Here is a 104,327-nt window from a genome sequence, read left to right on the forward strand (position 1 = left end):
AGGACAGGGATGTTAGAGAGAACCAAATTATATTAACCCTGAAACTATTGTTCTTATGGACACGCCACCACTGAAAATAAAATGTGTGGGCATACTACTACCCATGGTAACTTTAATGGACTTAGACTAGGAAGACCTAAGGAGGCTTATGGAAATATGTAGTTTAGACAATGAGGATAAATGCAGCCAGAACCACTGGTGAATATGTGGTAGAGATTTATTTATCTCCATATTGGTGTTTGAGCTGGCTAGTTTAAAACTGGTTTGGGTGGCTTTGGATGAGTGCATAAACCTTTGATAAGGTTAAGATGTTAAAACAACACACAGTCTAGAGATGCATTTGGTTCAGCCAATATAATTTATTTTAACATAGTTAGCACTTTTTAAAAATAAGTATCTTACAAAGAATATGATACAAGTTTTGCAGTTTCACTTGAACGTGAATATTTCTGTAGGTTTTTTTCAAGTCTTCTTCCAGTTTTTCATAAAACCATAAATGTAATTCCCCAGGAAACTCTCCCCTCCCCACTGTGAATCTGCCTTTACACAACAAAAACTTTATTTTACCTGTGAGGAGGCCCAGCCCCCCACCCAACATTTCAATTATAGAAAAGAATATATTTTAGCTGTAGTAAAATTTTGAAATTATTACGAATTAGCTCATGAAATTCTACCTGTGGGAAAGTATTTGCTGACAGAAAAAAAACCCAGCTGCTGTACACACACAATGGAAAATCTTAACTTGCCTTTCAAAATGGTTGGTAAAATGGGAGACCTTTACATCAAAAGAGAGCATTAAACCCACTGCACACTGGTACCCAACTAGTGCACATTGTTCATTAAAATGGTGAATTAGCATCTTCACATAGATTTTCCGCCAAGACTTGAAGCATTTCATTTGCATATATACATAAAATGTATATAAAGCATAAGTTATACAGTGTATTTAGTACTGTTAGTATATACAGTGTATTTATGTACTACTAGTACACAGTGTATATGCATAATACAAAACATACATTCACAAGCATTTCAGCCTGTACCTGAAATCAATGTCATTGGATGGCTGCAAAATACCCAGTCCTGCACGGGATTGATCTAGAGAGGGACACTTCACATTACTGTCCACAAGCTCTATCTCAAAATATGAAAAAATCAGAGCCAAAAATTGTTTGATCTCATGGACAGCAAACAACCTGCCCGGGCACTTGGCAATGCCTGTCCCAAAAGGCATGTAGTAATGCTTCAGCTTCCGACCGTTCCGGTAGAAGTCGGTCTTCTCCTCTCCCTTTTCGTTCAGGAAGCGATCGTATTTGAATGTCTGCAATTAAACACACAAAAGAGTTCCTTGGTGTCTGGATACCTCCAAAAGCCAGATAAAGCTGCTAAGACACAAAAATGCAGGCTGGGAAAGGGATGTCTCCAGCAATAAGCATCATAGAGTACCACCAGCCCCCATGGTGCTGTTTTAGAAAGAGTAGCCTCTGACAAGTTCTGTTATGTGGGACAGGATCCCAGGTTCTTTGCTGATAACACCCCTTTTCCTTCCTGACCTCTAAAAATAAGGTTTGTAACCTGTGTTCTTGTTCATGCAGCAGAAGGAGAACTGGAAGAATTCTAATTCTCTGCCTTTGGGAAACTATTATCCTTATCCTTCTTCAAAGACCCTCATCACGGTGATCTTCCCTCACTGAGGAAGGCAGTAAGTAGAGGGCTGTCTGGGGCTGGTAGCACATCTTTTGGTTACACTAGAACATGTTTTTCAGGTAGTGCTTTCACTGCCTTTATTTTTTTTTTGTTTCCTGTTATCACATCTTCAGGTGTAAGAATGGGTTTTCTGGGGTACAACAGATAACCAGCCATAGGGCACCTCAGTAAATGCTTTATCCAAAGGCCTGTTTACTCCTGCCAGAGCACCAAGTTTAATGCAATTTGGAAAAAATGCTTACCAAGGGATCAGCATAGATTTCTGGATCGAAATGCAGCAGCTGAGGATAAAGAGCTACAATGTCATCTTTGCGAATATTGTAAAAGTCGTTCTCCAGGTGCAAAGTGAAATCCTCCTTGGCCACTCGGAAAGTCATGGATGCACTGGAGAGCCTCATCGCCTCCTTGATGATGCTGTCTGTTGGGTGAGGACAAGGAATGATTGCCATGGAAACAGTGTATTCACATACTGGGGGCAGGTCATGGATATTGAACTCTTTCAGAGCCATTATCAAACCCTGAATTTATTAGAAGAAATATTTTAATATTAACTTCCTAAATGCCTAAGAAAGTATTTCTCATTTCTTTTTAGCATGTCTATCCCTTCTGCAGATACCACTGAGAGCCTAATCTGCTTTCCCCACAAAAAATGCTTATAGTGGATGAAACAGAATGTTCCAAAGTGAGACATATTTTCACTCTGAGATAAAGACCAAACCAGTGAAAACTGAAAACATAACAAGAAAAAGAAACAGTGCAGTGAGCAGAATTTTCTGAAACTTTAGGAGGTCCTGTACAGAAACCCATACTCAGAAGAAAAGTAATATGGGAATTTTTTCAATATTAGATGATTTTTTTAAAGTAACAGTAGTTAAAGAGCAGCATGATCAAAACTCTCTGTACCTTCTGAAAAATGTGCTTATAATTTGAAAAATATTGAGAGAAAATAGAAGTAATGGTATTATAAAACATTGCTTCACATGATAAGAATAGGGATTTAAGTTTTGGCAACACCTTTTTATTTGATTTAAAGACATAATCAAACAAAATATTGTTCAGAATTATCCATGGGTCTATGTTATGTAGCGGTGTAGGATTATTGAGACATGCATTACCCATTAAAAAGTGCTCTTCATGTGAATTTTGATACTCCCAGTACCACCTGGGACATTGGGAAGCCTGATTGTGTTGGCTATTGCTGAGGAAGATATAGTTTCCTGTTCTACTGTTTCTTTGCTAATTCCAGAGGAATTCTATAGCAAGCATTTATATGGTAATAAAAAGAAGACCATGGAAATTGTATTGTGATTTCTGCATAAAATAATCCTGCATAAAATAGTCATACCTAGTATTGGCATATTATCCAGCTGTTTTCGGTTCAAGGAAATATTTTTGCCATCTAAGCTGATACTCTCTTCAGCACTTTCCAAAACACTTTGCACTTCTTTGGTAGCAGCTCTCATTGCTTCTGGACTCCTAAGATCAAAAGACCAAAGTTATAACATAAATTTAAAAATTCTTTAAGAAGTGGTTTTGCTATTAACTTTCTTCCTGACCAAAATTTATTTTGTTGACCAACAACTACAACCTTCTAAAATAAAACTGTTGCGGCAAAATGCTGCAGTTCCATTTTTTCATGTCTTGGCAAAGGTATGATAACTTCAAAGGATAAAAAAAAAAGGAAAAGAAAGGAATCCCAAGCATTTGATTTTGTCTGCAATGACAAGTGGGACAGAACTGATGTGTGTAATTCAGGTAATAAACAGTACTGGCACTAAAAAGCAATGCCAAAAATAAGAGAAAAACCAGCCAGTTGTAGATTAGGAAATAACCTCACTGCAGGTAGAAAGTTTAGGAACAGGATTATAGATCAGTTTTATAACATCATTTATTCTGGCTGATGTGACAATATTGTGTCTAGCTGAAAAGAATCTTCCTAATACTAAGAGCCCACGTAGTACCCTTCAGCGTCTACCCTTTCTTTCAGACATGGACTATATGAGCTTTGGTGAAAGATATAGACACAATAAAAGAGGGAGCAATTGTGTCTTGACAAAGGCACAATCAGGGTGTAACAAGACTCCAAGTCCAGGAAATCTAAAGCAAATGCATTCTTGGAGCAAAAAATACTAAATAACCTCAAAAATTTGCATTGGCAAGTAGATATGAAGGGTTAAAGCATTAGGAATTTACACACATACTTCAGAGTTAGTTATGCTGAAGCAGATAATCCAGAAAGGCCCACTCTAAAATGGACATTTATTAGTATTATCTGAGCTGTGCACTTGTCTCACAAGTAGCAAGCTCAGGAGGGGCAATCTACAGTAGAGCTTTAGTGGGATCTATCAACATATAAATTATTTTCTATTAAGTATCTGTGAAAACAATAATAAAGGAAAACCTCATTTGGCCTGCTCTAGTGAGATGGTCTAAAAATGTCTAGTTATATTTGTAGCCTTTAATACAATTAATGTTTTGACTGCAACTAGCACTTTTAATGTCATATCATACAGATTTACTCCAAAGCTTTCTTGACAAAGTGTAGCATTGCCCTGGAGTGATGTTTCTTAAAAAAAAAAAAAGCTTCTAAAGAATTGTTCTGTGCTACCACCACTTGTTCTCAGATGGGTGAAGGGCTTTTCTGTGGAAGTCCTGAACAACACAGCACTTCTGTTGCAAACAGAAGTTTTTTATCACTGATGAGGTATCAAGGAGTGGAACTGGCCTGTACTAATGAATTAGTTTCTGAAAGATAAAAATATTTTTCTTGTTTGGGAAATATTGTTTGGGAGCAACAAGTACTGGGACTTACTTAAGAAGATAGAACAAGGTCCAAAAGGTGGCTGGAATGGTGTTTGCTTGAGAGGCCCAGAGCACTGCCACGTGGGTCTTGGCTTTCTCCATGTCATCGAAGGTTGACAGGGTGTCGTTCAGGAACATGCGGAGGGTGACAAGCTCAGAGAGGTTGTCCCTTTTCAGGAGGTTCTTGTGCAGGAGTGCCTCTCCCAGCCTCTCACGTGCGCTGTGGGCACTCTTGAAGAGGTGGATGGGCAGCCCTGCCACGAGGGCTGGGAAAATCTTATCAAATTCCTTGAAGTTTTCAAGGGCATTTAGGATATGAGCTCTCTCAGTTTCCTGCTTTGATGATAAGTTTTTATCATTATTTGAATTAAATTCTTTACCAAAAAGTGTTAAAAAGCCAGACTCAAACATCACTTGGCAACAGAAGGTATAAAGTCCTTCTGTCACCCAGGTATTAGACTGAAGCTTAGGTGCTCTTGACTGCAGCATGACATACTGTAGGTTTTCCATCATTGCTTCAATGAGGGCATCTAGGGCATTGCCTTGAAGGGTTCTAATGAAAGTCTGATGAAAATTTTCAGTGGTGTTTCCCTCCTCTGGGTCAATGCTACCATGCCCAAAAGCCTGTCACAAAATAAATTGTATGCATGATAAGTAAGGCCTGTCATTACATGGATGATAAAATCTAACAGAAACAAAAGCCAAAGTATAACTTCATAGCTTTCTAGAGGAAAGGATAATAATGTAATAAAAGAATGTACTGTACATTCTTCATTGTTCTAAGAATAATGTATAGTCTTAGAACAATCCAAATCACTGCAAATTTCTTTTCCATTTAGGTAGAGGAAGAAAAAAGACCTCAATATTTTAAACCAGTAAAAGTGCAGAAATGTGAAACCAATCCATAACTATCCAAAGACATAGTTATGTTTACAGGAATTAACTGTCAGCAGATACTTTGCATGTTAGATATTAAAACCAGGAATACCTTGGCAGAAGTAGCAAAGTGGAACTTTTTCCAGTCCAAGTGTTTTCCCTGGCGCATCAATGCATGGTATGAAAAAGGATCAGTGAGGAAATGAATGTATTTCCCTGCTACATGGCAAGTGAAGATGTGGCCATGCTTCTTCTGCTTTTCTTTGAGGAATTCAAGGGGGTTGGCACCAAACTTCAAGGCACAGCCCAGGTATGGAAGGAACCCGTTTTCAAGAGGTGGCTCACCTTGCCGCCTACAAAACACAAAACAAAAGCCCAGTTTAAAATCATATATAAAGATCTCTTCTCCAGGACTATCAGGTATGTAAAATACTGATGTTAGGCTTTCTGAAATGTGAAAAAATATTAAGAAAAAAAATCCCAAACAAGTAGTTTATTTACAAATATTTTTCTCCCTTTTAAGAGCTAAGCTATGTAAGAAAGAACAATTTTAACTATTAATAGACATAATAAAACATATAATAAAACAGTTTGATTATGTCATATGTATTTCCCCCAGATCAGACGTATATTTTTCACCTGTTCAAATGCAAAATTATTGCCATTAGGTAACACACAGCTATGAAATTGTCACATTAATAAATATATTAGATAACATATTTATCTTAGATATTATCTAAGACAATTTTTGGGCAATTTTATCCACAATTTCATTTGAATACCAAGGAAAGAATTTTTAGCATAGAAAAGTTGTTATTATTGGCACATCCCATTAATAGACCAGATCTTTCTAAAAATATGGGAATTTTGCTATGATCCTCAGTAAGCATAAGATCTAGTGTTTCAGATGTGTCATCAAGCACATGCTGATTAATTAAGCAGATACTTAAAGCAAAGCATACGTTTAAATTATTTTCTTTTTTGAGTAGGAAGAGCTTTCCTGTATAAGGACATTATGAGTGCTGAAATAACTTTCATATAATACTTCAACTTTTGCAGTAAATGAAGTTAATTATTTTCACTTTTTTTAAAATGAAACTTTTTAAAATAAAACTAGAAAATGACTGTGGAAATTAAAAAATAAGAAGAGTTAAGCAAATTACTCGCTCCTTATATAAATGTGTCAGCAGGATAAATGCTTTTAAGGAATATACCTCATACATAAATATTACCTGTATTAAATTGTGTTACTAGATATAATAGAAAAACATTTATAAATAGGTATTGAACAATAATTGCATATGAGTAGGTATTCGCTGTGATTACAATACAGGTGAAATTACAGCCCCAAACTCTAGGAAATCAGGACATACATATTCATATTTTAATTAACTCAGTGATGCATAGATTTGTATCTACAGCTACCTCTAGGCATCAATACACTATTATTGCAGACTTCATACAGAAAAATTGTATTGGAACATAAATCTCTCAAAAGACCAAACTACATCATTGTCTATGCTGTCCTGCATATGTCTGACCACAGTTCTCTTAGTGATGTACACAGGATATTTGACAAAAATAAAGGCCAGGCACACTGAGATGCTTTTACAGAAAGAGTCCTTACCTTCTCCTCCTCCCTAGAAGAAACCAAGACACACAACAAAGTATTACTGCCACTCCCAAGATCCAGGATGCTAGGAACATTTCTGGTAATGCCCGAAAGCTTCCAAGTGGAAAATGGGTAACTACCAGGATGGCAGGAGAGGTGACTGAGAATGAAACAGAAGACAGGTCACAATTTATATACAGTGGGTACACTACTGTATCTAACGGCACTGAGTCAACCTAGCAAGCTATTGATTAACCATTTCTGGAGAGAGCTTGTTCCCTCTCTGCTCTGTCACCTTTCTGCAGAGAGCTTCGCCGGATTGATGCAGAGAGTTGCAGATCTGGCCTTGAGTTAATGTCACGTAGCAGTAGCAGTTCCAAAGTAACCAAACAGCTGTAATAGTTGATAATTTGAAGGTTAGCCAGGTGTATTTTGATGAATCCTGCAGATTTACCAATTGCAGTTTATAGTTCAAGTTTAGCAATAAATGAAATGGTTACTGACCGGTGTCCAGGAGATTCAGGCTGTGCTAACTGGTGGCTGCAGCCCGAGCTGCCCTTCAGCTGCCAGCCTGCTCCCCCTCCCTTCTCCTTGTGGGCTGCCCTGGCTCTGGTGTGCCACTGCAAGAGGGAACGGCGGGGTTCAGCAGCTGGGCAAAGGCATGGCTGCGGAGGTGGACTTACTTCCTCTAACAACATTTGTCTGGAAGAAAGGGTAAAAGTGGTCTTCCACAGAACCATAGAGTGAATTATAGAAGAAAATTAAAGTAGATCTAGACAACCACACTGGTCTGGGGTTTTTCATTTTCCTTGGACCACCTTTTATTTTCCTACTAAACATTTTCTGCTTTCTATTGTTGACTTAGGAGAATTCAAAGTTTGGCTTGCTCCTAGACCTGGCATCAAGCCATCAAGGAGGCAGCTCAGGTATAGTGATGTTTCATTCGTCATCAAGGCCTAATATATTTTTAAGAGAGAAATGGAAGGGTTTTTCAGACTCACTTTTGTACCAGTTTTTGTTGGTGTCCCTACAGCTGTGTGATAAAACAATAAAGATTTGGACAACTTGCTGTTGCTATTGAGCAACTACACTGAAGGCATTGACACTCAAATCTGGCAGGTGGAAATATTGCCCTGGCTTCAAACCAGGGCAGACAGTGAGACATGGGATAGCTGTGCACATGTCATTACATTTGAGTCAATTTTTAAATACTATACCAAAGAAATAAACCTTATTAACAGCATCAAGGTTTGCCCCCACTTCATCTAAAAATCACTCCTTTGGCATGTCAGTCCCAGACCTCTATCCCATTTTCATTTAAGCACAGGTGTTTCATATATTTTCCTGTAAAAAGTTCTTTTCCATCAGCTGAATTTATCTTGCTATTATATAATTGCTTTATAAAAACCTTGCTTTCCCATTTCCTGCCCATTTGCATTATTGAAAAATTCAGTTCTAGGTGTCATCTTTGATTTCATCCTTTGACTTCTTCATCCTAAACAAGAATAATAATTTTATTCCTATTCTTCTTATTTTATTATATTGGTGTTAATTCTTTTTGCATGTGCAGTTGAAACAACACTGAAAAAGAAAGAAGTTACTGTCAGTTTTGTGTCCAACACCCAGGAATAACATTTAACCAGCAATAGTTGCCTGTGTCCCCTCAACATATCTTGTGCTGCATGACGTAGAGCTGCCATCACAGTTGCCTCCTCCCTCTGTGCTTTGGGTTGTTGTACTGCAAAGTGATGATAACATCATTTATAAATGGCATCCTGCTGCCAGCAAAGAGCAACAGTAACTTCTCTAAAGCTGCCCACCTTCTTTCACTTTCTGCTTTGTACATACATAATATTTCTAAAAGTACAACCAGATGTAGGCAGAGCACAGGAGCTGCCTGGCAACTTACCTGAAATAATTGCTTTTTGTCTCAGGAAAGTCTTAAATAAGCCAATTTACAGTCCCAAATGCACCCTCTATTACAACAGGCTGCAGGCTGTGACTTATGTCCTTGTGATAAAGGCAAGCAGGAGTCTTGTCTGCCACAGATACTCCACCAGATTTAGCAGACAATAAGGGTGGATCTCCTTCCATTTATATCAGTGGGCATTAGGCTTTCCTGATTTTTCAGCCGTACCAGTGGAGTGCCCTGAAGTTCTGGGTGTGGTATTTTGGTGTTCTTCAGAGAAATACACTATTTCCCACAGACAAAGCTCAGGCAGCTGCCAGAAGTATGTACAGCAGGGATTAAAGGCAACATGTTCTACAGATTGACAGGTAGTACATTTTCTGCAGCCCTTTGTGTGTTGTGTATGAGCTTGACTGTCTTGCCACAGCCCAAGGGGATGATCCACAGGAGTTATGGGTACAGTCAGAAAAAACACACTGACCTGGCTCCGTGAAGAAAACTCCTTGTGTAAATGGTAAGAATATTAATGTGAAAAACTGACACAACTTGGGCTCAAGACTCAACTCAGGCCAGTGATAGCATCAGGAATAAAGCACTGCATATGTTTGAAGCCTTTGTTGTTGCAGGTTTGAGCATGGGTGCTCATCAAGAGCATCATTGCTGAGTAGCAACGGATCAAATATTAGTTAGAAAATGCAAAACCTTTTAAAAACTGTGATAGGACCTTTTGGTCAAGCCCTAATGAACAGCAGTTTAGAAAGAGCAGCTCAAGAGCACGTGGATGCAGGCAAAAGAGCATGCTGACATTTCACCCAGTGGAGCGCATTTAGCAGCCGCTTCCACCCAGCCTGGCTGCCCACACAGGCTCCGAGGGCATCCGTGTCTGCACAAGGTCTGCTCGTGTCTTCAGGGCCAGGAACTGTGGTGGGACTGATGCATGGTTAGATTGCACCACTTTCCCACAAAGGGCACCAAAACACTTTTCACCCAGATACACCCACTGGCTGTGGGCAGAGGCTGCCAGGAGCACTCTTATCTATCACCGCTGCTCCAGCCACTGAAGTTGAGCAGTGCCCTCCATGGAGCCAATACCCTTCCCATAAAACAGCTCACTTCTGTGGTGATTCCTGAAACCTAAGAGAAGCCTTTGGGTTCTGCTGCTCCAAAACTGCTCACTATCTACACCTGAACTTCATCTCATATGCTGTAGCTACATGGCTTTCATTAGTCACAATCCACACATGGTATTTAAATTAATAGAAAATAATAAATGGACCAAGCTGAGGGGAATAATATTTTTCCAGGGTTGCTGACAGCTTCATAACCTGGGAGCACTGATGCACACAAGGGTGTGCTGGACTTAGGAGAGGCTGCTGATTACATTTGGCAGTAAATAGCATATTTCCACAAAGCCAACTCTATAACTTATTTATTCATGGGAAGTAAATAAGAGGTACACACTACAAAGAAAGGATTGGCTTTTTTTCTCATGCACGTGTTGTGAGAACTGGTTTGTTTTCTTTCATCAACAGATGAAAAACCCTGAAACCACACAAACCAAACATTTTGCTCAGCAGTGGGAAGGCAGCCCTGCAGTTCATAGAACAGGAGCAGGCTAACATGCTACAACCAGAAGATGCAACTGCAGCTATGAAACACTTCTGCAGCTGTGAAACTTATAAAAGGAATTTCAGAAAGATGGAGAAATATGAAAGGAAAGCTTAAACAAGAAGTTGCTCAGGGAAGCTGCTTGTAGCTCAGAACCTTTGCAGCCAGCAAAAGCTAATAAATAATTATGTGTCACCACCTACTGGTAAACCTCTTTGTGTGACACTTGTTTTTAACAGCAGCTACTGAATTTTGCAAGCCAATATTTGTTTCTTGTTTCTATACACCAAAAATGGTATTTCTTCCATGTGCCTTTGTATTTTTCTTTGCCTTTACATCAAATATCTCTTTAATGAAGATATGGAGATATGCTATGGTAAGATCACTGAGGTTTCTGAGGGCCAAGCTTTTTTGGGATCACATGAAAACATTAAACAGAACAAGAAATAAGGCTTTGCTCCTCACCAGCACAATAAAAATCCATTTTTAGAGAGGAATGATGGCTGTCAGAACACAGGATCCTGTATTGTGGGGACAGTCCAGAAATTGAAGGTCCTTGTGCAGCATCAGTGTTGACTTGGCACAACCATCATATGTCTGCAAATTGAAAGGCATCAGCAACGCTCTGGGCACAGGGAGGAGAACACTGGCTGCCGTGTCCCCTCACAACAACAGACCTGACACACCATGGCACACCATGGCACAACATTGCCCAGCCTGCCCTCATGAACCAGCTGTTGTTACCAAGAGATCATGCCAGAAATGTAGTATCTTCCCCAGAGAGACTGTAATTCCAGATATAATTCTAACAGATCCCTAGCTGGATTCACCTTTTCCCTAGTTTTACTGGGTCAGTGGAATAGGTGGAATTCTTGTATACCTAAATTATAATAGACTATCTAAAAGAATATGAGAGAAATTATATTAAAGGCACCGTAAAGAATAATGCCATAGTTTAATTATTTTATGATCTACACAACCTGAAATAAATTCATGATACTACAGTATCACTCCACAACTCTATTTTAGCAACTGTCATGGTTGTTAAGAGGGCAGACTTTGCCTACATTATACTCTGCCTTCTGCAAAATTTGTGAATCATCTGACTCCAGCAAAATAGCATGATCCTGTTTCCTTAAAAAAAAATTAAAAATAATTTTTTTTTTTAAATCATTACCATCATCTTTTTTTTTTAATATAGATTGTATGTAGATTAAGAGGTACAACTCTTTTGTAATCTGATACGACTGTGATATATTTGACCCTGTTATTTTTTTCATGATGAAGCACTCTGCACCGACAATGCATTGTATTTACATTAGGATAACCAGCATTGATGGGCTATAAAATTAGACAGGCTTGGGAACTGGGTTTATTCGCATCCTGTTTCAGGACAATTGCCCTGAGCATTTAATAGTAAGGACAGATATTTCTTCTAATGACAGAGTTAATATTTCCATATTTATCTCAGAGTATCCTCTGAATGTGCTTATATATCAGATAATGAACTTGATTTACTTGCACCATAGCAGTTCATTTTCTCTCTGGGATTTTCTTTGTTTTTTAGGAATGTCAGTTGAAAGTTCGTTAACCTTCCTATCAGACCTGGGATTTACAATCTTCCCTTTAATATCAAGCATTAGAAACTAAATCTCAATCAGAAACACCATCCTTTACTTGAATTTTAATAGAAAAAAAAGGAAAGGGAGCTATTAAAAACATGATTAAAGTAACAATTGAGAATATTAATATTTATGAAAGTTACCTTTTTCTAAGTATTGCTGAGGAGAAGCTGTAAAGAGAGCAATTATGAAAGTGGAGACAAAAGAGAACTCATACGGGAACCCAAGCAGGAAAAGGAAATGGCTGTAAAATAAACCATGAGGAGTTATTACCACTCAAACAGTGCAGCAAACTGCATTTTCTTAAAGCAATTTTTTCTTTTTTTAAACTCTGCAGTTGAGTTGTATTGTATCATTTTATAACAAAACAGAAGCTTCTTCATTATCCTGTTACATCTAAATGTGCAATTGCAGGTGCTCAAAACACTTAACAGTGAGAAATCAAATCTCAGATGTGATTACAAAAACGATGCAGCTCACTGCAACCAAATAATTATTTGAAGAAAGGTAACAAGCCAGGAGAAGATTGCAGCAATCCAATTGTCTGGGTGAACACTACAAGCTGTTCTGGGCTGCTCCAGCAGATGGAGCAGGGAATGCAATGGCACCTTCTGCCTCACTTTGCTTCTCTTTGCTTTTCTTCTGCTGATGCTCTTTTCCTTCCTTCCTCTCTTTCTCCCTCCCCCCCTTTTAAAGAGGTGCAGTGCCCTGTAGCTTCCTAGTTGCTCTTTAACTATCAGCCCTCCAGTATGTAAAGGGGGCTTACAAAATTATGGAAAGGGACTTTTTGCACAAACATGTAGTGATCAGACAAGTGGTACAGGTTTTAAAACAAAAGAAGGTAGATTTAGATCATATATGAGGAAGAAAATCTTTACTGTGAGGATGGTGAGGCACTGGAACAAGTTGCCACGTTGCCCAGAGATGCTGTGGACTTTTCATCCCTGAAAGTGTTCAAGACCAGGGTGGATGAGACTCTGAGCAATCCAGTGGAAGGTGTTCCTGCCCATGGCAGCGGGGCTGGAACTAGATGTTCTTTAAGGTTCACTTCCAATCCAAACCGTTCTATGATTATATGATTCACTGCCTGAGTTTGGCATCCATTAAGTGTAGCACTTATTTCATGTCCCCTCCTTCGTCACACTCACAATTCACTCTACATCAGCATTTAGAAGCCATGGAGATTCAGTGACACCTGCACCTGTTCTGTAAGAAGGGCATCTTAAGAACCTCTCAACAACCTCTGGATGTTGTTTCCATCTTCTCTATGCAAGAGCTTGCATTGCTCTGGTCCTGCAGTGTGGATTTTGGTCACTTTTGCAAACCTCACATCAGGTTGCTGTGGGGTTGGCTTCGTGCTCCTTTTCTTCCTGAAGTGACCACATGTGCAAGGACAACATCCATTGCTCCAGTGTGAAAGGAAATCAGAGGGCCCCCAGAAGACTACCTTACTGGCAAGATGGTATTCTGGCTGGGAGCCAGCTTGGCACCTGTAGTCACAGTGGGGACTTTTTATTTCAGCTATGGCCACTACAGGTCTAAGGGGAGGCAGAGGCTGATATCTGTTGGAAACCACCAGCAACTTCCCCTTGATGGTGATTTCAGGAGCAATTAGGCCACTTTGGGATTGTAGAAGTCTCCAGAAGTTTGGGGAAAATGGAGAAGCTGGATTAACAGTGCAGCTGGAAAGGGTCCACAGCCTGAAAATGGTGGGGGTCATCAGCACAGCTTTCCTTGAACAGTTTTTCTTTGGTTTCAGAATATTTTTACTTTTCTTTTTCGTCTACACATGAACACAGGAATCATCCTCTGAGAGCATCCCTGGTGGATTTATGAAAGCCTGTTGCCTAGGCATAGAAAATTTTGCCAAGAATGGTTGGATATAAATATGGTTTTTAATGAAGATCTGAGCTTCACTGGACTGTGCAAAGAAGTAGAAGTGTGGGGCACACAGTGATGCAACTGGGCCACATTTTACTCTTCCAATGGAAAATACACATTCTTCTACTACTAGATTTACTTAAAGATTTCTTTTTCCTATAGCTATATTCTCCTTTATATAATAAAATATTTATTGGAAGATACGAGCCAAGATTGAAGAGTGAGCACCTTTCTATATTACAGAAGAAATCTACCATTCATCACTTCAATTCTTTTCTGTGATACATTCCTCTTCATGATCATACTTCTATGAGCCAAAGCTTTCTTCATTTTCTTCAGTTTTCTTTTTTTTTTTTTTTTGAGAAAGCAAACTGTGACAGTGAACAATGTCTTCATTGTGCAAAAGAAAGGAAAAATAAGGCATGGTGGTGTCACAGACATAATATGAAACCAACTTCAGAGTGTAAGGCTGTTCAACTCTCCAGATTAGAATAAAAAGATATGAATATGGGACTAAATAAACTGTCCAAGCACAGCCCACTGGTTTTACATGTGAATCAGCCTTCCGGCCTAGGAAAATTGAATTGCAACTGAATACAGATTACTAATTTGGAAAAGTTATATTAATTTTCACTACCAGAGTTGCTGTGATATTGTATTTTACCTACTTATTTCTACATGTTTCTGTATTATTTTTGACTTAAATAGGCAAAGATCAGAGATCTACCTCTTACAGCTTTGCTTTGCAGTTGAAAAGACAAACTACAGGTAGAAAGACAAAAATTAAAACAGAAAACCACAAAAAGAACAGGGTAACATGAAGAAAGAAGCTGATGGAAGAGGGGTGACAGGTAGATGTTGCAGAGAACAGGAAAATAAAGACAAAACACAAGGTAAAAGATAGAGGCATTTAAACAGCTGGTTAGTTTACAAATGGGGACAATTATAGCTTTTTTAACAAATAGACAAACATTGGTGCTCCAGTAGTTATATAGCTCAAGACTGGTCTCATAAGTTAAACAAGTTTGTTGTGGTCAGAAATGCAGTGGCAGACTGCCAAAAACCACTCCTGAGCTAAGGGAAGCATTTGACTTGCTGAGTCAGCATGGAGACAGCTCCCCAGAAAAGTATGGGCACTGTGCCAATACCAACACATGCCTTTGGATGAGCCACCTCCTGATTGCTCACAGCAATTCAAGTTCCCATGACAGTTTCCCCCAAAATTTTTGGCTCAGTCCAAAGACTTCCAGTGGTGACAGACATAAAAGTGAAATTCTAATTATAACTGCTCAGCAGTGGTAATTTGTGACTGAGGAATGATCTGGCATGGAGGGGAAGGAGGGGTTAAACTGGCTGGAAGCAGGAATGCCAGAGCCAGAACAGACTCCTTCCAAGGGAGTGAAGTTTCCCTCAGTGATGGGATAAGAAACAGTCTCAGCTTTGTCTTGTAGCCATCCTGGAATGAGAGTGCTCAGGGAGCCAAGCTCAGGGGCAAATTCTGAGCAGCAGAGCTGGGTGAAGGGTGGATCCACAGGCTGAGGTGCCCTATGCAAATAATCTTGGATTTGGTGTTGTGTACATAAGGCATCTGTTTGTGATGCATCTTTGCAGATTCCAGTAGAAGCGCATATTGTGACGGGACCCCACCCAATGCATTGTTCATTAACTTCTTTTATAATTAAGCATAAGGGTGTGTTTAATTCACCTCGAAGGAACCATAAAAATTCTCCAACAGGTGCCACTAGTGAGCCTTGCTGGAGCAGCGGCTCTTGGCCTCCACTCTCCTTTGCCTCTTCTTCCAGAGGTTGCAGCCCCAAAGGCCAGAGCAGAGCAAAAGAACTGTCCACCTCTGTCCCACCACCCCAGAGGCAGAGGTCTGCTCAAATTTATCCTTGGTGGCATTTTAAGACAAAGAGCCAGGCTCTCACTGAGGCATCAGACCTTATGATTCCTCATGCTGTACTTGCCACAAGCACTTGTGCCCAGGATAGGCTGGATGTTTGGACCAGAAACCTAGTCTAGTGGAAGGTATTCCTCCATGCAGGAGTTCAGAATTGTATGATCTTTAAGGTCTCTTCCTACCCAAACTCTTCTGTGATTCTATGAGGGCAGAGTGATCTGTCCTTTTGTCTTGCTTCATGCTTCATCTAGACTATGGAACACCACCTATATTAGACCACAGCCTTGACCTGAAATAGACTGTATCTAACATGAATGTATAAAATGTTAATTCAGAGATCCCAGGAGAAAGGAATATACATTGAATCCCTGGAAAAACAGTTAAACACAAAATATTATAGCTACTGTGAAATACACACCTTATTTCTGCTATGTCTACCTAGTCTTTACAATGTGAAAACAAAGAATATAGATTTTAAAACCCTGAATACTGTATGTTAGAGGTAAGGAAGAACTGTTCAGATTATTTAAGTCCTTTCCCACTTGTGGATTAGGCACAGGAAGAGCACAGTCACTCCTCCGGCTTGCCTGCATAGAGTTCAAATCCACCCCTTCCTTGGCTCTTTTTCCTGTCTCCTAGGACTGGCTCAGGATCATGCATGAAGGAGCTTGTTGTCTGCAGGACCTCTTCTTCATCTGTTGCAAAGGCTACAAGGTGTCTAATGAATGAGGAGGACAGAGGAACATCTTATTGCTCACACCCTAGACTGTCTGGCTGTGGAGTTGGATGCTGCTGTCCTGCAGTGACAAACAACTCCTCTCTCCAGACTCTCCACAAAGCAGTTCCTGTGTTTTGCTCATTTTCTATCTGCCCCACAGAGACTCTAGGTCTAATCTGCAAAAGTGTTGGGCACACGCAATCGTGAGTGAAGTCAGGTAGGTGGGGATATAACAAAATATCTTCTGTATTACCACAAACATGAGACATGAGTAGAACTGAGAGCTCAGGATAATGCATTATGAGCATATTCAACTTGAGTGCCTGAATTCCTTGTCTGTACCCCAGGAATTATGATGGAAAATAAATGAGCAACTGTTTGCACAGCACTTAGAGCATTAGTCAGTAAGGATAGGGACAACATTAGTATTTCCATCTTTAGAGTGGAATTTGAATAGTAGACAGGAAATCAGGCATGAAACTGCCAACTGAACAGTGGAAAATAACTCACTGAGTACCATTCCACCCCATGGATGTTATGCCCTTAAAAGTAATATGCAATAATATGAAAGTAGTATGTTATAATGCCCTTAAAAGGCAAGATCAAAAAAAATATGAATAGGGAATGAGCAAAAAAGCGACCTAGCAGTATCTAATGCTAAGTACATTACTGGGGCAAAGCTCCTGTAATGTAATTTCTTCTGCATAACAGGGTTTTATGCTGAAAAATCTTGTTTCCACATGGAAAATACAAAAATTCTGGGGCATGAAGTCTAGAGGTACAGCTCAGTGCAATGCAGCCGCACAGTTAGTTAAGCTGCTTTGCAGTAATTTTGTTCTAGAAATACAAACAAACATGTTTGGACACTCCTTTCACCTGGCTTAGAGCAGGACCCATTAACTCCCTCATAAGAACCCAAGGTATGGAACGACCTTAATACAATCACTCTGTTTCCAGTGCTGACAGAGCGCTATCTATCTTGCACAATTGGTACATGTTTTGAGCAACCACTAATTGTGGAGTGGGTGGAGAGCTTCCTTACAAACAAAAGCACAACCTGTTTTCAGCTTCAAAGGAGAAATGTGAATTTTTCAGTAATAATTATGTATTATTTTGTTAAGATTTTTTTCAACAGCTGAGACTGATACCGATCAGTGGGTGGTTTCTATTATTCTTTGAAAGTTGGCACTAGACCAGCAAAAAACCCACAAAGAGTACACTGATGATGGAAAATTATCACACTTGCCCATGGATACTCTAACTTAAACAAGAAAAGTCTAATAGCTTAGCTATTTGTTCCACTTCTTTCCAACAACAGATGCACATACCTTAGGAACTAATCTAGAGCCATTTATCTGGGCAATTCACCTCTGGCTCCTTAGAGCTCCCCAGCTTCAGTGGAGTTCTTAGAAAGATATGGCCTGGCCCTCCTTCTGCCTCCCTCCAAACTCCAGGTCACCGAAGTATCTCCCTTTTCCCAGGTGCTCAGCTCATGTCACAGAATGACTAAGACACATGCCACCCCCTTCCAAAATTTGGTTTCTTTGGGAAAGAAACGAGACTAGACAAGTAGCTGGAATTGTCTTTGGTCTGTGTGTTTAAAGGATGAGGACCCTGAGACATGCCAAACTGCACTGGTTGCACAGATTAGACACACCCATTTTTCAGCAATTATCTTTCTGGTTTATTTTGTTTTGTTCCTATATTTAAAGGAACAATTTTGAGAAAGCTTTTCAGTATAGAAGTGTACTCTTTCTCTCTCCAACAGCTGTTCTCAAGCAAGAAGAAACAGCCTTAGCAGATTTTCAAGATCTTTATTGAAATAATTTTTCACAATATACTGGGAGATGAGGATGATAAGATTTACTTTTGATACCAAGGTGGATGTTCTGCAGGTGGACGTGGTGCCAGAGCTACTGCCCATAACCTGGACTTTGCTTGCTCTTAGATTACGTATCTGCAATAGTGCACACATGGCATGCTCAATGAAAAATAAACCACATAACCATACGGAACCAAGTTTTTGGGCTAGGACATCATCATAAAGAAAATTAACATCCATCACAGTCTTGTGGGTAAAATCAGGGAGGGTGCATTGACAGTGCAAGTCAGACATGCAAGTCGGATGGAGAAGGCTGTTCCCTGGATAACAGCAGGCTGTCTTGAAAGACCACAAAGAGATGGAGTAATGCAGAAAACAGCAAATAACAACCCAGCTTTCTGGAGAGAAGAAAAGTCTTTGCAATGAGAGGAGCATTCAGTATCAAACCAAAAGAAAACACCATCCTTCAGCTGTCAGGACTGGCACCCAGCAGAATTGCATTGGAAAACTGTCAATCACACACCTGCAATTTCCATGCTCCATGAACACTACAGTGCTCTTCATTCTACAGGGTGGGTCCAGGGCTTTACTACACTGAGCTCATTTCAGAATGAAGAGTGGCACACTTTGTCTGAGCACAGTTTTAAAACTTTCACTGCACTTATGTTAAAATCTCCTTTGGCTACATAGAAAATTTAGCACTTCTAAAGCAGTAATCATCAGTCATTATTAAACTAGAGCTAGATTCCCTCCCTTCCTCCTGGCCCAGAAGACACGTAATACAGGATTTTTGTGAAGCCTCTGATACCCTAAGCCCAAGATTTCACTTCATATATATTTAATGACCCGTAGTTGAATGACTCAGCAGACAGTGGTTCAGGTAGCGGCATGCAGGAAGGTTCCAGGTCTGGCTGGTTATTGGATATAGAAAGAGGAGCCTCCTGAGCAGCCAGAAAGTTGCTGTTCCTTCTGCATTCAGCACTGCTGAGGCTGCTACCCCAGTCCCTGTGGTGCTCACCAAAGGTGCTGGCAACTGGAGAGAATCAAGAACTGGAAAATACACTGCAACAAGAACAGAAAAATATATATTGCAAGAAAATTTCTGTTTAGCTTAACTAAGGTTATGGTTGTGCAGACAGCTCAAATGATGAAACAGCCTGTTAGTGTCAGAGTGAAGTGAAACAACCTTCCCTCTTACTCCCATTTCTCCTGCTTCCTCCTTTCTCCTATTTCCAGCCACACATTCCCTTGCTTTGGCTTATGCTTGTGCTTGAGAGAGCCTTTTATTGCTAGTATGGCTCACTAAGCAGCAGAAAAGCATCCATGCTTTTTGGTGAATTTAATTTCTCCTGGGGCAATGAGTTTGAGAGAAAGCAATTAAGCTTTCTCTCAGGAGAGCTCGGCAACTGCTGGGGTTGGCTGAGGGCAGGAGAAAGAGATTGTACGTGGGAGCAGACCTCCTTCCTGGGTTCTGGAAAGACAGCTCAACTCCTCAACGCTCAACCTCCTACTGAATGCTCTTCTTAGGTAAAGAGAAGCTCTAGGGCACTTGGCACATTTAATTATCTGTATGATGAACAATATTTGACAAAGAATTGTAATGAAGAAGGGAAGACCAAAAATTGATGCCAAAGAAGTCCAATAAATAAGGCAAAGACAGGTAATTATGGTAATTGTGACAGTCTCTTTACAAGCTTGTTCTGGGGTTTCTCTGTCGCTGGTACACTTTACATCATGGTTTCTTCAGCGGAGCCTCTCCAGGGTAAAAGCTCTGCTTCTGACGCCTGCCCGTGGGAGACGGCTCAGGCGGGTTTTGGACCATGGCACAGGTGACGTGGTCACTCCGGCTCTGATGTGTCACAGCTTGCCCATCCATGGCAAACATGCAAAAGAAGGCACACAAGAGGCCGTTAGTGGAGTGTGCTTTATTACAGCAGAAAAAAAAAAAAAAAGTAGGAAAATGAGCAGAAAATTGTACTTTTTCTCCATGAAGACGGCAGCTATCAATTAATAAAGGCACACAAATGAGTCTAGCCTTAGTCTCTACAGTTCCCTGGCTGGAGGTTACGCTGAGATGAGGGCCGGTCTCTTCTGCCGTGCCTGCCGTGACGGAAGCAGAGCAATTGGCCTTAAACTGAAACAGGGAAGACTCAGATCAGATATTATAAAATTTTTTCACTGTAAGAGTGGTCATGCACTGGAATACGTTGTCCAGGGAGGTGGTGGAGTCACCACCCTGGAGGTGTTAGAGGCGTCTGGATCTGGCACTGGGGGATGTGCTTCAGTGGTTATAGAGGTAGTGCCAGGTAGACGGATGGACTGGATGATGTTGAAGATCTCTTCCAACCTTGATGATTCCAAGAGTTTACGTGAAACAAGCGGCCAGAACGGACCGAGGCCGCCGGCACCCCGGTCGCCCCCCACTCCCCCACAGCCGCCAGCAGCCAAAACCAGCCGCGGCCCCGGCCCCTTCCCCTTGCCCGCCGCCGCCGGAGCATGCGCGGGGCCGGGCCAGTTCCGCCACCGCCCCCGCTCCCTTCCTAGCGGCACTGCCGGGATCCAGGGGAGCCGCTCCCGCCGCCCCTCTCCGTACTACGGGCCCCGACGGACGGCAGCCAACAAGCCCCTGGGCCGGAGGTAAGCGAGGGGTCGGCGGGCGGAGCCCCCTCCCCGCGGCCCTTTGTGCGCTCCTCGGGGTGGGGGGCTGCGGGCCGGGCATGGCGGAGCGGGGAAGGGGCGGCGGGCGCGGAGGCGGCCCCGGTGTGCTGCTTGCGAGGGCGGTGTGGGTGCCCGCTCCAGCCGCGGAGCCGTGTCGTGCTCCTGCGGGGCCGCCGCTCCCCGCAGCCGGCCGGGGGGAGGCTTCAGCCGGGCTCGGGGCGCTGCCGGCCCGGGGCGGGGGAGGGGGGGCTCCGCCCGCGGGCAGGGAAAGCAGCGCCTGGATAAGGCTCTGTGTGACTGTCTGTGTCCGGCCCTCGGGTTTGGGAGCGCCTTCTGGCCCCTCCTTGGGGCTCCGCAGCCGCTGCACGGGCGAGGCTCGGGCATTTGTATGAAGTTCTCTTGTGACGGGCTGAAAGGTGCTGCAGCAGTGGAGTGATAGGACGGGCCTTTTCAGGCAGGCGAGCCCTGCTTCAGGTCTGAAATGGAGGCAGCAGGTTTCGGAGCTGAGCGCATAATGAGGGCAATTGCTCCCAGGCTAATTAGATATGTATCAGACGGGAAATACTGAGTTATTAGTGGGGAACGCGTCTTACGAAACCGTTCCTCGGTTCGTGATGTCTCAGCCTGACCTTCGGGAAGTGTTGTCCTCGATCTGCTTTAAAGATGAATTTCGGGGCTCACAAGCTTCTACTTTCTGGAAGTGGGAGCCAGTGTTCCAGTATAGGTGCCATTACTTTGGCCTGCTGTACTTTTTCCACGGGCTACAGGAGGAAGACATGGAGGGGGCGTTTTTTGTTTTGGTCCCCCCCACCCCCCCAGTTTTGGCTGCTGGTGCTTTCAAAGACTGCAGTCACTACAGGCTGGCCGGACTGGGGTTTAGCAGGACCATCCTGCTGTGTTTTGTTCATGCTTTCCGACCTGAAGTATGCGTCGAGAAGCCCGTCTCCTCCCAGCTACGCCACCGAAAGCAGTTCGGGATCACTCCCACCTTCGAGACTTCCTGCTGGCAGGCTCAGGGTGTCACGAGTGACGCCTTTCATACCTCTCCGATCGGTGGCCCGGTACTTCCCTTTGGCAAACAGGATCTCCTTGGTGGGACGTGCTGGCAGGGGCAGTCAGACTTTCCAGCCAAGTGTACTGTAGAGGGGGCGAGGTCTTTACTGCAGGGTTTCGCCAGATGAGTTACAGCTCCTGCCCCGTGCCTTTTCTTTTGTTTTCATTTCTACGTCCCTAAACAGTTGGTCTCCTCAAAGTATGGAAATTATTGGGGAAAGTGATTCTGATGTTGGTGAAATTTTTGAGAAGAGGAGGTTGTAGTGACTCACGTTTTGTGGTATCCACTCCCTAGTGCCTAAAGCCGTTACAGCACCAGCTGAAATTCATGTTTATACTGTGAATAACATTGTACAGAAGTCGTGGACAAGTTCTTTATGCAATTACCTGTACACCCTGATGGTATCAATTGTTACTTAACAATCCTTTTTTAAACTAAATGCAATATTCTTGTGGCTCTTACATTATCTAACGTGGGGTATTTTGTTACCATATGCAAAGTTATGAGCTCTGTGAATGCAGTTACAGTGGTGACTGTTCACTGTTCCTCTGGCTATTTAGTTGGAAAACCAAAACGAGGAACTGGTGAGTTTATTGCGAGGGAGCCAGCCTAGCCAGCCAGCCTTTGTGACAAACACTTGGGTTTGTTAACCCTTGGCTGGGAAGGGGAGGCTGAGGGGGTTGTCAAGGGGCAGGATAAACTTCTGGAGTGTTGTCTTACACAATCTGAACACAAGTATTTGTTTAGCTTTGCTAATGCTTTTCTACAGAAAGCACTGTGCTCCTCTTTATAAACTAGCGGAAGATGGAGGTTGCCAGGTAACCAAGTGACTGTGCAGAGACTGGTCTGTGGAGGAGAAATAAATCTGGCCAGGGTGTTCTGTGGAAGTTGGTCACTGGGGCAGGGGACCTGGCACTCTCTGTGCTGTGCTCTGCAGCTCTGTGGATGCCAAGATCATCACCTGCAAAGTGCTGCTGTTGCGCCTCTCCTCACCCTGCCGTGGGGTGACTCCTTTGGGAACACACTGTCCTTGGCCTGCCCTCTCTTGTTGCCTGCTGCCAGGGGTGTGCTGACTCTGAACATGTGACGGTGCTAGGACCAGCACCTGAATCTACCCGGGCTGCTGTAGGACAGAAGGAGATGCCGAGTCCGATGCTGTGTGTGCCTTGACTGGTGTGAGCAGCAGAATGGAGCATCCAGGAACCACTTACCTGACAAGGGCTTTGGCTTATGTTTGCTATTACCCATTTTGGATGAGCAAAAGCATTTCATTTTCAGGTTGATACTGGATTAAAACAGAACTTCAAACTGACCTTAAATGCATGTGTTATAGTTTCCAGGCTTTAACTATGTTTGGTGGAGTTGCAACAATTAATCCAAAAAGTCAGTGGCAATTAATTATTGTAATATAACAGACCACGTGTTTACAGTTTAGATCTCTGTCACATTTAGAGCATGTTTTTTTTAAGTTTTAATTGCAGTTTGACATGATACTGGAGCTGTTGGGCACTGCTGAACAAACATAAAAGCTGTTGATGAATTTAGTGTAATATGAAGAGATGTCTATTGTGTTACTGCATTATCACATTAGGCATCCATGTGTGTGGTGTTCATTTAGAAATGGACTTTGTATCTGTGCTTAAAGAAGCAATAGCTCAAGGATTTATGCAATGGTCACTTTTAGTCTGAAATTTTTGCTAAATTGCTTCTTTAAAAAGAACCTCTTTTCTTTGAATGAGAAAATGAATCCCCAAACCCAAAACCTTTAACAAAACTTCTGTGTTAACTATGTTTTCAGTACCTTCTGTGACTTGCAAAACTGGATCCCATTTTGTTGTATTCTGGTTATGTCCCTCTCCATCCCTCTCACTGAAATACTCCCATATACTGATGTGGAATATTTTATTGTGGGTTTCAGAAGTTCAGCTGATCTCAGTGAGAGTGTGAGTTAAGGAGCTCTGGAAAAATGGGATTTCCTGAAGCCTCAGGTGACTGGTTCTAGGAGAGCTGGATGTCAGCATGGTGCCTTAGAATATCATGTGAAGTGGTTTTTTTTTGTTTGTTTGTTTGTTTGGTTTTTTTTTGGTTTTTTTTTTTTTTTTTTTTTTTTGCTTAGGGTTTGGGGTTTTTTCCCTTTTTTTTTTTTTTTTTTTTTTTTTTTTTTTTTTTTTTTTTTTTTTTTTTTTTAACTTCCTGATAAGTTGTCACAGGGGCTCTCTGAACATCACATGACAGCCAGCCTGGAATTTCTGTGTTTTGAAACTCACCACTGACTGAATCTTCCTAGTTTTTACAGGTCTCTTGCTGCAATTAATGTGTTGCAAATGGAGATGTGAAGCCAAGGTCTGTCTAGTGGCCTCTTGCTGGGTTTCATGATTTAGTTCCAGCCTAAAACTGAGGGCCACAAAATTGCTTGCTGATTCCCCCTGCCCCAGCAGGATGGAGGGAAAGAATCAGAAGAGTAAAGTGAGAAGTCATGGGTTGATGTAATTGGATAGTTTAATGTTAGAGAAAAGGAAGGGAAAAAAAAAAGTAGTTGGAATATATAAAATGAGTGGTACACATTGCCACTGCTCACCACTTGCTGACCAATGCCCGTGCCTTTGGCCAGGTTTTCCCCCAGTTTATATACTGAGCATGATGCTACATGAGCATACAGAGCATGGTATCCCTTTGGCTAGTTTAGGTCAGCTGTCCTGGCTTGTCCCCTCCCACTCTTTGTGCCTCTCCAGCCTTCTCACTGGCAGGGCATGAGAAACTGAAAAGCCCTTGACTTAGTATAAACACTTTTTAGCAACAACTAAAACAACTAGTGTGTTATTCTCATCCTAAATCCAAAACACAGCACTAGGAAGAACATTAGCTGTATCCCAGCCAAAAGCAGGTCAGTAGCATATTAGAAGTGTTGAAAGTTTTTAAATGTTATAGACAACAGAATGGAAGCTTTCACAGTTGAATGTAAAATACTGTTCCTGTTGGGACAAGAGTGGTTAGGTTTTCCCTCCCAGCCCTCATCGTAATTGTATCTTGGCCTCCTAAAGTCTTTCTTTGCTTCCTGTGAAATGTTTTGCTCTGTGTAGGTTTTCTCTTCATTGAGACCTAAACTTTGACAGTGCTAAGTATATTAAATAAAGCCTATTAGCCAAAGGCTGCTACTGATAACAGATTAAATGGGTAGTCTTAATGGAATTCATCTGTAGTGCCAGATATCTTTACTGCTGACTGGCAGGTCACAGAACACTTGATTAGTACTTAGTCTGGTTAATTTGTTTAAAAGGAAAAAAAAAAAAGGAGTTAAACTCAGTAAATATCTGAAAGCTAATCCTGTTGTTTGTTCTCCCATTTGATTTTTTTTTTCTAGTGTGCCCTTTGCCCTGTAGGACTTCATCAAAATGTCTCTCTATCCTTCCCTAGAAGATCTGAAGGTGGACAAAGTTATTCAGGTATGGTGGACTTTAAAAACTATGAGTTTTGATGACACCTTAACTGATATTTAATCCAGGAAAGGGGAGACTTATTGTAGTTGAGAACTTGTTTTACTGTCTCACTCTGAAAGGGAAAAGACAACCTGTTTACTTTGTAGCTTGATCTAATATGATTAATGCTTATTTACCACCTGAATATATTTATTTTGCTTTATCTATTCATTTGTGTTCATTTGTCCTTAATATGTTTGGGTTTTTTGAAGTATAGATACACGGTCTTAAGTAGACAAATATAGTTAATCTCTTCATGTACTTCAGCTCTGACTTGATGACTAAACGAATAAATCTGTTGCATCTCATTCCCAGTGTCCAACTCAGTGGCAGAAAGTTTTTGTGGTCATTTGAGCAGAAAAAAAAAAAAAGCACTGGCCGTCTTAATGTCATCTGGAATCAGACTTGTCCTCTGGCTATTTTATGGTACTGATCAGTTCTCACAGTACATCCAAGATTATCACCTTTGTGCAAAACCCTTTATGTGTAAGAATATTGGTAGTTTTATTATTAGACATGATGAGGATGAAAAAAAATATCTGTGAAACAAAATAATGAAAAACACTTGAATGGATTAAAAAGTCTATGAGAAGTTTGATGTGGATGTATTTCACAAGGAGTTTTCTTACTTTCTTCTACATTTTACCTTTTCCTGAACTTAACCTGCATTCCTTCCTGGTTTAAACAACAGCAAGAAGTTAAAGTGTGTTTTAAGGTGGCTGGTGCTTGTGTCATGCTGTTTTCATTGGGAAGCCATCAAGCAAACTACAGGAACAGCTTCTTAACTCTCCTGTGCTATCCCAAAATGCAGTGCCCTGTCTCATCTGTGTTTGTATGTGTGGGATGAGGCTTTTGAAGTTGTGGGTGCTGTGTTGGGATTGCTCCTGATTGTGTCCTCCCACTCCATTCTTCTTATGTAACCACAGTCTTTTATCTGCAGTCTGGCAATGCTGAACAAAAAATTGAGTAGCCTGGAGCCAAGAACGTGCTCCTCTGGCCTTTTATTGACCAACTGCTAGAGTTTATATATTACAGTTGAAAATTGTCATAAATGTAATCAGTAAGCCATTCCATTTTCACTGATAGTTTTCACAGGATCACTGAATAGTTTGGATAAAAGTCCTCTGCAACAAGCAGGGACATATTCAATTCCATCATTTTGCTCAGAGCCTTTAATGTCCCAACCTGACCTTAAATGTCTTCAAGGATGGGGCATCTGGCACCTCTCTGGACAATCTATTCCAGTGCTTCACCACCCTCATTTTGAAAAACTTGTTTCTCATATCTGGTCTAAATCTAACCCTCTGTTAGTTTAAAACCTGTATCCCTTGTCCTATTGCAACAAGCCCTGCTAAAAAGGTCTGTCACCATCTTCCATATAAGCCCCATTTAGTATTGGAAGGCTGTTGTAGGCTTCTCTTCTCCAGGCCCAACAGCCCCAGCTCTGGCAGCCTTTTCTCGTAGGAGAGGTGTTCCATCTTCTGATTGCTTCTGTGATCATTTCTTTGGGGCCTGCTCCAAAAGGTTCATGTCTTTCCCGTGCTGGGGATCCCAGAGCTGGACACAGCACTCCAGGTGGGATCTCACAAGGGCTGAGTAGAGGCAGAATCACCTCCCTTGACCTGCTGGTATAAAAGGCTAAATTACTTCCTTCTCCCAAAGAATGCATTGTAAAAATGCTGTCTCTTTAAATAAGTCTGAGAGCATTCTTAGGAGAAGAGGGGGCAGAGTGCTGAAAGACGACTGTATCTGCAATGAGTGACTAAGATTCAAATGACTGCTGGCTAAAACAAACAGACTTGTTACATTAAATATTATTCTAACCTGCTCTTTTTGTCCATCATTTGAGTTGGAGCCTGCGCTTCTAAATACACGTGATATTGCTAAATAATGACTCATTCTTGCTGTGAAACCTTTTTTTAAAGACAACTTCCTGGAGTGTAAAGGACTGAGAAGTTTTCTATTTTTAAGCATTTCCTTAACATCATGAAGTAATTTGACTGTCATGTTGTGTTAGAAAATTTGTGTCCTGTTCAGGATAACGTTTCACTGTGCATTGAGTACTTCCTCCCCCTGCCCCCCTTCCCTCCTTTGACATTCAACCTCAAGAAAGTTACTGGAATAGCTATTTCCATCATGCTTAGGAGGCCTCTCTAAGGCTGTATTTTTCACTGGTCGTGAACACACATGGCCAAAAAATAGAGTTGAGGTATTGAGAAGGAAGGAAACTGACTCACAAATATAAGAGAACTTAATGAAGTAAGCCAGTCAGCAATACAGAAATAAAGTTTAATGTGTTCACTGTAGTGGCTGTAGAAAAATCATCTTGGAAGGTCTGTTTCTTTCAGAAGATATACTAGTAGCACTGGATTGCGTGGAACTTGACACCTGAAAAGAGCTGTGGATCTCACTAACAGTGTCTGTAAATGGTGTGAAGAAGTAAAACTGCTGCTATCTAGCTGAAAAAAAGTAATTATGAAACACTTTGCTAAAGGTCACACCTTAAAACTTTTTTGTAAGCTTTTTTGGACAAAGGTAATGTTTCCTTTAGGGCTTTTTAACTTGCTTGATGATGTAAATAGAACAGCTTGACAGGAAAGCCTTTCTGCATTATCACTGTTGCTTTGTCTCTGAGGAAGATATGATCTGCCAAAGTAGTTCTGATACTATTACAGCATGTTGTATTGAAGCTATTTCTTTCACATAAAAAGTTTGACTTCATTACTTCAAGATGAGTAGTAATTAGCATGTACAAGAAAAAAGAAAATACTGAGTCTCCTGCCTGCATACTTCAGATTTATTTTTCTTATACAGGATAACATATGTGAGTTTCTTTGCTTTTAGGCTCAGACTGCCTTTTCTTCAAATCCAGCTAATCCAGCAATCTTGTCTGAAGCTTCTGCTCCAGTTCCTTGTGATGGAGGTAAGCTCATGTACTGCATAGTATCCTGTGGATAATGTTGTGGAAAGCAGTTACGAAATCCTAAAGTTTTTTAATAATAGTACAGTCAAAAATAGCTATAAATATGTTACCCTATTTACAAAGGGAAATAAATGTTATCCTGTTTACATTTCCATTTTGTAAATGCTAACACCCACCTTGGTAAGGTGCTCTAGGAGTCAAAAACCAGTGTTTGCTTATAAAAGGAAGTTGTGGCAAGCAGTCGCCCTTCTCTTTTTGCAACCTTTTCCAAGTGAGCCTACCATAACAAGATTTGATGTTGGTGCCTTTGGGCTCTGTTAGCTCTTACCTCAGACACTTGGTGGTCCTTATTTATCACATATGTATTTGTAAGCTTTAGAGGACAGCGTGAGTCAGAGTTTTTCCTCTACACTGAGTTTGCTTTGAGACAAATATCTGTCAACAAGTGCCCAGGAAGCTGGCATTTAATCTTGTTGTGCAACCAACATGAAGCTTGCAGCAGATTTTGTATTCAGATGTGTGGTGGGAAATCCATCAGATTTAAAGCTGAATGATCTGTACTTGTACTTTCTCCTTCTTTTCTCCCATGCATGTGTACATCCACAAAGGTGCACAGGTATGTTTGGGGTTAGAGCCCTGCTTTAGTAAATTATTCCTGGTCTAAAAGGCCTAAAGCCTTGTAACCAGCAAGACCAGCAGCAGTGCTGGAATGGTGGTCAGGAATGCTGCTCGATCAGATATTAAAGTTTGGTGGATGAAACTTTGTCTCCAGTTCTCCTCTGGGTGCTTCTGTGTCTAAGATGACTTTAAGGCAGATGTTTGATAGCTCACCAGAGTTGTCTCTGGTAGATCCTATCTGGATTAGGTACTTACCTGGCCTAACCTCACCAGACCAGATTTGAGTTTGCTTCAGCAGTCTTGGTAACATTTTTTCTGCTGTCCATAGTTTGAATTCTCCTGCATGTATTTGGAAAGCAGGAACCAAAACATAATTTTGACATCAGTTTGTGTGTGAATTGCTCTGGAATTCTGTGACTGAAGAATGATTAATCATTCAATATATCCCTATCACCTATAGGATGTGCCAGACCCACTGTAAATGCTCCTTTTCTGACAGAAACAGAGACTACCCAACATCAAGAGTTTTGTGTTCTGCTACGTGTTTCATTATTTTGAGCACTCTCTGTTTTAAATGAGAATTTAATTCAGCCAGTAAAGATGGATCTGGTGTAGTAAAGAGCAAAACAGAAGAATTGTGTAGCTGCAGAAATCTTGTGCTGTGTTGTGTATAATCCTAGGGGCTTGCTTGAAAAAGCAAGCAAAAATAGAAAATTTATTCATCAAAAGCTTTTTTTTTATTAAATCAATATTGATTTAATAAAAGAAAAGCTTTTGATGAATAAAATTTTTTTAAAATCAGTATTGATGAAGCTATAAGCTTCTGGATTAGTCCAGAAATATGATCAGACTGCTCTCATGCAAAGCAGCATATTAAACAGCAAAAAAATCTCTTGTTTATACTGGCATTCACCTTGCATTGACCTTTGCTCCTTCCCAGAAAAGTTACTTTCTGTTGCTGGTCAGACATGGACTCTTAAAATAGCTGGGTTTATACTTTCATACCCATAAATGAGCGCTAGAAACCTAAGACTTGTGTACTGGGGAGTCTGGTTGCTTCTGAAGCCCTTCTTTCCACTGCCTCTCTCTCCAAGCAGCTTTTTCTGTCCCCACTCGTTTAGAGAGAATGTCGGTGGGACTCTTAAGAGTTCTCATAACTGGCCCTTGTTAGATGGCACCAGTTAATGATCTGTGGAATGTCAAGAGCAATATCAAGTTTATTTCCAGAGTTGTTCAGCTTCAAGGTCTGACAAGTCTGTCAGTTCAGCTTTTTTTCCTCCCACTCCTTGTACCTTCCTATGCTTGGGTATAGAGGGATTTTCTAAAGAGTGTCTGTTTTTTGTCTTGTTGAGAGGCATGTATAAAGCCCCTTCAGTTTGAAGCTGTGACAAAATGACAGCTGCTTTCTCATGAAGACTCGAAGCAGACTGTAATGTGGACCTTAGAACCAGGAGGCTTCTGCAGAAACTTTCCCATGCCTCAGATCTGGAATATCCTTGGCATGAATGCCTCTTGCTATTTTGAACTTGGTAGAAGGTCTCTGTGTGTGTTCTTCAGCGCACCTGGTTTGGGGGTGAAGAGAGCAGTTCTCCTTCCCCTGGTTTGGGGAAGAGAGCAGTTCTCCACTAGTTGCCCCGGAGTTCTAGAGTTTAAGGGCGTGTCCTTGTACAATGCAGCACAATGTTGGTTTTGGAACATGTCACCATGTGTCTATTGTTGTTTGTGTTGTAAAGGGTGAATACAGTAATTGAAACTGAAAGTTCTCCTGTTAAGTTCTTTATCTCAGAAGTGCTGCTTGTCTGGATACTCTTCTGAACCTGGCCAGAATAACAATTCTGATTCAAATTGTCTTAATTTTCCAATTAATAATTACAAAAGCACAAGATTTGTTGAAGTAATTGTGCATGTGCAAGCAGTTAACTGCTCCTTCTTTTAAACCAACTGTTGTATTGATTTTTGTTTTGTTTTTCTCCTGTAGGCTTGTACCCCAGGTTGTATCCAGAACTTTCTCAGTATATGGGCCTGAGCCTCAATGAGGAAGAGGTGCAGAGAAACTTGGCAGTGACGGGAGCTGCTCAGCCACAGGGTGTAGGTACCAGTCAAGCATATTTGAGAAAACAAAAGTGTAAAGACTAAATGTGTATCTAGCATTCTAGAGAGCAGATTATTATTTGCCTTAAGTCACCTCTCAGTCAAGTACAGTACTTATTTAAGTTGCAGTGCCTATTTTAGTCTGTTCTGAAACTGAGCGGTCCATTTCCAATGTTGGGAGGGGGTGGGGGAGACTTGGTGTTGTGGCTAATTTTGTGTAATGTTTTTTTAAAATATCAAACTGACATAAAGCTATTCCTAAAAGTTGAAACTAAATTTTCTGGCTGTTTTTTTTTAATCAGCAACTGGTAACACGACCTTCTACTAATTACATGGTAGCTCCAGTAACTGGAAACGATATTGGAATTCGCAGAGCGGAAATTAAGCAAGGCATCCGTGAAGCAATTCTGTGTAAAGATCAAGATGGCAGAATTGGACTTCGCCTTAAGGCTGTTGATAATGTAAGTGTAGAAGTTGCTTTTGCCTCTAGAGGTTTTACTGCTGGACTATATTAGTAGTGAAGTTAGGATGTGGTCACAAAATAGTCTTCTGTATAACGGTTTCTTAACTATTACCAGAATTTTAAAGTCCTTCATTAGACTTGTAATTAGATTTCCAGCTCTCTGGACTTGAAGCTGAATTTACAGCTGCAGTTTAATGCCTTGTGTTTTATAAGATCTGAAAAATATATAGAATATTTTTTGTTTCACTTTAGAGTGTGAACTTGTCCTTGCATAGTTGTTGTGATACTTTTTATCAGTTCAGGACTGCTTGTCTCTACCTTTGTGGAAATACTGGGCAGTACTTGATGTTCAGCAGTATGTAATAACTGCCCACAGTATAGAAGTATCTCCTTTTTTGTAAAAAGTGCTTAAACTATTTAAGCCATTTAATCTAAATGTTTTACAAAATTTGTACTGCAAGTAGCATGTAGGGTTAAAATACTTTTCTGTAGTTCTTCTAATGCAGAAAATGGGGTTTTCTTAGAGTAGCATGAGGTGGTGGGTTTTTTTTAACAACCCTCTCTCCCAAGGTATTATTTATAATTTGCTTTGATATTCTTTACCTTGTTTTCAGGAGTAGTTTCACTAGAAATAGTTTTGTAACACCTGTTAAAACAGACAAGTATTTACCCCTTTGTTTAAGACATAACCGTTATGCTCATATTTTTTTAAAATTTTTAATATTTAGAGATCTAGATAGATTTGCTTGGCTTTGAACTTTGTTCTTGCATTAAGTATCTGTGAGACTTTTAAATACATCTAGAAACAGACTGAGATGTCAAAAGTGCCCCTTAAGAAGAGATAATTAGCAGATCCTTCTGTCTTGTCTGTTTGGCTGATATTGTGTAGAATGGAAAATTTTAGAGACTGTGTGTTCTGTGACTGGTCTTCATCTTTAAGCAAGAACTTCCTCTTCTCCTCCCCTCCCTTTTTTCCCCCCTCTTTTTTAGGGTATATTTGTCCAGTTAGTTCAGGCAAACTCTCCAGCATCCCTTGCTGGTCTGCGGTTTGGGGACCAAGTTCTGCAGATCAATGGTGAAAACTGTGCAGGATGGAGTTCTGATAAAGCACATAAAGTTCTGAAACAGGCTTCTCCAGAAAGGATTTCAATGATCATTCGGGACAGGTAAAGCCAGCTGCAGATATGGATTTGCCATAATCCATCACTGAGTAATTTTGAGGGGTTTGGGTCTCTCCTTGCTTGAGGAGGTTTAACAAAATCTGCTTGTCCACGTGCTTCAGTAATAAAGATCAGAAATGTTCCCTTTGGTGGGGAGCAATCAAAATGGTTCCTAACTTGTAAACTTCCTGGGCATGATGAGGTGTAACATTTTTCCAAGATAAACTAGTGAGTGAGAGATGGTACAAGTTAAATTTAAACTCTGAAGAGTTCTATGCTTTTTTTCAGATGCAATTTTTTTCATTTAGTATAAGTGAAAGTCAACAATAAAAGTTACAAAATGTTTGCTGCATTATTAATACAATTGCATTTTATGTAGCATGATAGCTTTTCTTGTGAACTCTGTTGCTTACATAGGAATTAATGCCAGTTTTATTAAAAGAATGCTTGATGACCCAATATGTTTTTTAAATAATGATCTTGTAGCTCACTGTATGTAGTAACAACAGGTCAGATTGAACATAAGGCTTGTAGGCTGCAAGAAGACAGATGATGCTTCATGTGACTAAGTTTATAACTCAAAGCTTTTTCCATCTTCTTTCCTGCTTAAGAACCAAGCCTGACTCAGTGGAGGGCAGCTGCTTTGATTGGGGCAGTTAGTTCAAGCACTGGATTGAAACACTGTGGCAGTAGATTCCATGCTCTGTCTACCACTTCTGTGCCCAACATGGCACCCTCTTCCTATACCTAATGCCTTTTTAAGACACAATTTAAAGGTTTATTGTCCCCAAAGCAGTTGGGGACAGCAGAAATGTTGTTGAGGAAGCCTTGTGCTCTCAGAATCCTGTAGTCTACCTGCAGTTGTTAAAACTGCCTGCACTGTTTTATTGACCTTGTAATGTTTGTAGAGAACTTTATTTTTAGTGGATATTTGTTTGATTGAGGTGGTGGGTGGGTGGATGTTGTGTGGGATTTTTGTATTGATATTGATCCAGATGGTGAAATATCTGTAGAACAGGGAAAACCTGTAAGGTTTATAAACAATTATATATATGAGTCCCTTAGAGTACAATTACTTTTTAAAAGCTAAAGATACTAAAATAGAAAGTGGTTTTTTTTTCCTGTGGTTTAGTAGACTGAAGATTTTTTATTTTAAATATTTTAGACCATTTGAACGAATCATTACCATGCATAAGGACAGCACAGGACATGTTGGTTTCATATTCAAGAATGGAAAAATAACCTCAATAGTGAAAGACAGTTCTGCTGCAAGAAATGGACTTCTGACAGAGCACAACATCTGTGAAATTAATGGCCAGAATGTAATTGGGTTGAAGGTAAAATAAATACTATGTGTGGGGTGTGGACAGCTGTGAACTTTTTATGTTTGTGTAGTGTGTTTGGAGAGCGAGAAAAGGTTGTAATATATTGTTAGTGTTCATAGAATAAAAACTTCAGTCATGATTTAACTTGACATAGATGTTTTAGGCCTCTATGCAGTTTTGTGTTGGTTGTTATGGCAGCTCATTCTCATTCTCTCTGCCTCTACCTGGCAAGGCTGCCCTCTGTTTTTATCTAGTCCAGCCTTGCAGGCAAAACGAAGGGAAGCTTCCTCCTTCCAGCCTCCATCAAAGTTTAGCAGGAAATGCGTATGACATCTGTGTCCCTTCTCTAGTCAGTTCATGCAAGATACTCAGAACCAAGCATCTGTGAAGTGGCATTGCAGTTTCAGTGATTTGTCCTGAAGGTTGAGTGCTCCAAACAAGGAGTTGGGGGGGGGGGTCTCAAAGCCACGTGAAATGGGTCTAGAAAAAGCTCTTGAACCATTGCTTTCTTAGTCAGCTTGGGTTGTGTTGCTCATATGACTTCTTGTTTACTGACAGGACTCGCAGGTTGCAGACATCTTGGCAACAGCTGGAAACGTAGTGACCATCACTGTCATGCCTTCCAGTATTTATGACTATATAATAAAGAGGTAGGTAATACAAAGCAGCCATAGTGTTATTTATAATCCAGTGGACAGTGACTAGAAAGTGTACTCATGATTAAGACCTAATTACAAACTTTACTTGAAGACTGGAAGAAGGGTGGGGATGCCTGAAAATTTGTTTATTCTGATGTTTTTGTCAAATTGGTTTGTGTTGGTACTGTTTTTTAACCTATTCTATGTTTGTGATGATCCTTTGCCTTTTCCTTTCTGGAAAAAACCTTTTCTAAACTTCTTTTGACTAAGCCTGGATTTCTAAGAACTGAATACTAGAAGTATTTGTTACCTTTTAACTAAATGTTGTTTGTACTGCAAGTAATTCCTGTGGCATAAAAGTGATTCTGAGCAGGATAGTTTTGTGTTTCTTCCTAATCCTTTGGAAACAATTGCTTTCTACGACTAAATCTGTCCTGCAAAAATACTTTAGAAGTTGCTAGGCATTAATAATGCTTCAGGTGTAATTGACTCTTTTTCGGGTAAAGGAAAAGGATATACCCTTGGCTTGGTATCCTCTTTCTAGAAAGCAGTTTTCAGTCTATTAGCCACCTTTCCCTCTGCTCTCCTTCCCTTGTGCTTGTACTCTGCTTGCACACATGTCCATACCCTGAAAGATACCAACAACACAGCTCAGATGCTAATAGAAATGCTGAGTATTGTGGGCTTCTCTTTAATCTCAGGGTGCAGTTTCATGCAGCTTTCTGTAGCAACTTGTCCAAAATAGTGGAATGAAAAGTCCAGCTTCTGTTTTGTATTGAAGGACTGGCCGTGACAAAGCTACTGTGAGCAGAAGCTTGAGTGGTCTTCTGTAGTTGTCTTACAAACCTGAATGCCTTTTCCTTTTCTTTAGGATGGCAACTAGCATCATGAAGAGCCTGATGGATCACTCTGTTCCTGAAGTCTAAACTTGCACCATGGATATGTGTGTGTACATATACATAATGATGATTCCACTAAACTTGGGCTATTATACTCAGTGATCTCTTTCTTCTGCACATGAGCCTTTCTGGAGGCTGAGAGAAGATATGCTGCATCAAGCATTTGCATCTATAATGGCTGGGAATGTCACCGTTCAACATATCTTGTGTATTCACACACTGTAAAACTTGCAGCCTTACATGCTTGACAATGTGAAATTCCAATTGTGTTATGACTTCTTTTTGTAGGTCTTTTATTTAGCTTACTACTACTATAAGCCATTGCAACTAAAGGAACCAGGTATCACTTGCAAAGCTACATGTTGTTACCCAGGACAATGCTGTGCTTTGTATGTCTAAGACAAATGAGTATTTTTACTGCTATTTGTTTGCAAGAGTAGATTTGAAATAGCATATTAGTAGTAAGGCTAGTACTAGTTAATTTTTTGTTCTAGTAAATACTGTTTACACAAAAATGCCACCTAGCTGAATACAGCTCAAGGCATCAGTCAGTAAGTAAGCATTAATTAAAGTAGTGTACAGATATTCAAATCTTTTTATTACTTGTTATATGAATTGTAACTAATATGCTTCTCTCTCGCCTTAACCATGTTCTTTTAAGGATTTAGACATAACCAAATAAATGACCAAAACTTTACATCCTGTGTGTGTACCTACTTAAGATGAGGTAAAACAGGTTTGTTTTATCAAGGTCAGTTTCAGCCAACATCTAAGATAGGAAATGCAGTGTAAAATACTTTAAAAAGCTTACTCTTTATAACTTTGAAATACTTTAGAAGGGGTAGCTCTGGGCTGCTTTAAGATCTGTTGAATGGAAAAAATTCTTCACTGTGAGGGTGGTGAGGCAGTGGAACAGGTTGCCCAAAGAAGCTGTGGATGTCCCATCCTTTAAAGTGTTTAATGCCAGGCTGGATGGGACCCCCAGCAACTGGCTCAAGTGGAAGGTGTCCCTGCCCATGCCTGGGAGCTGGGAACTAGGTGATCTTTAAATGCCTTCCAACCCAGGCCCTCTTATGATTCTAAATCTCTTTCTACCTTAAGCATAATATTATGGAATAGCAGCCAGCTGTTCTACAAGATGTACTAATTGTAGAGTTGCAGTTTGACTGTGAAATGGCCTACAGTTTTCTGGGTGTGGTGTGCTGGGTCTGGCTGGGTTAATGAAGGTAATGAAGCAGGAGTTGAATTCAATTTTCTTGTAGGAGCAGGTATGGGGCTGTGTTAGAGGCCTGTGACCAAAGCAGGGCTGATAACACAGCAAGGTGTTTGCTGAGTTGTATGTGCACAGTGTCAAGGCTTCTTCTGCTCCTCACTCTGTCCCCGGTCCCCAGAGAGCAGGAGGCTGAGCTGGGGCCACTGATCCAAACTGGCCAAAGAAAAATTCAACACCATTTGCAATAACTAGGGGGGAATCTTTCCAAGGCAGTTGTTGGTCTGGGCATCAGTCTGCTGTGGGAATAGGGGTATGATTACCTTTGCCTCACTTCTTTTTTCTTCCCTGCTTTCTATTTTCCCTTTGCTTCGTTCTCCCATCCACTGAAATCCATAAATTCTTGTAGCTTTTGCACTTTTTGAGTCTCTTGCCCCTCCTGCTGTGGCACAGGGTGAGTGAGAAGCTGATCATTGGGATCAGCCCACCACAACAGGTCAGGGGCATGTTCAACTGAGACTTGAAGTTTAGTGATTGCCTTTTTACTGTTTTTTCCCCTCTGCTCTGTTTCAGGTTTCAGCTATGAAATCTAGGATTAATGAACTTCAGTTTTCCTCATAGTTGGCAGCAGCATGAGGTCAAAGCAAAGAACTTGAGTTCAGTAGAGGTATTGTTTTGTAAAGATATATTTGGGGAATCAGTTTAGCTATTCCTTCAGAACTTACTTGGATCAAGAATTAGTCTTGGGGTGGTGGCAGCATCTTTATGCATTTTTTTGCTTGTCCATTTAAGGGACATATGCAAATGATTCTAAGAGATCACACCAAAAAGAAAAGCAAACACTTCAGAGCTTGGCAGTCTGCAATAAACAAAGTCGTCCTCATTAGCATGTGTTGCTAATTGTAGCTTTTCCTGGGTTGGGTGACCTGCTCTTCCAGGAAGGACTGAAGTGCAGCAGTGAAGAAGCGTCTTGGTATGTAGCTTGCTGTTTCTCAAATGAATTTCTCCGTTATGGTAACCCAGAGAGAACCCATTACAGCACTTCAGGCTGGAGAAGTGATCAAATTCATCCTGCAAGCCAATTTAATGGCACTGTTTGGTTACTAAATGATGTCTGTGGAACCACTGTGGTAACCCTACACTGGCAGTAATTGGTGGTTTCATGTAGCATTGGTATAATTTAGCCTCATGGGCCTAGCTCTGTGCCTGCAGTTATCTCTGAGGGCTTTGCCAAGCTCCTTTGCTTAGCAGTGAAATCCCTGGAGCCCAGACACCGATCACTGCTTCTAAACAGTTTGTACTTAAGAGCAGATGAGTCAGCAAGGGCTGATTATAGATGTAATTGGGCTCTAAAACTCTGTTTACAGCTTAACAAGTGGCATTTGGTTACTTACTTAAATCTTGTGACTCCCTAATAAACAAATCATGCTAAAACTAAAACCTAAAAAAGAGTAAAGCAAGACAACAATATGTTGGGGGAATGTAAGATGACCATACTTTTTTTTTTTTGTTATCAGACAGATTTGCTAGAACTACTGGGGCAATCCATTGGAAAAAACAGTGGTAGAATGTCAATACAAGAACTTCCAGCTAGAGCAGATAGCAACCAGAAGTAAAAGAATAATCAAAAAGCTCCTGTTTTAAGGCAGAAATTAGCTGGCTCTGAAGCGTAACTAATGATTAAATGCACATACATAAATTCACAGAAACTGGAAGGAAGTATCCAGTTTAACTTGATTTTTCCCCTTTAAAAAGCTATGGTTGCTTTAGGCAATGGAGCAGGGTGAGGGCTCTGTTTTGTGAGCATGCTTTACAGCACAAGGTAACCTCAGCTGCAGTCAAGAGCTGTGCATACCATGCCTCCATATTTAACCAAAAGGGTATATTTTCTCAGGGAGCTTGACCGTGAAGTTCTGCTTCCTCAGTTCTGAGTTATTTTCATCTGGTTTAGTGCAGCAGGAGGCCCCCTAGTGAGAAAGGACAATCCAGAATTCACCCAAGCCATTTCCAAGTAAGTGTACAAAAATCACATTCTACCATGTTTGCATACACACAGATATGTTTGGGAAATAAATAAATTTAAAGGTGAAAAATAGGGCAGACAGCAAACATTCTTCTGCAGGACTAAGACTGGCACAGCAGGCGTGCATGGTATGGCTTAGTCTTTCGCCATGTGTGGCTTCACCACACACACTCTTTGATTACATAAAAATCTAGTTATCTGCTAAGCCAAGAGAGTAACGCAGCTGAAATAAATGCCACTTTGGTTTAATAGCCTTACCTTACTGAAAAATAAGCTCACACTCCAGCATAATAGAATAGAAGACTGGGGGAATGAAAGAACAGCACCTAACCATGAGCTGATTGTTGTACAATACCAAGAAACAGCTGTGTCTTGGAATAGGCATGGGCTGTCAAACCTAAGGCAGTATGTCTAACTGAACACAGTTCAGTAGAACACTCGCCCTGGACACAGTGCCAGGGCTCCTCAACACCAGCAGTAGGGAAGACCAGCAAAGAAATAAATAGATCTTCAGTCATCCTCAGGCAGCACTACAAATGCAAATGCTTATTGCTATAAATAAACCATTAAAAACTTCATTTAAACAATTTAAATATTTCAAGTCTTTCACTTCAGAACAGCTCCTCCCAGGAAAAGATACCCTGAAGTCCTACAGAGAAAGTAATCCTTGTGCAACACTGCTTTGTTCCTGGGTTAAGACAGCTGAGGGATTGGATAAACCCAGGAACTGTAGCTCTGTTTAAATGCCATACTGAAATTTCATCCCAAAGTGATTTGAGTTAAGGTTGGGAACACTAAACAAAACATGAAAATGCTGAAGATTACTAAGAGAAAAGGATAGTAATAAAAATGAGGAAAAGGAGTGATAGTCTGTTATGCTCCAACTTCAGGCACAGGATTAGGGGAATATTTATCCCAACACATGTATGTGTATCTGGTCTGTTAGGAGATCAATTTTATGCTTGTTTTCTTTTCAGACCAATACATTAGTGCTGGTTTTGAGTAAGAAAAAGCAAGAGAGAATTTGGTCTTATTGTGCTGTATGCCTTTGCAAATAGCCACAGCTAAGGACGGTCCAGGAGCCCAACTGGGGCCTGCTCAGAACAGCAGGTGCTGCAGTGTTCAAAGCAGTATTTACAATCACAGGCATCTCCACGAAGAAGAAATGTTGACTGCACATGACAGACAGCATTAAGCTCCACACACCCTAAAAGGCTTAAAGTAAGAATGCAAATGCTTCTTCTTTCAAAGCAGTTCAAACAACAAGCTATGATACATTCCATGTAAATCAAAGAATGATGGCAAGTTACGAGCTCTTTAATTACAGAAAAATAAGTCTTTAATTTCATATCAGATATCATTTTACACAAGCAATTTCAGTATGATAGTCCATGAAAAACAAATGCATACTCTATGGAAGTAAAGAGCTCTCAGTGAAGTCAACATAACATAGAAAGTTGTGGTTGAACAAAGCTTCCTATCTGGTTGAACTTCAGCAGCCATCATTGCACAGAGTTAAGTTCCTTTAAAAGGTTTGGTTTAAAATTAGAGTTCATTTAAATGACTGGAGGGAAAGGCACTTAGTATTGCAGTTTCCAGAACATGATTTGTTTGTCTTCCCCTCCTGTGATAACACTGTTGCACTGTTCATTCATCCATATGGACATTACAGCACCTGGGAAACAAAAATCACAAACAAGTAAATCCAAATGCAAGTAAGTGTGGGACCTGAGATGAGAGAACAGATCTTTCTTTGAGGGAGTTTAGCATAGTCTGAGCATTGGATTACACTGACACCATATATGCTTCGAGGAATTTTAGTAGGGTCCCAGGTAGCTGCTCTTATTCACAGTAAGGCTCTCATGCTCCATTGCCTCAGCTGACTTTTGGTACAAGAGAGACAACATCATTGCTATGTAGAATGCAGATGGCAACTACGGAAAGCTTTCATGGAGAATGAGCTTTTTCACTGCCATTTGGAATTTTCATGTTAAAGGTGTGTTCACATCTTGTAGTATATGCCTCAGAAGCCTACTTCTGCAAAGTCCCCAACTACAGAATGATCTCTCCACAGGTAAAACTTACAGCAGGGAAGTTAGATACATTTAATCTGCCTATAAATCCCCATCCAAAACAAGTTTACTAGAGAACTTTACTTAACGTTGTTAGACTCAGTCTGGACTTTGGCAAAGGATACAGTACAATCTATACTATATTTTAGGGCCAAGAGGTAGAAAAATGTTGACTTTTGCACTGTTGTGTGAATTAGAAAAATTGAAAGTAATTTCCCTTTGGCCAGTCTTCTACAAAGCAATATTCTTCCATTCTTACTTGATTTCCTAGGAGGCTCACATGGACCTACTTTTAATTCTGGTGTTTCACGTAAAGCTGACATCAGGAACAGCCAGCTGGCTGAGCAGATGACTCTCAAACTTTTCAGTACTACAAAAGCTGGAAAATAGGAATCTCACATTCAGTTTGAGAATGGAAATAGTTTAGGCATACCTGTATGCCCTTTGATTCTTTCAGTAACTTTTCCTCCTAGAAGGTCCCAAATCAGTAATTCACCAGATTGAGATCCTGATAAGATGGTATTTCCATCCCATTTGAAGCACCTGCAAGTAAATTAGTTCATGTCAGGCTTTTGCATGACGACAGCCAAATATTTCCAAAAGGAAAAAAAAGAACTGGAAATAGACATATGAAAACAAAGGAAACTACCTTTCAATAGTCTTTCTGTGATTATTCCCAAATTATTTTAAAGACTGATGACCCAAACTTGGTTCTGTGACTGCCCTAGACCCAGCCAGGCCTTCCCCTGGCAGAGTATGAAACATAATCCCATAACAGAAGAGGGCCCAGTCAGCTATGGATGTGTGTGATATCCCAGTGCTCCCGTGAGCCACCACTTTCACTTCTGCCACTTCATATTCCTGAAACCATCACTTAAAAAGCAAAGATGACTTTCAGGTAAATAATGAGTGAAAATATATATGTGAACATGCATATGTAATTATGTATACCCACAAAAAAATGAAGTGTATTCCATGTATAGCTGCTATATTTTTACTCCAGTAAGAGTAAGCATTCCATCTGTTTATCTGATAAACCACAAATAACTGTATACTTTTTTCAGGTGCTGGAAAAAAGTGATTGGTCTTTGATTTTAAAAGCCAGTATTTTTTTAAGACTAACAAAATAAAAACAAAACATTAAAACAAAACCTCCACAACAAACCCCAAAATAAGAAAACTCGTTAGACATTTCAGTAGCTCAGCTGCTGGAAGAGCTGGTTAGCGACAGCTGTCATCATCTCTAAGTGACGTGGATGTTGTTGAAAAGTTGTTTACTTAGAGAGCTGTTTGATTTTGCCCCAGTTTGGAAAGCTTGATCATAATGCACACAACGTGCTAGAATGTCAGTCTTTTCACTCTAAAAAGTGATTCAATAAAACAAAGTTCCCAGTATTATGGCCCTTCCCACTCTGCTGTCACCAACCATCTCCACCCAGCTCCAAAACCTGCATGTTCTCAGCATTACCTCTGTGGCTCTTCAGTGGTCACAGAAGACACGAGCATTCCAGTTTGTACATCTATTACTTTAAAACAACAGTCCTCCCCTGTGCTCAGAAGATGTCTGCTGTCTGTACAAAAGAAGGAAGCAAACAAAAGGAACAACAAGAAGAAAAAGCATGTTCAGACATTCAGTTCTAGTTGTCAAAGCACTCTGTGATCAGTGTGTTGGATGAGACATTACCCAACCTACTTATCTATAAATAATTTACTGGAAATTAAGTCTCTAAGCAAGCAAAGATAAACAAGATTTTTTTAGAGTCTAGAACACTGGTCTGCAGCCTAGCATGGCCTTGTCTACAATTAAATTCTTTACAGAGGAAATGTGTGACAATCCAAAACATCTCACCATCCTCCCCTTAAAGCAGTAATTCCAGTAAGATATATTACATGGTATTAAGAATAAGATTCCCTTTGAAACTTCCAACAGTGCATATTAAAAACTGAAATCCAACATACCAGGACTAAAAGCAGCATGAAATACAGTCCCAGAATGATGTGGCAGCTGGTGCAACACTGTTGCTGTAGTAACATCCCAAACACTAATGGTACCCTCTTTGGTTCCAGATGCCAGGATGGTATTTGTAGCATTAAGGTCCATTGTATTTACCTAGGAAGTTAAACATCCCATGAGTTCTCCTCTTCTTTCATGTGAACCATCTTGAAACAGGTTTTAAACATACACAAAACAAGCCCATTATCCCTAAGGGGATATTTATGAAAAGCTTTGAATTTAATTCTCAACATCCTTAATTAGGTATAAGTGTGAAACATTCAAACTATAAGAAGAAAAAACAGGTCACTTTGAAGACCTTTTAAAAAGCTTTTGCTTTGCAGAATCAGAAATGCTAAGTGACATTTCAGATTGCTTTTAGTACCAATACTCTCCATCTAACTAGACTCTACCCTAAAGGGTAAAATTTTTAACTTCTAAAAAACTTCCTACCCATCAGCTGTTTCCAGTTCTCTTGGGTACTTAAATGTTATCAGAATCGTTTCAGCATTTGCCAACGTTGTGACCTATTAAAAAACTAACTCTTAGGAAGGTTTAGAACACAGTCATTCTAAATATCTTCACAGACTGATGTTAGAGGCCATAAACAAAAGTAACCAGTTACACATTTATGATGCATTGCACACAATGTGTTTGTATATTTACAGTGAAATTCACTAAGATATTTACCATAATAGCATGGTAAACATTTCAGGATGTCTTTTTCATTTGCTTGCCTTACATTAAGAGGAAGCTGTAACGATCAAAACACTTGAAAAAAGATCATTCTGTTTTCAAAACCAAAGAAGCAAACAAAACCACCCAGTTCTTCCTGCCCCCCATAGGAATTCTGTACATACAAGCTGAGCAAGACAAATTAAGAAACCTCTGTTTACATTGCTGTTTCAGTCCCAAGAAATGGACCTTTTAACCCAGAACACTGGTGCAGAACCATCAGACAGTGAAAACCCCCAACAAAACAAAAAGCCCCTACACATATTTCCCAAAATACACCCCTCAGCCCCTAACCCAATCTTTGTGCTTTACCACTAGGTCATGATTTAAATAATCAATGAATTTTCCTGTTCTCAGATACTGCATCAACATACTTACACTAACATCATGTTCTAAATGTGCAAGCAGTTCAAAGTGGTGTTTTTTATTGCTCAAGGTCTCTCCAGGAACACAGTGCCACACCTACAACACAGATAGTTATGTTTGTTCAAGGAAGCAGTAATATAACCCCAGATGAGTTCCTTCAGTGCTGAACTCACATTACAAGGGGGGGCTGCTTGTGTTCACTGTGGGCCTTGCCTATGTGGCAGAGTACAGCAATGGCACCTGAATTCCTTTACCCTAAGCAGAACCACATGGTGAACACAACTCTGCTGACTCCAGATACCCTACAGAGCCTACCTAAGAATGGGTATATCACTGCACTAATGTGTACTTACCAAAAAAATCATACACAGCAGGCTTTGGGAAAGTTTGTCCTGTCTCTAGCTTCTAAATTATCTTTCCACCTATCTGTAGGCATGCTCTTTAGATTAGCAAGTTTCTGCTCCTCTTAGCTGAAGAATGTAAATTACAAAATTATTAAACATTTTAGAAATCTATTCCACCCAAGAAACGTAATAGCCAAAGCTGCAAAACATTCCAGTTTCTCCAAAAAATACAGTTTGTCTTCAGAATCCTCATTTTTTACAGTAAGTAATAATGAATGAAATTTCCTGAAAAAAACACTTTAGCTTTGAAACAGCTGAGCTAAATCTAAATGAAGAATAAACTCTGGAAATAAACTTACTGTGATACTAGCTAGGTTATTACTCTAGTACGACAGGTACATCCACCCAAAGCATTTGGCTGGTGGAATATTACAAAGTGCTGGCTATAAATAGTCATGCAACTGTAACAGTCCCATCTACAAACCTTCACAGTGGAATCCCAAGATGCAGAAAATAAGCGCCCATCACGCCAACAGATCTTGCTGACTGCATCATCATGGCCCAATAGGACATCCTGCTGTCTTCCAAATGCAATTGAATAAAAATATCTAACAGAGAAAGGTTATAAAAGCATTACATTTTGTAAAACTTAAGGGTTTTTCTTTTAAATAAAGTAACGTTTCTGTAGTTTTTAACAGAAATCTAGTGGGAAAAACTAGAAATACAGACACTGTGTTTTAAAAATGTGATTATTTTCTGTTACATTAACTAAAACCATAATCATAGCAACCAAGGCACTCCATGAAATTCAATAAAGTCAACAGGAAGTAAATACACACATATGATTGTCCCATGAAGAAGTTATGACAGTGGTATCTCCTGGTAAGATTAGACAAGATGACAAAGCCTGCAAGAAAGAAAAAAAAAATACTCAATTTCCTACCCCAAATCCAATTCAAGTACATTAACATGCTTTTGGACAACAAGAAACATTTTAATCTTCTATTAAAAAAAACCAAAACATGCAGATGTTATATGAACACTGATCAAGAAAAACCTTAGAGGCTGGACACTGAATATCAAGAATACTTAATCTCTATTAAATAAAAGTAGCAGAAATGTTCAGAAATACATGCAGAACTGATAAATCTTTCCAAAGAAACTGGTATTTCAAGCACATGGTATGTAATTCCTCACTCAGAAGTAAGTGGGTCAGCCCTTCATCTTGTAAGCTGCTCTAAATTCTAGACACAAGTAGCTAACAGAAACTAAAATTGCAGATTCTTTTGATATTTGTTCTCCATCACAGGTACTTATTAGCTCAGGTCTTTCAAAGAAGAAATACAACTGTCTAATTCCTGCTACTTTTAACAAGAAACATTATTTACAGATACCTGCTTAGTTACATAACCATCACTAGAAACGGCAAGGAAAAAACGAACAATCAGCCCCGTGCTTTTACCTGCTATCATTACTGGTCATGTTTTAGGTCTGTTTGAAAATAGTAAGCTGCTGGACTGTAAACTACTCCTTTTAGCATTGCTTGAAGTGTTTAGACCAGCATGAAAACTACAGGGGAGAAGAATAAGAGTATACAAAGCCTCCTCATGAAAAACAGACTTTTGGCTTAGGAGTCAAAGAGCTCCCTTTTCACAGTGGCAAGAAACAATGTTCCCAAGTTCCTCTTGGCTGAAGATTAGGAATTGATGTATCTAGAATCACCTGCTAATGTGTCCCATGGCAGACCATAGGGTCTTGATCCTGCAACTTACTTGGGGACCAGTCAGAGCATGCTATGGCTTCTGTCTGGTCAACACATTTGCCATTCTTGCTCCCCCTAGAGATGGTGGTAGAGAGAAAACTGATGTATCTTGGTGTCTTGCATCAATAAAAGACTGAATATGGCAACTGGGAGTGTATCTTTATAACCCAGGTCTGGCCACATTGCTCAAGCACAGAAAATGAAATTCGGAAACCCTTTTCTAGCTCGTTTAGGAGCAGGGGGAAAGTGTTCACAAGTTGCTGAGATCATTGCTCACGGAAGAAGGATAGCTCATTTTCACCCAGCAAAGATTCCACTCCCTGTGCTTGGCTTTCCTCTGCTGACTGACTCACAGGCTTCAAACACTTGGGTGCAGTAAGGCAATGCTGGATGTGAGCATGTGGTGGAATTTAAGCTTTAAAATTCTGGTCCCAATGGCAGTTCAAGGTTGCTCAGGAAGACTGAGCATGCTCATGCCAGACTGTCTACCACAAGCTCTTCCCTGGGTAGCAGGGCAACAGAACAGAGCCAGTGTAACCATTTAATTCTTCTTCCCCATATTTGCAGAATGTGCTCTGTCTCTCTGCTAGCCAGAGAGAGTCTCAATTCACTCTGCTAAATTATTCACACACAATACAACTGAGTAGGCAGGGGAAAGAAAAGAGGCATTGATGGATGCTAAGAGCTATCTCACTGAGCTTTCAGAAGACTCCCAATCATCTCATTCTTATTTTGACAGCAGCCTACCATGTTTGAAAAGGACACACTCCTCTGGATGGTTTTCAAGTCTTTGGAAAACATCTTCAAAGTTGAATCTGGGAATAAGGGAAAAAATAGAAAATAAAATTATTATTTTATATTCTAGAAGCTAATAATTTTGCTCCTGCTTGAATATCTTAGTATGAAAAGCAGACAAAGGTTTCTCATAGTCTCTGAGAAACTCTTTATAAGACTTGTTACTTTGGCCTGGAACTACCCTGTTTTGTAGGAGGTGCAGATGGACCACCCCATGCTCATCAAACTCTAAGAGAACTCTGGTATCTAAATGGACAAACTTCCAGTATTATCCATTATTATCACTGAGATTATCTTCCAAGCCTAGATAATATTGAAATGCTTGAGTCAAAATCATCTCAAACTGAGCAAATTCATATAGTTAAGCTATTTAATTACATCAGATATATATTTCAGTTTCATGCCCTTTTGTTAAAAAAACAATAACCTGCATTTACACTGCAGATTGTAGTAAATACCTGTGTAATACTTACCCTGGGATGTAGTGAAAACAGAAGATCCATTGCAAGTGACTGCTATTCCAGTTATTGCCCTGTTTAATACAAGTAAGCTTGTGGGTGACTTCATAGATTTTGAAACTGAACCACCATACTGTAAATAGACTACAGCTGAAATCTGTTATTTGAGCTCTGTAATTCCAGGAGATTAAAAACACTACAGTGGTGTGTTATCTGCCTGAAGACAAAAATATACCTTGACATAATATGTGAAACACCAGGACAGGATCCCTGTAGTGTTCTGTAAGAACTCCATCTTCATCAGAATGGACTTGCCCGTGTGAGAAGATAAATGGATAAATGGTTTCACATTTTGTTTTTCCAATTCTGGATTAGCTACAAATAATCAGGAAGCTGCCTACAAGCAGATACTGAAAACCTCAAGTGTCAGGAATTGGAACTTGCACATTTTATCTCTTTTAATTTGACACTGGCAAAGTCACTATAGGAAGAAATTTAGACAAAGCTTATGTCAGGGAATTAGGAAGCACAGAGCATCCTGCACAGCCAAAGTTCTGTTACACAGCTCTGTGTCTCATTATTTCTCAGCAGTCTTCAGGAAAAAAAAGTAATAAAAATAATCAGAAGCTGATATTTGAGTCTCTTCTCAGGATCAGGATTTCTTTAATGCTAACAATCTGGTAGCAGATTTCTCACTAAAAATATGACCTTGTTTTAGGGACATGATAATGTTTTCCTAGATTTGATTACAGTCACCAAGAAAGTAGCTGGACTCAAGGTAGCAAGAAATCCTCCTAACCAGCCCAGTCACTAAGACAAGAGATGGGGGCAAAAGAAAACCTGTTCTTTAAAATATAGCTGATGTTGTTCATTATTAGGTATTTTCAAAGTTCACCTGAAAAGTGCCCCTAATGACTCTTAAATCCCTAGGAATCCACCAGAACAGTAGTTTGGTACCCAGATTAACTAAAAACCTATAGCTGGAGACTTGGCAAACTGCTCATGCAGCAGCAGCTTGAAGTGTACAGTGGAACAACTTAAATGTTTAACCTTTCAAATCTGATGGGATAAAGTTGTGTCCCCTCCTGACGTTATAAAAAAAAAAAAAAAAAAAAAGGAAGTTTTTATCTGGCTGTTGTTATCAGTTTTAGAGAAGAGCAATCAATATCTGCCTCAGGTAAAATGATAGTGAACTTATACAGATCTAGAGCTAAGGAAAAACAATAGCAAAAATAAAACTGACAAATACCTTCTCTGGATTCATGACCCATCATATACTCAAGTTCAACTTGCATAATCAAATCACTAAGTCATCTCCCAAAGAAAAATATTTACCTTAAACCCTAAACCATCATTCAGATTGACACACAGATCCCCCCCCACCCCCCCAATTCAGTGGGAGAATTTTGACTGGAAAGAATAGTACCTACTCTTTGTGAATTTTACATTGTGTATCTAATTTTAGTTTGGCAATATTGTTCCAGGCAAGTGTTATACTTTCTTCTGTCAAATCTTCAAATGATTCTTCATTTGGAGAAACTGCAATAAAATGCCACAATAAACTTCCATCACAAATAGAAAAGAAAAAGACATATTTCAAATACCTAGCTGACATAAATATGAAATTACAGAAATCATGCAGAGCTTCAGAAATAAGATCCTTAGACTATGGCAAAGAGTGACAAGATCCCTAACTTTTATTCCCAAATCTCTTGCTGAATTTGCATAGGCTTCCACAGTAAAAACCAGGATTTTTCTCAACAAATTAGTGCTTTTAAGCAGCAGACTTTACGGAATGTAATTCCAAAATGGAAAACAAAAAAAAACCAAAACAAAAAAACAAACAAAAAAAAAAAAACCAAAAAAATAAATCTAAAAACATCTTCATTTCACTGTTACAAAAGTTAAGGGACTAAAAACGCAACAAAATTGAGATAATTAGACATTGATTATAAAAAGGTCAAACCCTAGAGAAACTGTTGATAAGTGAATTAATGACTTAGGCAGAAAATATATTTAATATACAACCATCACTATCACCACATACAACTCTCAAAGCCCCACTTGCCCCATTGGATGCTATAGGTTGCTATGCTAAGTAGCACTCCTCTGCTTCAAAGTGAAGGCCATCAAATGGTAAGTGAACTGAAGAAATCAAATGAGAAAAATCTTTCCAAGTGAAAGAAAGTGAATCTTCAGGCCAATTTATAGTTAAATCACTATATACATTATGAAGACAGTAGCATCTTCATTTTGGAGAAGTGGTTCAAGTTCTGCCCTGAACAGAAGCCTGAGAGGGCATTAAAATCCTCTTCTAGAAGAAAATTATTCAATCAAATCTGTCTCTACAGTATGTAGGGGTATAGGGGGAAAAAAATTTCATTTCAGATTTTCATTCAAGTTATGGAAAAGTAGAAAAAATTCAGATGCTTAATTTAAGTTCTTAAGGTTTACTTTGATCAAGCTAATTAATTAATTACCCCCCCCCCCAAGACATTCCTGTTAAAAAACCAAACAAATCTTTGCATCATTTAGAATGCCTGCAGATATGGTCATTGAAACTGCCGTCACATCAGCTTGAATTTAAAGTGTCAGGAAAGGCCAGGGATGAACGCCCTCCCACAGCTTCAGAAGCTGAGGTTGAATAATCCCAGAGGAGACCACTGGAACATAAAACAAAACACAGGGCAACACCTGTATACTGAAATTTGAAACTGGTCTGGTTTTGTTTTTCTGTAAGATTTAGTTCATGGATTTATCTTGAGTTGGCTTACAGGGAAAGTAGCCAGGAGAGTTGTATAATGAGATCCTGTGGGAGTAAGAAACTACTCAAAATTACAAATCCTTCACATTGGTAATCTATTAAACATTTACCTGGAGACTCAGCTATGGAAGTGCTGTGACTAGATGTTCGAGACAAGCTTTTCAATTTCTGAATTTTCCTTTGAGGATGAGGGGTTGTAAACAACTGTTTTGGCGTCTGTCCAAACTCCAGGATTTGTGTCAGCAGAGCTACTTTTTCATTGGGGTCCATAATACTTCACAAAGCAAGATATATAATTAAGCCATGGAGGCAAGTACTTTTTTCCCTCCCCTTCCCCAAAAGCATGGAACTGTGTGTGCAGTTACTACAGCGTTACAGGCCATCACATATTCTTATAGAATTGATTTACAGAAGATTTACAATCATATAACAGCTTCATAACTTTGTTTATGTATAATAACAATATTCTCAATGACTGAAAAAATGAAGCACTTCCAGAAAAGCCAGACTGAAGAAATGCTTAAGAAACAGTCTTTTAATGCAAGCTAAAACTGAGAATATGATGCTGGTTCTCTGCATATTTGGGAGTATAAAATGGAAGAGCAATACCATTCATGTACAGAGCCCTTTTACAGCTGGCAGAGAACCTGGAGAGATACTGAGAAACTTAGCTAACTGCTTTAACAAAAACATTCAGATTCTTGTTAATTACCTGTTTAAATCCACTCCTCCTTCATAAGTTAATGGGTGAAACACTGGAAAAAAAAGTTTATTTGTACAATGTAGATATACAAGGCTCATTTTTTTGTCTTCCTATAAACAGAGCTGCATTTTTGCTCACAAATAAGCTATTTCAGCAGGCATTAGAGTTTGAGGTCTTACATTTTAATCCTGTTTTTTTACCTGAAAAAACTTAGGACTTCCAAGAAATTTTCAGAAGTTTCAGAAGGAATCAGTACTTTCATAGAGGAAGGATCGCTTACTTAAGCTTCATTACATACCTACCCCCAGTAAATAAATATATAAACAGATAAAAAAGAAAGTAAGCACCGTTGCCTAACTGGATCTTTGGCTAATTTTCAGACAGGGAACAGAAAGTAATAAAGAATGATCAGAAAGATCTGTGTATTCACCTTTCCAGGTGAATTGCCATGACGCAAATGACTTTGAGGCCTCTGCTTAAGAATATTTGCTTTGACCAAAGTTCATTCACACACAGATCCCTTCTGACTCTCTTATCTACTTAAATATCTGCAATCCATTATGCTAATAAAAAATTCATACTTCATCAGAAGCAGCACATTATGCATAAAAAGTGCTCTCATTAGTGGTCTCTTTTGAGAGGTAAAAATATAGATGCCATAATTTATGTGCTGATTTACTGTATTTAAAGTCTGTGGTACCTTGTAATTGACACTTATCCTCACAGTATGACTGGATGCCAAACCCTACAGTTCTAAAATATAGCCAATCATATGTTAAGGACACATAGAGAAAGTACACTGGAAAGAAATGAACTGCAGGAAAACAGCCCAACCCACCCCCAACCAAACTGTAAAAAAACCCCAACACCAAACAAACCCCAGCAAAACAATCCTTTTCAACTATCCTTCAATCCTATCTCAACTATCTTTCCCTGGAATTAGAAAGTGCTGAGTACCAAAATGTTGCTTATCCCTACCCCCACCACTGTTGTAGTAGAAAGTTTTTCTTCCTAAACTTATTACATCTTTAAGTGCAAACTATCTCAACATTTTCTGTTTCTAGAAGTCCTTCAAAAGGATCAGGGTTTTTGGAATAAACACCCTAAAAATCTAATCTGCTACTCTTTTTTTTAAAGAGGTCACTTCCTTATTGGGTAGTAACATACACAGCTAAAATATCAGACTGATGAATAAGTTAATCATTGGCAATACTATTAGGTGTAAAACACATCTACACAGCCGTAACATAACATCCCCCTTTGTAAGGGCCCATAGTGGCTAGATACATGTTTAGAGTAAGGTTGCAAACAGTGAAATGTCTCACATGCAGTTATGTGTATGTATACAAGGACGAATCAACACACACTTTTTCATTCATTCTTCCTCCAAAGACCTGGAGCCCATTAGCCCATTCTTTTCCTTGCCAATTCTCTCAGGAGGAGGGGGAAATTGTATTAAAATTCTCTCACTGAAATTGCAGTGGAGGAAGGCTAAATACCTGTTTATCTGGAGATCCTGCAGGCTTCCATTTTTAATTAGGAAACACTAACTCCATACTTTATTGCCCCACCATGATGTGCAAGCAATTCCCAGCAATGCTACAGAATCATACTGTCCACCCTCTGAAACACATCTTCAAAGATGCAAATCACCATGAAGGCAATCCTGCCAGATAAGTCACTATTTCCAATAAGGATCAAGCATTCAAAGCACAGTTATGAACACTCAAAACAAAATAAGCATTACAGATATGTTGTGATTGCCTAATTGAGGTATCCCCTATTTTTGCTAGTTCTATAAATGTGTATTTACCATTGTGAGCTGCAACTGCTTCACTTCCTTTCTGCTTGTAGCCAAATATGATGTCAATCCATTCATGAAGATGTTCTGATACATATGGACTTTCTAAAGCCTCTTGGCACTTCTGAAGAAAGTCATCAGGACCTGACAAGATAAAGGTTAATTAAAGGAGAAAATAACCCTTTCAATATTGGTATGCATCTCTCTTCCTCCTCATTCTTAAAAAGCCAACAAAACACCCCACACTTAATGTCAATTTTCTTATAAAAATTAAAAGCACCTATTAATTATGTTAGAGCTTTAAAGAAAGAGTTCATTTAGAAGAAACCAAAATGGACATTTTTGAGGAATTTTGATTCCAGCAATCTTAAATTAAATAATAATACAAGAAGTTTGACTATTATTACCTGATGCCCAAGGTGGAAGCTCTACATCTTCAACCATCTTTCCACCTTGCCTTTTTCCCAAGTCCAACTTCAAACTATTTACTAGAAAACTAGAATCATTTTCATAAAATTCTGGAATCAACTGGAATTTTAAAAAACAAACAAACGAAAAAAAACAACCAAGTTTTGATATTAGTTTATCTTTCATCACTTAAACATCTCATTCAGTGGAAAGAAAGTTATTAAAGTTCATATGTCAAGCCCTAAAGTTGGGCAGGCTTTCCAGGTTTTCCCCACAAGACAGTTCTCTGAGCTAAACTGCTAAATTCAGAGTGGCACATGTTTTAACAAGTAATGTGTGACACATGAATCCATAACATCTACGAGTATCTTCAGAACTCTCATTGCATCGCTACATTCTCATTTTTAAGACATCAAGGAAGAGTCAAGACTAAAATCTAGAATAAAACTAAAATTATGACAAATTTCAGAGGTTAAATCAATTATTTAAATATCACCATATCTAACCATTAACTCTAGACTATTTTTTTAAAAAGCATCACTGTATTTAATAATGTTTCTTTGATAAAGGAGTTTAACAGTACTTACTATGTGACAATTAATTCTTCTCAACACATTCTACAAGTTAGTGTTTCTCAGGGCTCAAAAACCCAATATACTACTTCTACAGTTTAACTCTCTGGATGAAGCATTGCAATAAAGCCAATCCTTACAAGATTCCAGCAGACAATATATAAAATTGTCTTTTCAGCCTTATTCCACACTCTGGTAATTCCCATGTATTTCTATTAACATTTACAATGATACCTCTGTTAAACTAAAAGCCAGAAAGCAGGCACAGATGAGCAAACATGGAGTTGATATGGGACTAATATCTAAAGGATTCATAAAATGCAGTCACCAGCCTTTAGAAAAAAACCCAAAAAAACCCAAAAACCTAACCCACACAACTGAAAAGCAGAAACAACAACAAAAACCAACCTAACACACTCCAACCAAACACTCTCAAATCAACAGTAGATGAGAAAGCTAAGCACAGATGAGAAGATTTGAATAATATTCCAGCCATTTATTTACCTCTTTGAAATCTGTTGCACCATCCAAACAGTTTTTCCAGGTTTCTGCAATGCTAGATAAGACAGATCAATCACACATTTGTTAAAAAAACCAAAAAACTTAAGGCTTTGCACTCCCCATTGAGGCATACTTGAAAACAAAACCAGCCTAGTTATAGACAAAATGTAAACAAACCTGTTGAACATTCTGTCAGCGTGATCAAATTTTCCATTCTGCAGACAGAGCATGTATTCTGGAGCTAAGGAGAGGAAAAACAGCATCAGCTTGCTCCAAACCTTTTCTGCTTTGGAGGTAAGTGTCTGCTCAGAGAGCTTATAAAAGGTGTCTTACCAACTCTAACGAGATAAAACAAAACATAACCCGGAGAAGAATAATGGCTTCCATACATGAACTTGGGCTCTGGCATTTCCTGGTAACGTGTCTGCAGCATAGGAAGAAGAAAGAAACGTCTGTTTCAAATCAGCACTGCTGCTTTGCCTCAATACTGAACACAAACACACTGCTTCTTTTTAAAGACACAGATTAGGAGCACCCCCCCCTCAATTTTTCTTCTAATGATAAAATAAACTCTTAAGTTCTCATATCCATGCAGCTTTAATCAGAGAAGTAAATCAATATGGCAAAATGGCTGTCATAACTGATCATCCAGAACTATCAGGTTTTCAGTGTTTTTTTCCTCTCTCACTTTAGCACATAACTGCAGTGACTCAAATTCAAAGAAGTTCGAACAAATGCTTCCTTTTTGTCTTCCACATGAAGATTCATAAGAGTATGGAAGAACATAGTGACTTCCATCAACCTGGGACATTCCTTCCTGTCTGAAGCTCCTATGTGTTATTCTAAAATGTACCATAATACAAACAGAATGACTTTTACTACAGTAGGCATGAAGCCAGTAACAGTTTGAGGAAAGTCAGATCTTAGAAGCAAGACTTTATTTACTGTTACTGTAAACATAATATTGTTCATATTCTCTTGCCTTCCACAATCTTAGGAAGCTATATGATTTTGAAATATTTCAATCTTTTTTATTAATATAATGGAGTTATTCTGGCAGTATTTTTTCTAATATTCTGTATATTATTTTGAAATAATTAACTTTCCATAGAAGAGAATTTTAAGACATAATTAAAAGCCAAGTAACTGAGGACCTTCTAATTCTCTAAGTATGTGTTTGACAGCTTATGAAGGGAAAGCCAGCCTACCATGAGAAATAGAAAAAATTGGTGCATTATTATAAGTATATAGAATTTTCGAGTTAGTGCTCTGACCTCCATGGATCCAAATTTCCTCTCTTTTAAAGTACTCTCCCTCAAATTCAGTATTTTTCTTAAATGGAAATACTTAAGATTTCTACTAATTTTTCTTATTTCTTTCAAACATGTGTTTTACATTACACACTTAAATCCATGGGTTTTGAAGTTTCATAAACTCATGTACGTTAACAGCATCTCAATGCCACCATATATACATTAACTGGTTTTGGGATATTATTTTAAAAGTAAGGCAAAGCTTTCAAATGTATATACGTATAAAAAGGTAGTAAGAGACAGGAAATGGATTAAAATAATTTTAAATTAGTACTGACAAAACCAGTTCTGATGAAACTAAGCTGGAAAAATAAATGTAGCATGGTTATAGGTATGTTTGCTTCTGATAAAGTCTATAGTTGACTTTTGATAGAATAATTCCTAAGACATAATTCCCAAAGCTTGCTGGACAAAACTCTTTGTATTGCCAGTAAGTACAAGGCACAAAATGTTCAGCATATAAATACAAAGATATACATACCACAAGTCTATCCAGCCTTTCCTTATTCAGGGCACCAACTGGTTTACTAAGGTCACGAAATGTTTCAGGCTTTGTCAGATCTTAAAAAAAAAACAAACCAAATGCCTGGTTATAGACTCCAAGGATTCTACTAGACTTTAATGTAGTCTAATCAATATTTTAAAACCAAACTCAAAAGAACCCCTACCTATCCAAGCAGCAACAAAGCAAACAAAGCCAACACAGAACCCCTCCAGTAATTTTCTCCCTCCCTACTAGCTGCAATCCCATAGTTTTACTGTAAATAGCTACTCATTTTCCTTCCAAGTATGTATAATCTCATATCTTTTTCTTAAGAACTAATAGTTAATCTATAGGGCAGTTACTACAAGTAGTATTATCTAATCAAGGTATTGCTACCAAAGGCACAAAAGCAGCTGGTATCATCTTCTTCCTACTCATTAACCATTCTGTCAGGCTACAGTTAAGTTCCACTATACAATCAGATTGAAGTGTTTGAGCAGGTGCTGATGAATACCACAAGATTCCCCTACTCTGCTTCTTGCAGAGGGACACAATCCTCAAAAGGACAAAATCCCAACACAAACTGCACTAAGACCCTTAATCAAGGAGCCTATTCAGGCACAAGCCTTGTCAGCCTCTTGCATTCAATCTGCAATGCTAAGAATCATAAAAGAACACCTGGATTCTACACATTTCAGTGCATCTAACTTGTTAAAAAAAAAAAAAAAGTAATTTTACTGCTTCTTTTCCATTTATAAGAATCACAACGTTTTTGAATGCTCAGTACTGCTGATCTGCAAAGTAACCAAGCAGATGTTTGGTACATACTGTATCTGAGGAGTGCAATACTTAACAGAAAAAGGTATTTTGTCCCCTAAGTTAAAGGGGAGGGGTAAGGCCACAAGAAAACACCCAAGACCACTAATACCAGGTTAATTTTGATATAACATGAAGTTTATGCAGTGTAAAAGCCTCTCCACACATTTCAGGTTGGTAATGATGTACTAACATGCTTTTTCATATACACATACCTAACACTGAACTAGAGTAGTCTGCTATGATCCAAGGAAATACAGGATATTGGGAGAGGTCATTGCAGCTTCTATCAGCCAGATTGTTGAGATGAAGAAGATACTGGTAATTTGATATATGTCCTCGCTGCCACTGCAACACGTAACTTTCAGCTGTGTGCTCTGCAATGTGATTTTCTGAAATAAAATAAAACATTAAGAGTTGGGAGGTTTGGAGTTTGACCCCCAAATTATACTGTGATTAACATTATGCAAGATACTGTAAAATAATTAAAGGCACAGTTTCTTAATAGAACAAGTCAGAATTAACTGGCAACTTCGTGTTGCCATAGCTACCATACTTCACACATTTTTTAATATCTTTGCACATGGGTCTCAATTGCATTTGGCCAAAAAAGAAAAATCATAAAGAAGGAGTGTTCAAACCAAACACAGTAAGAATGGATGAATATTTACATAGAAATGGAAGAATATTTGCAGACCATGAACATCTCTCAGCAATCTGGTAACCTTTAGGATTTCAAATTTCTAGAAGCAGTTTTGCTTGAGTCAAGAAAAAAATCAGATCTATTTTCCTACTGTAACCAAGGACACCCACTATCAGTAACTTGTGGAAAGAAGTCATGTATGTACATGAACAGGATTTAATTTCACATCCACTGAAACAGAATAGAGGAAAAGAAAATTGGCCCACACTCAAAAAATAGGAATTATGCACCTTCTGCCTATACTTCTCTTTGAAGTATAGGCAGAAGCTCAGTACATTCAAACTGCACTACTCTGCTTATTAGCTGTAATGTCAAGGTATGCTGCTGGAAAACTGGGTTATTTATTTATTTTTAAACTTTCTTCCATTGATTCTGTATACAGCACCTGGGCAAGTGCCTGAAATAGTAGAATTGAAGGACTGCACCTATGGCATGATGGAAAGAAAGAAACTTGGATTAGATTATGGCAAGCCTCTACTTTAGCCTCTATTTCAGCATAGGATGGAAAGACATTTTCCCATCTTTCCTTCACTGCAAAGACATAGTCCAATCTTTCCTTCCCTTTAGGACTTTAAATTCTACAAGAAAAAAGCATTAGCATGTTCAAAGAGAAGCTCTTCTGCTACCAGAGAGATACCGAGGTGCTAAAAACACTTTCAGGGTAAGGGTTCACCATTTTTTATTTCTAAGCTCCAACATCATCAGCATTTTCATCTACACCTTGAAATTTCACCTTAGAAAATTATCCAGAAAAAGTCTGAAGCAGGGTAACAGCACGCAGGTATTTTAACAACAGAGAAAATGATGTAGAATCTATTTCCTTTCCAAAGAAAAATATAAAATACTAAAACAGTTCTAAAAGAAAGTTATCATTCCTTTGTGGCCCTTCCTTTTTTCTCTGTGAAGAAGAAGGGAAATGTCAATGATATTTAGGTGAATTCATTGAAACAGAACCAGAGTCCTAGCACAATAATAAAACAGCACAAAATTTACATAAGCATTTTCAATATTGGCAGTAAATATAAATTGCAATTTTCAAATTACAGTTTGAAATTATTTGTTAAAATTTCAGAAAAACTCAGCCTTTTCCCTCCCCTTTTTTTTTCCCGGACCCACACGTTTTAGGAAGTTTCTGTTTACAATCTTCAAAAAGATAACCATCACTTTCCAGGAATTAATGCATTAGAGATTTAATAGAAATGAGAAATCAACTGCTTCAGAATGGCAATTTTCATCAACCGCTCCTAAGACTGAGGAAAGTTCAGGTACTTATGTGTGCACTGGAAATCCACCTACTACAGGAAGTTTTTCAATAGGGTCTTAACTGAGGACTTGGGGGATCCACACACAAGCTAGTCTATGTTTTTTCAGCAAAACACAATTTAGCTGAGTGGATCTTATTTATCCCTTACTTAGAAGATAGTGTTCTGTGGCTTTGTTTGCTTCATTTGTTTGATTTTTGGGGTTTTTGTTTTGTTTTTTTTTTTTTTTTTTTTTTTTTTTAGGGGGGGGAAGGGGGGCTGTTAAATCACAGTAAGTATCAAGCTACAAATTAAAAAAATTAGTTTTGCCTTAACAATGCCTCTTCAGCTTTCACACTCAGCTCTCCAAACACAACCAAACTGATGCCATTTCACAACATTCATTCTGATCTTTGCTCATTTCTATTAAAAATTATTATAGCCTATATATCTGTTTATTTTTCTCATTCTTCCCACACATCAACAGAGCAAAATCCAGGCAAATTTCCCTTCCCAAGGTAGTACACACTACATTAATAAATAAATACTCCAAACCTATATATTTTGCAATAAGGCGATAGACCTCGTCTCGATCCTGACAGTTGTAGAATTTCAAGTAGATGTCAGAACATAGATCATTTTCTGTGCAAAATACTTCAAGTCCCTGAAATGTTAATGGGGGGGGGGAAACAAATGAGAGCAATTATTAACAAGCTGTAGTACTTGTGGTTTTTAACAGAATGTTCCAGTTACTAATAAGTCTTATGACTCAAAACTGCGTAGAACCTTTGCCCACAAAATCTAACATACTGAATTTTCTACTTCCAGTCACAAGAGCATTCAGTTTAGAGTGAGACAATAGGCTGTCTCTGTCTGGATTGATTAAGCCTAGGTAACAGACATTTAATTCTTTGCATTACTCCATTCACTTAGGCAAAAAAAAAAAAAAAGTATATTTGGTTTAAATGTGTTTTGAGACAAAAAAATTCTACAAGATTGAAATTGTAGCACTAACACTGAAAGCACACAACTGAAGTTTCACTGCAGAGCTCTTGACATTCCTCAGTCATGTACAGCAGGAATCATCACTCCACATTAGTCTCAATATGAAGCAGTGACAAAACTTCATCCATTAATCAATCCAGAGAAAATACACCAAGAGAGAGAAATTCATTCTCTCCCGTGATAGGTGCTTGAGATATATGGAATTAATTGCTCCCTAATGGTACTCCCTTCTCCTATGCTGACTGCTTATGAAAGAAGTTTTTCATCCTTGTCAGAATTCACTCTGTTTTCATCTTTTTGACAGCACAGGAAAAGGAAACACTTAAAAAACCGGAAAGGATCATTGAGTACTGTTCACTATTTAAAACAGAGTTTAAGAACACATGGTTTTTACCTAATGATGCAGACTGTTTCAGATGGTCTCTTTAAGAAACCATATATACAGCAAGACAATAAAATAAAATAAATACTTGAGCTTACCAGTGGCATCAGCCCATGTCTTCTTTTATAGATGCGACGCACATTTTGCAGTGTTATTTGTACTACTGGTTTCTGTGGGGGATGAGGGAGGGGGAAGAAAAGATGGAGACATTCTAGTAAGTTTATGTTCTTCTACCTTACCCTCAGAAAATCTGAAGTTTTTCTTGACTACAGATATTAGCAATATGAAAATAATATCCATCCATGTTATTTTAGCAGTGGAATAGTGATGCTAAGCAGTTATGTTAGAAAGAAGAAGCTTGTCTTTGCTGTTGGTTTTTGCCTGAGCAGCAGAGCAGTTTAGGAGTAAGTAAGCAGCAGTGCATTATCACCGGGTCTGTCACCAGTAGCAGTGCTCATGCACCAGAGAAGCAGAACAGGACCAACTCTATCAAACGGAAGCCATTGGGCTGCTGGGTAAACCGTGCCAAGGGTGCCACCTGGCGGGTGGAAGCAGAATGGCACCGTCATCACCCTGAAACTCCATTTCCTTGCTTGGACTTACTTCCAGCACGTCCAAATCATAGAGAAATTCAGGTAGGAAGGGACCTTTAAAGGCTATCTAGACCAACCCCACTGCAGTGAGCAGGGACATCTTTAACTAGACCAGGTTACTACGAGTGTGGTCCCACCTAACCCTGCATATTTCCAGGGATGGGGCATCCACCACCTCCTCTGGACAACCTGTGTCAGTGATTTACCACCCCCATTGTAAAAACCTTTTTTTCCCCTCTATCTAGTTTGAATCCAGCTTCTGCTAGTTTAAAACTATCACCCTTGCCCTGTAGCAAAAAGCCTTGCTATAAAGTCTGTCCCCCAAATTCCTTCTCCTTTGTCAAACATGCTTCCTCCAATCCCCTTTTCCATTCTCTGTACTGGTTCCAAACATTCCTCCCTCTTGTCACAGACATGATCTCTCTAATTCAATGTTCCTTTCAGAGCAGGCAGAGCTTTCCCTTTATTTTCCCTGTGTCTGAGTCCCCAGACCCCACTGAATCTTCTGCTGGTCTTTTCCTTGTCCTTAGGGCACTTAAATCAAGCAGATTCCTTTCTTGCCTCACAGGGTATCAGCAGGTGAGAGCACTAGAGGAATGCTCCAGTCCTCAGCCCTGGGGAGGGAACTGGCAGTTCAGCATTGGGATTAGAGGATGGGTCTAGCTTGGTACTTCATCCCTGGCCAGACTGTGCTCCACTAGCCTGCAGGACTAGTCATACCCAGCTGGAGCAGCACCGGGGCTGCTGATGTAATCTCACATGCTGACAAGCAAATTGGAAAAAAAAATTAATCTGAGAATTAAAATTTTCTAGTGATTGTGCTACTGCCATGTCCATATAAAGGTATTTCACAGAATCATTGCTAAGTCAGTGGCCTGCTGAGACGATCACTACTGTTTCTACGACAAAGTTCCAAAGCAATAATCCATCTGCAACACGCACTCAGTTTTCCTCCAGAGAAAGAAATGGTCAGTTTAACAGAAAACATAGCTAAGAGCTCCCAAAGTAAACTACATGTACATAAAGCTCTCACTAAGTTGTAACAGTATGAGACTAAGATTGAGAAATTTATCTTAAATGAAATGTAACAAATAGTGATCTTCAAATATTAATAGAGAATGAGCAAAGGACATTTTGTGCTTTGTCAGTAGGAGGTAAACTTTAAGCAAGTTAGCACAGGATGAAGCCTCACAGAGAGAGACGCACTGAATGCAGCAGAGATCAAAGGAAAACTAATGATCTTCTAAATATAACTGAAAATAGTCGCTTTGGAGATGTGCTCTATGTGCATTTCAGAGAAAAAGTACAGAGAATTAAAACTGTCCACTAGCAGGGCAGCGTGCTCACATTGTAAGCAAGACCATCTATGAGGCACTTACAGGATATCCATTAAGAGGCTGGAAGTACAAGTTAGCATCACTAACGCACACATGCCCTGGATTAGTCACCAGTGGCGTCACCATTTCTGCTTTACATTCCATATGCAGCGTTTCAGAAATGCTTTGAAATCTACAAGTGAAGAAAAGGAGTAAGTTTACCTCCAGTTCTTACTTTGGTAGAGGTACCCTTAAATTACTTAGAAAGGTTTTAGTTAGCTTATAGCCTTGGGACATGAAAATGGGGACTTCACTAAGCCTATTTTACACAGGAATAAATTTTTTGGGACCACCACTTTAACAGGCATTCCAGAAAGAAACACTGCTAAATTCTGCTCCAGTCTCAGGGCAGTAAGTCAGCTGACTTCCCTAGAACTATAGTTTTATTCGGCATATACTGATGCGGAATTGCAACAAATTCACAGAGAAATGAAACATTTTGGAGACAAAGTAACACATTCATTTTCTCAACACAGAATTGCCCACTCTACATTCCAGATGCTTCAGAATACTAAGAAGCTAACTCTCTGAATTCGAGAACTTACACTAACTCAAACAGCCATCTAACTATCAGTGCAGTAGACTAACCAACCAACAAGACAAGAATGATTTCCCAGTAGAAAGTGATTAGGAAAGTACCTGTATTTATCAAATGAAGTTCGAGCCAAGCGTGATTGTAATATAGCAGTTATCTAATGTGGAAGGAAAGAAAAATTAATATGGTATCTGATTCAAATGCAATGATAACTTAATTATTAAACAGTGATATCACAATTTCATTATTAAGCAGGGATATTAGAAATAATCAGATACTCACCATGGCAGCTTGATCTCCCATCTTATCTAGACAAGAAGCCCTGTAAAGCTAAACAATGAGCTTTAAGTGAAATAGCACAGAGATGTCCCACACAGCTCAGAAGTCAACAGATACAGGAGGGGCTTTAGCATACCTGGTGATGGCATACTAAAAGAACTATTACAATTTCTTTTTAAAACAGGAAGTATTTATTGACTTCTACTGTCATGTTACTACTTTGCTTAGTAGTAACTGTATACCGAAAGCTGATATGGGTCACTCACAACAGCTGTCGGAACTAGATGCTGTGTTCAAGTCCACAATTTAAAAATAGATACTCCAAGGTTTTCACCTTGAGTACAAATAAAGTTCTATACTAAAAATCAAAAGATGCTGTGATGAACTATGCAGGGATATCAAACAGCTACATACCTGATGTAGAGTTTGCACAACATCTCCTACTTTCCAAGCAACATCCAGTTGGAATAAGTGTTCTGTTCTACCCTAAAATTACAAATACATTTACTACGAATTAATTTCAAATAGAACTCAGTGGAAAAAAATAAAATTAAAGTAAACAAAACTAAAGACCCATAAATAATAAAGCTCTAAAACCCAGTAAAACTATGCTATTAAAGATTGTGTTATATGTCAAAGATTGCAAAAGCAGATGTTGATCTTTTTTTCTTTACAAATATATCTTCCCTGGAGAAAGCTCTCTGCAGTGTTGTTTAATACAATACAGCACAATGCTCTGAAGTGAATAAGTTAATGTAGTGCAAACATCAATAAATGAAAAGTAGTACCTGTTCTGCCTATTTTAATATCTATTTTAAACGCATGCAAATACAGAACTAGCAAATGACATGTTACATGTTAAACAGCTACTGTATTTCTTATAGATGAAAGACACCAGCCCATCAAATCTTTAAAGACTAGGCTAAAAAAGTTAGTCACTCTCATCTACATAAGTAGTTTTGAGCTGAAAAGATCTCAAATCCAATCACAGTCTATTTTGACTAGTCATTCACAAAAGCCTCAATAAGGCTTTAACACATCAGCCAGCTTATGTGGCATACTCATTTTTTCTCCTACGAAGTTTTCCCAGCTTTCTTAAGCATCATTTTATAGTAGACATTTTTGCTTTTACTTAACTATATTAAAAGTATGTGTATGGATCAACTGGCAATAGCTTTACTCACAACTCATATTTAGCAAAGGTTGTTGGATACTTTCACGACCCCTGAATGTAGTATAAAACTATATCAACATGTTTCTGTAGCATTTTGTGATTTCTCAGGCTAGACTTCAAAAAAAAGGCAACAAAGTGATCAGTAAGACTAAAGCAAGACATCGGTCAGTAGATACATTATCTTAAACTGAAGGAAGGAAGACATGAAAATCTAGATGATATTCAGTGTAATGTATGTGATCTGAGCTGAACTGACAGCAATGCAAGAGGAAAGCATGCTTCAAAAAGCAAATGGAACTGGATTATAGGGAGACATTAAATTCAGTAGCAATTTAGATAAAAGCCTTGCAACATTTCACCCAGAGCATCGTTTTCCTTCAACAGGAAAAAACCACAGCTCTCAGAAATCCTAGTGAATGGTCTACAAGTATTGCTTACAGCCAACAACGTGACAGTTTTTGTTAGCAGTTGTCTCTGTAGCTCTCCAGCCATATTCAAAGACAAGAGCTCAGTATTTTGCAATTGATCTGAAACAATCAAAGAAAGACATGGAAGATAGAAAGTATTACCCAATTCCAGCACTCAGTGACATCTGGAACTGGCAACAGTTCAAGTAGAAGATATTTAGCAGCAACAGAAAAAAAAAATCAGAAAAGATTGAAGGTGAACTAGATTTCTTGTTTTAAAATGCAGAGAAAAAGCTGCACTTCAGCTAAGTAAATTGTGATGGGTAACTGTCAGAAATGTTTTAGCTGTGGATGAATCATAACTTAGAAGAAAATGAAGAGCTTTCCAAACAACCCTTCTGATTCTTTCCTTTTCCACTGTGTTGACAATGAGATAAGGTATTTGTCTGATACTTAATAAATCTTGCACATCTGCAAAACAGATCATAGAAGGACTACAGGAAAAAATAGGTTCAACACATGAAAAATTATCAGAATAAATAAAAAAAAACAAAGAAAAAAACCTTTTAAGTCCTAGTTCAGAGGCAGATCTAATCACAAAACTAACCTAAAGCACTTGTTGAGAGAACAGAGATCCTCTCTTGTCTCTTTGCTGTTCACTACAGTAATACAGATTTATAAACTCCATCATTCTTGAAGTTTCCTACTTAAACAAAAACATTGGGAAATATAATTCCATCTTTTTCAACTCTTAGTCAAAAAGTGAATTAACTCTGAAAAATAAAAGTTTTTCGTTTGTGTCTTAACTAATCTCACAATTTAAGCAAGAACCCTTACTTGTATGCCTTGAAGCCTCCAGGCTCAGAATCGGAGCAGACCGACCCCATCAGCAGAAAGTAGCCAGGAGCAAACTCCAATTTCTGCTGTGAGCAGTCTTATCCACCATTTCTTTCAACTGAGAAACACTCAGCTGGGAAATATCAATTAGCAATCTCTCATCTGAGCAGAATCTCAGCAATCTCAGTCTGAGCAGAACTGAGGAGAAGCCACTTAGTCAGGATGCAGTGCGCACTGTACATGAGCAGTCAGCTGATAGCTCTGACTGTTGAGCCCATGGAGCTGCATGTCAAGATAAATAGCAAGTGTCAAGTCTGCAGCATGTCCTCCAAGAAGTATCAGAAAGCCATCACAGAAGAATTCAGACATGCTTTTTCAATATTTTTTTTAAAAATACTTTTTTTAAAAGCTTCACTGTCTTATTTCTCAAATGATAATTATCTTACTCTTTCAGAAATGAGAACATAAATCATTACAAAATTCCAGTTTGCCAAGAGCAGTGAAAAAATATATACTTACTCTTACTGTTTTATAGGGTGCAATAACATTTCTTTCTTTAATGAGAAAAACCTGAAAGAAAATAGACATTACAGATTCACAGCTTAAAAAATAATATAATTAATCAGAACTACTGGTAAATACAAAGCTAAGAACACTGTTTACGCAAGCAAAACACTGAGTTGTAATATCTTGCTTTAACTACCCCAGATAAACTGCAAAAAACCAATGAGCTTTTACACCAACTAACTGCAAGGAGGGCAAGAGTCCAATTTTGTTCAGAGGCTTACTTATTCAGTTGATTAGTGGGCTTTTATCCTAATCATATGATCTTCAAGGAGCTACATTTAGAGGGGCAAATCCTTCCCCTCTTTTAGTGGCTCAAGATTCTGCCCAAACAGGAATCACTCCAGACTGGCAACACGCAACACACACTGTGCAAACTTTCTCAAATGAATGCCTTTCTTCTGCTGCTAAACATTTCGCTTCCAGCTCCAACCACAACGAACACCAGATTTCCTCCCTCATCCAATACCATGATTTCCAACAGTTTTATTTCTCTGGTGCTAGCCTCATCTCTGAGAACGTCTTTCTTGTCCAAAACCCACATAAAACTACTCTCCTTCTCCAGAACATTCTCACAACTCCTATAAAAAGACCTGACTGGTAGCAAATGATTTGTACGCTGTGCCTTACTATCCACCATCTAAAAGGCAATAAGCCAGAAATAAGTTATGGTTTTGCTGTCTGTAGAGAAGGCTCAAATTTGCTAAATCTCAGGCCTAAGCTCAGGGCTGGTTCTGAACTGAACAAAATACACTGGGCTTCTGTCCTGGGGTGACAACTGCATAACCTACTGTGTTCTACTCCTGGCCCAAGAAACTTGGATGATCACAGATCCTTTCCCAGTGCCTCAGTTTCCTTCACCAGGAAAGGATAAACAAAAAGTAGCACACCTGCAGTTCTACACTCCCAGATTAATTCAGAATCCTTCTGGATGTTACATACAGCCTTCCCCATTCCCACCAGCTGACAACAGAACCAACCTTCAGCCCATGACTGCTCCAAGAAACATCCAGCTAGGAAAAAGGATGTGGCAGGCTTGGAAGCCCATAAGCTCAGCATGCCTCTCTAAGTGCTACTTTAAAAAACAATGGTAATTAGTGCATTTCATGGCGACATCATCATGTACAGACCTGAATCAGGCCATGGGAGAATCAGAATGAGAAATCTGCTTCACATTCATTGCTCTTCTGCAGGATAACTATACTGAGTACTCTACATTACATAAGAAGTAGACATAATGATTTAGTTTTCTTTACTTGTAAACTGAGCAAAAACCTAAGCATACTGTATTAATTTCTTATCTTTGGAGGATTTCCCCCTTGAGATTTCCTATCTCAAGAAAAAATACTGAAATAATATCAAATTATTATTCCCATTTACTTAATTTTAAAGCCATAACTTCTAAGTTGTCTTTTACATAAGGAAAAGCTGCTTATCCAGCTATGCACTAACAACTTTTTCTGATTCTAAAAGGCAAAGATGTTTAAGATGTTCCAAGTATTCCCTATGTGTGGTTTCCTACAAGGCCAAAATTCTACTTAAAAAACACATATTTTAAATAACATCATCATCCGTCATAATTACAACTAGTGACTGCTTGACATTTGGAAGTCCATATGTCTTTAATACAAAATACCAGCATTTATGATGCCATCCATGTATTTCAGAACGTTTCTTCAGAGATAGGAAGATGACTGGCAAATTACAAATGGAGGAGTGGGGGGTGCTAACCACACTTGCCATCTTAAAACTTAATTCCTCTTTCCTACAAGATGTTTCTTATAATCCCTTGTTCTTCAGAACATAGAGTAATGATGTACAGTGGAAGCATTGCCTGGAGGAGTTAGAAATATGTTTTTGAAAATCACTCAGTAGAAAACCTGCAGACTCAAAAAATAGATTACAGAGTATTTTTCACAGAAGCAGTTTCAAAATGAAATTAAATATACTTGTAACTACAACACAAACCACAGACTTCTCTGGCATAGACAGTATTAAATGCTTGAGTTTGTTTTTGACTGCAACAGCACATAACTTAGCAAGGCTATCAACTTTGGGCATTGGTAAAGAGAGATTTCAGAAATAAACAAGAATACTTAAAATTGTATTTCCAGCCTCAACTCTTTTCTATCCTAAAAGGAACAAATGAACTTTTTTTTTTTTTTTTTAAACTTTAACAGCTTTGGAACACCTATCAACTGCAACTTACCAAAATTTAAAGTGCATCCCCTTGGTTAACTCTAAGAATGAATACATCCACAACCACAAGTCTTGACTGAAGCTTTAACACAATATTTCAGGACACCTTCTGAAAACTACTTGGTGGACACACAGCACAGTCCAGAGTTTTTACAAAGCTGAACCAGAGGGACTGAGATGTCTTTGCCATTACCCCAACATGCTGCAGAAAGTAGATGAAACCAGTGCAACAAAAGCAAACTAAAGATGATCGATAACAAGTTTTATTACAGTCTATTTTCCTTTTTCCTTCAATTCCAAGGTTTCCCTAAGCTCCATTATAAAATGCACAGGGCAAAAACGTTCAGTTTATTGAATTAATGACTTAATGAAGTCATTAACAGTTTGCAATTTCCAGCATCAACAGTTTCACATTAATGCAAAGTTTTTGACACTAATTAGTTTTGTTTTCAGTTAACTTCCCACTCCTGGATGACAGCTTTGAAGAAAAATACCATTAAGGAACATAAGCTTGCTCATTTATGTAACCTCACCCATTTATATATCAAGAATCTATTATATGCATGTCTTACCTGGCTACATACAACAGAAATCCCTCCAGATGTATTCCTAAAATGTAAATAAGATATTTGAAATTATGGGACTTTGGGCTTTAAAGGCAGTTAAATACATACAGTATCCTAGATTTACCTACCTTGTGAAAGGGTTATTTGCTTCATTATCTTCTGGGGCTTTTATACTACTGCAATCCCGCAATGGTATCTGCAGGAAGTTATAAAAATACATGGTTTTTCTTCAAAGCTTTTTAAAGACAATCTTTAGTCACCAAGAAATTTAGGTCTGCACTGCTTACCTTGATAATAGGCTGGATATTGTCATCTGGTTCAAAAATAATTGACTTAGAACAGATTTTTAGGGAGCCTCTGAATTTTCTAAAAGGAACAACAACAACCAAAAAAAATAGTTGTGCAAGCGTTTAAGATACATGAACCTAGAATTACTCCAGTAAATGAAGGTATGTAAGAGTTTTGTACCTTTCATCTTTGCAATCTTTATTTATAATATGATTAGCTGTGTGCTGTTCAAAGTAATATTCTTCCAGGTTCAGAAGAAGCAGTGAAAACCTACAAATTAAAAATAAAAATCTTTTATTCTAAGAGAAAATATCATAACAGTTAGTACTCTTGATAAAACATTTCAAGAAAGTTTTCACTGATCTTTTGCTGCACCCCACACCCCAATAATGAATTAATTTAACTTCTTAAAATAACAAGCTATATCGAAAATTTGTATACATGTGAAGAAGATCAACTGATGCTCTTCCAACACATATAGGGTTAGATATTTAATTCTGATATTTAAGATGGAAACCATTCTAATATAATCAGGCTTTCTGCTTTAGCCCTGATCAATGTATGCCCAGGAAAATATGCAATGACATAAAATGGAAGGGCAGGAACTAATCACTTAGAATGGATGGAATTAGATTGCTTTGAAGCGCAGCCAAATTAAACTGGTCTAAAATGTTAAGTGAAAACACTGGCACAGATTTTACAACATGAGTGAGTCAGTCAATGGATGCCCTCTGAGGAAGCATTACCTTCCTCACTAACCACATTTTGTACTTCCTCCACACCTCTGTTTTGCCCCCAGGAAGCCTGTTGATGGACTAATGTGATTAACAACAAACTTCAACAACAACAAAACAAAAATAGGAAACCAAAGTCTTCGAAAGTATTTAATTGCAGGATCATAGTAATGCCAGTGCTGGTACCAAGTAAATGCAAATAGGCCAGATTAGGGGAAACATGAAAATGCTTTCCCTACCAACTTAAGTAAAACTGCTACAAATGATCAAAACTCATCAACTTTCTAACAGGGTGAACACTCAAGTCACCAAGTGCTTCAGCTGTAGAGAATGCAGAGAGTGGACACTGGCAGAGCAGGAGAAGCAAAAACAGCTTCAGTTGGAAGTACAACTTGTTTGTGTGCAGTGCTGATCTGATCTGCACAAGTACTTAGTATTTATTTACACCCACATTTTGAGCTTTTTGTACTTCGCTTATGATGTGCTTCACTAGAAATGCCAGTGAAAACACCAATAAACACCAAGTGTCCCCAGAGCAGTATTCAAACAGCAGTAAATATGTCAGGAGTTCACAAAATGAACTGAGTGATTCAAACAGCCTGTTCATAAAAAAATCATATTTCACAATGGAAAAAATAACATTATTGAAAATATATCTTGTGCACTTAAAGATTGTGTCATGGTTATCTTAAACAGAACATAACAATACAGGTTCTACTGCAACTACAAGTAACAGTGGCTCTGTATACTCAAAACTGTTTGTGTTTCCAAGATACCTTGTCTTACTGCTCTGCTGCTTTTTTAAAATGGCCTTATCTTTACTTTCATCTCTGGAAAACAGTTTTTTTATGATCCCATTGTGCTGGTTTTGGCTTGGTTTTTTCTTTGCAGTATGTACTATGGGGCTTTGTTTCGGATTTGTGCTGAAAACTGTTGATAATTTAAAGATTTAAGCAACGAGTGTGCTTAAACAGAGTCAAGGCCTTTTCTGCTTCACCTCACCCCACCAGTGAGAAGGCTGGAGGTGCACAAGGAGTTGGGAGGGGACACAGCCAGGACAGCTGACCCTAAGGGACTAAGGGTTATTCTGTGCCATATGGAATTATACTCAGTAACTGTGGGGAAGCTACTATGTTTCATATACTATTATATTCCATTTTTCAACATATCATCCAGTTGAAATCATCCAGGATGAACTTAGAATTTCTGATTTTACAAACTCAGAACTCAAAACTTGCAAGTTCTATCACATTTTTAAAACTTTTAATAAAGCTATGTTAGGATGCATAAAGAGCAATTCACCAGTAAAATGCTCTTCCTTCTAGTATGTATAAGCGTACTATGTATACTACACATATAATTATTATTATTATTCAAGTAATAAAAATATAAAAGTCAAGAACAAAGGTAGCATACAGGTTTTTTTTTTTAAAAATCTATTCTCTTTCATCAGGAAACAACCACTATTGACATAGAGAACATGAGCTTCAGAGAAATGGCCTTTATGGTTCCACAATTTTTTTTAAACAAGAAAACTATAATGCCTGTTCAATAAAATTAATTTCTAAAATTCTTCACACTTGGGCTCTTTCCTTTGTCTCTACCTATTCTTTTAACAAACTCCTCACATTTTTATATCCTTTCCAAATTCACCTGTTGACAGCACTGGTATTTACTAGATTTTTAAGTTTTTGGTAAATGCAGGCATCCCTCATGTATTCAAGACAAGCCATGCTTTTATATCAAAACAATGGCTGTTATTCACAGTAACTATAACATGCTCAACATTGGCCAAAATACATAAATCAAGAGAATTTTTTTTTCATTATTCGTACCTCTATGAAACTATTGTATCTTTGTACACTTTTCACTTTATAAATCAAATCACCTTCCCAAAACCAGAAGCTGCAGGCAAGAATTTAAGGCATTCTTTCTCCAGCATAACTCTTACTGCTGCTGAACCAGATGGTGTCATGAAGGGGGGGGGGGGGGAGGAAAAAAAAAAAGTAAAGATATGCACAAAAACTCTAGATAAACTCTTTATATAGGCTAAATAGGTACTGTGGGGAAACTGTAGGTTTACTCCTTTTTAAATACCATGTTTGCTAGTAGCATCCAGTTTATCCTTCTGCTATTCTCTCTGTGTTTCTTCCACATGAGTACTCATTCTTCAGGCTTACAGAGACAGCACCGCTGTAGAACTTGCTGGAGACCAGCAACCTCCTGTGCAATGATCTCCTGTTCACTGACCTAAGCTTTGCTGTCTGGAAAATGGATTGTAAGGCTGTGCTGGAAGCTGTTAAAGCATTTTTCCTCACACACTGTCCATCATTTAGGCTAAGTGTATTTTGCATATTTATTTTCCCCTCCCACTCTCTGCAGAGCCTTCCGTGTAGTTCTGAAGTCTCTTCCTAGCATCTCTATGCTTGCTGCTACTCTACTTGCAAGTCCACTTACTCTGACTGCATATTACTGTATTTTCAGGCTGCAACATGTCACTTCTGCAGGCAGACAGAGCCCAGATATCAAAACTCCACAAATGTTACAAAAACTGCCCCTCTTAAAATTAATATGATTCCATAAGTAAAAGCAAAATTTTCAGACTTGCATCTCACTACTGGCTCACAAATCTAGACCAGTTCAAGTAACTGCTAATAATGAAGTGAAGATTATGATGCATTATCTCTGGAATAACCTTCTGGAATTTCTCAACTCATCTTAGTCTTTACTGCTCAAGTACTTAAATTTAATTTGCATGTGTTAATGATCCATAGAGCTGTCAAAGAAAAGTCAAGTTTCACCACATGTTACTAGGGTACGGTCAGAGATTTTTATCTTCACAGAAGTAGTATTTTTCACACAAATAAACAGAGCCACTGATAGTTACTGTATCAACAGGGTCCTTCTTGAGAACCATCATTGCACATAATGATACTTCAGGCTTGCCAGGAGGTTTAACAAGTATCTACAGATAGCGAGGTTCAGATCAGTCTCTGGCATGTTGCATAAGTAGGAAACAGTGTTGTGAAGGCCTGAAAAAAATAGGACATCAATCATAATAGCTATAAAAATTACAGCAATGGGGATCTTCAACACGCAACTAAGCAGCTGGGTTTTGGGCTGACTGCCTTCCAAAGAGCTAGAGGAAGTATTCCAAAGACACTTGTTATATTAAGATGACTGGCACACCAAATTTATATACTAAAAATTGCTATGTGGTCCTACAACAAGAACTTGTATGTGTACAATTAAAATCTAGAATACATTTAAAATTGTAATTTAATTCTGCACATGACAGAAGAAAAAAAAATCAACAAGTAACAGTACACAGAGAATGCTTGAGGTACTCTGTATAAGAAAGTGGTTAAACCTGTAAGAGTTGAAAACTATATTTTAGTTTTCAGCCACTGAGCAGCTGTACTGTTCCCAGTGCTGTGTAATTAACAGCACACACTGTAAGCCTATGACTTTATCACACTGACCTGGAATAGCGACCTGGATCAAAAAAATCAATGCCAACACAAGTAACAATAAGTAACTCTGTCCCCAGTCTACCCTTTCTTGCCTTCAAGTCTGATTCAAAGACCTAAAAACCCCTCAATCTAAGCAGTTAGTCAGGCAAATCAAAAGTTTTAACTGGCTAAAAATGCTTTGGTATGTAAAATGAAAAAGAATTTTGATTTTTTTTAATCTGTTATCTGCAAGAACCAGCATCTAAAAAAACCCAACCAAATAAACCAATAAACAAACAAAGCCCAGCTTTATTTCTTACATATCTGTAGGAGATCCCTTCAGTTTCTATTAAACATCTTTGCCTGGTGCTCTAACACTTTGTATTCCTGTAATACAGTAATAAACAAATATGACAAACAGGAAAGAATCAAGTTTGAGACATTTTTCTTATTACCAGCAAGTAGTAATTTTGATCCATTTTCAAAATTAATAGCCCAATTGTTAATCAAAACTTTCCAAGAATAAATCATTAATGAGTTTTTATTAAAAATCTTAGAGAAAGGTAATGCTATAGCTTGGAAAGCAACTCAAATATCTGTTGACAAAATTCTTTGAAATCCAGCAATAAAACTCACACCTTAAAGCTTATTACAGGATGCTGTTATGCTTACGCCCTAATAAAGACAGGTTTATGCCCACAAATATTTGGTCACTATGCTATTCAATGGTTTGCAACACACTGATTAAGTTAGTAAGCCACAGGCATGTCTTCAGGGATCACTGACCATTTTTTTTCTTCTACAATGAACTCAACATACTAGGCTATCCAAAAAATCAAAAAATCAACTCAACATATTGTTCTGAAAATGACACAGAGACAAATTAGACAAGATTTTCAAAAAAGTTCAAACCATATGGAAGTAGCTGTAAGGGTTGAGAGTCTGCAAGATGTTCAATGCCTTATACTATAGCCTCTTAACAGTCCAGCCTTTATCCTCAATGTCTCACCAACAGCAAAAAAACCTTCAGAGAACTTCCAAGGTGACTGTATTTTCTTACTATGTGTAATATTTGAAGAATGGAAATTGAAGGAAAAAAAAAAAGCAGCAGCTTCAATAACTTTGCTGGTTCCACACACTTGTAATGCTTTAAAAACTACTTCCAGTTGTGGAAACCAGCCAATTTTGACTTAAAAAGTTATCACATTAGCAGACAGGCCATAGTGCAAGCTTCTATTCAGAGCTGTGGAGTTTTCCCAAGATAGTTTTATACATGGAAGGGTACATGGAATACCAGAAACAGTACCATGAGAATGGGTCAGGCACAAGAACAAGGTGGTCAGGAAGAAGACTACCCTTTGGAATGCAGCAAACCCACACAGATGCTCTGCTATCAAGAGATGCCAGGAAAAAGGCAGTTTCACTTTCCAGGGTAAAAGAAATCTGTAGCCACCACTGCCACTATGGCAAAGCCTTGAGCTTTAGAGTGGGTAGAAAGGCACTTGCATTAAACCTGAGGTGCAACAGTGTAAGTTCTGTATCCAAAAATCAACAGCAGCAGCATCAAAGAGGGAAGAACGAAGAACATTCTAGATTAGGGAATATCCTTTTATTATAACAACTCACACAGCAGGAAAAACCAACACCACCAACTTGAATAACAAAAGGAATCTCCCAGATCCAAAATGGAAACAGATTTTCAGCCATAGTTGTGCCTGTCTGTCAGAGGGTATATATAGGGGTGGTGGGAGCTACAGCAAGGGATGATCAGTACAGTGTAGACACTGTAAAATTAAACCTCCTCCTAACAAGAACAAATTATCTGTCTCTACATCCCCCCAGATAAATTTAATGGAGGCTTTAAGCGCTTTTTGCTGGAACACCTTCAATCCCAACACAGTGTTAAAAGTATACAAAATCTGGTGAAGAGTTAATCTTTTAACAGTCTATAAGGAGCTGTTTGAGCTTAAAAGGTAATGACCTACACTTAAGGAGAGAGGTAAATTAAAGCATGACAACATAATTTAGCTTGAAGACCTATTTCAAATTCCTGTCTTTGTATAGTCCCAGAAAGATTAAATTAAGAATAACTGAAAAATTCATATGCCAGTCAGTTGGAAGGTATTTTCGTGTGAAGGGAATCAGTATTCCTTTGAGAAGCAGCTCCAGGTAGAAAAAAGAACAAGGTAACCATCTTGACAAGAAAAACAGAACTCACTTCCTTTTTCAAAGAGCTGCCATATAATTGCCACTCAGAAAAGGTCTGAGGAATATGAGTCAAGAACACACCCAAAATGCATAAGAAAACTTGGCACTGAGTAGCAAGAAAACACTTACAAAACTTCAGCTTGTATGATGTCATTCCCAATATACAAGGTTTGGGAACCCAAAGCTACCCAAACATTCCTAGCATTGTTCTGAGTATGCAGCCAAGAAGCCAATCATTCTTTACAAACTACAACCTGGGGTTTGTAACTCCTGCCAAGATGCTACAAAATATCGTCCAATCCAAAGTGTGCTGCATTAGGCTTAGTCTACTTGAGAATTTTACTGTTCCTCTGCTTGATGTGCATATCCCTCTATATTTCAGTCTGAAAAAGACTCAGAAATTCAACAACATCTGGGAAAAAAAAAAGAGAAAAAACAATTCCACAGTTTATTTTATATACCAATTTACTGGACTTACTCAAACTGGACACAGGAATGACCATGCAGGGACCAGTGCCTTGGCAAAATCCTGTTTATACCATGCAGGAAAAGTTCCCATTGATCCTGCTTTAAACTCATAATCTGTGATTGAAGCCTTACTATTTTTGTCTTTTCATCAGAAAAGCACGTGCTAGAAATCTACTTGGACACAAGGGTTTCAAGTGGCTGATCCAACACACCTTGCACAATCACTTGACCTGAAACTGGAAGTACAGTCCTGATAACAGAAGGAAATTGTCAGGGATGAAAAAGCAGGGCAGCCCAATCTAGCAGCAGCACACAACTATGCAAAACCAACTCTAAAATTAAACCTCTTCCCAACAAGAACAAATTAGCTGTAGGCCAGCTGTAGGACTCAATTGCTGATCTTTGGATAAAAGCCTTCATTATGCATATTTTGTCTCAAGGGAGTAAGATAAGGCTACTGACTTAAAAAAAAAAAAAAATTAAAAATTTATTTATCTAAATCCAATGCCCAAGCAACCACCACACCAAAGATCCATCTGCAGCACCTACATGCTGCCAGTAGGCTGCTCCATGTGAGTGATGTTTCCAGCAAAGAGATGAGCCCCTCACATAGGAAGCCAAGCAGGGTGCAAGACAAACCATCAGCACTGCATAGAGAGACCCTGTACCAAGTGTTTACACTTGTCTACATTTGGGCATACTGCCAGCAGAAGTGAGAAATCAATTTATAAAGAAAGCAACGACCAAAGCCAAACACCATATCATCTAATTTGATGTTTTGTAACTAAAATTGCTTGAAAAAAAGGATTGCTTGAATATTTTGGGGATTAAAGAAACTGTCCTGGACACAGGACATTTCAGCATTTTCTTGTTTTCTTCTAGAAAATGGCATATAGTCAGAAAAGAAGGTTTATGTAACTAGATATTAAAGTGGACTAATTAGTTAAGAAGAAATATTTTTTTTCAGATCACTTAAAACTAATCTGACTTTCCTTCCCTCCAAAGCAACTGCATAAGAAGATTAATTCCTTACTTACCAAGTTTCATACTACTCTTACCTGGAACTTTTACAGCTTAAAGTTTTTTAGAAAGCAACATACAAGTAACAAAAAAACCCCAACAAACCCCAAACCAAAACACACATCAAATGCAATTGCCACAAAACTTTAAGAAGCCCTGTTCATTTCACTAGGAAATATCTTCCCCAAAGATACAAAGATCAAGCAAAGCTTTCAAGCAGAAGTTGGTGTCTCTTTACAAACTACAGCTACCCAGCACCTAGGTAAAAAAATTCTCAGAACCTGTTCCTTCACTTAAGTCACAGGTAGCTGGTTTTTTACATTTCAAGATAGAACTATAAGGACAACATGCAACAAAATCAGTGTTTCTGATCATTCTAAGCTCAAAATATTTTAAATTACTTAAATGCTTTTAAGATTTCTTAACTGAGAATATCACAGGAAAAGACAGAGAGGGAGGGACCTGATATATTTATATTATTTATTATTTATATTTATATTTGTATAAACATACAAATTTACTTAGGCTTTATACTAATATCAATTGTTAGGTAAGGGAAAGAAACAGAGAAATGGGTTTGCAGATACAGGAAAACCTGCCAGTGCAAATGAGAATAAGACTGACCTTTCGTAAAGTGCTCAAATTACAAGCTCAAATAATAAGATCCTGATATGCTTTCAAGTTGGAGCAAAGAAAAAAAGTTCTCATCAACAACTCTAGCAGACATTGACATGCTGAGTTTGTTCTCTAGGCTTTTTAGAAGAGATTTGGACTCTATTTAGGTTCTTTGGGACAAGTCTGATTTTTGGCCTTTTTTTTAGCTTTCAAAAAAAAAAAAAAGGCTATTGGCTATTTACATTAAATCCATAACACAACTAACACAGTCATTTTACTGGTTTTTCCTAAATTAAGATGGCTTCTTTTCAATTAAAAATATTTATCTTGTCCTTCAGTATGGGAAGTTCATCCTTTCTGCCTGCAGTCCCTTACACACATCTGAAACCACAGCAGCCCCCCCAAAGCAACAAGATATACAAGAAGACAAAACGTGATCTAGAACACATCTGTAATTTAAAAAAAAAAAAAAAAAAAAAAGGCAAAAAAAAAAAACAACCCACACCACTTCAGAGGATGTGGTAGCTTCATGGGCTGTACAGCTATGAATCAGAATTTATATGGACAGAGTGAGTCCAGCTCCTCATCATGTGGTTTTCCCATCAACAATAAACAGTGCTGTGTAACCAGCAGAGACCTGCAGCAGGAATTTGCACAGGGTTCACACGGGACCAGCCTGCTGTTTCCCTGGTTCCCGCAGCAGGAGACACCTGGGGATCCCTGATCCCCCCAGAGAAGGTCGTGTCCTTCTGTGTGACCCATGCCGACTTACTGCTCTCAGAGATTTCCCAGGTGGAAATGTTAGGCTTGCAAAAGATTTTGAAACTTTTTGACAAGACAGATACAGCTAAGCCAGGGAAAAGGAAGTGGGACAGTACCTAAAAATAAGAGAGTAAATTCAGGATACACTCAAGCATGTGTGATAAGCCTTTGTTGTACGTTCAGAAACAAAACAAAGATTACAGTCAGCAAAGAGAAGCGCGCAAATTTAATTTAACGCTTTAAAAAGGCAACACAGAGTCTGTAATTCAAGGGCTGACAATACACTAACTATAGTGTTCAGGAAAAAAATAAGGAAAAAATACCACAACAAACTACAGTGAAGAACAGCTCCATGCCACAAGTACAACTGAGAACAAACTAATAAACAAAATTTTACAAGACGCTATTTTTCATGCAATTCATGCAAGGCAAGCATTCCTGTTTTTCCAGGTCCTTTCTACACTCTTTTCAGCCTTAACTCAGGGGAACCATCAGCCAGCTGATCTCAACAGTGACAACAACGAGGGCAGCACGGCGCCCGGGCTCTCCTCCCGCCGCTGCGCCGCGGCCTCTCCGGAGGCCCCGCCGCCCGCAGCTCCGCCGGGCCCTCCGAGGGGCCGGGGCCGAGCGGGGGCGGCCGGGGCCGGTGGGGCAGTGCCGCTCACCTCTCCTTGGAGTACAGCTCCCGCTCCAGCCGCCGCCTGCGGATGAAAGCCATGGAGCCACCCGGCCGAGCCGCCGGTGCCGCCGCCACAGCAGGCCGGGCCGGGCCAGGCCGCGCCTCAGGGAGGCGGGGAGAGCGGGCCGGCTGCGGCCGCAGCCGGGCTGGCGAGCCCGGCCCGCCCCCGTTTGTCCGGCCGGAGAGGCGGGGGAAGGCGGCACAGCGAGAAGGCCGGGGAAACGCCGTCAGTCGGCTCCGAGGGTTCTGCGCCCTCGCCCGGACTGCGGTGCCTCTGCGGTGCCTTCGGGGCCTCCGCGGCGCACACGGAGGGAAGCTCACGCTGTATTACATTGTGAAACAGCTTCGTTACGTGGACTAAAATAAAAGTTTTAAATGTAGTGCCACTGCAGTGAGATCATTGTGCCCGTAATGCGTGCGACAGAAGCTGTCAGGGCAGGAGGTGCGTTCAAAGCCTGGAATCGCAGGATGTGCGGAGCTGGAAGGGATCCAACTCCCTGCCCTGCGCGGGGCATCCCCAAGAGTCACAGCACGCCCGGAGAGCATTGTCCGAACGCTTCTGGAGCTCTGCCAGGCTTGGGGCTGTGACCGCTTCCTTGGGGAGCCTGTTCCAGCGCCCAACCATCCCCTGGCTGAAAAACCTTTTCCTCATACTCAACCTAAACCTCCCCTGCCTCAGCTTTGTGCCGTTTGTTCAAGTCCTATCATTGCCTAGAAAGACCTCTTTGGAAAGAGGAGTTAGGTAAAAATCTCTTAGTTCATATAAAAACCTTTCAATTGATAAAACTGCCTCTGAATCTGAACAATTTATTTGTGTGTTTACAGACACAATCTCTTGTGCGATAGAAAAATCTTGCTTTTTGCATAAGTTAGAAAAATGGATTCATGGAGAGGATATAATTTTTCACATAGAAACAAAAAGAATTGCTTGAGTATTCTATACCTCAAGAGATTGTCTGATGTACTCTCTGCACTCGGATTCAGGTATATGTTGATCAGTGTTACTCAAATATTTTCAGTTTCTGGACACAGGTATGAGACATAGATATGAGAATATGTATGTATGTACAGAAGGCAGATTTACTTTGGCTAATTGTCTTTCAGGACAATTTCTTTTAGGTTCTGTGAAGTACTCTTCAGGAGTACTTCACAGAACCTAAGGAGGCAACAGATCACAGTTTGAAAACCACCTCTATCATCTGCATGAACTATTTCTCTAATCAATTTGTAAAATCACCTGTTTGAAGAAAATCTGCAGCATTTGTATGTAGCCTGTACAAACTTCCAACAGCATCTGTGAATATATATTTGTCCAATAGCCAACCTGATTTTTCTTTGCTGCATTCCTTGTCATATTTCCAGTGGAAATCATGGAATCACAGAATCATAGAAGGGCTTGGGTTGAAAGGGACCTTAAAAATCATCTAGTTCCACCCCCCCTGCCATGGGCATGGAAACCTTCCACTGGACCAGATGGCTCAGGGCCCCATCTAGTCTGGCCTCGAACACTTCCAGGGATGGGATATACACCACTTCTCTGAGAAACCTGTTCCAGTGCCTCACCACCCTCACAGTAAAGAATTTCTTCCTCATATCTAACCTAATCTTTTTCTCTTTTAGTAGTTTGACACCATTACCCCTTGTCCTTGTCACTACATGCTCTTGTAAATAGTCTCTGTCTTTCTTGTAGGCTTCATTCAACTACTAGAAAGACACAACTAGGTCACCCTGAAGCCTTCTCTTTTCCAGGCTGAAGAATCCCCATTCTCTCAGCCTTTCCTCAGAGCAGAGGTGCTCCATTCCTACAATAATCTTGGTGGCCTCCTCTGGACTAGCTCCAGCAGGTTGATATCCTTCCTGTGTTGTGGACCCCAGAGCTGAATGCAGTACTTGAAGGTGAAAGGTATTCATGTGCCTCACATATATTTTAATAAATATTTGTGTATAAATGTGTACTTATTCATATAATTGTTTATATGTGAGGATATGTATATCATCCTCTCATAGACTAAACACTTTTTTCCACTTTTCTTATAGACTACACTCATAAATGATTTATTCTTCCAGCTTTATTCTGCCAAAAAAGCACATTCCAGTATGACTTTTGCCTTTATCTTAGGATATAAGGTATCAACACCAACTAGAGTACAGTAATTATGCCTCATGTGTTACATGTGTGAGAAACATTCATAAATACATCCCAGTAAGAACTTGCTTGTCTTATTGCAACAGAAATTTTATGCTCAAAATTGATTCTAACATAATGCCACCTAGTTCTCCACTTTTTCTCCTATATATGTAAACTCTTCTCAGGTATAATATTTCACTGTGAGGATTTAATCTTGCTAACTTTAGACATTTATCCTAGTTAAGAAAATAGTTTTGAAATTTGATACTGTCTTCTAGCTCTCACAATGGTGAGGAAAAGTTTTTTCAATATATCTATATTTTTTTTGCATCTTGCAAATCACAAATGAAAATACTGAAAAGAACTAAAATTACAACAGATCCTTATGGGTTCTCATTGTAGGTTCTCTCCAAGTTTGATTTTTGTAAGCAGCATGCCAATTGCTTGGTGCTTTCATGAAAATTGTTTCTTTTGCTTTTTGTTTTAAGGAAACTGTCATGGAAGAGCATCTAAATGATACTAAACTCAAGACCTATGATACTTACTGCTTCTCTTTCTCTACCAAATCAGTGAAATTAATTGTAAAAAAGGGCATTTAGAGTAGTGTGAGAGCAACTGTTCCTGACAACCTTATGGTAACTTCTTAATCATGAAATTTATTCTAGATTATTCCTTGACATCAAAATAAATCTGGGTTGCTTTAGACCAGTTTTCCTTGGATGGATGATTTTTATCCTTTTCTTACCTCTTTAAAACTATATAGTCTTTTAGTAATTCAGAGATTGGTTTTGGTATATTATTAAGTAAATTTGTTTAGGCCCTATTAACTTGATTACATAAAATTTATATAGTTTTTAGCCCATTCCTTCTTTAAGCTCTAGGGTAAGATAAATTTAACTAAGTATCTTCTAAGACACTTCTAATGTATTTCCAGAATATTTCTTTGTTGCATTTTATACTCCTTTTTACCTGTCACTCATTTTGTACTGTAGGCTTTTTAATTTTATTCTTTTATTCATATTCTTTTATGTTACCCTTCAGTTATGTCCTCTTATTGTGACTTCTTTCTTCAAATCTTTGAAGAGCTTTTAATGTGATGTTAATACAGTCTACTTAAGCTTCCTTTCCTTCCTTTTGTTCACATCAAGATAGCTTGCTATTGTATGTTTAATTAAAAATGAGTCTATTGTTCTCTGTAGAAAATCTAGGTTAGCTTTAAATGACTGAGCTCAGGCCTAGACTGTACAGAAAGGAGGTTAATTAACTCATATAGAATGGCATGCTGTTATGATGAGCCTGCTTTTAGTACCTAGACTAGCTTGATTAAAGCTAGCTTAACTATTTCTGCATAACAATGCAATCCATAGTTGGCAGAGCTGACATGCTTTTTCTTCCTCTTTTTCACAGAGCAGGGAAGTCTATTTTCGTCAAATGTGTCATGATCACTTTCACTCAGTTTACTTTCTGCCTTTAAAATCAAAGTGAGCTCCTCTCTACTTGTCAAGCAGTTCCAGTTGGTAATGCCTCTTGTAACTTCCTCTGTACTGTAAAGCAAAAGTTCATCCCTAAAATACTACAAGAACTTGAAGAACATTTTGTGTCCTGCAATATTGTTCTTCTAACTGGAATTCAAGTGATTGAAATCCATTGTTATCTCATGGGCAAGCTTTTTGAATACCTTCATTAGTTGCTCAGAATACATCAGAAAAAAACACCAACTTCCTCCTTTCGAGTACAGCTGTAGTCTATTATGAAAAATAGACCTGAATCATAATATAATTTTGCTTCCTCCTTTTAATTTTCAGCAGGAATGGTATCTTTTGTCTCTTCCTGAATTCAATACACATTGAATCATCATCCCCTGATTTACTGTGCCCATTTTCCCTAGCATTTTTATATACAGCTATCACTCATTATATGCTACCCTATCTCTGGGGTACTACTAAACCTGTATTTTTACTGGATCCCTGTATTTTAAATGGATCCCATTTGACTTTTAATGTACTTTACTGGATTCCATTTGACTTTAAATGTTCCAGGTTGCTTTTAATTTATATTTTTTTCATTTTTGGTTTCTGGCAGATATTCACCATGGTATTTAACCACTAAAGCTTTGTCTTTCAAGTATCAAAAAAAGCTTCATTAAATACAATCTTCAAGTGTTTTGTGTCAATCCATTCAATTTTATTGGGCATTTTAAACATGTTCAGAGTAGGCTTAACCTCAACTGTTGAAGTCAGTGGTGAAGTTCCTGTTGGGAGTATAAAAGACTCCTGAGTATAGTTCAAGGATTCATCCAAGAATATATTTATTCTGAAAGATATGTCAATAGCCAACCTATGACACATTAACCAAAGGCAAAACTTTAGCTTATTGTTAGTAGAACTAGTCAGAAAACACATTTTTTTTCATGAGGAAAAACCAACTTGTTACCTCTCGTTATAATGACATTCAAACTATTTATTATAAGTCTACACTTTTGTAAAGAAAGCATTTTTTGAAAGATATGAATGAACAGTTTTGCTTTCAGGAGTAGTTTAGGACAGACTAACTTCTGCAAGAGAAACACTGGCCCTAGTTTTCTGAGACATGCATAGTCTTTTTGCTGTGTATACTCAGAGCCTAGAATAATAAATAAATCCTTAACTGGTACATCTTGCTATTCTACAGTAACAATAATAAAATCAACAACAATTAGATGTGTCATGGCTTACTTGTTGCCCTGATCCGAGTGCCAACCTGGAGGTACATGCAGAAACTCCACTAGACTAAAAGCACTCATGTAAAGTTTACCCTCATGATAGATTTGGCAGCTCCATTCTGAACACATTTAAACTAGTTTGTAATCATCTTTCTTGTATTAAATTCTGCTAAGATTTTTTTGAGCAAGTTGTAAGTCAATTTATATGTGTACACAATGTGTGTTGGATTTAAAATCAATTTTAATTAAACCAGTTTTTATCAACAAACAAATGTGTAATTCACCATTTTCCATGGAGAAGGAAATAATCTTAGAGGCAAGTTTAAAGTTTCAACACTTAAAGATCTTCTATAAGTCAAATTGTAAAGGCAAGGATGACAGAAACTTGTACAATTATTTTATATGTAAATTTAAATTGAAGATTTTATATAAAATAAATGTTTCTAGTGAAATCCTTCTAAACCACACCCATTCTGAAATACAGTACTTGGTTATAAATTGGTTTGGTTTTACTACTCCTTGAAGGATTACACCTCCTTTAGGTCTCTGTATTCCTTAGCTAACATTACTAAACTCATTTTCATAGGTTACTCTCTCTAGAATTTGAAGGCTGGATTTTCAGCCACTGGTTTGGTACAGACTGCATCTGCAGATCCCTGCTTTTCAGTTTGGAAGCATCCTGAAGAGGACTCATAAAATAAGGCAGGGCGCATGGTAATCCAGAAATAATCTGGTACACTTTTATATATCTGCTGTGCTGAGAAAGAAAATAATACTAATTTAGTCACTTTAAAGGCAAGTAAATTTTAAATATCAGAGATAAATTTGTAACAGAAATGAATATATTTACTTTATTAAAACAGATTTGGAACACATGTGAACTATATGGAAAAAACAGCCGAATGTGTTCATCAAGTAAAATACTCCCACACCCCTTCAGTGTTCCAGCTATTTTATGGAGCTGATGACTTGGCTTCCCTCCAGCACCCGTACATACTTCATGTCATTAGATGCATGAGTCACTCTGCTTTGCTGTAGAGCTGCTAAATGTGGTGCCACAAATGTTCATTTGAAAAATGGATGAGCCCTTGAGTCATATTTCAGTATAGCTGGTTTTTAAAGAAAGGCCTTTTAGTAAACTTGTAACATATAGTCCACAGGACAATGGAGCTGTAGTTTATATTATAGTAATGAAAATAAACACAGATAGTGGTGGTGAGAGAAAATCTGAAAAGTCTCAGGGAAGGAGGAAGCATCTATTAAGGATAGATATGCTATACAAAAGCAATATTCAAAAAACCTTACAGACTAGACAGCAGTTTCCATTTTATCCACCACTAGAATGTGTCACTTAAATGCAAATTTAAAAAATAACTTGTAATGTCATTGGGTTTTCCCTCACTTTGAATGGGCATGGTTAAGTTGTTGGCAGAACATTAGTTAGCTGATGAAGACATTGTTTTATTCCTTTGCTCATGAGCTAGTGCATGTGACTAGATGTTGAAGAGTGTATGTGTATAAAACTCAAAGGGATATTTAAATCCCACTTGGAAAATGGTAAAGCTACAAGTCTCACTTTTTTGGTCTACAGGCTCAGTGTTCTGGCAGAGGGTGTTTTTCTTGGATGTAGGGGAGGGAAAATAAAGCAGAAGAATTGAGATGCAGAACTAAACTATTTAATTTGCTTATGTGGTTGGCCTTTAAAACTCTTAAAATGTTTCAGCTAAGAATATTTTAAATGCTTGTACTTTTTGCATAGGTAATAGTCCCAGATTTGTTAGGACTTTTATGTAGTAGCTACTTCAACTCTGTGTCTAACAATATTCTTGCTGCAGAGAAGAACAAAAGAATAATATTCATGTTTCCATTTTAAATCAGTAAAACAAATGCATAATTTAGATTAATTTTCAGACATGCATACAAATGAATTATTTCTTTGACATATATTCTTGTGTATTGGTTGACTTTATCCCGCTTTCCTTAAACCAGAAAAGATAAAGAGCAAACCTATGTTATCATAAGTCCTAAGTGCTAAGACTTGTGATCAACTGGGGATATACAAGATCAGCACAGCTAAGACCTGCATAAACAAATTAAACTGTTTTTCTTATATTGAAAAACATACAACAAATATATATATATATTTCTTCTTTCCCTAGAAAACTTGGCATGCTTTGTATGATGTATAATAGAGAAGTCCTATGACTATATTTCTGAATATAAGACTAGATTTTTTCCTAAAGTGGAAAGTGCTTTCTCATCTGTCACCAGTCAATAGAGTTATGTATATATTTTTATAGCAGCTGGAGACGTGACAAATGAATATAAACAACACTTCTATTCAGAGCAGTTGTTTAGAACAGAACTTCTTCAGGAAATAATGGCACTTGAAGCACTAAGAATGAATTTTTCTCATCTGAATTTAGCCAATATGCAAGTTAAGCCTTTAGTCTAAGGTAGTCTCCCATGCTTCTACTGTGTGTCCTGGAGAGAGATGAGTGATTGATTCACTGTTCTTACCTTGGACGTCACACCTAAAGGGAATGGATTGCTTCCTATAGGTTCTCTGCTTGCTCTGGGGAGAGTCCAGATGGCTGTCTTAGGTTAGACATTCAGTTTTAAGTTACAGCTACTACAACTGAGTAAAATGAGCCATGTCTGCATTATTTGTCAACAGCAACGCCAAATTTGCCCCGAAGATTAAACTTGCCCATTGCTGTATTCACATATATGCAGGAGTAATTTTCACACCTTTTCAGAATTTCAGAATCTCTGTGGCCCTGTTGATTGCATAGTAATCAGATATGCCTGGACAGATTGGACACCAGGCAGCATTGTGGAGGGAAAGTTCCCTGGACATGAAGAACACTGCTCATATAGCTGTTTTTTAAGTTGTGCTTTTAATTGTGGTGGAAACATATCTGCTATCAGCTGACTGGTTCAAAGGAGAGAGGAAAAGCAGTCTTTTGCATTTTAAGAGGAGCAGAGGTGAAATTCTGCGGTTTTGTGTGTTCTGAAAAGTTTCCAAAACCAAGCTAGAGCTTCTGTTCAGTACTCATAAGCATATGGTAGTTTTTACAGTAGGAATTCTAAATCACATTTAGAATTCCTACTTGGTATGATATGAAAGAGAAAAATTCCGTATTTGATATTGCTGCCTCATTATAATTGCTTGACTTCAATAGCCTTCTGTTCAAAGAATTGGAACAGAATTGGGTGTGAGAAACTACTTAGGACTGCATCACTCAGCAATATGCAGAAAATAAACTGAACAGCTCCTCATGCTCTATGCTGTCTGATAATTACATTTTTTTGAAACTCCTAAAGCAAAAGATCATTAATGGAAGAAGTTCAAGTTGCCTGATCTCTTCTTTTAAAGGGATATTGGAAAGATGGTTTGGACAATGAAGGAGTATTTGTCTTGTCACTCTTGGATGGTAAACATTAGAGAGTCCACCTGCTGCAAAGACATACAAGTACCCAAGAATTTTTAGAAATCTAAAGCAAAAGGCACCTCCTCTTCCTCTGAGATTTTGAACCTGAAATCCATGCTTCAAAGGAAGCATGTATCCTCAGCATCTATAATGGTCAGGCATTAAAGGATACAGCACTCTGGTTGACAACTTAAGCAATGAACTTGGTGGTTTGGGAAGACAGGAACAGAAGAAAAAACACAGGAGTATGGTTTTTTATCACTATATGGATCACCATATCTATGTCCTACACATGGCTGCATTTTTTTAGCCAGTTGTACCTGTGTGTTGAGTGGTTTTGACTCTGGTTATTTTCCTTCATCTGACTGTAAGGATTTGTTAACTCTTTATGTAAGAAAAAAGTTATTTCTTTTGGAGAAGGAGCATCTCCTGGTTGTATTTGTATAATATGTGACAGGATATTGTGGCCCATGGCATTAAACCAATTACAGCAGTAGAGCTACATTAGTCATTGGTGATGGCTCCTGGATGATAAGAAAGTCAAGGAAACCGGCAAGACTCCAGTAGTCTAAATAAAGTAATAAGAGCATAAGCAAATGCCATTAGTAAAATGAAATGTTGTGATGGACAGGGTAAGATTCTACTAGTCAGTTACTGACAGAATTTGATTGACATTCAAGTTTTCCTCTACTCTGACCAGTGTTTCTCAATCAATCACAGTACCAAAACCTTTCCACAATTTGAAAGCTTATAATTTAGGAGTGGTGTTCAAAGGAATTTTATTTTTAAAAAATGTATATCAATTTTTTGCCAGAAAATGCTTATATCTTTACAACAGGTGTTTCTCTGGTCTGTGCTGTTATTTGTGTTCTTGTCACTGTCATGTGTCTCCAGATATTGGACAACATTTTTCTCCCCCACCTCTTTCTCAAGATATTTAGAAAGTCTTAACCTATAAATTAGTTTAGTTATAACTTAGGTTTTAACATATAAATTTTTATAATTTCATAGGAAAGTCAGAAACAAACCATGAGGAAGTACAGTGAGTAGATAGGAAGTTATTGCACATTTAAATATGTTGCAGTGTCTAAATATATCAATACTGATTACACAGCTCTTCTGCTCTTAGGACACTGCCACCCATCACATGAAAGTACTCTTAAGAACTAGGAGATATGTGCAGAGCTTTCAATTTTTGCAGGGTTTTTCTAACTGTAAACCACAAGATCTTGTGACATAGCAACACCACAAAGGCTTGTTCTTGCTTATATTTCACCAGAAGCTGTAACCACAAGTGCCAACTGTCTACAGATGATACAGGAATTAATTTGTAAAGGTGGAGATGCAACAAACTATCAAGAAAATACTTTTACAAAATCACCTATGGTGCTATTTTTGCTGTTGGGACTACTAGGTAACAAATATGATTTGTAGTGATATTTTGGTCTGCTCTCAACCACAACAAGCCCTGACAGAGCAGTAGCCTTGAAGTTTGTTTATTGCACACCAAGGCATGAGCTGGGACTTTTAAAACACTTCTATTTACTGTCCTGTCTGTGGAAGCTCTGCCAACTTCTTCCTTCACTGTCTAGTGTGTTTAATAAAGTGTTTGCTTTGCTTTTCTTCCAGTTCTAGGCCTTGAGTTTACCTGGTGGCTGATACACATATCTGTCTTCTGATGGGAAATCAGTGTGATAGAGCCAGGACAAAACAAACTCACTCCACCTTAAATTGATGCTTCTAAGATTGCTTCCATCCTAATAAAGCAGAAACTTACTATATATTCATCTTCTATATTAATGAGTGTTCGAAATTTATTTACATTTATTTTAGACAGACATAATCTGGAAAAATAATTTCCAGAAATATTTTCTTAGAAGTTTACATTACCATGCTTGTTTGTGCAAAGTTTGATCAGACAATAAGTGAACATATTTAAACCTAAAAATTTTTCTTGGTCCATCCATTTCAATCCATTTAAAATTCTTGTTTCTTACAGAGATAGCTACTGCATTTCAGAAAACAAAATAAAGATTGATACACAGAGTTTATGATGTCCTTCATTAAAAAACCCTCTATCCAAGCCTTTGGATACCACCACACAATAAAAAACTGTTATGAGTTTTCACCTTGGAGAGATCTCCTATTGAGTTCTACATAGCAAAGATTTCAGCCAGAGGTGAGTGAAGGGTTTCAAACCTCATAAACCGTGAAAACAGAGGAGACCTTGAGGTATCAATGTGTGGAGGAAATTTTGAAATTAACTTTAGAATTACTTGAAAATTTCATTCTTGAAATGCCCTAAATGTAGATTATAAACTGCTTGTGAAGCTATTTGCCTGTGTTTATACCAAAAGGAAAACATATTAGCTTTCTTTGGAATAAAAATAAAACAAAACAAAACAAAAAAAAAAAAAAAAAAAGGAAAAAATAAGAGTGGTGTTTCATATTTTTGGTCACTTGATGGCACTAAACTAACACTGTATACATATTAATCACCAATAGCATAAGACTATTTCTGTGCCAGTGTTTTGTTTTCTTTTTTTAAGACTTGGCCTGATCAAAGTGCTTTGTTTGTTTGAGGGCAGATTTCAGACACAATGAAGATTAAAATAAACAAACATAAATCCAAGAAGCAGTTGTGAAATCTGGCTGACTGTGTTCCGTCTGTCTTGTTAAAGTTCATGACATACTACAAATACCACGATGGAATGGAATATGTAGCATTTCTAAGCAAAAAAATAAAAAAAAATAAAGTCAGTTTTTCAATGTAATACACCAAAGAACAATCCAAGCCTTCCAATGTAAAATCTGAGAGAAGTATCTGCAAACTTTGGACAGTGACATTTACACCAAAGTCTGTGGCCATCAGGTGGCCACCCACATGAGACAGAACGTGTGGATACTCTGGACTTTTTCATATCTCAGTGTCTTTGGGGAAATTGCAAATATTTCAAGGCTAAATGTTGGGTTTATTGTGTGAATTGGAAGTGAAACAGAGATAACTTTGCTTTGATGGTTTCAGTCATGTAATAGGAAGTCTCTGCTGTGATACATGTATGAAGAAGAGGTTGCAGGACCGCTGTGTCTCCTAACAAAGGCATGTCTTCACAGATTGTCCAGCAAACTGTCTGTATTGTATTTATTTGTACTGAAATCTGAGAAATCCTCATTTAAATGGTCATTTTTAGGGGGGACTTTTCTGTATCTAATAGAGTAGCAAGGGAGCATTTTTATTTAATTTTTGGAAGTTTTGCTCTTTCAACATATTTTCCTCTTCTACAAAGGAAACAAAACCACATTTTTTAACAATCTTCAGATCAGCAACCAGAAATGCTTTTTTTGGCTCAAGGAACATATTTTCTCCTGATAAAGCTTTTTCTCTGGTTGTGTTTTACTTCTTTTTCAACACGAAGTTACTTGTGTTTCAAAATCCAACTGCAGTCCTACCTGGACTTTGGCCCTTCTAATTTTCTCTCAGAAACCTCATAACATCCTTGTAGTCCCCCTGAGTTGCCTACCCTTCTTCCAAAGATCATAAAGTCTAATTTTTTTTTCCTTAGTTCCAGCCAAAGCTCTCTGTCCAGTCAGGCTGATCTTCTTCCCCACCATCTTGTCTTTTGCCCAGTGGGGACAGCCCGCTTCTGAACCTTTCAGATTTCCTTCTTGAAGAATGTCCAGCCTTCCTGAGCTTCTTCTTCAGGACTGCCCTTCAACCAGCCTCTTATACAGGTCAAAATCTGCCTGCTGGAAGTCCAAGGTGGCAGTTCTGCTGGCCACGTTCCTTATTTTGAGAACTGAAATAATTTTGTGATAGCTGAGACCCAGATGTTCCCCAACCATCACATCACCCAGCTGTCCCTCTGTGCTCACAAAACATGGGTTCAGTGAGTGTGTTCCCTAGTGGGCTCCCTCACCAGCTCTGCCAGGAACTTTTCTTCCATACACTCCAGGACATTCTGGATTGTTTCATCTCTGCTGTGTTGTATTTCCAGCAGATATGTGGTAAGTTGAATTTGCCTATGAGAGCAAGGCCTAGTGATTGTGAGACTTCTCCCACCTGCTTATAGAATATTTATTCTGCCTTTTCAACCTGATTAGCTTGTCTGTAACAGAGTCCCACGAGGATATCTGCCTTGCTGGCCTTCCCTCTTATCCACAAACACTCAACCCTATCAGCACCATCATTAAGCTCTAGATCAAAACCTGTGCTGTGTGTTTCCATTCTTGCTACCTATTACATTTTCATCTATATGCAGTATGGGAAACCTGGATGGTACTCATCCTGAAAGGGAAAATATCCATGATTTCACCACTTCTGGAACAGTGAAGCATTTATGTGCAGGTTTTTTTTTTTGACTGTGTTGTGGTTTAACTGCTGAAGAGACAGGACATGATGGCCTTCACTCTCTCATGTACTTATAAGCTCCTACCTTCAATTATTCTGCAACTACAGAGAAATAGATCACAAATCACAGAATATTCTGAGTTGAATGGGGACCCACAGGGATCAAGTCTAACTGTGAAGGGACTGAACCAACAACCTTTATGTTATTAGCACCCTGCTCTAACCAACTGAGCTAAATAAATATAGCATTTTCTGGGAGTTTTTTGACTTTAAAAAGAGTTCAATTAATGGAAGATTTTCAACTTTGTAGCCAACAAATCCATTGTCAAAATTTTGGTTGCATTTTTCATCTCATATGGTCTTAACCATATAAGCTTAAGGAAAGGAGTTGCAAGGCACTGAAGCGATTTCCACAGTATGCAAAACCAATTTCAGCTCTCCTTTCTACTCATGAAAGTTAATGGCTTTCCACAGGAGGTAAATGAGGACAAATCTGGCTATCTTGGTTTAAAAAATACCTTGTTTTCATGGCTATCTGCACTAAATTTAATCCAACTACAACAAATGAATTTGTTCACAAAGTTGGATAAATGTGAGCTAAGCTAATATAAGCCGTGTGAAAAGTCACCCTGTTCTATGCAGCACCAGTCAAATAGTATTTGAACTTCATATGAAAGTATAGAAATATTAAGTAAAATCGTCTCAAAAATATGAAAGTGTAGTTTTTAGATGCATGTCTATTTTTGCATGATAAATAAAATCATAAGATCTCAAATTTGAATTTGCAAGCTTGCTGCCAGAGAAACAAAGAAAAGAAATGAGGAAAAGCTCAAGAAAATGTCCTTTCAATATCACACACTGTCAAATAAGTTTTTCATTGTTTCATTTCTTAGTCTCTTGTGTTTCATATACATGTGCTGGAATCACATAGCACAAATCCAATTTTTTTATAGGCCTGGTAAAAAATAATCATAATTTTAATTGCATGTGAAGGTTTGATTATAGTTGTAAGTATGCAGCTCAGAAACTGTCCTCTCCTTATGTTGTTTTCAAATCATCTTTTGTTCACAAAGCATACAGTTGGTTCTACTTCTATAAATTTCTAAAGGGTTTTAAAAACATTGCAAACTTAATCAGTCTGTAAAAATTTCAATCAAAAATCTAGCATTCAATGGAAGAGCTGCTAGAGGGACTTTCAGGAGGACAGGCACAGGGAAACTTAGTAGCTCTGCCTGGTGGAGGGGTGAGTCCACTGCCTGAATGGCATGGGCACTGCTGCCTTGCCTCTCTGTGTCTTCATGGAACCTTGTGATCCCTATTCAAACAATTTGGATACAATTTCTATCTGAATAAAAAAGGATAAAATGGAGAAATGACTGTGACTCAACCAGAAACATTCCTGGAAGCTCCTAGGAAGACTTCCCATGCCCACTCATTCCATTGCTTATCCCTTTTAGCCCTGATCAGCCATTAGCTACCTAACAGGGCAGGCTCATAGCTTTGCTACATTCAGTTGTGTCTTCTATCTTATAATTATGTACACACAGATACACTAAGATGCCTGCTTCTGACAGATCTATAGTCTATGATACATGCATCTACAGATCTATGATTAACTCTTTAGCTATAGGCCATCCTGGTTGGAAAATGTGCACATAAAAAGATGAACCTTCCCTTCACAGAGCCTACTGATTTTCAAAAATTCACAAGTTATATTTTAAATTATAAAATTTTTTTAAAAAGGAATCGAGTTTTGGACTACAGACAAATTAATAGTTCATGAGTACAGAAGGCTGAGTTGAATACAAAGAGAAAAAAAATGTTGGGAAGCCAGATACTAAGCTAATGCAACTTGACATAGCTCCCTTAACATCAGTGGAGTTCTTCTGATTTACACTAACTGAGAATCTGGCCCATTAAAATATGAAAATAAATATACAAGTACCTACTAAATTTGACCTTTGTACTTTGAAATATAAAGCATAATTTTTATCCACAGCTCTGTGCAGTCCTTGGTTAAAAGCCACTGGGATTAAGACATATTATTTTTGGGCCCTGGAAAGTGCTTATATTGTTCACTGAAAGAAACAGAAATATGTTGTGAATTCAAAAGAAAAATTAATAGAATTTTAAAAAGGTCATTAAAATAAAGAAGCCTGTGGCGTTCAAATGAATCACATTCCTTCAACCCAAATTAATAGCTGTGTGCATGAAGATCTGCTCAAGAAATCAGACAATTTATCTGGCTTCCCTTAGCACTTAAGTGTGGTAAAAGGAGCAAAGATTTTCTTTCCCCTTGTTGGTAACTGCTCATGCCTCTCTTAATCTCTCAATTCCAGTCCTGAATAATGTGTGACATTTTGGAAAGACAGTCTTTAACAAAGAACTGCAATTATAGTTGGGTGCATTGCTGGTGCAGTACCTTGATGATGACCACCCTCTCTCCAAAGGAAGCCTTTGCAGCTTCTGTGCCTATTGAGAACCCCTTTGCCCTGCCTGGGAGGTTGTGGGGTCCCAGGGACACCATGGCAGAGGGCAGACAGGCACAAAGCCTCTCTAAAGATTATGGAATGATAGAGTCATTTAGGTTGGGGCAGACTCTTCGGATTGTTGAGTGCAGTCATGTAACCTACTACTGCCAAGCCCACCACCACTAAACCATGTCCTTGAGTCCTACCTTGAGTGTCCTATCTACCTACAAGACTTTTAAATTACTCCAGGGATGGAAACTCAAGTATATCCTAGCAAATGTTATACAGACAAAAAGAACTGACTTCCCAGATCATTAATTACAGAATGGCCATGTTTATGAGACCAAGTACAGCCCCAGAATTCAGAGCTGAAAATAGGTGTGGCTTTCCAATTATTGTGGGTTAAACTTGACAAAATGGAAGTTTTGACTTTCAGTCACCAGTGGAAATCAGGAATAATGAGATCAAAATGAAAAATCAAAATTAATGGCCTCCTTTGGAAAACTGACCAGAGGATGTTCTCACCCAAATAAATGCACACACCCAAATGCTGCACTCTTGAACCACTGGAAGCCAGGGAAGTGTGTAATACACACCTACCCAGCTATGTAGCAGGAGTCATGGAAAAACTCACACTCTACTCAACCAGTAATCTGCATGATTACTCAGTAGCTTGCTGGCATGATTTTTTCCTGTGCCAACTGGCATGCTCTGCCATAAGATCAGAGTCAGTCTTGGGGTTTGGTGTCATTGAAGACCATTCCCAAAAGGGCAGTGTCAACAAGAGTGATGCAACTTGGCTCCCTCCACCCTCAGCCTCCTCCCTCCACAGTTCTCCCAAACTGTGCTAGCAGCTTTTAAACTTCAAACATATCAACATATCAAACCCATATTTTGTTACCCTAATTTTATTTTCATGCAGCAAAAACACTGTTTTGGTCAGTTGCAGTGCCTTCTGCATTACAGTGAACAGTGTGAGCACTCACAAGTATGATGATAATTGTATATTAGAGCCGCACTGGCCTGAAGGAGACCTGAAGGACAGGAGATACCTGGTGTAGACAGGATCAGGCCAGGCCACCTCACTTCAGAGCTGGAGAATGGTCCCTGAACAGGTGTTGTTTGGCAGTTCAGCCACAGTCACAACCACTGTAGTATCAGGGACAAATTATAGATGTTGGTGTTGCCAAGTAACATTTCTTTGAACTGAAATGCCACCTGACAGAGCACAGAAGGTACAAACATAGTAAAGGCCTTTATCCTACATGTGGTTTAGGCAACCACATAATGAAAAGACATAAAAATAAGCCATGATATCAAAGAATAAATCTGGCATGCACTTTTCATTACTGTAATTCTTAAAAAAAAATCTTTTTTAAAATAAAATCCTAAATATTTAACAAGCACATCTCATTGATATGCTGTATTATGCCTAGCAAACCAGAACCCAACAGTAATAAAACCCAATGTTTTATTGGACAGAATGCATAATGCAAAGTTTTCCATCTAGAGAGGTTCCTTTTTTTCTCACTGGGATGAAGTAAGTATATGAATAATAAACTAGGTGGAATCTGTAAGAGACCAGTGTTCTTTCTTTCTTTTATAAGTTAGAAAGGCAGAAAACAAACCAAAAAAATAAAAAAACAAAAAAACCAGGAAAAACTCTAACTGAGAGACTGAGAGATGGCTATTTTTGAAAACATTAGGAAGGAGCACATTTAAGTCCAGCTATGCTCACACAATTTTTATTGCCTTAAATGTGTATTTAGTGCTGATCTGTGTACTACAACTTCTAAATATTCATGTTCTATTATTGAGAGTAAATATTTTTGCGACAGAAAGCTCAAGGCCCACTGTAGAAAATCTACTTCAAGCATAGCTGGAAAAACATTACAAATCCTGGGCCTGGAGAAACAGAAAACATCCCAGCAATGAGAAATCTATATTCAGAACAGCCTTTAAATTAGTTTCCATTGTGATGGACTTTCACAAAAAGGATCAGATGTTCTTAGGAATTTGGAATCTATCTGACTATGGGCCTGATCCTCATGGGACAATTTAGATGAAGTGGTGTTGACATCAATACAGTGTGAAAGTCACATTTTGTCAGTGTAAGGACCAAAGCAAAGGCTCACTAAATCTATTGTATGAGTGGTTTGGGCAATAGTTTGGCTACTTGATACATGTATATGTGTAAATGTGCTTAGAAAATGACGAAATTCTGTTTGACATTTTATTTAAGACCTTCTGCCACATTGCACAAAAGCTTTCTTAGGACTGCTCTCTGCTCTCTCCACCTGCAACCTGCAAACAACATGGAATGTACACAGATAAGTGCATTGGGAAATTAAACTTCCTGATACACTTTCTCCTCTCAGGGAGAGATAAATAGGTCAATTTTTACAAAATATTAACTCTTAAAGTTAGGCACCTGAGTCATCTAATTTTAAGATTCTTAGTCCTGGTTCCCCCAGTTCACTGACCAGAATCAGTGATACTGTCTAAGGATTAGGTGACTGGTCCTTTATTTACTGGTTTTTTATAAATGCAGACATGCTTCTCCACTGCAAGATGGCTTGCTGTTTTGCAGATTAAGTATTCATAGCAGATTGTGCACTCCTTGCAGATTGCATTTGGCCTTCAGTTATTGATTACAAAAGCATGAAACCAAGTAAGTTTACATATATAGGTTTAGCTAAAATAACAACAAAAAAATCTTTCTTAATCCTGTATAAGGCAGTAAGTGTTAACTTAAATAATTTCCATTTGCCATATGGTCTTCAGGTGATTTGATGTAATTCAAAACAGGCATTCAGTAGCCTAATGGTTTTAGTGTACCACAGATGTGTCATTCCCTTGAAATATATTTTTAGTTTGCTTCTCAGGCCCTGATTCTGCTGGCATTAGAAGTCCAATTACAGAAGCAAAGCAAATTCCAAATTCAGTCCACAAGGCTACATTATCAAAACCCTCTCCACTGGAAAAATATTCATATCAGGCTTGAAATACCTTAATCATATTTCTCTTCATTACCCAACATAGTATATGAGGATATAATGTAGAAGAGCTAGAAGCTACTCAGGAAAAACTCTTCCCTGTTTTGTCCAAGTCATTTCAGAGAGCTGTGATTTGAGCCTGAGCTTAGGCTCATGGGGTCGCAGTTTTAACATGATTATGCACATGCATGACTAGCAGCCATACTCGAGTGCACATACTGCAGATTTTAAGTCAGTGGTTCCAAACACATCTTAGTTTGTTTTGTGGCTGTGTCTAATGCAGTAATAATAGCTCTGCTATCATTAAAAAACTGCTTTCTGTGAGAGGCTTTAGGGAAGAGGTTTTTTTTTCTTTGCTGCTTTGATTTCTTACAATAACAGAAGTATTAGAAACATTTAAGCTCAGATGGGAAAATTCTTAAACCCAATGACTGTGCAATCATAAACTGTTGAAGTTTAGATACCTGTGAAATATGTACATTAAACCTTGGGTGAACAAGTTCACTTCACTTTGTTCTCATTCAACCATATGGATCAAAGTTTAGTGTAGCAGACATCATAGATGGCAATCCCCTAAGAAAGCATGTCTTTTCATTCAGTTGCTTTTCTCAGAATTATATCTATTACATCTAGTTATACTTCAGGTGATTTTGTTTTAAATGACTGGGATTACTTCAAATGACTGGGATGATGACAGAATGACTGGTTCTTTCAAAGGTTTTCAGATTCCTTCTCAAAAATTTCCAGAACTACCATTAGCGTAGTGGGAATGGTAGTTCTTCACACACACATCTCACCAGAGGCAGCAGTATATACTAAAGCAACTGCAATGAAACCAAACACTATTTCTAACCTTTCATTAATGAGATCACAGTTGTTAGCTCAAAGCAGGTGAAACAATAAATATGTAGTTTGAACAGAGAAAGTTAAATGGTACACAGAACTACTTATTATATAAAAAGAAAAAAATTATATTGGAGACATGTTGCTTCTTGCCAAGCTCTTGTTGTATAATTAATAACTGACCTATCATAAAATGCTATTCTTTTATTACTTTCTTGAAACTTTCATCAAAAATAGATATCGCGAGTGTCTTGGATATTTCTGGTTCTTTTGAGGATTTGCTGTAACATTAATCTCTACAGTGTGGTTGTGTTAACACCTTCTTGCTGTTAAACCAAATTTCACCTTCAGACACAGGGGGACTGAATTTTTAGACAGGGATAATCCAGGACTCAGCAGCAGTGGATTTTGGAAAAGTGAGTGAAATATAACCCAAGCTGGGCTGACTCGGTTGGCAGGCTGAAGCTGAGACAGCTTAACAAGAAATGAGTCTTTAAAGATCCTGTGTGTTGATACTTCAGGAGTATGTTACTTTTTCTGAAACTTCCAAAGGGCTTTATGAGGACTAGAAAATACTATTTCATAGCTGCAGAGTAACAGATTTTTTTCCTTACAAACAAGGGATGTCCATCTTAATCAATTATGCCTCATCAGCTGCTCTGACAGGAATAATCATTGGACCTATTAAAATGTCTGCAGATTCCTCTTTCTTCATGAGTACATAGAAATTAGAGTTGAATGTATTACAAGTTACAGACATGACAGTGCTATGCACTGTAAAGGATTGATAGATCGATAGGCAGGCAGATAAACATGGAAATGTTCTCAAAAGCTGATGCCATCAGTATGTGTATGACATCAGTTAGATGCAGGTGAACCTCTCCTCAGGCTGCAGTCTGGGTAAGGGATTGCTTGGATGAGGCTCAACTATCAGTGCTGCAGATTGTTCACCAGATAAGAGCAATTCCTGAAGGACACAATGAAGGTGAAATCAGAATTCAGATATTTCTACAGCTATTGCAGATGAGGAGGGAATTTTGTCCAGTTGCTGATACCTCAGCTCTAGTTACAGGAATAAACTCTATGGTGGTCCATTGGCGTGGGAGTGAAAGTTTTCCATTCAGCTCTTAGAACAGCTCATTATGCTCATACACAGAATCACAGAATCACAGAATCATACAACAAGCTGAATTGAAAGGCACCCACAAGGATCATCAAGTCTAACTCCTGCCCCTGCACAGGGCCATATATATATATATATATATATATATATATAGATATATATATATATATATATATATATATAGATATATATATATATATATATATAGATATATATATATATATATATATATATATATATATATACACATATACATATACACAATACGTAGCAATGTGTTCTGTGTCAGCCTCTGCTTGGCAAAAAAGCCTAAGCAGAAACTCCAACTGCCAAGTTTATTTTGTGTACCTTGTTTGTGCAAAAAGGGTTCTTCTATTCATTTAGTTTTTGAAATAACAGATTGTCATTTAATTTGAATAACTCTTTGGCTATGCCTACCTTAGCAAATATGCAGATGAATCCAGGAGTGGCTCTGTAGAGATTTTAATTATATACATTTCAGAATGTGTTACTTTGGGCTTATTCTATTCTGGTCATATAGGCTGAATGCCTGCCAGTGACTGAAGTGCACTAGGTGTGCTGTGGAAAGGGATTTCTTTGATTTTTTGTTTGTTTGTTTTATTGTTGCTGTTTTGGTTTTTTGTAAAATAAAATTTTGTGGTTTTGTAAAATAAATTCGGGAAGCATCCACAGTTCTCAGTGTCTAACCATTATCCTTTGAACATTTGATGGGTGGATCTCAAGGAGCTTTGTAAATCTTTGCAGCTTGAGAGTGGTTAAGTGCTGTTATCACATTACAGCCAGGCAAAGCAACATACTGAAGTATTGCATAACTTGCCAGCACAGAAAGTCTTTGTTTGAACCAGGTGTATATGCCATGTCTGTTGACTACCAGCTAATTTTTAAGCTTCTCTTCAGTAGTTTAAGGACGTCTTCTTTCAGAGCAACAAGCCACTATAGATTTGTATTTCAGCCTGTGCAAAACAGTACTGCTCATCACCTAATGAACAAAACGGCCAAGAAATAGCTAGGCTGTATATCAGATTTGTTCTTTGTGATGATATGATGTGAAAGCAAACGCCAAACACAGCAAAAATAGAATGGTATTTCAGTCAAACCACATTTACCTTGTGTACTTTGAATATCTATGCAATGTGTAGGGGTATATAAATCAGGCATGCAACTTGAAAGCAAAGATATTCACCAGCAAAATATAACAACTGTCATATTTAAAATGAATGAATAAAGAGAACCAGACTGGGCAATAAAATATCACAGATTTCTAACCTCAAAACCAGCAGTGACATACCTCTGATTCACACTTTTTTATAAAGAAAAAACCCCTTTTGAATCTTGTTGATGTTAAAACTATACATGCAGCAATTTTTGTCTTCTGCTAAAAGCCTGCCCTCTATTAGATCAATGACACTTCCTTTGAAAAGCATCTTGCTTCTGAGACTTCAATGTCCATCAATGAAATTCCTGGTTGTGAAAAAGCAACAAGGAGGTGATATAGCAGGTAAGGTTACTGACATATCTCCAAATAGGATTTCCTCTGTGGCAATTCTGAATAGTCAATTTTGAACTCTTATAGAGTTTCACAAATAGACAGTGAAACTTCATTATCTTCAACTGGTGCAGAGATAGAGTATTCTAGAGTGAAATAGATGGCTACCCCATTCAATCTATCATCCTGCCTACACATGTGTTCATAGTCTGATTCTAAAAGTGTAAAAAAAGGTCTGCACAAGAAAACCAAAATACACCTGGTCAGTTGTGAAATGCTGATTTCCTAAAACATATTCCTTTCTGACTTATATAAGTAATGTGTTTTTATCAAGAAGCATGATGTTTCATTACGCTTAATTATCTTAGCATAATTATAAATGCTAATGGTCACATAATTATCTAGATTTTTTTAAAATCCAATCCCTCAACTCACTATTTCACTCGAAAAGTCTCTTGGGGCTGTAAATCCCACGATTTGCATGAAATAATATTTCCCTTAATTTGTTCTTCATTTAACTGACATTAATTACATCATATAACATCTTCTCATATTTTGGAATGCAGAAAGACTGGGTACTTATCATAGTTTTATATTATTAACACTACATTTCAGTGCTTGTTTTATAAGTTAAAACCATAAAAGAATACATAAAAACCTAGTGAATGAGATGATGACAATAACAGAAAATAACAAACTTTATGAGCTCTGTTACAACCACTACCTTAAATCATCATACAAGCATTCCTGTTCAAAAATATGTCAGGTCTGCAGTCAGCCCAAAGTCGAAGTGTGTAGGTGAATACTGAAGAGATGAGCCCAGACTTTAGGAGTCTATGACAAGCGTGTTCTGCAAAAGGCACTATAAGAGGCCCTGCATAGTCTGAAACTGCCAGGTCTCACAGACCCCCAAGACCCCAGACCATCATTATCAAAAGTAGATAGTTAGCCCATTTTTACTCACTCCTTCATTTTAATGTCTCAATTCTAAACAGTCCTCCTCTTGCACCATTGCAGATAACAGTGTTGCCCTTCCTTCCCCCCCATGGCTCCATGACACCACTGCTGTCACCACACAAATCTGGTTCATCCCCACAGGTCATTGAAATCATGACATTTTTTCACTTCAGAAATCTGACCCTTACCTTAAAGCGCCCTATAGAGTCTCTTTTCTTTAATAATCAGTACAGGGGCTTGCACCAAGCAGATCAGGGAAGTCTGCATGCTGTCCGAGATCACTGTTTCTGCAGCCTGTGAGTGCCATCCCTGCTCTCCACTCATAATAGCTACATTACCTTGCCTCCTCTTTCCTGCATTTATACATGTCAGCAAGCAGACTCCTTGTCAATCTCATCCTTCAGTGAGGCAGGGTTCTCAGAAGGTGTTGTATTGCACTAAATAGTTATTTAGTTGTTTGCGCACAGATTCTTACAAGAAGGCACTTCTGAAGACTGTCTTGGCTAATCTCCCATGTCCAAGTAGTATTGTCTAGAACAGGCTGCCTGAGACCGTGCCCAGATGGGTTTTAAATGTCTTCTCTCTGCTCTGTTCTCCTATCTTCTAAAAAGAGAGATCCCATTCATACGTTGATAGCCCATGAGGCATCTGGATGCAAAATCTAAACATTAATGCAACAGACAAAACATGTTAGCACAGATTTAATTTATGATGGTTTATTGTTGTTTTTAATATGATAAAATGTGTGTAAATGGTTGTGGAATCCATGGTGTCAGCTGTAGATCTTGAAGCTTCTGTTTGAAGAAGAATTTGCTTATTTTTTTTCTTTGTTTTCATGTAAAGTTGTAATAGAGGAATAATGAATGTGTTAATAAACACATTATATAATAATGTGTTTATATGTGTATACACATATCCATATCCACATGCACATTTGTATATATACACACATATATGAATATAAAAGGCATTTGCTTTGTGTACATGGGAAAAATATTGTCAAAACCAATTTTACTGCTTTCTCCCTTTCATCAGAAAAAAATTAAAATTGTTTCCCTGTACAAAAAAGCACAGAAAAAACCACAAACATATGCCCAAGCTGCAAATGTTGAACCAGATAAACTTTGAAATGAATTTCATTGCTGTGCTTCGAATAGCACAAAGAAAAAGGTAACCTTCTCCTGATGTCAAGGAGATTGCAGAAGAGGTATGTAAGCTAAAAATGCAGGTATGCAGGTTATGTGGTTAAAATGGGACTAAACAAAATCACATAAACAACACGAGAAGAGCCATTAAGCATGTTGTTGATACAATGTCAATATTGTCTCGCTCATAAGTACTTCCTTTTGCATTTCTATATTCCGTAGGTTGATGACTGCAACTGTTGATAATTTTAATGCCTTCTCTATTGTGAGAAAATCTTCGACATTAATGGTGTGATCATGACTGTGCCCTCTTCCCAGAGAAAATCTTGGTACTGAGTTGTAAGTTACTTCGAAGAGTTTGGCTGAAGATCATTTTCAGTTCTGAAGAAACATTCAGCTTTATTCAGAAGTTATGTCACTGAATGTAATTCTGATTAAGAAATATCTAGTCAGAATGCAAAAGCTGCATTCAGATTTATATTCCTTCACATATACTGACCTCTCATATAGCTGCACTGGCTCCACTTTTGTTTATTATGTTGAACATAAGATACTTGTATTTGCCTTCGTGACTCTCCAAACTCTCTATTTTTAGGCCATCAATAACAAACGGATACAAATACTTTATTAAATTGTACATTTCCTCTTTATTATATTATGCAGCTGTGTAAATGTACAGTTTGAGGAAGTCAGACACAGAACTAAGTAATTTCCAAATATTTGTAAGAAAAGCTGGTAGTAAGTAATTGATGTGAATTATTAATTGCAAATGATTGTGAATATTGTATCCAGTAGTCTAGAAACCATATTTTCCAACTGAAAAAGAAAAGCCTAAATCAGTTAAACTTACTTAAAGAAGAGATTAAAATTTTCCCTCTATATTTTGTGAAAAAGAGACATTGCTTGCAATAAATATTATTCATATATATTGATTTTTAAAATGATCAAAAATTAAAGAACAACGTGGTTTCTTCTGAAATTTTTTAATGCAAAAATGTCAAGTTATGACACTATTATAGCACTGTAAACAAAGGCAAATATTTCTATGTATGTCCAGTATATAGTGTAGAATGTATCAATGGCTAATATGCACTCTCCAATTCTAACTGAAGAATATGTCTGAGAACAGCTGGAAGAAGGGGGAAGAGGGTGGTTTCAAATCAGCAGCTTGGTCATCCCGTACACATGAGTTTAAAAGAGCTGGCAAAGGTAGTCAATGAACAGAAATGCTGAAATTTAGTCAGCATTGAAGCACTAAAAAATTCCATTAGACACTTATAACAGTTCCCATTGTATTTTAATGGGCAAGGGGTAACAGTCTAGGCAATTATGAACCTATCGGCCCCTTCCTGTTCAAACACTATGCACAGAATAAGTAAACCTGAGTGCTAGTACAGTTCTGTGCTATGGTTCCTTTAAAGTGTTAATATGGTACTAATGAAGTTAACATCAATTTGCATGCACACACGGAAAACAGATCTGGTCTGACCAGTCTGAGAGTTTTTTTCAGGGAAGCTGGGTGACAAGTTTAGTGGTGCTTGACTTTTAGAAGGTTTTGACAGAGTCCAGAGCAACCTTAGGGATGAAAGCTGGAATGATAGGAAGTAACATTGTACATATAACTGTATAGAAAATTTCTTAACTAGTCCTTGCAAATGTAGGAAACTCCTGGGCAGAGTTACTTCTTCCCACTGGGAGCAGATCT

At 38.5% G+C, this 104,327-nt stretch overlaps 3 protein-coding genes across 3 annotated transcripts; 1 reads left to right on the top strand and 2 right to left on the bottom strand.

The window, feature by feature from the left end:
- Positions 1-335: 335 nt before the first annotated feature.
- On the bottom strand, positions 336-7,635 carry LOC103812446 (cytochrome P450 7A1). Its single transcript, XM_018910372.3, has 8 exons — positions 7,502-7,635; positions 7,293-7,390; positions 7,013-7,157; positions 5,498-5,738; positions 4,520-5,133; positions 3,053-3,183; positions 1,950-2,125; positions 336-1,321 (listed from the first exon to the last, which is right to left on the bottom strand). Exons 3-8 carry the CDS (start codon positions 7,090-7,092, stop codon positions 1,022-1,024), a joined length of 1,542 nt encoding a protein of 513 aa, XP_018765917.1. The 5' UTR covers positions 7,093-7,157; positions 7,293-7,390; positions 7,502-7,635; the 3' UTR covers positions 336-1,021.
- Positions 7,636-20,947: 13,312 nt separating this feature from the next.
- On the top strand, positions 20,948-36,459 carry SDCBP (syndecan binding protein). Its single transcript, XM_009085533.4, has 9 exons — positions 20,948-21,094; positions 25,531-25,612; positions 28,490-28,568; positions 31,165-31,274; positions 31,580-31,738; positions 32,731-32,906; positions 34,066-34,237; positions 34,784-34,875; positions 35,735-36,459. Exons 2-9 carry the CDS (start codon positions 25,562-25,564, stop codon positions 35,787-35,789), a joined length of 894 nt encoding a protein of 297 aa, XP_009083781.1. The 5' UTR covers positions 20,948-21,094; positions 25,531-25,561; the 3' UTR covers positions 35,790-36,459.
- A 3,852-nt stretch (positions 36,460-40,311) lies between these two features.
- Positions 40,312-79,096, bottom strand: NSMAF (neutral sphingomyelinase activation associated factor). The gene is made up of 31 exons (XM_050971822.1): positions 78,956-79,096; positions 69,212-69,301; positions 69,031-69,109; positions 68,872-68,939; positions 68,750-68,786; positions 65,934-65,984; positions 63,411-63,482; positions 63,000-63,047; positions 62,822-62,874; positions 62,186-62,315; positions 60,312-60,383; positions 59,382-59,490; positions 57,098-57,274; positions 56,064-56,143; positions 54,603-54,693; positions 54,447-54,510; positions 54,273-54,324; positions 53,196-53,316; positions 52,801-52,932; positions 50,997-51,039; positions 50,395-50,558; positions 48,951-49,059; positions 47,536-47,594; positions 47,015-47,082; positions 45,345-45,412; positions 44,990-45,113; positions 44,174-44,257; positions 43,027-43,177; positions 42,536-42,638; positions 41,501-41,610; positions 40,312-40,670 (listed from the first exon to the last, which is right to left on the bottom strand). The coding sequence occupies exons 1-31, from the start codon at positions 79,006-79,008 to the stop codon at positions 40,576-40,578; spliced, it is 2,757 nt and encodes a 918-aa protein (XP_050827779.1). The 5' UTR covers positions 79,009-79,096; the 3' UTR covers positions 40,312-40,575.
- Positions 79,097-104,327: the final 25,231 nt, after the last annotated feature.

Source organism: Serinus canaria, chromosome 2 (genome assembly GCF_022539315.1).
Source record: "Serinus canaria isolate serCan28SL12 chromosome 2, serCan2020, whole genome shotgun sequence".
In the NCBI taxonomy this organism is placed as follows: Eukaryota; Metazoa; Chordata; class Aves; order Passeriformes; family Fringillidae; genus Serinus; species Serinus canaria.

Excerpts from the sequence above, each read along its gene's own strand:
- LOC103812446 (XM_018910372.3), bottom strand. The coding sequence starts at position 7,092 with ATGTTCCTAGCATCCTGGATCTTGGGAGTGGCAGTAATACTTTGTTGT. Across the intron at positions 5,134-5,497 it reads ACTTTGCTACTTCTGCCAAG|GCTTTTGGGCATGGTAGCAT; the intron begins GTATTCCTGGTT and ends ATTTTGTGACAG. Across the intron at positions 2,126-3,052 it reads GGATAATATGCCAATACTAG|ACAGCATCATCAAGGAGGCG; the intron begins GTATGACTATTT and ends CTCACCCAACAG.
- SDCBP (XM_009085533.4), top strand. The coding sequence starts at position 25,562 with ATGTCTCTCTATCCTTCCCTAGAAGATCTGAAGGTGGACAAAGTTATT. Across the intron at positions 28,569-31,164 it reads TCCAGTTCCTTGTGATGGAG|GCTTGTACCCCAGGTTGTAT; the intron begins GTAAGCTCATGT and ends TTTCTCCTGTAG. Across the intron at positions 34,876-35,734 it reads TATGACTATATAATAAAGAG|GATGGCAACTAGCATCATGA; the intron begins GTAGGTAATACA and ends CCTTTTCTTTAG.
- NSMAF (XM_050971822.1), bottom strand. The coding sequence starts at position 79,008 with ATGGCTTTCATCCGCAGGCGGCGGCTGGAGCGGGAGCTGTACTCCAAG. Across the intron at positions 69,302-78,955 it reads GAGCTGTACTCCAAGGAGAG|GTTTTCACTGCTTCTTCTGA; the intron begins GTGAGCGGCACT and ends TTTAATTTGTAG. Across the intron at positions 45,114-45,344 it reads TCTTCATGGGACAATCATAT|ATATTTTTATTCAATTGCAT; the intron begins GTGTGTATTTAC and ends TTTCTCTGTTAG.